A 126838-nucleotide genomic window follows, 5' to 3' on the forward strand; every position below is an offset into this window, starting at 1 on the left:
ATGGGTTATTTATGTTAATTTTCCTATATTTAGAGTTAATAAAATATGATTTATACATGCCATTTTATTGATCATCCTTCTACATAGATAAGTTCAATTTAATAGTTTTTTCTCTTTTTTTGAAATTTTCTTTTGGTTGTGCTCTGTACTTTTCCTCCCATTAGTGGTGGCCAATGTTTCGTCCTATTTCATGCCCGCCTCAATAGATTCAAAACATGATAATGGTTATACTTTGTGGCCTTCTATTAATGGGTGTGGTTTGCATAAGGTTAGAATTTAAACAATTAAATTAAGGTAAGATGTAATTTTGGTATTGAAAATTCTTACGATGGCGTGATAATATATTTCATCTCTAGTTATAAAATTTTAAGTTTCAAAAATAATTTAAATCAAGCAAATATTTGAACCTATGATGATCTTGAAAATGGATGGTCTAGATAATATCATCATAGCCTTTTTTCAGTTATTTGGTATCAGCTACATGAATCCCGATCTGTCGTTCTGCTCTATCCAGGGCTATACTTGTGTTGAAGCCATAAGTCCCCATATCTTTTCTAACTATTTCCAACTATGTTCTTTTTAGCCTACCCCTTGCCATGTTTTAGCCTTCTACTTGAAGCAACTCGCACCTTTTAACAAGTGTTGTACTAGGTCTGCACTGTACATGGTCAAATGGCCAATCCACGTAAGTCTATTTTCTCTCATCTAATTGCCTATTAAAGCTACACCTAAGTTATGACAAATATATTCATTTCAAATTCTATCCCTTTTGGTCTTACGACTCATCCATCTCAACATACTCATCTTAGCTACATTCATCCAATGGGTGTCTTGTTTTTTGGCTACCCAACATTCTATCTCATAAAGCAAAGTTGGTCTCATAATTGTTCATAGAATATCCCCTTCAGCTTCATTGGTATACGGTGATCACATAAAACTTTGGTTGCATATCTCCACTTCACTCACCAAGTCTATGTGTGACATCTTCCTCAATCTCTTTATTTTCCTAGATTATCTACCGAATATATCAAAAGTGTACTCTTTTCAGTATTTCTTGGATGTCAATATTAACTACTTCATCATCTCTGCTCTTATTATTACTAGACTTACATTCTATATATTTTATCTTAGTCCAACAAATTTTTAAGACCTTTAGAGTATCTCTTCAAAGTTTCAACTTTGTGTTGATGTCACTTTGGATCTCATCGATCAAAACTATACCATTCGAGAACAACATACACTATTCTCCAAATAATATGTTGTAAGCTATACACTTTTTTTAGGCTTGAAATTTTTTTTTTTCTCTATATCCATACACCTCAATGTCAAGATTATCAATTAGATATTTTTCCAATATCAACAACCTTTTTTTTCGAGAGAGAGACTTTTTAGGTGCACCTTAGTTCTACATTTTAAGGCATCAACCTTATATAAACCTTTTTGTCAATGTCGGTTGATTTTTCAAACCCCGAGGAGGGATTGCTCTTAAGTAAAGAGAAAGAGATGTGATTTTTGTTGTTTTTCGGTGAGTCAATGGGGAGAGGGCCCCTAACCTTGGTAGGAATTGAGCTTAGGATGTAGTGTTATAAGTCGTCAACCACTGACCAATTAAGCTTGGGCTCTTTTCCTAATTGCTGAGCACCAATAACAATACCAAGAAAGGATTCCATATATATTAAGTTAGAGATTATGTGTACTCTAGGGAATATTTCCTTTATACACTCCCTTGGCTAAAACCCAATTTAGAAGGATCGTTAGGACTCCGATTTTGAAGATGTAACTTCTTCAACCTTGTTACACCTCAAAAAGCAGAAAATTCCAGGGCACTCCTCCAATGTGCATTAAAAGGATACATCAAGATTCAGAAGCATTGTCCAATTTTTGATTGAGTAGCTTTTAAGTGTTTAAGAACTCAAAATCCATTCACTAAAAAAAAACTCAAAATCCAAATTCGCTTTTTTAACACCCAAAAACAAGAACTCAAAATCCAAATTTGCTTCTTAAATTTAGATAGAAAAAATGCTCCTTCGTAAATCTTTCTTATGAGTAAGCAAAGAACATGCTCTAGTAGTATAAACGCCCAATAATTTATAAAAACTCATTTACAAGAATCGATTTCTATTCCTTGAATTTCCATTTGTGTGCCTAAAAAACATAAGAGAGAGAGTAGGTGTGTCACAACATTTTTTGCACCACTCCATCATAAAATTTCACGAGATGTTGCAGAGATGTTGTAAAAGGTTCTGACCTCTTGAATGATATTTTCCATTCAAAAGGATTTTTGTTTTTTTTGGAACGATATTGTTTATTTTATAGATTTTTTTTGAAAAATAAGGCTTATGTAGTTGCAAAAAATTATAATTATCCCTTAATTAATTGAGTGATACAACAAGGATATATATAACATGATACAACAATAACTTGATAAGGATCCTTGACTGAGTAAATCAACGATACATGTAACAACTAATATTTACAACAAACAAAATAAGTCAAAGATATGTTAACCACTGAAGAATCTCTTTCAAATTCAAATACACTTTCTCTCAACACCCTCCTGCAAGATGAGCGTGCAACTGGGTGAACGGTCAGCTTGTCTCTTAGAACATGAAAGCGAGTAGGAGATAAGCCTTTGGTGAAGATATCAGCAATTAGTGTAAAGCTGGGAATATATCGAATACATAATGATCCCCAGGAAATATGTTCTCAAATGAAGTGATAATCAATATCAATATGCTTAGTATGGGTATGCAGTACTAGATTAGATGCTAAATATGTGGCACTAACGTTGTCACAATGAATCATAGGGGGGAAGGTAAAAAGATATGTAAGTCACAAAGAACAAAGATGATCCATTGAATATCAACAGTTGTAGTAGCAAGGGCGCGATACTCTATTTTAGCAGTAGATTGAGATACGGTAGGTTACTTCTTGGTGTGCCAAGTCAATAGATTCGATCCAAAGAAAACACACATGCCAAAAGTAGACCGACAACTATCTAGATAGCCAGCCCAATCTGCATCAGAGTAAGCCCGAAGTGTCTCATCAGAAGAACATTTTATAGTGATGCCAAAATGAGAAGTTCCTTTGATATAACGAAGAATATGTTTAACCGCAACAAGTTGTTTGGTGCAAAGTTGGTGCATGAATTGGCAGACCTGATTTACTATATAAGTGATATCAGGTCGAGTCATTGTGAGGTATTGTAATGCACCGACAATGTTGCGATAAGCTGAGACATCACTGAGAGGATCACCATCATAGAGAGAAATCTTAGAACCAGAAGTGACTGGAGAGGAGAAAGGGTTCGCACCAAGCATTGCTGGCCGTTTAAGGAGATCAATGGCATACTTGCTTTGGCTTAGCCGAATCCCAGACGAAGAACGATAAACGGCGATACCAAGAAAGAAATGTAGGTCACCCAAATTTTTAACCTCAAACCTATTGCGAAGCTCAACAATAATAGTACATAGAAAGCAAGAATCAGCCCCAGTGAGTATTATGCAATCAACATATAAGAGTAGTATAGTTAGTCCATGGGAGCCTTGCAGAATGAACATGGATGTGTCAGATGAACTCCACAAGAAACTGAGCTCTAAGAGATAAGAGCTAAAACCAGTGAACCAAGTGCGAGGGGCTTGTTTGAGACCATAAATAGCTTTATGCAGGTGACAAACATGGTTAGGATAGTTCTTGTCAACAAATCCCGGGGGTTGATGCATATCGACAACTTCATGAAATGTACCATGTAAAAACGCATTTTTAACATCAAGTTGTTTAATGGGCCACCCACGATTAACTGCAATGAATAAGATCAATCGTAATGTAGGAGGTTTAACAACAGGACTAAACGTTTCCTCATAATCCAATCTATATCGTTGATGAAACCCTTTAGCTACTAAGTGAGCTTTATATTATTCAAATGATCCATTAGCCCGTTCTTTTAGCTTATACACCCATTTACATCTAACTAATATTAGAGGCTGATGAGGCATGTAGTTCTTTAAAAGTGCATTAAACTCATCGACCATAGGGCCCTCCAATTAAGATCTTTAGCAGCAATGGAATAACAGGTAAGTTCAATAGGTTGGGATGAAGCAAGAGAGGTTTGAAGGAAAGTGGGAAGTGGATACCGTGAGGTAAGATAGTTAAAGTGAACATTTGGTCAGCGGGTCCCATCTCTAGTGCGAGTAATCATATGATGAATAGAAGTAGAATAAGGAGAAGGACTAGAGGAGGCTGATGGTAAGGAGGACTCAACTAATGAAGGCAAGACCGTGCTTGATTCAAGAGAGGGAGACATGGTTGATGAAGAGGGAATCTTAGGAACATTTTGTAATGGAGTGGGCACCGCAGAGAGAGATGCAACAGTGCTAAAGGGGGAACAATGAAGCATCATGTGGCAAGGAGATAGAAAAAGGTGGATTGAGCTAATAGTCGATAGAGTCGCTATTAGCGGACTGGTCTTCTAATGACAAGCCTACAAAAGGATAGAGAGATTCATTAAGGCGAACATGGCGAGAAAGATAAATGTGACCAGTGGCCAGATCAAGACACCTGTAACCTTTGTGTTGGGACCGTAGCCAAGAAACACACAAAGAATAGATCTAGGCTCTAATTTATCAAAGGGATAAGAGCCAAGAAATGGATAGTATTGACACTCAAAGCTGCGCAAAATATTGTAATTTGGTGGAGTACCAAATAGAACTTCATATTGAGACTTGTATCCTAAAGTCGAAGTTAGCAAACAATTTATGAGACTAACAGTTGTGGAGAAGGCCTCCATCCAAAAGCGGCGAGGCATGCTAACATGGTGGAGGAGAGTAAGACCAATCTCAAGAACATGGCGCTGCTTACGCTCTGCCACTCAATTTTGTTCGGGAGTATGAGGGCAAGACCAACGATGTTGAATACCATAGTTCGACAATAATTGCGAGAATAATTTATTAACATACCCACGACCACCATCAAACTGCACAAACTTGATTGTAGAGAAAAAAAATTTAACCACATTCTTAAATTTTTGTAGTCAACAATCTCAGATTTTTGCTTTAAAGGGAAAATCCAAATGTATTTTGAATAGTCATCCACAAATATCAGGTAATACATATAACCCCCACAAAAAATCTCCGGGGCTGGTCCCCACATATCTGTATGAATTAAGTGCAAAGCAGTAGGAGAGCAAGAGTTGGAAGGATAAAATTTCAATCGATAACTTTTATTAATACCACAATCCAAACAATCCATTAAAGTTCGTCTACCAATCACAGAGAAACATTTATTTTTCAAAAGAAAATATAGAATACGAGAGCTATGATGACCCAAATGCTTGTGCCAAATATCAATTGTAGAATTCCTTTGAACAAATCCAACATAAATGTGGTGTTTCACACTGGTTGCAGCTTTGATTGGGAAGACATCATTTTTTGTCAGTCCTTCGTGCAAATCCTCCCCGTTTGTCGATCCTTAATACAAAATCCAGAAGAATAAAAAATAACTATGTAGTCATTGTCTTTAGTAAACCATGAGAGATAAGATTTGTTTGAAGATATGGTACATGTAAAGTATCTCTTAAAAGAAAATTAGACAAAGGAGTATGAAGGTATGTAGTACCACTGCTATTAATAGGAAAAGCGTTACCATTTGCCACCACAATATGTTCTTGATCATTATAAAGAGATGAGTGCATGATGCTACTAGCATTTGTTGTCATGTGGTTGGTTGCACCTGTGCCAGGGTATCAAGTGGAATCATAAGGATCTGTGGAGAAGTTCATAGCAAAGAAAGCTGATGGAAAATCATCAGGTTGATAAGTGAAATTGTGGTGTTGTCGGCAATGCAAGGCATTATAACCAGCCTTGTTACAGATCTGACAAATAATAAATGAGCATTCTAGAGGGGCAGGTGTACCACGAGTATTGAAAGCAAATGTCCCACGGCCACGAGAGGCATGAGACGAACCACCTAGACGAGTTTGAGTAAAACCACCGAGACGAGTCTGAGTATCATGTTCTCTACCACCTCCTCGACCATGACCACAAGCTCGATTCCCACCGCGGCCACGGGCGGTAAAGAAAGCAAATCCAATATTTTCATTTGTTGAATAATGATATTGTTCTAACCTCTTCTCATGATTAAGAAGCATGTTGTAAAGAGCTTCAAAGGAGGGTAGCTCAGGGCTTGTGGTAACTGATGTAATCAACGAAGCATAATCAATACCAAGACCATCCAATGCATAGAAAATCAGGTTCTTTTATGAGACTGGTTGTCGTATGGCTGCCAATTCATCTACAAGAGCTTTAATTTTCTCCATATACTCGGAAATAGTGAGAGAACATTTGTGAATGTTAGAGAGTTTATATTTGACCTGATACAATCGAGCATTAGTTTGTGAAGTAAACACCCTTTCAAGGGCCTGCTATGTATCACATGCAATTGTGTACCCAACCACTTGAGCGAAGATCGCTGAAGTAATAGTTGCATGAAGCTAATTGAGAAGCAGTTGATCTCTTTTTTCCAAGCAATATACTCAGGATTTAGAGCAAGCATCTTTTCACCTGATTCGTTGACGCTCTCAATATGCTCCTTTGGAGGAACAAAAGTTCCATCTACAAAAGGAAGCATATCAGTGCTATAAAGTATTGGTAGCCACTGACTCTTCCATATCAAATAGTTGTTACGATCTAATTTGATCGTGAAATGAGAGAAATTAGGCAGTCTAGGCACAAATGGCGCAATATCCTCAGTCTTGGTACTAGAGACTGTGTTTGATGCCATTGTAAATGGTGCAAAAGAGAGAAATAACTTTGGTAGTCATAACCTAAAAATCAAGAGAATGATGAATAAGCATTGAATAAGATAAGAGAGAGAGGCGGTGGTTATAAGAGGAAGTCCAAGTACAAAGAGAGAGAGATGGTGTTTATAAGAAGAACTTCAAGTATAGAGAGAGAGACGGCGGTTAATGTTTTGGGTTGTTGGTGGTGGGACACGTAACTAAATGGCAATAAAAAAAATTATCGATAGAGAGAGAGAATGAAAAAAGAGAGAGATAAAGAGGCTACCACCAAAATAGGGAAGCTCTCAAGAGAAAGCAGTATCAATGTCGAAGGCCTAGGTCTATTGCTCTGATACCATGAAGAGAATTGTAATTATCCCTTAATTAATTGAGTGGTACAACAATGATATATATAACATGATACAACAACAACTTGATAAGGATCCTTGACTGAGTAAATAAAAGATATGTGTAACAATCAATATTTACAACAAACCAAGATAAGTCAAAGATATGTTAACCACTCAAAAATCTCTTTCAAATTCAAATACACTTTCTCTCAACACCAGTAATAAGACCATTAAGTCATAAATTTATGAAAATTATGAATTACAAAAAGTGAAAAAACATAGTCAGACACTTAAATGTACTATGTGTTAGTAAAAACTACCTATAGATTTTAATTTTTGATCCATCACTCTTTTAAATTCTTCATTTCTTGGAACTTTCCTAATGCTTTTGAAGAATCTTGCATATTTTCTATCAAGAAATAGAGTTTTGGAAACTGATACTAAACTTTGCTTAAAGATTTTGAAAAATGAAACCAAGACTTTGGTATGGGAGAACCCCACCAAGGATTGGGCCTCAACTGGCTCGCATACGCTTGGGCAAGATCCTCACAATAGACCAACCACGTTGCTAGGTCACTAGACCTTGAATTAGTGTTGTGGTCTTTCTCATGTACCGAATAGCAGGTAGTGCCTCTCACAAACAGAGGCTTATCTATTATAGAAATCGAGTTGTCCTTTTCTTTCTTTTTCTCTTTTTTTTTCTTTTTCTCCTTTTTTTTTTTTTTTAGGATGTTAACTTTGGATGAGTAGGACTGGAAGTTTATTTTTTCAAAATGTTGAGTTTGATTGGAACTCTCAACATCACGTTGTAGCTCCGCTTGCGTAACCACTCTTCAACCATTCTTCCAAGTGGAAGAATCGTGGTCCCTGTTTTAACCTGATCTTAACTCTATGGGGATCTTTGGAGAGAATGGAAATCTATAATCTTCAAAGTTCCAAGTTCCAACATTGTCAATTACTCACATGTAGATATTCGCAACATGGTTATCAAAGTTCTGAAATTGTCAATTTTGGAACTGAGTTCTTATTTTGGACCGTTTCTTTCAATTTCTTCAAAAATCACTAGATATATTGTATTTGGATATCTAAATTTATGGATCCATCCAGAAATTGTTTTGCAATGATCTAGAATGTGTTTTGGATCCTAAACCTCTTGGAAACCAATTTGGGGTATGGTTCAGTAAGCTGACTCACAAAAAGCTTTTCATTCAATAAAGAATCCACAATATATTTAGCAGTTTTTGAATCAAAAACACTGGTCAAGTACTCAGCCCATGCACTAGCCAAGTACTCAACCTGAGTTTGAGTAACTAACCCCGAGTTCGGCTGAGCATTGTAGTAGAAAAAAGGAGTTAAATTTTAAAAAAAAAATCAAAAACTAGGAATATGTTTAAAGTAAGATTAAACCAAACACATTTAAATGAGGTTAAAAAAGAACTAAAAAGTTAGATTTTGAAATATTAATTTGTATCCAGAGGTATTTTCAAAATATTTTAAAAAAGATAAAAAAATGTAAAAATAACTATTCATGGTAAAAAAATATTTTCAATCTTTACCAAAATGATACAACACATAAATAAACATATTACAATTTTTTTTAATTTTTCATAAACTTTTTTGAATTTTTTTAAGATCCCCTAGTTGGACATGCAACTCTTCCGCCTCCAAGACATCAGTCCAAGCTGACTCGCCACTTACATGTAGTCGTAATAGCCGGCAATTTGATCAATTGGATACCATGGGCCGGCAGAATTGTCCACCCCTCCAATCGTCTTGCAACGGTCTTGAATTGGTCATTGTCTCGCATTAGAAGGAATTAAATATTTGACTCGGCCCTATGTACCCACAAGGCCACAAGGGATTTCGGCACCATCGCACAGGCCAAGGTTTTCAAAGATGGACCATGACTCATCATCCATTCAGAAAATTGGTCCAGATTGACGATGGTCCAGATTGACGATGTGGCTAACTAGTCAAAAAAAATTTTAAAAAATAGATTATAAATTTTTAAAAAAAAATTTGAAAAAATAAAATGCGACTACTTCTCGATATTTTGCTAGAACAAGACCGGCCTTGACAATTTCTGACTTGAACTGGCTCATTCGTTGATTTTTAAAACTTAAAGCCAAATTGTAGAGTTAACTTCCCATATCAATATTTTGTAGGAAAATATTAATTAAATGGTCAAACTATCTTGCAAAATCAACGAGGCACCGTTCGATTATCTAGCTAAGATTGGGGACTACCCGCCACCACCATTGCCATTATTCCACCATCACTACCACTTCAGCACCACCCCACCACAACCACCACCACAATCGCATCATACCATAACTATTATCGTACTATAACCCTATTATCACACAATCACTACCATCACCACCATCACACCATGTAATAACAATTTATAACTCAATTTGTATCAATCAAACATTCATAGAAAATAAAGGACAATTGACCAAATTTCCATTTAATCAACCACAAATTTAAAAAACACCACAGAATTGTGCAATCACAAATTTAAAAAACACCCCAAAATTGTGCAATCTAATGGCCCATCAATAAGTTTTGAGATTATCTATAAAGAGACCATTTATCTTTTGTACAAGGAGGTCACAAATCCGAATTTAAAAAAAAAACTTTTTGTATATTCAATGACACTATAGCAATCACCCATTTTGAAATTTAAGAGACATGCGTAGAGGCTTAGTAGAAAAGTCACTATTGCAACCACCTTGATCATATACGCAATGAGAAATTTAATAGTCACTCTTCTATTTCTTCTTAGAAACTAACCATAGAGGTTAGTAGAAATGACTATGGTGACTGAGTGAAACAATTTCCTCTGCTCTCTTTTGCTTTTTTGTTTTTTCACTTTACTTTTCATACAGTCACTGAAAATATAGTTAACATTCAAAAAAAAAAAAAAAAGGTAAAACCACTGCTTTTGAAGCTCCAGTTTCATGGATTTGAGGCAGAAATGGATTGCAGTGATTGTGATGTGTTTTGTTCTAACGTCCTTAAAATTGGACATACATGTTGCTTGTTAATGTTAAAAGAAAATAAAAGATTTACCAGTCGCTGACTCACGAAATACTTTAATTTAATCTAATAATATATTCACATTATACGCTATCAATGCATATAGACAATAAATAGAGACAAATAAAACTACAAGAAAAAATGCAACATAAATTTTAGTTCAACATTGAAATGTATCCCACCACATTTGTACCCTTACTGAGTGTGACTCTTTTCTCAGGCCTAATTTTTCAAAGAGACTCTTTCCAATACTTTTGAGTCACCCCTTTATAATTCCTTCCGCACAAAACAAAGAATTTAATTTAAGAATATATAAGAGGAAACAAGTGCCTTATAAACATATTGAAATCAGCACTTACATTCAATATCTATCATACTCCAATGCAACCCTAAAACAAAATCCATAAGCTTTCCTCAAAAGCTAATATTTTCTCCATGCACTGAGTACAATTAATGGCACTTTGGGTCACTTTACACACCACTTCTTATTTAATCTCCCAATCAATCTCAAAAATCCCATTTCATATGTTACTTGCTATAGTAAATGGCATTTAGGGCCTCTTTACATACCATTTCTTATTTGATCTCAAAAAATCCCAATACAAATCAATCAATTAGTATATAATCCCAACTCAAATGAAACAATAATCAGTATTAATTCAATGAATAATAAAACTCCTTTGATTCCATCCACTACCATGCCAAGCCATAGAATTGGAAATCCCACCATTACTTGAATAAAGAGGAGGAGAAATGTTCAAAGAAGCAGCAAAAGGATCCCCTTTAATCCCCTTATTGCCTGCATTCAAAACATAATTACCATAAGTAACCCCATTTCCCAATTGAATCATTTCAGGAGCATGGGCAAATTCGTCATTGAAAACCACCCATTTCTGTGTAACAATTGTCTTGGACTGCTTCTCCTGTCTTTCTCTCTCTTGCCTTTCTCTCTCTTGCTTCCCATGTTCCAGATTTGGACCTGTGCTCAAACCCACATTGTGATTTTCATATCCATTATGAACCACCAGCTGCTTCTCATGTTCCAGATTTGGACCTGTGCTCAAACCCACATTGTGATTTTCATATCCATTATGAACCACCAGCTGCTTCTCCTTTTCTCTTTCTCCTCTTCCTCTTTCTCTCTCTACTCTCCCCTTCTCCACATTTGAATCTCTGAAACCCACATTGCTGTTTTCAATGGGGAAACCATACACAATTTGCTCGAGGTCACGAATGTCCTGTTCTGGTATTTTCTCAACACTTGGAAATTCGGTGGCATTCAGAACACCCATCTCTCTGGAAATATTGAAATATGAAGTGAGATGAGTGCTCTGATCAGAAGCTTTTTTAAGGATTTTCAGAGCAAAAATGGCTTCTCTTTTATTTGCCTCGAAAATCCCGATCAAAACCCTGGCTACCCCATTGCAGATATTGCTATAAACATCGAAGATCTCTATAACAACACAATCCATGGCTTCCAAAACCAGTTTCTGGTTCATTCCATTGCCATAAGGTCTAATTTGCAGGAGAAGGTCTAGTAATGCCTGGGATCGTTGTAATTTTGAAAGAACTGTCTCCATTTCTGTTTCTCCTTCTACCCCATTTTCTCTTTCACCACCAGAAATCCCCCTTTCTCTCTCTAAACCAGAGAACCCACTTTCTCTCTCTAAACCAGAGAACCCACTTTCTCCACCTAAACCAGAGAACCCACTTCCTCTCTCTAATGAAAACTCATTGAGGAAGCAGGATTTCTCATCGAGGAAAAAGAAATAGGCACGAACAAAAGCGCTGAGGCCCCATGAGAGAGAAGACTTGATGCATGTGTCATGGAAAGAGGAGAGATCAAATGGGAGCCGTCCGATCCTGCTGAGATAGGGAGATTTTGAGCAAAAGACGCCATGAATGAGCAATAAACCTTTGAGAGCCACAACCCAACTTCGAGTTTTTTGCAACCTTTTAGAGAGAGAGATGAGGAGAGGAGAGAGAAAGGAAGGGGAGGTTCGAGCCCATGCAAAAACTCTGTGTGAGTTTTTGTAATCGATACAGGAGGAGTCGTGGCTTGTGGCTTTGATAATGGCGGCCTCGAGGTCAGGGTGGGTGAGGCCTCGCCTTCTGATCACCCTTGCCATATAGATGCTTCGCTTGTCTTTCATGGCGTCAGCTGCTCTCTTGAGGATCTTCATCTCTCTCTAAACACACAGATATCTGCAAATGCCCAAGATGTTGGAGCTCCCTCTCTCTCTCTCTCTCTCTCTCTCTCTCTCTCTCTAAGAACTTGTAAATCAGATTTTTCTCTCACCTCAAATCCCCAATTACATAGGAATCTCAGTTTCTCTCTAAACGAGTATCTCTCTATACAAATGCCCGAGAGTACAGGGCTTTCTCTCTCTACAGAAACCAGAAATTTCTCAGAACTCACAAGAACCCAGGTGCAATGAACTCTCTATACGCCTCTATCTTTTCTTCTTGTTTTTCCTTGTTCAACGTCTCTCTCTCTCTAAGTGTCTCTCTCTCTATCTTTTCGTCTTTTTGACTTGTGGTTGAACGTTCAGGAATTGGAAGGCAAAGCGCGTTGTTTGCAAATTGCAATGCGTGGGTGGCGTTATTACGCGTCGCACACCAAACGCCTGCCTTTTTCTTTTGCCTTTTTCTCTCTCTGAATTTTAATTTCTTCATTTGAGAATGACTAAAATGCCCTTATATTTGTGTGTCCGGTTGAGATGGCCCCAATCATAATATTATGTTTAAATATTATTTTTTTAAATTTTTAAAAATTAATATTTACATTAAATTTAGAGCATCCAATCCTCACTTAAGCTTGAACTAAAAATATAAAAAGTATTATTGATATAATAAAACAACTAAAATATTTTAAAAATTTAGAGGTAATTTGTTCATTTTATTTTATCAAGAATACTTCTATATTTTTTGTAGATGGGTCTAGTTGAGATGATGACACACACTAAATTTTTTATCTATATAATTTGTTAAAAAATAGACATCATATCTAAATCAAACGATCAATAAAATTCGCCCCACCCATCCATTTAGATCGGACCACGAAAACAAGATGACATACACAAATTTCCAAGACCTAGTGATGTATAAAAAACCTTTCCCCAACCTAAATACCACTATCTTTTTTTGAGAAATTAGCCGTTAAATTTGTGTAACGTTCAAATTGTGCATATGACCTCTGTCCCCTTTAAATTTTTCAGAGGAAAATGACTAAAATGCCCCTTCACTTATTTCCAATGCCAAAATACTCTTTTATCTTTTTTGAGCAATTAGCCGTAAAAATTAAGTATATTGCCTTTCTACTCTTTGTATTCAACTTCTCTAGAAGTTGGATTTTAAGTGGAGATTCTAAAAGTTCTTCAATTCATCTGAATAAATTATTATCAACATGAGCTGGTTCAAATTATGTATTGATTTTTTCATAACTAGTAGATCCATTCAAGTACTAAAAATATCTTTTTTTTATTTTTCTATTAGCAAATATTAGAAACATGCTATCGTGGTGAAGATATTGCCTCTATCTGAGCTCATTTACATGCGGAAGCATCATTAAATTAAAAATAGAGGCACCAATTAATGTACATAAAATAGAAAAATATGCAATAAGATCGTTTATTAACCGTACTTAAAGACCATATTTTGTTTTTCTTTCAAATTTTGTGATACATCCCTAGCTCCTTAAATTCAATCCAACGGCTACGAGTGATTGTGACATCTATTTTTTAAAAGAAACAATAGTTTTACGCTATACAATCCCCCTTAAAATATACTATATGTACACTTAAAATTATGTATAAAGCTCAAAGTATAAATGTACAAAGTACTTGCATGGAATTGGGGATCTTTGTCGACTGAATTACAATTAGAATAAGAAAAATAACATAATGCTATTACTTAACATGTCTATTTACTCAACAGATTCAGATTTGGGCCTATGGTAGTATGGGTTTGTCCACAAACATGCCAAGAAGGACCTCAGACGTCATCTTAGTCTCCCAAACATACTGAAAATTGGTAAAATTATTTGGAAAATAGTTGGAGCTGCTACTCTTTGGGAAAATAGAAGGCTGTGTTTCGAAGTGCAGAGGATATAAAAAGCAGAATTTTGGATACTTCATTTATTGAAGTTCACTAAAGTAGGTGGCTTAATTAGGGATCATGATGGTAATGGCATAATAACTTACTAGGGGCCATGCGGACAAATATATTTAAATGAGGCTGAACTGTGTGTGTTGTTGCGATTATTGAAGTTAATCATTGGATTACATAGTGGTAATGCGATTATGGTGGTGGGAGACTTTTTGAATGTTATTCGATGGTGTCGTAAAGAACAAAAAAAATTCCTTCAAAGCTTATATCGATATGGATTCAGATTATGGATATCATGGTTTCTTCCGAGTTTTTTTCTTTTATGTCTATATGGGGGTGAAGCAGAAAGCATATTAGTTGCCGGGCATTACTCTCCTTGATCTCTTAGTTGTTTCTATGACTATGTGGTTCTTTCTTTCTTTCTTTCTTTTTTTTCTTTTTCGCACTCATCTGATGTATTCCACATTTATTAATAAATGAAATAAATTTTGTCAAAAAAAATAACGAAATGCTTGGACATGCTTCAATATTTGCCACTAGAGGTATTTAGGATTGTCTTGTCAATAAATACCGACATGTGGGGCAATTGTGAAATCAAATTGGAGGTTTTTTTTTTTTGTATTGGAAGTAAGTAAAAGTGGTAAAGTTGACGGGAATTTGGGTATCTATTCTTTGTGAGAATGAAGTCAAAAACCTCATCATAGGACTTAACAATACTTCAGGCCAATTGAAGCTCTTAAGTCATTATAATAAGAGTGTGGTTTGTATAGAGCCGAGGCTCAAAATAATCAAATTGGAGCCCACCTTCAAAAGGTGTTGAGAAATGCGGTTTCAATTCTAAAAATCTTTGTGATAGCCTTAAAATATATTTCCATCTTTAATTATAAAATCTAAAGCTTCAAACATAGTGTAGATCGAGCATATTTATGAAAACTTAAAAATCTTAAAAATTAACGGTCCAAAAATGTGTCATAAGATGCACTATTTTTAAAACTTGAAATCCATTTTTTTCTCATGTTTATGCATCTTGACATCGAGATGATCAATTTGACGATATTTGATCATCAAAACAACTTCATCTAGTGAAGTTTTTGAAGTAAGTCAAGCTTTAATTTTAATTTAACTGCTTAGAGCCTCGGCTCTATATAAACTCTGTCCTTACAATAAAGGTCGGGGCCTCTTTGTTAAGTTCTCCCTATTTGGCCTAACGAAAATTTAAAACGGATTACAGTAAACCTGAAGTTTCAGAAATAACTATAATGCCCTTTCCATTTAAGAACACCTTTAACGGTCTCATTTTCTTCCATTAGCCTCACACCACATGAAATAAGCATGGACCACGTATATTGTGTTTCTAGGGTGTACAGTTTATTTTTACTCCTTTGGTTAGAAGATTTATTTTGAAGATTTTTCAATCAGAAATTTTGGGAACTATCTATGAATCACTAGATGATCATTTTAAAAAGAAAAACTTGAAATTTGAGTATTCTAACACAAATCTCACCATTTAGAGATTGGATGGCCTCTATTCAATCTCTAGATATAGTTTTTTTAAGTTCATAGAGGGTGTAATTAGGAAATTTCTTGAGATTAATCTTACTGGTTAACATCCCTGAAATTTGATGTCCTAAAATTAATTTGGAGTGGGGTTTTATTCAAGAGTGTAAATAGACAATATACTCTCACGGGAGTACAATATCATTTACGAGGTCGAGTTTGAGGAACTTTATCCCATTTGTGCACTATGTGTATTGTTATCAAGACCTTACTAGGTTCATTTGTGTTGATGTCTTGACTGGTTTAGTCTGAGAAGAAAAAACATATATATATGAAATTTAGTCAAAATTATTGCTCAAAATTAATGTTTAACTGGTTAATTATTTTAACCGAGTTGGAAGGACTAAACTATGGCTAGATGATTTTTTTACTATATTTCATTTTTCTAGAACTAATTTCCCTTTTTTATTTGTTAATTCTAGTCCAATTGATTTGGATGAGAGTAGGACCGACTTGTTTGGATTAGACTTCTCAGTTTGGTGCCAATTCTGTTGCGAGAATATTGCTCTAAAGCAATATGAAGTTCAAGTGTCTTAACACACTTGTAGAGTGTGTGTGTGAAGAAATCCAACTATCGATTTAGATAAGATGGTGAGGAGTAAATCGATAATGGTGTTACACATTAATATAACCTGATAAGCTCAGCAAACACTACCTTGCCACACATCTATTGCCTCACTTTCAATCATTTAATAAAAATTTAATTGTTGTGGCTCTCTCGATACCTATCGAATTAGAAAAAGTATATAAGAAGATCATTTCTTTTTAGTACAAAGGGGTCACAGATACTCATGATACTCATGTCCATAAGATTTCAAATCGGATGGTTGTAAGAGTATCATTGACTAGACTAAAAATTCAAAAAAAAATATATATCTCGAACTTCATGACGTGTTCATACCATCTAATTTGACAGCTAATGAGTAGTACTTATGACCTCTTTGTAACATAAATAAATGACCTCATAATATATAATCCCGATTATAGGATATTTGTGGGTCAAGAAACATAAATGAATTTCTCAATTCAAAAAGTGAAAGTTTGTCAATTTGTCTATTGTATTTTTCAAGTAGTATTATTTTGGTTTGGAAGTAGCCGAGAGGAGGACTAAAAAGTAAAAATAAAGAAGGCAAATGCTATCTTAAGAGGACTAAGTCAGGATATGACAGCATATTGTAGTTACTAACGCTAGGCCTCCTATTGTTTGTAGTTTCACTTCACGTTTATTAAGTAATAATTAAAGGTAGGACGCGTCTTCGGAGAATAGTTCTTTATTGTAAATAGACCTACATAAAGGGAGATTTTAGGGTGAAGGACTTTAGGTTTAGAGAGAGCTTGGTGCATAAATTTTATTTTCCAAAATGAAGTTTAGAGAAAGATCCTAGAATAAAGACTTAAAAAAAAAAAAAAAAAATAATTAAGATTAGATAATGGTAATAGGGAGAGATTATGGGATATAATTTCTTGGAGAGATAGGAAGTTTACTTAAATCGAGGGTAACATCTCAAACCACATCCAAGAGGTTAACTATTAAATATTCAATTATTCCATTTGCCCACCTTTAAAAAGTCTATCATGGCACACATTATAAGATTCCAAGTATTGCATTTGCCAACCTTTACTAAAGGCACGTTTTGAAAAGTATCATGTAGTCAGTTGTAAGAATATTTTCATATAAAAAGATGTATTGGGACTAATTAATGTGAAAATATTCTTATATTTAATCATATGAAGGAATTCTTTCATTTAAAAATATTTCTCTGAAAAAACACATGCCTTAACTATTCCAAATAAAACTATGGGTATTTGGAAATTAGATCAAATCAAGATTTCATGCTCTTGAGGGGGCATGCTATGCATTTACTCCCTCGAGCAAAACCCAATCCATGAGTATTTCTAAGACCCCATATTTTAAGGTTGTAACCTCTTCAACCAATATATTATGTTTATTACAAAAAAAAATCACCATACATTCTCTTTGGATAGAAATCATCTAATTTTTTAAAAGTAAAATCTGGGTTTTAAAAAAAAAATTAAATTCAAAATTTTCTTTTGGATATATTCATATAGTGATTTTAGGTGGTTCCGAAATTTCAAATAAAAAAAATCTTTCAAAAGTAATCTTTTGCATGAGGGAGTAATACGCGCCCTTAAATCAAAATAGGGTAGGATGTTTGCATTGATCTATGGGTGTGGTTTCTACAAGGTTGCAATCTTAAACAATCCTATCATAATATGTAATTTTGATGTAAATTTTTTTTAGGAATATCTGAAAATCTATTTTTATATCTAGTTATAAATTTTTAAACTCTAAAAAGCGTAAAAATTAAGTAGATCTATAAACATTTGAAAATCTTAAAAACGGACGGTCTAGATAATGTGTTGCAAGATGAACTATTTTTTGTCTCAAAATATTTTATTTTATTTTATATTCATATATCTCGATGTTGAGATGATCAATTAAAGGTTTTTTCTAACATTAAAACAACTTTTTCTGATATATTTTTGATATGTATCTTAATTCTACATTTTAAGGTTGCAACCTTATACAAACTTTTTCCTTGATCTATTTCAAAGTTGTTAGTGAGTATGAAACCATAAAAAAATGTGAAATGATTTTATAGGATCCTTTCCCACCCATATATGCAGAACTCCAAAAGATAATATTAAATCTAGCACAGAACTCTAAAAAAATCAAGTTTGACATTCATATGATAACTTGTTTTGAGATCCATGCCAAATTTAATAAGGACCTTTTAAAATCCTACACATATGAGTGGTGGAGGGTCCTATTGGATCATTACTCTAAAAAAATATCATAAATAAAATCAAATAAAAAAAGTATTTAAACGACCGATGTGCATATGCGTGAGTGCGCATGGGAAACACATTGGGGAATAAGCATTGATGATGTGGCACTATATGTTGGCAACAAGGCCGAGAGAGAAGAGAGAAAGAGGAAGAGGGCTTGCACCTCTGATTTGAATAGGCAGCTCCGCTGATCCAAGTCGTTCGCATCGTTAATCTAGCAAATTTATTTCACAAAAAAAATCATGGGCAAAAGTTTATATAGAGACGAAGCTATAAACAATTAAATTAGAACCTATATAAAAAATTTCACTAGAAGATGTTGTTTTGATGCCGAAATATTTTTAAATTAATCATATCGACATCAAGATACACAGACATCAGAAAAAAATAGATTTCAAATTTTGGAAATGGTACATTTTATGATGCATTTTAAGACTGTCAATTGTAAATATTTTCAAGTTTTCATAGATCTGCTTGATCAATACTATTTTTTAAGCTTGACATTTTATAATTAGAGATGAAAACATATTTTAAGACTATCACAAAGATTTCCAGTATTGAAACCACATTACTCAATATTATTTGAATCTGTGCTTTACTTTGACTGGCTCTATACAAACCGCACCCAATATACGTATAGACACATTACAAACAATAGAATTCATGACTCACCATAGATTTTGAAATAAAAATCTAAAATAAATATAAAAAGGAAAAATAAAAGCTTGAGGAGCTGTCCGGTTTAACCGCGTGAGCCAATAAGATCAGTTAGAGAGCAAGCCAGAACTAGGCGGTTCGTAAAGATAACCGACCAGTTTTCAATAATGGGTTACAAATGAGCAAGTCCCACCTATTAACGATCCACATCAGGTGGTTATGATCTAAATTGTCATTTTTCAAAACCTTTATATATATATATATATATATATATATATATATAAAGAGAGAGAACAGGCCAGAACCAGGCGGTTCGTAAAGATAACCGACTAGTTTTCAATAATGGGTTAGAAATGGGCAAGTCCCACCTATTAACGATCCACTTCAGGTGCTTCCGATCTAAATCGTCATTTTTCATAACCTTGATATATATATATATATATATATATATAACCTTAAAATGTAGAACTACATATGCACCCAAAAATCCTTCAAAAAATGTTGTTTTAATGTTGAAAAATCCATTAATTGATCATCTCAACATCAAGATGTATGAATGTAAAAACTATATTGTTTTAGTCCTAGATATAGTGCATCTTGCAACACATTATCTAAACCGTCCATTTTCAAGATTTTCAAAAATTTATAGATCTACTTGATTTTAATCATTTTTAGAGCTTAAAATTTTATAATTAGATATAAAAATAAATTTTCAGATAATCCTAAGAATTTTGTACATCAAAATTACATGTCTAGGATAAAATTTTGAGGTGCGCCTTAATTGGATTGTTTAAGGTTGCAACCTAATAAAAACCACACCCATGTATGTATGTCTATGTGTGTGTATATATATAATGGGAGTGGATTCTGTCATCCCACGAGTTGACTGCTACAGTGTCGGCCAATGGCCTATTTTCAATCTGGGTTGATCTGATGGTTACAATCTCATTTCGTATTTGAATTTTCATTTTTTTTTCTACAAATCCAAATCACTTGAAATTTTAGGCACCCCAAATTTCAAGTAATTTGGATTAGTAAAAACAAAATGAAAATTCAAATACAAAATGAGGTCGTGATTGTCAATCGGCCCAGATTGAACCTAGGTCATTGGCAAACACTGTAGCTATCAGCCCATGGGCTGACAGGATCTTTTCCCATATATATATATGAAGATGCTAAGATGAGCCCACTAGCTTATAGAATAGTATAAGCCCAATGGCCCAGATTGAATCTGGGCCGATCTTACGGGTGAGAGTGTTTGAATTTTAATTCTCTTTTCACAAATTCAAATCATTTGAAATTTTAGATGAATGTTATTCTCATCAAGCCGCACCTAATAAAAATATAAAAATAATAATCGGAAAAATTAAAAATGACCAAAATACCTCCGAAAATTTATGGGGGTATTTTGGTCTTTTTTCATGTAAAATATTTTTAAAATTTTTTTAGAATATTCACCTATTTTTATCAACACACGTCTAAATTTTTAAGTGATTTAGATTTATAAAAAAATAAATAAAATTTAAACACTATCGGACATCCATGATCGTTATATCGGTCCAGATTCAATATGGGCCATTGGACTCATTTTTTATTGTGTGCCTATTGGGTCACAAAAGCCTTTTCCATATATATATATATATATATATATATATATATATATATATATATATATATATATATATATATGCGGTTTGTATAGAGCCGAGGCTCTAAACAATCAAAGTAAAGTGCATCTTCAAATGGTGTCAAGAAATATGGTTTCAATACTAAAAATCTTTGTGATAGCCTTAAAATATACTTTCATCTTTAATTGTAAAATTTAAACTTCAAAAATAGTGTATATCGAGCAAATCTATGAAAACTTGAAAATCTTGAAAATTCAAAGTCCAAAAATGAATTTCAAGATGCACTATTTCCAAAACTTGAAATCGATTTTTTTCTCATGTCCATGCATCTTGATGTCGAGATGATCAATTTGAAGATATTTGGATATCAAAACAACTCTTCAAGCGAAATTTTTGAGGTGGGCTCTAATTTGATTATTTAGAGCCTCGGCTCTATATTAAACTTTTTCCATGTATATATAGATGCATCGGAAGATTGAGTTGATAACTTTTTCCCATCATGAATTATGGGCTTGACCTTGTTTATTTAAATATGCTGCAGATCTCTTGCTTTTCTAGCATCTACAAGGCATCATAATTCCTTGTCTAGACGAGCTTATAACACTAGTAGTGTTATGGTGACTAATTTTTGGATCCCCAAGGCCATGGTGATTGATAGCTATTCACAACAGTATTTATTGGTTTGAAGATTTTAAGCGGTAAACAAATGATAGCCTACTTAATTTTAAGCATATGATCTATCAACAAATATGGATATCTTGTTCAACATTGTTTTCTTTTGTGATTAACTTAGTCTTTTGCTGAATGAATTATTACAAATAATAATGGGTTGTATTCTTGCTCTAATAAGGGTAGGGTGAAGATTTTAAATTTTCTCTTAACCTGTCCTAAACTCAAGTAAAGGAAGTAGGTTGTATTGAGTAGGAAGACAAGATAAAATTTTGCCACATTTTATCATGCATCATGAACCTATGGTATTACTGAGAGTACGGCCATTAATAGAAAAGAACAGAGGCAAAAATTTCTTATAGAAAAAGGTTCAGATGAGGATGATGACATTTTTATTTAAAAAAGAACTTTTTATATGAAGTGGAATGGCCCACCCCTGAATTTTAAGAGCCCTTTCTTTCTTGTAGCGGCACACCATACTCCATGGGCACACCATTCACCTTCTTATCCCATGACCTTTTTATATCTCCGCTACCCTCACTTTACACCCAAACACCAAGGCAATTAAAATAAGAGTAATGATACTGTGAGACCTCCCACACACATGTGAGTAGGACCCCAAAAGATCATCAGATCTCTATAAAAGTTATCAATAAACTCATTCATCCAAGTCCCACATTTATTTGATAACTTTTTTAAATATCTGTGTCAAAATTTAATGATTAGCCTTTGAAATCTTACTCAGATGAATGTGGGAGAGTATCATAGTATCATTACTCCTAAAATAAATTACCATATAAGATAAAAGTAAAAGCTATCAAGAAATAAAGATTAGTATTTAATATAAGGACTTCATACAACAAGAATTTATAGAGTGATCCACTGAAAACAGGCAAAGACAATGTCAAATTTTCTTTTTAAACAAGAAAAATGTTTTCATAGGGACGCAACCGTTCTAACCGTTCATTAGTTTGGATGGTGGGGATTTCTCCCAAAAATCGAAAGGGAAACTTGGCACCGATAGACCTCGTTATGCTTCCTCTTTTACCCTCTTAATCCTTCGTCAAACTCTTTTATCTCTTAACTAGTGTTCACAAACTCAGCCGGTCCAATTGGGAATCAGTTGGTCATATTGGAACCAAGCATGGACTGATCCGATTTTGGCCAATTTTGGTGGTCTGGCCGGTTACTTAAAAAAGAAGAAGTAAAATATCAAAAAACAAGGGATTTGTTTGTAATGTGTTTTTTGAATGTTTTTTTTATTATTTTGGTAAAGATTGAAAAGTGTTTTGGTGATGAATATTTATTTTTGAAAAAAGTTTATATAAGGTTGCAACCTTAAATGTAGAATTACAGAGACACATAAAAAATCCATCAAAAAATGTTGTTTTAATGTTGAAAAACCTTATAATTGATCATCTCGACATCAAGTTGTATGAATATGAAAAAATAAAAATTTTGAGTCTCAAAAATAGTGCACCTTGAAACACATTATCTAGACCGTTCATTTTCAAGATTTTCATATGTTATAGATCTACTTGATTTTAACCATTTTTGGAGTCTAAAATTTAATACTTAGACAGGAAAATAAATTTCAAGATAATCTTAAGGAATCTTTACACTAAAATTACATATTATGATAAAATTTGAAGGTGCATCTTAATTGGATTGTTTAAGGTTGCAACCTTAAAGAGACCACACCCTTTATTTTTATATTTTTAATCATCTTTTTTGGAAAATTTTGCAAATATCTTAGGACACAAATTGATTTTTTACAATCTATTTTCTTCACTACTTTTCAACTTTATTTGGATGTGTTGGGAAAGCATATAATGAGACTATTTAACTTTTGTACAATATGATAACAATTAACCTTGACTGTTGTTGGATGTGAAATTGTGTGGTTGCATTTATTTCATTGGTCAAGCTCAAAGTTCAAAAAAAAAAATTTCTAATTTTGTGGCATACCCAAACTATCAGATTTCACATTGAATGATCATAAATGGTCTCATTGTATACAATCTTGTTGTTTAATCATGCTTTAAATATATTTTTCATACTTTTTTGTATTTTTATTTTTAATATTTTTTGGACCGGCAAGTTTACCGGTTATTCGGACTCGGCCTTTGGCAGGTTTCCAAAGCTGATTCGATTTTCCAAACACTGCTTTGACCTCTCTCTCTCTCACTTTTCTCTGTCTCTCTCTCTAAGCTATATGTAGTAGATTTTTTGCTGAGGTTGAACTTTGTCGACAGAGATTTGTAGGGTTTGGACTTTGGAGTTTTTGGGGTGAGGACTGTTTAGTAGAGAGATCATGTAAGTATTGAATTTTTGGGGTTGTTCATTATTGGGTTGATCTTGTTTGGTAGAAAGAGAGTGAATGTCAAAGTTTTGGGATCGACAGGATGAGATTTGGGAGAGCATTGTAGGTGTTGGGTTTTTGGGGTTTGAGAAATGGAGTTTTGGAAGAGGGGATGGAGAGTTGGGTGATGATTGGTGAGGCAATTTGTAAAGAAAATCATGGCTGTTGGATTAAGAGGGAGAAAGCTCAGCCATGGCCATTCCAAGGAATGCACAAAAGAAGGAAAATACCAAGTTCTTGGATAATCGCCAAACCACAATGGGTACTGTAGTGAAGGAAATGGTGGCTATTATCACGCCTTAAGAAGGGAAAATGATAGGCTGAAAGAAGAATGGTTATGAGAATAAAACGATAGACTCACTTTGCTTAAAGATCACAATGGGGTTTCTATGACCTCTAAAGAACAAGTGAAAGATCGCATAATAGGGTTTTTTGAGGATTTGTTGGCACAAGAGTGTAACATTGATCTTAATTTGGTTGATCAATTTCTTCCATGTTCGAGGCTCAATGCAAATCAACAAAGGGAACTTGTATTGGAGATTTCTTTGGGAGAAGTCAAAGCTTGCATTTGGGGCATGAAGAGAGAGAGCACCTCAGGCTCAGATGCCTTCACAGTTGAATTTTATAAATTCAATTGGGGGTGATCAAGAAAGATCCTTTTTCAGCTCTTCACAAATTTTTCAAGAAAGATTAATTCCTAAAACAGATAAATTCCACTTTCATTTGTCTTATTCCTAAAGTCATTTCTCCAATTGTTATGGAAGAGTTTAGACCCATTGTCTTATGTAATGCCATCTATAAGCAAAATTATTTCAAATAGATTGAGGTAGGTGTTGCATATTTTTATGATTCTAGACAAGCAGCATTTCTTAATGGTAGACTTATCACAAATAATATATTGATGGCAAATGAACTTATTTCTTTATGTCATAAGAACTTGGCCAACCCTAAGATGTGTTTACAACTTGATCTAAGTAGTGCTTATGATCGGGTCTCTTAGAATTTTGTACTTGCTAGGCTGCAGGCATTGGGTTTCCTAGATCTTTTTGTCTTCTGAATTCGGCATTGTATTACCACTCCCTCTTTCTCAATGCTTCATAATGGCTCTCCAAATGGGTATTTTAGAGGCAAAAAGGGCTTATGACAGGGTGGTCCTTTATCTCCGTAGCTTTTCTTGTTGGTTATGGATTTTTTCAGCAAGCAATTAGATCACGCTGTGTCACAAGGTATGCTTCTTGTGGCTTTTCCCTCTCGTTGTGATTATGGATTATCACATCTCTTCTATGCCGATGATATGGTTATTTTTTGTGAGACCTCTAACACAACAGCTAGTCACATGAGATCTATTCTCTCCACCTTTGAAAAAACTACAGCGCAAAAATTCAATGTAACCAAAAGTAAGTTTTTTTTCTTTGGGGTATCTCAGACTTCTAAGCATTTGATCTTAAAGAAATTGGGTTTCGATGAAAGATCTCTTCCAGTAAGATATTTAGGGTTGCCTCTATTTCATGGTAATCTAAAGCATAACAATTGCCATAGCTTGGTGGGGAAATTCTTTGGTAAGATAGGGGCATGGCAAGCTTTATCCCTATTTTATGCAGGTCGGTTGTAACCATTGAGATCGGTCCGCAGTTCTTCAGCCACTTTTTGGGTGTTATCTTTCATCTTGCCCAAACGCACATAATATATAATAGAAAGATTACAACAAAATTTTCTAGGGCCAGACCCAACTCATAAAAAAGGGGTTCATCTAGTTAAATGAAAAATTGTATGTGTCACTCTAGAAAAGGGGGCCCTTGGGATTCGTGACATCTCTAGGTTCAATATTGTAGGCATGATGAATTGGCATGGAGGATCTTGGCTAATCTTTCATCTCTTAGAACTTGTGTCTTCAAGCATAGGTATTTTAGGAATTCTTTTATCTGGGAAACCTTTAAAAAGAATTGCTTCTATGCTTGGAAGGACATTAAAATGGGGTTGTCCTTCTTGCGCCACAATGTTAGATGGATTACTGAGGATAGCAGGTCAGTGGGCTTCTAGGCATATCCGTGGTTATCAGAAAAATCCATCATGGAATCTTATGGAACCCATATTTATAAGGACTTGGGGGTCCTAGCAAAACCTAGGATCGTAGATTATTTACTTGGCTCCCCATAGGCCTGGCATTTACCTTCTCCTACATTTGATCCCTTATTGAGAACTTGGAAGGAGGTGGAGGCTTTCACAATTCCTCTTAAACCACAAGATGGTTTTTTGGTATTGACTCCTTCTAATGAGATTTTCTCGATTAAAGAGGCATTGAATTTTATTTGTCAAAGGGGTTCTTCTCAACCAATTTTTAAAGCATTATGGTCTTCTAAGTGCCATCCTAGAGCGAAATGGTTTTCTCAGCTGAGTCTCCACCATCATCTTCCTACTTCCTCTTTCATGTTGCATAGAGGAATCACTTTAGCTCCTGTGTGCCCCTTTTGTCATACTAATGATGACAACATATGTCATCTACTGCTTGATTGTGTTTTTTTACTAGGGATATGGAGATCGATAGCATGGAGATGTGGCAAACGTTTCACCTTGGACTCATCCATGGCAGCCACATTGAGGTAATGGATAGCACTCAGATTCAAGTTTGATGTTATTGTTAATATTTGGTATTCATTTTTTTTACAACAGTTTGGATGCTTTGGGAGGAGCGGAATCTTCGCATGTTTCAAGGAAAGGTGTCCAAAAATGAACATTTGATTAAAAGTATCACTTGCCACGTTCGTGATTCAGTGGATGCTAAGGCTTGGTCGTATCATTTTTCAGAGAAGGCAATAACAGAAAATCTCAAAGTAACATGGCGGCAGCAGAGGATCTAGGTATCCATACCAATCACATGGTCATTCCCTTGCTCACAACGTTTTAAGCTAAATACTGATGGGTCTTTCTTTCAGAATCTAGGTAGAGCTGGATTTAGAGTCGTCATTAGAAAGGATGATGGTTCTTCCATTGCCTCATTTTCTATCCCACGTGGTATTGCTTTTAATAATTAGGCAGAATTCCATGGTCTAGAAGCGGGTGTTGATCTACCAAATTTGTTGGATGACTGAGGTAGGAGAGAGAAATGGATGATAAAGGGTTCAAATGAGGTTGGGGTGGTATCATTATCATCATCGGCTTTTTTTTCCAATTATTTAGGGTTGGCTATACAAATTTTGGTTGGCCGATCTGCTCTATCAAGGACAATTGTATTGCAGATTGGAGTAGAAAAGAGGAGAGCGAAAAGGATGGAAAAGGGATCCAAAAAAATTGATGAGTATGGCAAATTTGAGTCGTCTTGGACTGAAGGTGCATTCTCTTAGACAATTTAGGTCTTTGGGATGAAACATGGGTCTTATTTATAATTGGGCAAACTTTATATACTTCCCTTGATATAAAACTTATATACTTCACCCTATCGAACTGTTCATTCTGAATGAATGGCTGAGATGGCCCGAATCAAAATGTCACGTGTTTATATTATTTTATTTTCAATATTTATTTCTACAAAACATTTTCTCACTAAAATTCGAGCATCCACTCTTCTCTTAAACTCGCACCTATAAAAAATATTAAAATAATATTCTCAATAAAATAAAATGACCAAATGCACCTAAACGTTTCATGGGTATGATGGTCATTTTATTTTATTGAAAACATGTTTCGAATTTTTTTTGGTGCACCTCATGGAGATGATAGCACGTACCAAATTTTATATTCATATAATTTGTATAAAAAATAAAAAATTCTAAAGCGTCGGATTTAGATCCAATTGGTCAGTGGCTCACTGGATCAAAATTGGACAGCTAGATGGGGGGAGAAGTATATATCTTCCATACATTAGAAAAATAGAAACCTTTCCCTTTATAATATATTGCTCGTCATTTTATGATGGTTGTTTACATGAGATTAATATCAGTGTGGAATCTGTGGATGGATTCATGGGGTTTGTGTGTCTAGTTGTGGGTGTTAGTGTGGAAACTAGGTTTACCACCTATGTTTGTACTCATGTTTAGTCGTTTCTCCCTAGTGCATGAAGGTTGCAAATAAAAAATAGGTTGATTCTTGGAGAAAAAAGAAAAGAAAATTGTACTCATGTTTAATCGTTTCTCCCTAGTGCATGAAGGTTGCAAATAAAAAATATGACTCTTGGAGGAAAAAAAAAACAAAACAAACAAACAAAAAGGACAAGGTTTCTCTGTGTCGGCTAATTCAGCTATTTAAATGAGTCTTCTCTTCAAAATCTATTTAAATGAGTCTTCTCTTCAAAATCTATTTTAGAAGTGAAATTTTGGATTCAAAATTATAGGCAATGAAAATATCTACCATGTACAAATCTATAAAAAGCAAAATTAAAAAATAAAAAATGAACGGTTTTTTATATAAGTGGAACAACGTCAATTTAAAATTTGGTTTAAACAAGCACTTTTCAACATCTATCTACAGGATGGATGTATTTTTCAACATCTATCTATAGGATGGATGTATAATGCGCCAAGGAATGCTATTGTAGAAGTGCGTCCCTCTGACGCATGAATTACTTTCTCAAAAAATAAAAATAAAAAAATAAATCATATATATATATATATATATATATATATATATATATATATATATATATATATATATATATGTTGAGACTAGCCCACTAGTTCATATGAACATATGAGTCCAACGGCTCATATTGAATCTGAGCTGATCTAATGGTAACGACATCATTTCGTGTTTGAATTTTAATTTTTTTTTCTACAAATCAATATAATTTGAAATTTTTGGCATCCATTCTTCTCATCAAAGCTCACCTAATAAAAATATTTAAAAAGCAATTCATAAAAATTAAATTGATAAAAATAGCCTCAAAACTTTTCAAGGGTATTTTGATCAATTTATTTTTTACAAATTATTATTTTTTTATTTTCATTAGATTCTCCTGTTTTTGAAAAATGCAGCATCAAATTTCAAGTTATTTGGATTCGTAAAAAAATAAAAAATAAAATTCAAACACAAAATGAGGTTGTGACCGTCTAATCGGCCCAGATTCAATCTGGGCTGTTGAGCTCATATTTTCATATGAGCTAGTGGGTTAATGTAACTATGGAAACTTCATTCAAACAAAAAAAAACAATTGTCAAAATCCTTGTCAAAACCACAAACATAAAATTCCAGCAAGTAAAACAAAAACACTCCCCTCTCTCACAAAGCAATCTCAGGTATTGCTTTGTGTTAGGGATTTTTCCAAAAGTCCATAGATTCTAGCCCCATGAGGATAGGGGCCAATAGGTAAAAAAAATTTAAAGGGCAATGATTTCATACAATCGTTGTAGAGTAATATGTTGCAACAACTTTAAAAAACCATCTTATAGTCATTTGTTTAATCCAAATTTTGAAATATATGCTCTTTTCATTCTAATAAACAATCACAAAAAAAAAAAAAATTGACAACACAATCTAGAAAGTATTTTTTTAGCCCAATTAACATAGGCCATTCATTTTGGTGAGATACTTAGATCTACGTCTTAGAAAGATTTTTTCATTTCCAATTTTTCTGGATGGCTTTATTATCATTAGATGAACAATATTAAAAAAAAAAAAAAATTGATTTTTGAGTTTATAAATGCTAAGATCTTGAAAGTCACAAAATGATTGGTCTAGATTCATTTTTGGAGGGGACTCATGTTGACCATATCTAGGGGTCTAAATTGAACTTTTTTTTTTTTTGGAGATTGATTATTGAGATGAAGAGAGAGTGTGTGTAAAATTTGGGGTCATACAAATACAACAAATATGATTTTCTAGAAGTGTTGTTGCATTATACTATGATACAACCGTTATATTGGATCATTGCTCAAAATTAAAAAGGAAAATATGAATAGTTAGCTTTCTTATAAAAGAGAATATTTTCTTATTTTTTGTAGAGTGAGGTGAGCCAAAAAAATACATATAGAGGTTGAAGTCTTTTTATTAACTTTATAGGGTTACAAAGTTAAGGAAAATATTGTTTCTAAACATCAGTGCAAGTTTCTATATTTTCCACATCTAGGATTTTTTGATATATAGAAAAATTATATAGAGCTTTCCTTTCAAAAATCTCAAAAGATTTGGGGCTTTCTACATGATTGAAGCTAATGTTCTCCAATGAAGTTGGAAAGATGTTATTCTTATCAGAAATGAGAAATGATGGAAGATAAAATAGTTCCCACATACGTAACTGTGTTTTTTTTTCCTTGTTCCTAATCCACAAGTTAGTTAACTTGGAAAGAACTATTATCAAAAAAAAAATCTGCATAGTGGTTTCATATGATGTGCCACGTGGTTTTTTCCTTTTTTTTTAAGGGTTTCCTACAAAAATGTTGGTGTTGATTTATTTCTGATTTTTTGCAATGTTGCTTTTATTTTTTTGAAGTTTGGTATTTTTTTTTTATTCACACATAAACCGAAAGACTAGGCTTCCCAACACTTTGCAGTGCCGAGAAGCCACCAATCCTCACTGCCTGGGGCTTTGCTCATTGCTCTCTTCTTCAAAACCTCCTCCCTCTTGTTCTTGGAAGCACAATTTACTTCAATTGTTGCTTCGTGACCAACCATATTAATGCGCAATCCTGAAGTTAGTTGTTTTGCTCTTCAAAACCAAATCTTTCATCTCTATATATATATATATACCAAATCTTTCAACTCTATATATATATATATATATGTATTACAACACTAATCCAGGCGAAGAATTAGATTAGTCTTGGGAGATTTTCAATCCAGATCGACAAATTTTCACACTAGTAATATTTATAAATGGGGCATGGTAAATTATCTTCCATGAGAGAGAAACTGAGTAACTCATGCAGTAATTTAAAACTTTGGATCTGGTTCGCAAATGCATCTCTAGAGGCCGAATTATGGGCAATTTAGATCAGCCTAGAAGACAATAACATATAAACATAATAGAGCTTGCGGCAATTTTGAGGGCCACACGCTTAAATTGCTCACCTCTAAAACCCAAACCGACCAACAACTTTGATCCGGATTGGAGTTTTCTGATCGAGATCGAGAGTGAGGGCAATTGGGAGTGACGAGGGATTTGGATATGAAGAAAGGCAAATATGGGAGTGGGGATGTAGCCCTCTGCTGCAGCAGTTGACTGTGCTGACGTGGAAACATCGAATCTTCCCGTGTTTAGGAATAATAAAACCCTAACCACAATTTCTCCACCTTTTGCACCAATCCTTCCGTATGCGAAACACGATATGAAAGTACGGCTGGTTCGGCCCCCCTAAACCACCTTTCCTTCCCCGTAACGTCAAATCGAAAGATAAAAAAAGGCCAAAAGCTTTAAATAAGGCCAGGGCTTAATGAAAATTTTTTTAAAAATAGATTATATACAATGGGATTATTTATTTATGATATAGAGCAGTCCCAATCATTTAACTCTTTCATATGGATTTTGATAACAAGGATATGTCGTAAGGTTTGAAAAAAAAAAATTTGAACTTTGAACTTGGTTAATGTAATAAATATAGCTACCCAATTCAGATCTAATGGTCTAGATTAATTATGACCATTTTGTACCAAAGATAAATAATCTTATTGTATGCTTTCTTTATAAAAAATAAAGTTGTCTAAAATCTCATAGAAAAATGGCGGCTCTAGCAATCGAATTTTTTCAAAAACTTATCCTATTGATCTTGACTATTATGGATGAAAACAAAATTAGTAATTTCAAGTTTTAAAATAATGTATTTTGTAATATATTATCTAGTTGGTCGATTTGTTTATGGATCTGCAAGATCTTTACTACTTTTTTAGCTACAACTCACAATTAGTGGTAGAAATAAATGTAGTTCTCTCGTAAGAGTTTCAAAGCTGGAAGTGTGTTTCCAAAAGAGATTATAAGGTGAGGCTTTTACTTTTTTTCCATAAGGCCTAAGGCCTTATAGAAATTGCATCCAAACTAAAAAGCACCAATCAAAAGTCAAGTTGATCCTAGTCGGTAGTCACTTGACTATATGTGTGTTTTAACTTAGGATGTGGTTTGTATAGAGCCTACTTTCAAATAGTATTGAAAAATGTAGTTTCAATACTGAAAATCTTTGTGACAGCCTTAAAATATATTTGTATCTTTATTTATAAAGTTTAAAGTTTCAAAAATAGTGTAGATCGGCAGATCCATGAAAACTTGAAAATCTTGAAAATTGACGGTCCAAAAATACTTTACAAAATACACATTTTCAAAACTTGAAATCCATTTTTTTTCTCATGTCCATGCATCTTGGTGTTGAGATGATTAATTTGATGATATTTGAGTATCAAAACAACCACTTCTAATGAAATTTTTGAGGTAGACTCCAATTTGATTGTTTAAAGCCTCGGTTATATATAAATTTTTCCCTCAACTTATTTGGACTTTTTTGTGTTTTTCTTTTAGTTCGGTTTAGTTTTTCCATTTTGGTTTTAACCATTTTATTCAACTTTTTTTATGCTTTAGGGCTTTATTGGTACATTACTTGGGCAAGTCCACTAAAATTCGCCCAAAGTAACTCAACTCAAACCATGGCCGAGTTCTAGAACTTTGTAACAACGGCTCTCTCTATCTCTCTCGCTAAAAAAAATTTATTTCCACCTATTTCACCTTCAAATCACTTACCACTACATTTAAAATCAATCCCTCCTTTCATCACATGAATGGATGAATTTAAATTTTAAAAGAAGACCCCATAATATTGATAAGGAGGAAAGGACCACAATCGGCACCCTGGTTTTTGCGATGCCACGCAAGTATGGGTAGGACTAAAGAAAATGTAAAGCTAAAGTATATAAAGAGATTATTTATTTCGGGTATAAAGAGATGACAATTATTCTGCCTATCACATTTCAAACAGGTGAAATATTATTGATTAGACTCAAAGTTTACAAAATAATTGTCGACTTTCATAACACACCCAAATCTATCTAATTTAACATCCAATAGCCGGAAGTGTGGCTTTATTATAATAAAAATAAATTATCTTACAATATACAATCCTCAATAAAAGGGAGCTAAAATTTCAACCCATTCACAGGGCGCATATGGCAATCCTTAGTGATAAATATATTGATGTCTCAAGAGGAGGCAAAATGCCATATAACATGCTACATGGTGTATACTATTAAGGCACTGCATGCAATGTCTACCATCTCTATCGAACAAGGGGTGGTCGCGACGAGCCTTTTCTAAGCTTGAGTGGACAATGCGGACCACAATTCATCTGCACCTTCCGTATTGAGATTGTACAGTGGATAATGATTACATGCACTACATACGAAAAAACAACAATATATGCATTTTGGTACATTATCCCTTCCCTTCTCATAAGAATGAAACTTGAGATGCAATACTATTAAAATACTATTAAAACCCAGTTGCTACCGTCCGGACCCAAGCCCGATTCCTATTACACAACAAATATATACAAAGAATGTTTACCAGAACTTCCCTTTTAGATAAGTAAGAAAAAATGAGCTATTGGCAATAATGCACACCTCAGAAACTCATAGGAAAAGATATTGTTATTGTTAGGATTTAAGAACCTTCTTAAAAGTAGAAACAAGAATCCCAAAAGTTGGATCTCATTAGGAACATGTATTTATCCTGTTAGAAACAAAATAGGCGAGAGTACGAACCATAATACGAGAAATAAGGCATTAACACACACACCACAAGAGCACAAAGATTTACATGACCCACCATAATAATGCTTCTCTCGCTATGAAGCTCTTTCTCTCTAAGGGGAGGTCTTGCCTCTCATGCACATGAGGCCCTTGCCTCTCTCCTTCCAGAGAAAGCCAACTTTCCCATATGGTGACCCCAATAGGGCACATGTTTTCTTTCACCTTTCATCCCATATATAGAACGTTAGGAATCCAGACTAAATATGAAACTTCCTATAGATGTTATATATATCTCAAGAACCAAAAGATATACCCAAGATTCTTAATTTTTTTGGATTTCTATTTTCTTTAGGAAACTTATCAATATCAATCTCAATCCTACATAATATGAGATTTCTTTATGTGGGTGACTTTTGGATATCACCATATCTAACAACCTCCACCTGGATATCAAAATCACTTGTTCACTATACCAACATCCAATTGATAGCTTTTATGAAGTCATCATCTTTTGTCAAATAAATTTCTTATAATTATTGCATAAAGAATAGTGTTTGCCATCATATTTTCTCCACCTCAAACAAAACACCCGCGTATTTTGTCACGTGCTTTTCTTCAGCCGAATGCACAAATACTAGCTTTGTACTAAACTATGCACTTTGATACCACTTGTTAGAATTTAAGAACCCTATTAGATGCGGGAACAGAAATACTAAATTTAGATCCCACCAAGAACATGTATTTATCTAACTAGAAATAAAATATGCTAGAGTACGAGCCATAATACGAGAAATAAAGCATAAACACATACACCACAAGAGCACAAAGATTTACGCTGTTCTTCACAAAGGGGTACATCCACCGGCACTGCAAACTGAAATCCATTATACCAATGAATCCCAAAAGTTGGAAACGTGAATCCCAAAAGTTACATCAAAGATTTTGGAAACGTGAATCCCAAAAGTTGGATCCCATCAGGAACATGTATTTATCTAGCTAGAAACAAAATATGCGAGTGTATGAGCCATAATACTAGAAATAAAGCATAAGCACAAATACCATAATAGCACAAAGATTTACATGGTTCACCACAAAGGGTTATATCCACCGGCATGATAAACTGAAATCCATTATACCATTGAAAGTTACATCAAAGATTTTGGAACATAATTACCTCTTTAACTCTTGACAAAACCCAGTTGACCAAACCCCTTTTAGAACCACTCTCTCGATCGGCACCATCTACCATTCCTATTCCACAACTAAACCATTGTCTAGAAAAAGACCATATCTTTTCTCTAAGGGGAGGCTTTATCTCTTATGCACGGAAGGCCCATGGGTCTCTCTCTAGAGGAAGCCTCCTTTCCGAAATGGTGACCCAAATAGTTCACACATATTCTTTCATCTTTCATCCCATTTATATAAAGATAGGAATCCAAACTAAATAGGAAACTTCTTATAGATGGTACATATATCTCAAGAACTACGATATATACCCAAGAGTTCTAATCTTTTTGGATTTTTATTTTTTTTGGAAAACTTATCAATATCAATCTCAATCTCACATAATATGGGATTTCCTTATATGGGTGATTTTTTGATGCCACCATATCCAACAGTTATGATGATAAGCAATCCTTCAAATTGATCCTCTCAACATCGAGACATACATATGAAAAAGTAAAATTTTAAGTTATAAAGTTATTGTATCTTGTAAAGTATTATCTGGATTATCTATTTCCAAAAAATTTGATTGTTTATAGATATGTTGTTCAATCTACCTCATTTTAAAAGCTTTAAATTTCATAATATAAGGGCCAATGGTTTTTAATGGCATCCTAAATGCTTTTCAACCTAAAAGCTTCATCTTTCAGCATACTTGAGATACACCTTATTTCAATTGTTCAAAGTTGGCACTTTATCCAAAGAGATTGTATGTATTATGAAACTATTTATCATTGGTATAAATCACAATTACTACTCGTCATTAAATGTCAAAATAGATGGCTTAAAGCATATTATAAAGTTTGACCAATTTTCTTTTCAACTTTTTGAGTCTAGCCAATAACACTTTTATACCCACACGATTTGAAATTAGATAGAAAGCATGAATATAACCTCCTTGTATGATATGATCTCTTTGTATACTTATGCAAACCTCCGGATGAGTTAATGAATTTTCATAAAAATGGTTCTTCCAACCCCAACACTCCCACTTCCCAATGACTTTCCCCATTCCCAATACCAATTATTGACATTAGCCCCGCATTACAGCTCAATGGCTCCTACCCCTCTCTCTCTCTCTCTCTCTACACCATTCTTCCCCCCCCCCCTCTCTCTCTCTCTTTCTATCCCCGCACATCTCTCTCTTCTCTCTCCCCATGTTATTCTCGACCACCTTCTTTTAGAAAAGTCTTCCCCACATGCTAACAAAGAGAATGTTTTAAATTAAGACATGAAGAATCGCAACCACATACTGGTACAAAGAACCAAGACACCTCCAAACCTTGAATGTTAATTATATGATGAACCCTCACCCTCTCTGTCTCTCTCTCTCAACCTTGAATTTGAATTATATGCTGAATCCTATCTCTCTCTCTCTGTAGGGTAGTCTTGTGTTGTTCAGTCTAGGTCTTACACTCTCCAGTATGTCTCTCCCTCTAGGGTAAGCTTATGTTTGTCAATGACATGATTTCTCTCTATAGAGATAGATAGAGAGAGAGAGTGTAATAGTCAGGGACCTTTTGATCCCTTCAAAGACAAGAGAAGGACATTTTCACCCCTCTTTCTTTCTCACTCTAAAGGATAGCCTCACATTGAGCACAGGACATATTTTGATGCATCAAATAAAACAGAAGATGATGTTTCCACTCACTTTCAGCCCATGTTGTTAGTTTCTCTCTCATATATCAACCCACCTCCCCCATCTTCCTCTCTTTTTCTAAAGGAATGGAAGTTGCACTCACCCACAAGAGAGATGATCACCCCAACACAGCAATCCCATCTTCTTCTTCCACCCCCCATAATGAGCCCATGGTGCTCTACAAAGAGTGCCTCAAGAACCACGCCGCGAGCCTGGGCAGCTACGCGACAGATGGGTGCGGTGAGTTCATGGAAAGTCTCGAGCAATCGGACCGAGGTGGTCTCAAGTGCGCGGCCTGTGGGTGCCACAGAAACTTTCACAGGCGAGTCCCCGTGAGTCCCAAGTCGATTAAGAGAGAGGAGAGAGAAATTTGCTTCTATGTGGATGAAGGCAAGAGAGAGCAGAGAGAAAGAGGAGATGGGGTGATTAGAAAGAGGATTCGGACTCGGTTTTCGGTTGAGCAGAAGGAGAGAATGCTGTGGTTTGCTGAGAAGATGGGGTGGAGGATACAGAAGGATCAGGAGAAGGAGATCCAAGCGTTTTGTGAGGAGATTGGGGTGAGTAGGCAGGTGTTCAAGGTGTGGATGCACAATCACAAGGGGGCAGCTGGTAATAACAACAATGCATCAGATGTTACACAATAGATTTTCATTTTTGGTTTTTTTTTTTTTTGCCCATTTTACTTTCCTCCAGTACAGTGGAAGACTGGGTTTTAGATCTCTCTCTCTCTCTCTCTCATTTGGCCTTGCAAGGATGTTGAGGGAGTGGTATAATCATGATCTCTTTCCATCTCTCTCTCTCTCTGACCTTCAGGCTAATGCAATAGGTTTTGGAAGGAGTTAAAAGAAATCTCTCTCTCTCTCTCTCTCTCTCTCTCTCACACATTTGGCCTTGCAAGGATGTTGAGGGAGAAGTATGATCATGATCTCTTTCCATCTCTCTCTCTCTGACCTTCAGGCTAATGCAATTGGTTTTGGAAGGAATTAAAAGAAATCTCTCTCCCTCTCTCTCTCCCTCTCTCTCTCTCTGTTGAGGACCTTCAGGCTAATATAATTTGATGTTGGAAGGAATTACCTTCAGGCTAATATAATTTGGTTTTTGGAAGGAATTAAGTGAAATGTGTGATTCTCTCTCTCTCTAACCCTCTCTCTTGAGGGCCTCAAGGTTAATGCAATTTCTCTCTCCCTCTCTCTCTCTCTCTCTCTCTCTCTCTCTCGCTTTAGGCGGATAGATTGAGGAACTCCAGACCAGTGTAATTTGGTTTTGCAGAGAGTTTCAGGCAATGAGGTGTGTTAATTATATGCTCTCTCTCTCTATCTCTACACATGCATATTAAGGCTGACACAGATTTCCTCCAATTTTTCCTCTGGGAGTATATAATTATGCGTTAATAAAGCCTCTGCAGCATTTTTCTTTTAATAAGGGGGCAAATTAGGCCTATCTCTCTCGACTTTTATCTCAAAAGACAGATGTGATAAAGCGCTCTCTCTCGTCTTGCCCTTTAAATTTTTTTCCATAAGTTATTATGGCAACTGTGGGCCAACTCCCATCGGTAGTGTTCGTCTTTATCCGTTTCTAGGTAAAGGGCCAAAGGGTTGTCATCATAGTTTTGTTTTTGTGTCTAAAGAGAAAGATGGACGCTCTTATCATGAGGATCCATTGCATTGAGCTCAATCCATTATTTATTGTTTATGCATGGAATAAGAATCTCCCATTTTTGTTGGCTCTTTTTAATGCTCAGGATTAGAGTCTACTAACAATTGGACTTTTTTTTTGTTTTGGGGGGGGGGGGGGATTAGAGTTATGATCTTAACCTAAAAATTGTGCAGCATTTATTTTTTATTATTATTTACTATTAGTGAGATTGAAAGGCACAATGTGCAACAGAAGTATAAGGTGTAGATGACATGTTGTAAAATGCACTATTTTTTAGATTTAAAATCTTTTTATTTTTCATGATCATACAACTCGAAGTCGAAATGATCAATCAAAGGGTTTTTCAACATTAAAACTACCTTTTCTGATGAATTTTTGAGGTACATCCGTAGTTCTACATTATAAAAGGTTGCATCCTTATATAAACTTTTTCCATAATTAAGAATCCTATATTTCCTATTCTGTTTTTCTTTCTTTATATATGTTAACATTAGGAATGGAGGGTAGGAAATCATCTTGAGCTATATTTTCCGTTCTTTCAAACGTGTTGCGCACGAAATGCTAAAATTTTGATATCACGATCATGACTATATAAGAGGGCAACGTGCCCATAAAGAATAAGGAGAAACACTCCTGTACAAATATGAGAAAATCCAAATGATATGCTACTCCCAGGGGAGCATACTGTCCATTTGCTCCCTAGGCTAAGTCGCAAGTTAGGATTGTTTTTTGGGACCCCAAATATTAGGGACGCTACCTATTGAGCATAGCGATAAACCTCTAAAAAATAATTTTTTAGATTGCATATTCTTTGTGCTAAAAAATAATAATATTTCAAAATTGAACAAGGAACGTCCAATTTTCAAAGGGAAACATCTAAGCATTGAATAACTCAAATTCTATTTTTTCATTTGAAGATAATAATGTTATTGTTGGGATGTGAAGCTAAAATCACTCTTAAATGATATTTCCTCTTTATTGATGGGTAATTTCGTCTTGCGAAAAGAGATTTTTATGGAACCCCATAAAAGTGTATTTAAAAAAAAAAAAAAAAAAAAAACAAATGTGTAGAGAAGTTTTGTGAGGTAGAGATTGGGGATTTCTTGAACAAGCCCTAGCACCATAGTGCCCTTATATTAGACCATATTTTATTAGGATTTCCTTACAATGACGTTGTTAGTCTACAGACACAAAGCAGGGAGTCGATCGATGGTGTTATTGTAGTAGAAAATCAATTTGAATTTTATTTATCATTGTATGAGGTAATCTCTACAAAATCCACAAACTTGTAAATTTCTTTTATTAATAGTAAATCATTTTCTTGCTGGTTGCCCGTGGATGTAGCCCAATTTTGGGTGAACCATGTGTATTTTGTGTTTATGGTACTTTTATTATGGTTTGCAATGTGTAGTAGTGCCATTAGAGTTTCTATTTTACTTTCTCTTGATTTCATCATATTTTAAACAAATTTAGTATACCATATTTGGTTATTGGGTGTGTGGATTTCTTGGTATCAATTTGCTGGTTAAAGACGATTTGGTTCGAGGTGCTAGATTTGTTGTCGTGGGGGGTTCACCCTAACAAGGGATATAGTCGAACTAGCCTCGGTTCCCAACAAGTGGCATCAGAGCTTAAGGTAAGTGTGTAGTAATTTGGGAAAATGGCTATCTAAACATTGGAAGAGAAGTTTGATAGGAGGAATGATTTTGAATTTTGAAAAATAAAAATTCATGATATATGCCACAACAAGGACTTTATAAAGCACTACAAGGAATATCTAAGAAACCAGAAAATATGAAGAATGATGATTGGGAAGAATTGGATAGGAAAGCCCTCGCAACAATTCACTTGTGTTTAGCGAATGAAATATTATTTAATATAATAGGAGAAAAGACAGCGGTAGATTTAAGGGCAAAGTTAGAAAACTTATATTAAAAAAAGTCCCACAAATCGAATTTTCTTTAAAGAAGAATTGTATTATTTGAGGATGAGAGATTGTATGAAAGTATCAGAATACTTGAATGAATTTAACAATATTATATATCAACTCGAGAGCATTGGGGTAAAGATGGATGAGGAAGATAAGGCAGTAACATTGCGATGTTCGTAATCGACATTTATGATAATCTTGTCACTACCTTGAGTTGAAACAATGAAAAATCCCTCAAATTGGATTCAGTTTGTAGTGCTCTTCTTTCCAATGAACTTCGAAAGAAAGTATCGATGGATGATTCAATAGGCTCAAAAATGGATGTACTTGTAGCAAAAGGACAATTGGATGAACGATTGGCTCATCAAAATTCATTAAGTAGCCAATCAAAGTCGATGGGGTCTTATGACCAAAGTTATTGGCTTTATGGCAAGCCCGACCATATAAAGAAAAATTATTGGCAAAGAAAAATGCCAAAATCTTCAAAAAAAATTCTTACTGCCTCACAACGCACAAGGTAAAAGCCAAGTCGATTAAGAAATTTCTTAATCCATACAGCCTCCTCGATCACCAAACATCACGCCACGTATTTTGCCTTCATGGTGGACAATTTCGTCACATTCTGTTTCTTTGATTTTCAAGAAACTGCAACCCCTCCAAGCATAAACACATATCCAGATGTAGACTTCACATCATTTGGATCTGTGAGATAGCTTGCACCTGTATATCTTAATATCCAAACAGCTAAAAAAAAATATGGGACTGTAGCAGCTCCCACTCAATTATTGTACATACAACATATACATTCTCAACATTCTTATGCATATATCATGATGTAGCATATCAAGTCTCCTGCAATATGTAATTCAATACCCGTTAGTTTCACAATATGAAAAAACCTTCATGAATCACAAAGGTTCAACCACACTAGATATCTTGGTAGTAAATTCATACAAATCATGTTATCTAATCAACACAACATGTGCTAGAGAAGCCCGACATGATGGCATTCCTACAACATTTCCTATGGTTCAAAATCTTAGGTAATTGAGGATTCTAAATAACTAGAAACATGGGTCAAAGCATATAGGTATTTAAAAAAAAATACATGATAGTTTTTCTCCTACTTTTATAAATACTTTCAAGGCACAATGTTTTTATTTTTAATAAAAAAAAAAATTGACTTGGTATTTATATATATATATATATATATATATATATATATATATATATATATATATATATATATATATATATATATATATATATATATATATATATATATATATATATATATATATATATGCATCCACAAGCAATAGTTATATAATAGTATGACAGTTTCAAATGATTTTCATAAAGACTTAATGGACCTTGCAAGACTATGTGGTTTTCTCAAAGCTATATTTATAGACTTAGGCTTCTTTCAAATCATCCAATTAATTTTTAAATACATGCTTAGCCTTCATAAATCATTTTACCGCATTCACGTTTAATTTCCTACCAAGCCAAGTTCATTGCCACAAAAACAAATCATATATACCATCTTATAATTTTATCCAAAATAAAGCACGACTAAATAATGTTCATTAAAGCCTTGACAAAATACTTTTTTTTTGGCAATTATGAAGAATTTATCAAGAGATCATCATCACATGCAACACATGATATTATAGACATTATTGAGAGGATGGTCACCAAGACCAAGTTCCTTCAGAACACTCCCTTTGTGTTTACATATTTGAATGAGCCGCACCCATCTCTCATGTTTCATCTTTAGGGCTCAAAGCCCTTGATCAAATCACATCCTCATGTGTATCACTACCTTAAGTAGTTCATACTCAAGCACAAGGAGTTACAAAAACACAAGGTATTCAAAACCGGCACTTTCAAATTTGTTAACACTTATCACTTAATGTCCATACACTCCATACATATTCATAAATCAATTAGCCAAAATATAATCAAAGCACATTAAACAAAGTTATTGAATCATCTTTCCCTATATGGCCTTACCATATAATGTGGGATAGATTTCATACCTTAAAACCATGTAGTGTGGTGCCTGGGCTTTCTTGATTCGTCGTTTTTACTTGTTTAACAAGCTTTTGTAATCTTGGAAGTGCATGCAACTGTTGGTGAATATATTGGTAATTGGTTTCACATGTCATGAAGTGTCCATCTCTTTGGCACTTGGATTCTCCTGTCATACACCGTGAAGAAAATCTCTTCTTCATCCCATTATTTCAAATATCACAATTTCGATTTTTCCACTGATCTTAGCGTTTCTATGCTACCACCAAGTCTCTCTATATATCCATCCATTTCAAAGAAACCAAGATGCTTTTATAGGTATTGTATTTCTTCTTCTTTCTGCTATTTTCAAATCGAATACTCTTTACATAAAGTGTCTTATCTTGCCAACTCTGTATTACATCTCTCTGAAGTTGTACTATAATAAATCATACTCATGGCACACTATAAAACCTTTTAAAATGAGTATTAAAGGTCTCCATAATTGGGAATTCAAGGATGTGTCTTAACATGCCACATCTTTTAATTTACTACAACATAAAATATGAGCGTCTCGTGATAAAAATATGACATCTGTCAACTCATACAAAGTTTATCTTCGAATCCTTTTGAGTATTGAAATAGACTAAAAAATATAAAATAATGCTCAGTTTCATCCCTAAATCATACTATGTAGTGAGTCTTCGTTTCAGTGACATGTAGATCACAATGCAATTTTTCAGTTGAAAATCAGGTTGAGCTCCTCTTAATAAAAAATTTATTTCTCTCAATCCTCAAATAATTTCTACTTTAAATATTTTGTGTTGAAAACTAGACTCAAAACCAAATCATAACATCATAGTTTGAATTCCAAATAATATTTTTCTTTAAAGAAATAAATAAGTGACATTCACGTTACAAAATAAGTCATACTGTAGAATTCCAAGATAAACATTATCTAGTAATCTCTCTACCGTCATAGAGTTTCCCTTTCAAACCAATTTTGTTTGAAATTAGACACATAATGATCGCACATATATTTCCACAAGCCTCATATGACTTTATTAAGTAGGCTTGATAATAGTTATTCATGTCTCAATGAAGAACATACCAAATTACAAAAATTGAGGATGACCTCTCTTCAATTCAAAATTTTTATTCCTCTCTTCCCATAGATATTTCTCTCTCAAATAAATTTTATTACAATTAGACTCAGAGTGGAAGTCTAAACATTTAGTGTGGACCATAAAACATTCTGTTAAGTATAGAAATAAAATTATGACTTCTAAGTCATGGAAATAGTTTTTGTTGTAGAAAATAACACTTGCGCACCTTTCAATAAATTGATCATATCTTTCAAACCACAAAGAATTTCTTGATGAAACTTTTTTTGCTTGAAAGTAGACTCAATTTTGTGAGTTGTAGTAAAATTTTAGTAAGAAACAAAATCATATAATTGGTGGAAAAAATCACGGAACTCAATAGATAGTTCCAGAATTTTGCATGGTCAAAACTGACACCCTTCATTGTTGAGTCCATAACTCTCAATTCCTATAGGATCTCCCACTAAAATTTTGCAGGTAAATCCTACGTTTAAATATACAAAATATCATTGAGTATGTAATAGAAAAATACCTCATTGTATTCTTCATATCTCTACTCCAAAATAGCCCAGAATAATCATTATGCAGAGTGCCTTTTCGGTGTTTAAATATTTCAATAATTCTTAACCGTGGGTGTATTTCTTGGCCACAAAGGTTATTAACTTTCTTATATCTCATCCCCAAAATTCATCTAAATTCAATAAAGAGAAAAGACAACTAAAGACATCAAGTATCAATAGCTCTGATACTAATGAAAGAAAGACCTATGTGATCTTTTACCAGGGAATACATTTTTTTTTTTTTTTTTCACCCCTTTCTTTTGACAAAAGATCACTTACAGGTAGTCTTTATTATAATAAGATAAATTTCAAAATAAAATCAACATAACAATAAAACCAAGATCTTAACAACTTGATGCCATTGAAATAACTATGCAGTATGCTTGAGAATAAAAGATAAAATTGCCAGAAACAAAAAGAAGAGTGTCGGAGATTACCTCAACCTGGCTTGTTACATCACACACTGAGTTACCACCATCCGATGGCGCGGGATCAATGGTATAGCTTCAATCTTGAACTGGGAAAGCAAATTTTGGCCAAGCCACACCAATGGAACATGAACCCTTTTGATCACAAACTCAAACTCTATGTGAATTCTCTTAGCAGCCTAGTTTGAGAGAAATGAATTCTCTTTTTGTTAAATCCTAAAACCGTTAGTCGTAATCCATATTTGAGAGATATGAGAGAATAACTCCATAACCTAAACCCTTAGGTTCTTTAACAATGTGAGAAAGAGAGAGATCAAACATGAGAGAGTGATGTGTGCCCCCTTTTTGAGATATGAGAGAAAAAGATGGGAATTAGGTACAAGAGAAAGGTGTAGAGATTTTTTGGTAGAGACAATCCCTTTTTATAGGCTTTGAATAATATTAGGGTTTTTTTTCGGCTTGCCTCTTCTTGTGAGATTGAACATAGACCGTTAATCAAGGGTGACTTGTGGGGTGAGAGATCGGAGTCATCCATTCCATAGATGAGCCATCAACATTATGGAAAGTGCTTTGACCATTATCCCCCTTTCTTTAAACTATTTTCCAATCAATATATTTAAATAAAATAAATATCATGCATTCTATAAAATTGCACAATCCATGTCACATATTTCATAAGGATATGTCAAATAATATCAAGTAGATAACTACTACCAAATATAAATAAGATAAGATCCATATCAATTCAAATGCCATAAAATAGATAAAGTCATGGTCAATATATCCTTTCCAAGATTTGACCACATGCCACAAATCAAACTAACATTATCTTAAAGCAAACAAGAGAATCCAAAGAGGGTGGGGCGTGCCACCCTTTTGCGGCACATGTGGGATCCCACCCACATGCCACATGGTGGGCCCATGTACACTATGGGCTCCCATGGAATTTTATAAAAAAAAATATTATTTTTAAAATTGAATAAAATAATTTAAAATATATATTTGAATTTTTATAACTTTGTAGTAACAATAACTGTATTTTTTATAAGTCTAAAAATCACAAATAAAATATTGAGAGATTCATAAAAATTCAAATAATAAAACTAAAATCATTTCAATAATAAAATGAACACAATTAAATTAATATGATGGAAAAATGATCCATATGGTTTTAGGAATCCAATATGTAATAACGGGGTACTCTACCTTCAATTATGGACTACATACCACACTAGCTTTATCGAACCGACCCAGTGTTTCCCATGACCCACAGTTCAAGCAGGGGCTCATTAGCGGGTCACCAAAGTCAGGTCGATGAATCAAGGGATCGTAATCCCAGTCTGTGGATTACCGGTCCTTCCCTAGAAACGAGTCAATGTCACCTAGACCTAATACGACCATAGCTCATATGGTGCATAGGGGTATCTCTCGCACATGCATACGCTTCACCCAAAGGTGGATATCTGGCTTTTTCGAACGATCTATCAATATGCATGCCGTGTGATGAAACATGGATGAGGTTTTGGCCCTCGTCTCAGTAAGCCATCATCACACATAAGAGTCACACAATCCCTCAGCTTACTCATCCAAGCATGTTCTCCGACCTCATCAAGGGCTAACCCATAAATCCTAATCGGTTTGTTCTTCATGCCCATGTAACATAGGTTTTTTTCAACCAATTGGCCTAGATCGTTAAGCACAGATCAGTATCAGAAAATCATCGTTTGCTTAGTATGGTCCACAAGGGACCACACTCCCACTGAGTTCATGTTCTACTATATCATTTCATCTTACAAGCACTCATAAGGCCTTTAAAGGCCACATAAATCCAATAGTTTTTACTTTGGAAAAGAGAGTGGGTAGAGAGAGTGAGAGTCACATGATCCCAAAAGGGGGAGAAGAGAAAAAGTAATAGCATTTTTGTCCTAAATTATTAACTTTTTATTTGGAGGGTAAATATAATAAAAATTAATATTGGGGTTTAGGGTGGGATACAAAATGTTTTTGGGGATAGGATGGCTAGAAAGTTGAATTTAGGGGGTATTTATATTTTCCTTTCTTTTATTGATAGTAAATCATTTTCTTGTCTGTTGTCCATAGATGAAGCTTGATTTTGGGTGAACTACATGTATTCATAGTGCTTTGATTTATGGTTGGTAGTGTGTGGTTGTACCATTAGAGTTTATATTTTACTTTCTCTTGATTTTCGGTGAAAGATGAGTTGATTTCAAAGTATTAGATTTGTTGTAGTAGGGGGTTCACCGCAACAAAAGATAATCGAGTTAGCCTGGGGTCCCAACAAGTAGTACCATAGCTCAAGAGAATTGGTTTGGTTAGAGCAACCTAGTGTTGTTGATTTGATCAAATCCACTTGGGCTAATTAATTTTCTTTGGACTTTCGTATTCATAAAAAATTACTCAATGTTAAGCATAATTTGTTAACATGGAAAGCTGAGAATTGGTAGTCCTTGAAAATCAAAATTGATCAGACTCTTACTGCTATTCAGAGATGGGAACATGATGTTCAATAGATAGGCCTCATTTTTTAGGGTGACCTGGTTCATAAGAATCGACTGCTGTCATCCTTGGATGATTATTATCGTTTGGAAGACTTTTTTTGAAAGCAAACGTCAAGAGTAAAATGGCTAAAAGAACGAGACCGTAATAATATATTTTTTCATGTAATTGCTAGTGCTCAAAAAAGACATAACGATTTATTAGGCTTAGCCTGGTGTTGATGTGAAGGATATTACTGCATGGGAATCTAGTATTATTTTTCATTTTCAAGAGGCTTTCTCTTCTGAAATTCCCTTTACGCCTAGAACAGAGGGTCCTGATTTTTCTAGAAATCCTGTTGGGTTAGCTGAAATCCTTGAGATTGAGGTTTCAATAGAAGAATTACAATGAGCTATTTTTAAACTTCTAGCGGATAAATCCCCTGGACCAGATGTCTTTCCCTTATATTTCTTTCAGAGATTTTAGTCAGTGGTGACAGTGGACTTGCTGGATATGGTTAGGGAATTTATGGAGACTGGGGAACTCTTTAAAGATACCAATGCTACTTTTATAGCTTTAATCCTAAAGAGATATGTTATTTCTTCCCTTTCTGATATCAAGCACATTAGTCTCCTTACTAGTCTATATAAAATCATTGCCAAAATATTAGCTGATTGTTTGAAGACAGTTCTCCCGTTATTGGTCGTTGAAACCCAGTCGGCTTTTATCCAAAATAGAATGATTTCGGATTGTGTGCTCACCGCATAAGAGAGCATTCATTCTCGTTGTTTAAGTAGGGAGCCATGTGTAGTGATAAAATTGGATATGGAGAAAGCTTATGATATGGTAGCATGGTGTATTTTGATGGAGGTTCTTAAAAATATGGGTTTGGGCTCTAAATGGAGAAGCTGGATTTTTTGGTGCCTCTCGACAGCTCACTTTTATTTCCTTATTAATGGTAGCCCAAAAGGTTTTTTTTGGCCTTCCAGGAGCGCCTTAGACAGGGCGGGCCCCTATCACCCTTTTTTTTTACTCTATATGTGGAGTGCTTTAGTAAGATGATCTGTAATATTGTGGATAAGGGTTACTTCAATGGCTTTAAGGTTGCCCATAATGGTTTGCGAATCTCCCATCTACAGTATGCTGATGACACACTGCTCTTTTGTGATGCGAATGTTGCTCAAGTTGACACTATTAAGTTTTTTCTTACTTGTTTGTGAGGTTCTTAGCGGATTGAAGGTGAATTTTGGTAAAACAACATTGATTGGGGTGAATTGTGATGAGCAAGTGGTTCAAAGCTTAGCAGTTTGGTTTGGGTGTAGGGTGGACATTTTTCCATTCAAATATTTGGGCCTACCTATTTCGATAGGGAATGTGCCTGTTGCTATCTGGGATACTATTATTCAACGAGTTCGATTTAAGCTCGATCTATAGAAACCTAAGTATCTCTCTTTGGGTGGACGTGTTACTTTGCTGCTTTTTTGTTTAGCAAATCTACCAATTTATCAAATGTTTTTTATGCTCATGCCAAGGGTAGTGGCAATGCGTATTGAATTTATGATGCGAAATTTTTTATGGGGTTCTTTTGGAGAAGAGAGGAAATAACCTCTCATTCAATGGGATAGGGTTTGTACCACAAAGGGTGAGAGGGGTTTAGGTTTGAGACGATTGTCACTTATGAATGCAGCATTGTTATGCAAATGGTGGTGGCGAAGCATTCACTCTAACGATCAGTTGTGGTATAAAGTGCTTGCCTCTAAATATGGTGTGGATCGGTTTGGTATGTGAATCAATAAGGGAGTTGGTAAGATGATGTGGAGAAATATTTATGTTTTTAAGCAAGTAGTTGATCGCAATGTTAGGTGGTTGCCTGAATAGGGTTCATCAATAACTTTTTGGTACCATAAGTGGTTGGGTGATATGCCCCAAAATATAGCTATCATCTTTTATATGAAAAAACAAGTGCGCCCCATGTTGTGGTTGATGATGTAGTAGAAGTGATAGATGATAAGGTTAGTTGAAATATCACCTTCCCTTATGATAGAATACATAGCTATATTTATCAGGCGTTTATAAATTTGTTATAGGATCTTTATCACGTGGGTATTAAGCAACATCAAGAGGATGAGTTGGTGTGCGAAATAGATAATGATGGACAGTTCTCAGTAACATATGTCTACAAACTTATTTTCTTTGATAGAATGCGAATAAGTCTTCCTAAGATTTCGTGGATTTGGAGATGATCTATCCCTCTTAAAGTGCAAGTTTTATTTGGTTGGCAACTCAAGATAAAGTCTTCACTGTAGATAATCTCATTAAGAGAGGAAAGATAACTACGAATATGTGCTTAACGTGTAAGGATGATGCAGAGATGGGGGCACATTTATTTATTCACTGCTCGTTTGTGTTCAAAATTTGGCGGTGGTATTTTCAATTGATGGGGATAAAGTTGTTACTACCACAAAATGTTTTGGATTTGATTGTTTAAATGGATGTGCCTCTACCAAAAGTTAGAGGACAAATTTGGAAAGTTTTACGGGGACCTATTCTGTAGGAAGTGTGGTTGGAAAGGAACAAGAGAACTTTTGAAGGGGTGGTTTCTAGCTTTGAAAGTGTGATCAATAACATCAAATTAAGTCTCTGGTCATGGTTATCAGTTACTAAATAGGGTATTTCCAAAACTGATGTTATGATTAATCTTTCGAATCTTTTTCAATTGGATGTGCCTAGAAATAGACCCTGTGTTAAATGGAAGCCACGAAATCGATGAGTCCTAAAGTTGAATTTTGATGATAGCTCTTTAGGGAATCCAGGTCTAACTAGTTTTGGTGGAGTAATACGAGATTGCCAAGGGAATGTTTTACTTGCATATGCTGGACCTTGCAGTATTACAACTGCTAACCATGTTGAATTACTTGGAGTTTTGAATGGTTTGAAAACTTATCGTGGACAGGAATTTTGGAGGTGATTTTATTATTGAAGGGGAATGGCTTAATGTTATTAGATGGTGCAAGAAAGAACAACGGCTTCCTTGGCAACTTAAACTAATCGGGCTGCAGATTTTCGATTTTTTGTCTTTATTGTCTTTATCTCTAGAACATGTGTATAGGGAGGCTAACAGTGTGGCTGATTCTTTGGCTAAGAGATGAGTTCTTTTGGATTTGCTGGCGATCGCTGATAATGTGGATCCGTTGATAATGTGGATTCGCTGATGTAATCTGTACCTTTTTATGAATAAATTTTGAATTCTATCAAAAACAAAAAAATTATTCAAATTAGAAAAAAATCTCCCAAGGCATTTCTTTTGCCGAAAGAGTTGATGTACAATATGCTTATACATGGGTGTGTCGTACATACTCATGAGAATAATATATGATTTATGAAAGAGCCATAAGTAGAGGGCGAGATTCATTTCATTTGGTCTTGATCTTCAAAAAAGATTTTTGGTAAGGTCCAAAGCACTTGTACTCTCTGATCATGAATTCCAAATTTAATTTAGGGGTTTTAATTCGAGGTTTGAGGATCCTTTGTCAAATATCAGAGCAACGGTTACAATATTTAGACAATCAGCTTAATTTAAAAACAATTGTTTCATGCGGGTTGGACTGCATTTCTACAATATGCGGTACAGAGGTATAATGCATCCATCTTAAAGATGGATGCAAAAAGGTGGTTCTTCTAAAAATAATTGGGATTAACGATCCCAATGTTTTTTAATATAATTATTATTTAAGTTTTCAATTTTTTTATTTTAATATTCATGGCATCCATGTTAAAGATTATATATTCTCTAAGAATTAGGATCAAATTATATTTAAAAACTATATTTATTGTCAAGCCCGCATTTCTACATGTGCAGGCTTGGCCGCATGCTAACTGTGCTTCATAGAATTATTTTTATATTTGATTGATATCACTGTCGTATTTTTATTTATTATTGTATTTTTGTTGCACTCTATTGAAAAATGAGTAAGTTTCCATTTTTAAAAAATATTTTTCAGGTATATAAATAGACTTGTTTCATATATACAAACATAAATTTTTTACGTACTTACAATGTTGGGTGTTCTTTTAAATTTGATGATGCAAAATAGATTTTTTTTTATGGATTTTTGTGCATCTAGCATGCCTTAAATGTCTCAAAAGTAGCTTTTCTCACACAAAAAATTAATAAATCAATCTTTCTGTATTTTGATGCATAAAAAGATGTTTTTAGCAACATTTAAAAAAAAAGGGTGACTTACATGTGGACCCTATTTTTTTTTTCTAAAATACAAAATGCTCCATTTATAGGTGAAAATTGCAAAAAAGATCGGTCAACCTTGATTTTTTTATTTTTACAAAATTGCACCTTGGTCTTATAATAGAATCCTCAGTCCAAATTTTAATTATTATTTTTTCGTTAGTGGGACAGTGCACCAAGCTTTAGGGCAGTGCCCCAAACTTTAGGAGGCCTTCACATATAGTCCATCGGGACATGAAACTCGAGAATTGCCTTTTCTTAAACAAAAGTGAGGATTCAAGATTATGGACTTTGGGCTTAGTTCAATGGAGGATTTCACTGACGCAATTGATTGTGGTAGAGAGAGAGGTAGAGAGAATGCACAGAGAACCACAAGAGAGATTAATTTCAGTTTTTGAAAAACCAAAAATAGGTCCTAAATAAAAAACTTTGATATTTTGATAATAACGAAAACTAAAACGGATATTTACGTATTTTCCCCTAAATAAAAAGCTTTTCACACAAGATCCAAGTAAAATTTGTAAAAATGTATTGGAAGGAAAATAAAAAGCTTTTCACACAAGATCCAAGTAAAATATGTAAAAATGTATTGGAAGGAAAATAGTAAAAGCTTTTCACACAAGATCCAAGTAAAATTTGTAAAAATGTATTGGAAGGAAAATAAAAAGCTTTTCACACAAGAACCAAGTAAAATCTGTAAAAATCTATTGGAAGGAAAAAGGTCAAAAATGTATTGGGAGGAAAAAAGTAATTGGTATTGAACCCGACGTGAATCGAACACGCAACCTTCTGATCTGGAGTCAGACGCGCTACCATTGCGCCACGGATCCTCTTGTACTAAGATACCCTCTTGTATTTTAGTAATAACTCAATAGTCATGTGTGAATAACACCCTCCGTTATGGGCCTTTTTGTGACATCAAAAACATATTTGATGCAGCGTAAATAAATGGAAAGAGAAAAAAACATATTTTGGGCCTAAGGTTCTGTTAGCCGTCCACCAAATTGGACGATATAGATTCAATTTGCGAGCTGATTCAGATTTGGGCTAGTATTGTTTAGCAGAGTAGGGAAGCACCACACGGCCCTCGGCCCGGCCATGTAACTCGGCAAGTTGGGGCGGGTCTTCCCAGGTAAAAATGTGTTACAAAAATGAAAAATAAAAAATAAACCCTAAAAAAATGCATTTAAGTTAAAATTAAATAAAACACATCGAGGTAAAAAAAGTAATAAAAATTACTTTTAAAAAAACAATTTGTGATGGGAGGTATTTTAGAAATAATCCAAAAAAAATGGAAAATGTAAAAATAAGTATCGATGGCCAAACACTTACTAATATTTAACAAAATGATTGAAAACATAAAAAATATATTACAAATTAATTTCTCATTTTTTATAATTTTTATAATTTTTTTTAAGATCCCAAGCTTGACCACCAAACTCAGGAATACTCGAGCTCACCAGGATAGCGAGCCCGAGTTGGCTTGCCCAAGTAGTCTAACACTGTTTTTTAGAGACTGTATACTATAAGACCATTTATCTTCGTTACAAGGAAGTCACAATTGCTCCTGGTCATTAGATGTCAAATTGGATGGCTAGGGAAGTGTCACAGAGTTCAAGAAACAAATTTGAACTTTGAGTCTAGTCAATAACATGCTCATAACTATTCGATTTGAAATTTGATGGACAAGAGTGATTGTGATCACCTTGTATTAAAAGCAAATAGTCTCTTTGTATACACTTCCTATATTTTAAGCTCCAAATCTTTAGGATCATTTGCACCCCTAAGATATGCAAATCCAGGTTTTGATGCTCTAAAGTCATTTAGGTGTATTTTTTTTTAATATCATATACAATATATCCATATCTTCAAAATCTCTTATATCCAGCATTTGCTCATTTTTGTTTTTTTTTTTAAAAAAAAAATTGCAATGCGCAAATGCAAGGTTTGAGAAAATTAGTTTATGCATTACGAGCGTGTGCCTCATCCCCTTTTTCTTTCTTACTCCTCATAATAATGATATTATTCTATGGTTATAATATTTAATATTTTATTACAACTATTATTACTATTATTATTGTTATTATCTATTATTGTTATTTCCAAATAGTTACCATAAAATATCTCAACACTATTAATATTTGTATTTTATATATGTATTATTATTTGTAATATCTATTATGAAATATCATCAACATTTAATATTTTATTACAATTATTATTGTTATTTCCAAATAGTTATCATAAAATATCTCAACACTATTAATATTTGTATTTTATATATGTATTATTATTTATAATATCTATTATGAAATATAATCAACATTATTAATATTATTACTATTATATTATAATAATACTATTATAATATAATAATATAATAATATTTCATTAATATTGATTCAATGATATTGTATTATTATATAATAATTATCATTATGATATTAATATATAATTATATTATTTTTGTATACTGTTGTTGTTGTTGTCGTCTAAGAAATATCATCAACAACATTAATATTAATATTATTATATTTTAATATAATAATATTGTGAGAAAGTATATAATGAGATTATTTACCTGTCGTACAAGGTGGTCACAATTAATCATGACTATTGGATGTGAAATTGGGTGGCAACATTTATTTCATTGACCAAGCTCAAAGTTCAAAAGAAAAATTATTGAATTTTGTGACATGCCCAAGCTATCAGATTTCACATCGGATGGTTGTAAATGATTGTGACCTCCCTATACTAAAGGTAAATGTCTTATTGTATACAATCCCTAATATTATATCGTCAAAACCTAGTTTTACATTTAGATAAGTCAAACAAGGGATTTACTATATGGAAAAGGTTTCTATGCTTCCCCTACAGCATAGAAGTTCTATCCTCCCCCTTATCCAACCGTCCATTCTGATTGGATCGCTAAGATTGCCTCAATCACAATGTCACGTCTCTACACTATTTTTTTTTTAATGTTTTTTCTATAAACTGTTTTGACACCAAATTTTGGACGTCCATTCCTCTATTAAACTCACACTAGCGAAAAATATATATAAAAAAATATTTTTAATAAAATAAAATAACCAAAATACCCCTAAAAGTTTTAAGGGGTATTTTGGTCATTATATTTTATCGAACAATTATTTTTTATATTTTTTATAGGTGTGCCCCAATGAGAAAATGACACGTACCAAATTTCATATTCATACAATTTGTATAAAAAAACTAAAAATAAAATACTTTGAGACGTCGGATCTAAGATCAAACGGTGAGTAGCTCTCTTGATCAAAATTGGACGGCTAGATGGTAAGGGTAGGACAGAACTTCTATGTTATAGGAGAAGCATAGAAAGCTTGCTCTTTACTATATAATAGGTTAATTCATAAGCTACCCAAGCAACATTATTCCAAAAACTATATTTTATAAATACTATAATTTGTATACTCAAAATTTAATACATAACCAAGTCTTGCAAATACCTGGACCCAAACGACCCATAAGAGAAAAAGAAAAATATTGAAGAGTTGGATCCCAATTTAATTTGAGGGTTTTAGGGTCCATTAGATCTACATAAGGTTCGGCAAGTGGACCAAATTCAATGAGGGCTATTTATGGGGTTAACTAATTTTTCAAGGAGATTGGAACTATAGATTAGGAATCGGGTATAGGCCTAATTGAGATTAGAAACAGAGAGTTGCTACTCTTGACCAAATGCAAATTCTAGTTTAGGTAAAATGTTGTTTGGAAGGTTTGCAAATCCGTTGTGTATACACCTCTTTGTCAAACTTGGATACGATTACCTTCATTATACTTTCATTTTACCAAAGGAAATTAGTGCGCATGGAATGCTCGTGTGGGAGTATATTGTACATTTACTCTCTTGAGCAAAAGAGCCACCTCGGAAAAATTCTTTGACCTGAGATTTTTCAAATCCACCTAAAATATAATAAAAGTAACATTTTCTCTTTTATAAAAAATGCTCTTTAAATCTTTAACACTTAAAGCTTAAAAGTTTGATATCCTTGTTGAATCATGGGGTCATTTTTTTTTTTTTAAAGCATATGAGAATGCAATTTCTTTATTTTATTTTTTTTGGTTTGGAGGTGGGTCACTAGGTCCAATATGTTACGTCGCCAAAATATTGGGGTCCTAAAAATACCCCTTCAAATTTGATTTTACTAGGTGGTGTCAAATATATTGGGCTTTGTTTTTGTCAAGATTCAAAATATAGTCAAGCCCACTCAGAATTGCTCCAGTTGGCTTGAGGGAGTGTGGTATCATGCTAGTAGTTGCCTAGACTTGGACGAGTTGCCCATACCCTCCTTTCATGTAAAAACCAAGTTACAAAAAGGGTTTTTTTTTAGCTTCTTTTATTTTTGACAAATAATCCATCTCAATTATTCAAACCACACTTTGGTCAATCTGTACACAAATTGATCATTCTTACCCTCCAATACCATTATTTTCATCAAAAAATGCATTTGGGAGAGATGTTTTTAATCAAAACCTCACCATTTCTTAAGTCACAGTAACCCAATCCGACTTTATTGTAATCTCCCTGTCATTTTTTTTACCAAATCATCTGCAGTTTGTTTCAAAATTGGTAATAAAGCCCTCTAATATACCTTACAATAATTTGTTGGATTAAAATGCAAAACAAAAAAATGGAAGTCCAAATTTTGAGATTCTTTTAAGCTGAAATCAAACATTTTTTATGCCTCTCTCATTGTTTCACAAAATTCAATCAAATTTGCCCTAAAATGTTCCTATTCCATTAATCTACAAAAGCCACAATGATTTCTTTGAATCAATACCTAAAATCCGATATATATATATATATATATATATATATATATATATATATATATATATATATATATATATATATATATATATTTGTTTTTTTTTTTTTTTTTTTTTTTTTCTATCATTTTTTCTTCCTAAAGTTTTTTTTTTTTTTTACTTTAGCATTGGCCCAATCAAATTGAGCCCACAATTCACATCATGATCGGTGGATGACCAGTTTGACTGCCTATTTGAGTTTTTAAGCACTAGGGCATTGATATAAATTTCCCTCCATCGACATGGAAGTTTGGAATTTCTTTACCATCGTGGTCGAAATAGGACTATGAGGTACTTTCACACTGTTTGATTGAAATCGGATTATGGGTGCTAGCATTGTGTTTTGAATCCAAATGCCAGCATGATATTATTGCATTTCAACAAAGTATATTTTGTCATTGTTATGCCAAAAGATAAAGTTTTCATGCTCTCGTGGGAGTATTAACATCTATCTACTCTCCTTGGCAAAATATTTTCGATGTACATTTTAGATTTCAAAATCTAGACATTCATGAACTCAAAATATTATCATCATCATCATCATAGTTTTTTCCCAATTAATTGGGATAGTCTAAGACAAATCTTATTATCTTGGATTAGCTTCTTTATACACGTTCGTCCAAAATGTCCTTGCTTATTTTTCATCATAACCTAGCGGAGCTGCGGCGCAGCACTTCTGGGGAACACCCTAGCTAACCCTTGCTCGTTTTAGTACATCATATCGATTCTAAGGAATGTGTCAACATACACAAATAATGTAGGTTTAGGATTCATGATAAGTTTTAACAAAATTTTAAATTGGTTGCCTTCCGCATGATACATATGCGGTCCAAAAAGTGTAAAGCATCCATCTTACAGATGGATGCAAGTAGGTATTTAATCCAAAAATAATGGAAACTAATGGTCCAAATATTTTCTTACAAGATGTATTATTTATAATTTCTAAAATTTACGTATTTTTTCATATTCATGATCTCCATGTTAGAGATTACATGTCCTTAAAAATTAAGTACATAAATCCATCTCAAAAATGAATTTATTAATAAGCCCGCATTTTTACATATACGGGCTTAGCCGCATAGAAACCGGGTCCATATATACATATGAGCAATGATTTCATGCAACCGTTGTATAGTAATATGATGCAACAACCTTAAACAACCATCTTATGGCCATTTATTTGATCCAAAGTTTGAAATATACACTATTTTTATTCTAATGAACAATTAGAAAAAGGAAAAAAATTGAAAACACAACCTAAAAAGTATTTTTTTAGCCCAATTAACATAGGCCGTTCATTTTGGTGAGATGTTTATATCTAGGCCCTAGAAGGAATTTTTCATTTCCAATTTTTTTTGTATGACTTTATTATCATTAGATGAACAATGTTAAAAAAGAAAAAAATGATTTTGAGTTTATAAAGACTAAGATCTTGAAATTCACAAAATGAATGGTCTAGATTCGTTTTTGGAGGGGACCCATTTTGACCATATCTAGGGTTCAAATTGAATTTTTTTTTTAGGGAATTGATTATCGAGATAAGGAGAGTGTGTACAAAATTTGAAGTCATACAAATACCACAAACATGGTTTTCTAGAAGTGTCGTTGCGTTATACTATGATACAAACCGTTGCATTATAATATATATATATATATATATATATATATATATGGTAAACCTTACAACAGCTGGCCAGCTATAATGAATAGTGTATAAGTGGAATGGGAGCCGTCAGATCTTCATCATGCGGTTCAGAATGTACATCACTATTTTAATTTTAAGTTTTTTTTATATAAATCTGATGAATATGAAATTTTGGGTGTATATATCTAACACTATTGTGCACCATATAAAAAAATTATTTTTAATAATTTAAAATTATCAAAATACCCCCATCATTTTTCACAGGTATTTCGATCATTTTATATTATTAGAAATATTATATATATTTTTTTTTATTTGTGCACCTTATTGTTTAGTACTTATGTCCAAAATTTCATTATGAATCGATTTATAGAAAAATAATTAAAATTAAAACAGTGATATACATTATGCACCGCATGATGAAGATTTGACGACTCCCATTTAACCTATAGTACTATTCATTATAGTTGGTCAGCTATTGTTAGCTTTTTCCATATGTATATATAACAAGGGAAATGACCTTATGAGACCCTCCCACACCTATGTGTGTAGGACCCAAAAGGTTCATGATTAAATTTGGTACAAATCTCTAGAAAAGTCAAGTCCCACACCTATGTGATCACTTTTCTATAGATCTGTGCTAAATTTAATGGCGATCCTTTAGGGTCCTATACACATGGGTGTGAGAGGGTCTCATAGGATCATTACTCATATAACAATAGCTAACCAGCTATAATGAATAGTAATCTGGGTGGAATGGGAGCAGTCAGATCTTCATCATGCGGTTCATAATGTATATCATTGTTTTAATTTTAATTATTTTTTTATAAATTGGATCAAAATGAAATTTTTGACATATGTACTAAAAAATAGGGCACACAAATAAAAAATATATAAAAATAGTTCTCAAAATAAAAAATGATTGAAATGCCCCTGAAAAATATCGGGGGTATTTTGGTCCTTTTAAATTATCGAAATAATTTTTTTATGTGGTGCGCAATAGTATTAGGTATATACATCCAAAATTTCATATTAATCTGAATTTATATAAAAAAACTTAAAATTAAAATAGTGATGTGTAATGAAGTTCTGACAGCTTACATTCCACCTATAAATTATTCATTATAGCTGGCCAACTGTTGTAAAGTTTACCCCCTATATATATATATAGCAGAGCTCAGGAAAAAATTACTCTTTGCCCTTAAAGAAGAAGTAGAAGTTAAAAAACCAACTTCCTCAAATGATACAGAAACAGAAGATCTAGCCCCTCCAAATGAATATGATTGTTGGAGATATTTTTCCAACTAAATTAAATGAAATATCAAGGACGGTACGACTCCATCACTATTTAGGACATGTGACCCCAAAAATGATGGTAAAAGAAGACTAACAACACATCAATCACTATTGCTACAATAAAAGAAGCATTATTGACGACACTGTTGCTACAGCAAAAGAAGCATTATTGTCGACACTATTGCTACAGTAAAAACAACAAGAATGATTGCTTTTACCCTACCTTTTGCTTTGACGTGAACGAAAGTGCATCTTACCTTGTCGGTACGGACTTAAGAGTGTTTGGAATCCGCCCTCCCCTTTTCTATAAAACGAGGACTAGGCCTCAGAAGTAAGACACTTTGGGAATATATATATATATATATATATGGGATTGTACACAATGAGACCATTTACCTTTGATAGAAGGTGGTTACAATGCCTTATAACTATTTGATGTGAAACTTGATAGCTTGGATGCGTCAAAAAGTTCGATAAAATTTCATTTCAAGTTTGAGTTTGGTCAATGGAATAATTACATCCACCCAATTTCACATCTAATGGTCAAGATTAATGTGATCATCTTGTATAAAAAATAAATAGTCTCATTCTATACCTTTCTTTTATATATATATATATATATATATATATATATATATATATATATATATATATATAAGGTGTGGTTTCTATAAAGTTGTAACCTTAAACAATCCAATTAAGGTGCACCTTAAAAATTTATCATAATATGCAATTTTGTTGTAAAAAATCTTTAGTATTATTTTAAAATCTATTTTCATAACTAATTAAAAAATTTTAAATTCCAAAAATGGTTAAAATCAAGTAAATCTATAAATATATGAAAATCTTGAAAATGGACAGCCTAGATAATGTGTTGCAAGATGCACTATTTCTGGGACTCAAAAACTTTTTTTTTTTATATTCATCAATCTCGATGTCGAGACATCGAGATGATTGATTAGAGAGTTTTTTCAACATTAAAACAACATTTCCAATAGACTTTTGAGGTGCATCTTTGATTTTACATTTTAAGATTGCAACCTTATATAAACTTTTCCCATATATATATATGAGAAATAATACTATGGGGCCTTCCCACACCCATGTGAATAGGATCCAAAAGATCATCATTAAATTTTGACACAGATTTCTAGAAAACCTATGACATGCGTGTGGGATATGAGTGAATGGGTTTTTTAGAGATTTGTATCAAAATTTAATGGTGATTCTTTGAGGTATTACTCGCATAAACATGGAAAGGTCTCATGGTATCATCATTTTATATATACATATAAACTATGAGTAAGCCTCGATCGCCCAAGAGAGTTGTTGTACATTATGACCATGCTATATGCGCTCGTTCGTCATTATCTATGGACGGGCGCGTTTGGTTGAACTTTTCTTTCCTCGTTAAAGCGAAAGCTGTCTGAAAGACATCATTATACACATCTTGTGCATGTAGTTTTAGGATAGACAAGACCTGCATTAGCCGTCCGTCCAATCAACCAATGGTAAAGATGAGCCTACATTCGCTCTCAGCTCTTTCGGCAGGCAAGTGGCTAATCTGATCCGTTCGTCGATAAGTGTAGCGGTTGATAGAAAGTACATGGCCGTAGATTATCGTACACGTACGTGTATAGAATATTTCCCGTTTCCTATATAAAACCCCGTGACACAGAGTCGAGTCTCACCGTAATCGTGAAGATTGAGTGACTGTCTCTCTCTCTCTCTTCCTCGTCCCCTTCTCTCTCCTCTCTCATGGCTGCCTAGGGTGTATTTTCCCTAGGTTTACATTCTGTATCGTTTTTCTCAGTGATATTCTCATCAGTTTGAGTGCGCATTCAACTATGTCTCCTCATGGGAAGAAGCTAATTAACAATCCAAATGGTCAGCGCCTCTCTTATTTCTTTCTTCTCTGTAATTTCTCTTCAAATTCATGCTTATACAGGAGTTTTTCTCTGATTTTATCTCTCGTCCTGGGAATTTGTTTTGATCATCATGCTGAGGCAGATTTCATTGCTTTTGACTCTCTATGAATTTTAGTTTTCTTGCTTCTCTTTTGTTAGAATTTGTGGCTTGACATTATGAAATTCCGCATTTTACTGGATTTTGATTTCGGTTATTTATAACCTGCATTCTGTACTTTACTTCTGTTATTTGATTTCTTCTGGAGTAGTAATGGATGAAAATCTGCAACGTCTAACTGGATCTTAGACCTCGTAGTCTCTGAACTATTTGACTTACATAAATTTTATTTTTCATATTAGTTTTCAGGTACTTATTGTGTATGTGAACTTTAATTTTTAAGTCATGATCTCTTCCCTTCAGCTAAATTTGTGTTAGCTTTCTCATTATTTTTTTATTTTATATATTTTCTTAGCTGGAATTATGAAATTCTGCCATTGAGACCGAACAAGAGCCAATTGTATTTATAATATTTCATGCATGTAATATGATCGTAAAGCTTAATCCAGATGTTTTTCTTTGGATTATTTTGTGACAAGGATATGGGATGTTTAAGTGTAATGACATCCTTGTTTTTTGTTATAGAGTTTCATTGAGTTATTGCTTATGATAAATATATGTTTTATTTCAGGCTTCTTAGTTCATTTTTCAATTGAACATTTACAAGTGTGCTTAGATTATGCAGCATTTGGCCTTGACCCAATAGGTTTAAATGGTTGTAGTTGAAACATTTGCCTGAGAGAGTTTTCAGACTTTTCTTCTTCTCTTTCTGTTCCCTCCTGAAAAGCTTTTTTCATGTCATTTCGTTTTATCTTTTGTGATTCTTATGGTTTGTGATCTGCTCTAGTAAGGATGGTTTGATCTTGATGACTTCTAAAAACAATACTAGTTGTTTTTCTTGAGGAGGAGAAACATGCCTCTTGATGGTCTGCATTTAGTGACTCATGGTTCGTGAATGATATTTTTATGCCGAACAATAACTAAGGATATGAATTCTGATGTTTTTTCTTTCTGTTTTGTGGGATTACAATATTGTGGCTGTTTCTAACTATGGGATGAATGTTTAAATGGGAACATCTTTATCAGTTCAGTTTCTGAAATCATGCTATGAGTATTTCTACTCTTTAGCAGTCAATGACTAGAAGTGAAAACTAAGTTACTACAAGTATCTATTTTCTAATTTAATTTTTTCCTTTTCTCCAGTGGTTAGAAGGTCGCTGCCATAAAGAGACAAATTTTGGATTAACAGATTTCTTATTTTTTGTTGCAGATGTGGTAACTGAGTTCATTGAGGGCTTAGTGGAAACTTGTCCTGGTTTGCAATACCTAGATGGCTTTCCTGAGGTGAGAAGCTTACGAACGAAAGATTCCAACCAGAAATTTTTATATTGCTTGTCTTTTAATCATGTCAATCAAATACGGCATCCTTATCTGCTCTTCCATAAAAATCTCCTCTATTTCTCTCTCTCTCTCTCTCTCTCTCTCTCTCTCTCTCTCTCTCTCTCTCTCTCTTTCTCTCTCTCACAACATACACGTACACACACACACACAATGTGATAACTTGCATTTGACATAGTTTATAATGTTGTTCATATGTTACTTGCATTTGGCAGCACAGGTCAAGGTTGTGTTACGTGCTGATGTTTCAAGTGGGTCATATGAGAAGGTTGCTGTGATTTCAGGTACCGAAATTGATGCCACACTAAAATGTGATAAAATTTTTTATTGTTAATATGTATTTTATCCGTAGAATTTTCATGGTACTGCATTGTACAATGCCATTTCTCTTAATTATTATTTTTCGGGAAATATACAAATTACTTATCTTGGCATTGAAATATATTTAGTTTGACATAGAAATGCAGGCCCCTGCAATATTTTTTTTTGCCAAACAAACTTTGATAAAAAAATTAGAAAACATAATGATTTTGGGAGAAATGAACAATGGTCTGAATCATGATTCCTCCTCAGAATACTAATGCAAGTCAATGACTTGTCTTCTTCACCAGCATTAGCAATTGTATCAGCTATCCAGCTTGCCTACGTGTACCTGTAGCACTTTATATTGTGATGTGTCTCCTCATAATTCAGAATATGACAAACAAGGTCAGCTAATCTCAAGGGCTAACTTTTTCTAATGAAAAAAAAAAAATGTCTAGAATGCTAGCTCGAGTAATTATGAGGCAAAGGAAATGTTTCATATGACCAACATCTTGCTCTTCAAAGTCATCTTGTCTGTCTTACTTCGCACTTGCAGCCACAACACCAGTCTGTCTTGCATTTTTAAAGAAACTATTTCATTTATTACCACTCCTTTAATGCTGGATGACCCATGCTCACCCTTTCTTTGAACATCAAGTTTAAGCTACATGCATCCAGTGTAATGGAGAGCGGCAATCAGGCCCTCACAGAGGAATGGACCACTCCCAAAATTCCTCTTTATCCAAACTCGATCGCTACCTTATTTGCCCTTCTTGGGATGTCACTTTCCCTAGAACCCATTCGGTTGCTCTCCCCAAACCTACTTCGGATCACATGCCCATTCTGTTAGACACCAACCCTATCTAGAGGGGCCCCAAGCCCTTCTGTTTCGAGCTCATCTGGTTGGAGGAACCAGAACTCCAATCTCTTCTCCCCACTTGGTGGAATTCCTTCGCCCCTAGAGCCCATGGTTGGGTGGGTTTCCACCTCCAGAGGAAGCTATAGCTCCTCAGACCCTCCGTTAAAGCTTGGAGCTGCAATATTCCTGGCAACTTTTGAGCCCAATAATCTGCAGTCCTTCAATCCATCCAGAACCTTGAACTTATCGAGGAAAATAGAAACCTAACACCCAATGAGCTCAGGGAGTCTAAACTCAAGCTTGTACTTTAATCTATTCTCCGTGAAGAAGAAATTTATTGGTTCCAGCGTTCCAGGATCAAATGGCTGAAGCTTGGGGACCACGACACGGCATTTTTTCATATAACTGCGAACTGCCGCAGAAGAGATAACATCATATCCCAAATTAGATATGGTAACTCTACTCTTGAAGAACCTCACATAGTGGAGGTTGCAATCTTGGATTTTCTCCAGAGGCTTTTTAAAACCCCAGATGGTCCCGAACCTAGGATGATGGACCTCTCATTCTTATCCTTGCCACCTGGTAAAGCAGAGTGGCTAGAACGTCCCTTTTCTGAACCTTTTGCCAAGGCCCTTTCAAACTTGGTCCAAGACTGTGCGCCCAAGCTCCGATAGCTTCCCTGTGGTGCTCTTCAAACAGTTCTGGGACACTCTATGCCCTGACCTCACCTCTTTCTTTCAAGAGTTTCATGAGAGAGGAATTATCAATAAGGCCGTTGATGCCTCCTTTATTGTTCTAATCCCAAAAATAGAGGGCGCCGATGAACACAAGAACTTTAGGCCCATCGGCCTCATCAACAGTTTGTATGATATCCTTTCAAAGGTGTTGGCGACCAGAATAAGGGACGTTCTGAATTTTGTCATATCCAAAATCCAAGAGACCTTTGTCAAAGACATGCAAATCTTGGATGGGGCCTTGGTTGCCCATGAGTGCATTAACTCATGCCACATACCCAAACTACCAGGCTTAGCTATCACACTAGATTGGGAAAAGGCCTACGATCACGTGGATTGGACCTTGTTCGATGATACTCTAAGAAGGATGGGGTTCGGGTCTAGGTGGAGGCTGTGGATGAGGGGGTGCATTTCCATAGGACTCGGTCCGTATTAACGGTTCTCCGAAATGTTTCTTCCTTGCTTCCATAGGACTCAGGAAAGGGGATCCCCTCACGCCTTTTCTTTTTGCCATAGTTTCTGAGGTCTTTAGCATATCTTTGTCCAGAATGTATAGCCACAGTCTCATGATCGGTTTCACTGCAGGGAGGAGGAGGGGGGGTTGGGGTGGGGGGTGTCTGAGGTCTCCCATCTCCAATATGCCAATGATACCTTGGTGTTTTGCGATGCCACCGATTGGCAGGTAAACACTCTTCTTCTCTTCCTAAAGGGTTCCAACTTGCCATGGGGTTCAAGGTACATGGACAAAACCAAGATGATAGGTATATCCATTGACTGCTCTTCCATAACCTCCTTTGGCGATACGTAGGGTTGCAAGATTGAGCCCCTGCCTTCTTACATGGGCCTTCCCCTTTGTTTAGGCAAACCTAAAAAGTGCCTTTGGAGCCATCTCATCGATAAGTTTGACCACAAATTCGTAGGCTGGAAAGGTTGTTTCCTTTCTTCAGCAGGGCGACACTGATCAAGGCCACCTTGTCCAATGTACCCATCTGCCAAATGTCCCTCTTTCAAATACCAACCTCCATGGCAGCCTGCATAGAACAACTGATGTGAAATTTCATATAGTCAGGTGAAGAAAACTCCAAAAAAGTCCATTTGGTGGCATGGGACAAAGTGTGTAGGCCCAAACCCTTGGGGGTCTGGGCATCCTTAGACTTAGATGGTGCAATCTCGTTCTCCTAGGGAAATGGTGGTGGCGCCTATTCACCCTGGAAGGCCACTTGTGGCAGGAGGTTCTGCGCAACAAATACTCCATCGACCCTTGGCTCCCCCAGCGCCAGGCCAATATCCAATCCTTGGGTTTTTGGTGAACCCTGGTCCACTGCTACAACATCTTCAAGTCCCACTTAAGGTCTCAGCCTAGAAGTGGTAATCATACGTTGTTCTGGTCCTTTTGGATGGACCTTTGGTATGGTCACATCCACCCAGAGACAGATTCCCTACTCTCTATCGGGTGGCTAGCAATCAGTTGGCCTCGATCCTCGACCACTTCCCCATTTCGTCCCACCACAGAATCTGGCCTTTATCTTTCTGAAGACCGTTGCAAGACCGCGAGATGGATACTTTCCTCCTTCTGGAGGGCCTCATGCACTCGGTGTTCCTGCCTTGCTCAAGGGAAGATAGGCTTATTTGGACATAGTGTGCCTTTGGCAAATTCTCAGTATCTACCTTCTATCTCTCCCCCCTTTACCCTCCCCCCTATTCCCCTGCCACTCCCCCCTTATATCAGCCAAGGTGTGGTACCCCTTCGCTCCTCCTAAGCTACAAATCTTCAACTGGCTGGCCTCACTTGTAAAGGTGTTGACAGTGGATCACCTGTCAGGGAAGAGGTATGTCTCGCCCCAATCGATGCATCATGTGCCTTAGCGAAGAGGAAACAAGCGCCCACCTTTTTCTCCACTGCAAACGGGCTACTGCGTTTTGGGGAGCCACTTTACAGCTTTTTGGGCTACCCCATCCTCCCTCCCTTGCCTCTTCAACATGCTTTAGTTTCTGCCGTGACCTAAGGCAGGCATCTTGCTATGGAAGGCCACCATATCTGCTACCCTTTGGGTAATATGGACCGAGCGTAATTGTGGCACTTTCAGAGGAACTAGAGCCACCTCGGGAGCGCTAAGGAGCGCATTAGATCCTTAGTGACCTTCTGGGCAAGAAACCACAAACGGTTCAAGTACTTTTCATCGGTGGATTTTTAGCTAAATTGGCAGATGCTGTGCCATCTTACCACACCCAGGGTGAGTCGTGCTGTTAGATGGCAGGCACCTGAACCAGGCCCACTTAAGCTTAATTTCGATGGTTCCTCCCTTGGCAACCCTGGGCCAGCTGGAATAGGGGCATATTCAGAGAGTTGTGCTGTTAGATGGCAGGCACACCCAGGGTGAGTCATGCTGTTACATGGCAGGCACCTGAACCAGGCCAACTTAAGCTTAATTTCGATGGTTCCTCCCTTGGCAACCCTAGACCAGCTGGAATAGGGAGCATATTCAGAGACCATGCGGGCAATTCTTTCCTTTCCTTCTCTAAATGGATTGGCGTTTCTGATAGCACCACTGCAGAAGCTTTGGCTTTGCTCGAGGGATTAAGGGCATTCAATCCCAGCTGGTGCAATGCCCTCTTAGTCGAGGGGGATTCTAAAAGTGTCATCTCTTGGGCCTTGGGAAAGGGCAGCCCACCCATGGAGACTAGCCCATATCTTCGATGAGATTTTTGAGATTAGCAGGTCAATCACAACTTCGTGGGCCCTTGTCTGGCATGAGGCCAATTCCCTAGCTGATGGCCTGGCTAAGGAAGGTGCATCCAGTCCTAATGTAGTGGACCCACCTGATTTAGGGTCTCACTCGGTTTCCACCTTCATTCTTTTGGGAGCCATGGATGTACGAAATTTTCGCGTATCCCTCAATCTTGGGGAGAATTTTTGTATAGGGCTCCCCTGTGTTGGAGAACATTTTTGTACTTGTACATTTTTATTTTATTAAAGTTAACCTTCTCTCAAAAAACTACAAACATAAGTGCTACAGAAGGTCCTTAGACCAATTCACCATGATGGACTTCTTGCTCACCACAGTATATATATAAAAAAAGACTTCCTAGAGAACTTACCTCTATCAGCCTACTCTCAAGACTATGCAGTGAATCTAATATATCTAAGTAGCTACAGTGGAAATGCCTGTGTAGATTACCTTGTTATATTGACTTTGGGAGTGCCTTGAAGTTGTGGCATTACATTATTTGATATATTTGAGCTGTTTCACGTTATATGAGTTACATTTGGTGATCCAAAATTAGTTCTTACTGAACATTTCTCTGAACTGATTGGTTATGGATATCCACTTACTGTATGCGATCAATATGATTTGGTGAATAATTATTGTTCAAAAAATTGGTACATATTTACTTTCATATTCATGTGCAAAGTTTTTTCTAGCTCTCTTTGTTGATTTGGAGGCTTCCACAATGTTTATTTTTACGTGAACATTTGATGATTTCGTGATGATTGTGTCTTTATCTGCTTCTCATGCAGGGGGTGGAAGTGGCCATGAGCCAGCTCATGCTGGGTTTGTGGGGCCAGGAATGCTGACAGCAGCTATTTGTGGCAACGTTTTCACCTCTCCTACGGTCAATTCTATATTAGCTGTATGGGATTTGGATATTTGATGCATGAATTAATGAAGCTGAAACACTAGCACCTCATAAAAAAGGAAAACAGGACTTCAATATTTGGGATTGATAAACTAATGTCATGTTTACTGGTTCAGGGGATTCGAGCTGTGACTGGTCCCAAGGGATGTCTTCTGATAGTAAAGGTATGCTTGAGTACTCGGTGGTGTGATAACCCAGAAGGACATTTTCTAAATCTAGTGTCATAGAGACTGACAGAAAGGGCTTTTTTTCAATCTAGTGTCATAGAGGCTGGCAGTAAAAACTTGTGGATTTTACTTGAGGGGAAGTTTGTCCTATTTTCCCTGGAAAACCTTTTCTCTATGTTGATACCTGAGGCATAGAACAAGCATGCATTAGTGTACATGGTACCGAGGGAACTTGTTTGTAGGTGTGAAACATGTATCCCCAAAGGCACACATTGGAACAATTATTATCCCTGTTCCATAAGTTTGTCATCTGTGGTATTCATAGCCTTTGTGTAGGTCCTTTGATCTCTGTCCTTTCTTTTTTTTTTGTGTTTTGTGCTCCACTGACTTCTCCAGATTTCCAAGCCATCCATTCATTATTGTTGTTCTTTAGTTTCTTTTTATTATTCTTATAGTCTGTTCCATGAATAATTTTCTTTTCGTAACTTGTTTCCTATATCCACACCCCAAATTGTTGTCCAAAAAGGTTCTTCTTCTGGAAACTATGGTACATCCCCACCAAGGTCACCATTCTGACTTCTCATTGCTCTTGATGTGATGACCATATCAATGTTGGATGTATAGTAATTTGACTTCTCGGCGAAGTAAAAGTTACGAAACTTGGCATTCTTCACTTGGAATGCCTTCTTTGCCGAAATGAATAGATGAATCATTATTGTTGTATATTGGCCATAATTTTTTAATTTGCGTTTTGGCAGAATTATACAGGGGATCGATTAAACTTCGGTTTGGCAGCAGAGCAGGCAAAAGCAGAAGGATACAAAGTTGAGGTATATCCCGGGCGATGGCCTTTCGTTAATGCTATTAATATATAAAAGACCTATTAATGATGTTATCATTCTCAGTGAATCATAAATTTGATATTTGCAGACTGTTATTGTTGGGGATGATTGTGCTCTTCCACCTCCTCGTGGGGTGGCTGGACGCCGAGGTTTAGCAGGGACTATATTTGTCCACAAGGTGTGTTGGATTGCGCTCTTCCTTTATCTGGAGAAATAGTGTGATCTGATTACTGTAATGTGACATCCTTTCTAGGATATGAAGTATTAATGCATCTCTAGGTATTTGTGACTGACTGTGTTTGTAATCATTATTAATGTTTTTGGCCTTCATGATTCTTGAGTATCCAGGACTAGCTCTTTTTGAAAATATTACTACTTTTTTGGTTAGTTTATTATGCATTGTGCATGAGTCCTCTTTATCATTAATTTAAATGACTCTGGCCCAATTTCATGGAAGATTCTCTTGTCATATGTAAATGTTACCTGCTACGAAGAATATCTTTGCATGTATTGAAGGTTTGAAATATTGCATTTTAGCAGCCCACTTTAGAGGTGCTGCCAAATGTGTGGAACAGTTTGGTTTGATTATTGAACATCTCTGTGAGATATTTGGAATTCTACAGATAGATTAGTCCAAGAAATCACATAACTGTTATTGAACATGAATTAGCATTACATTTCAGCTGAAAATACATTACTGAGATGTATCTAATGTGTTAGAATTTTACCAGTAAATGAGCACATATGGATGGCCTTGGGGATATGGTTTATAAAACACATTTCTTTCTTTGTAGAGACCATTGTAGTGTGTTCTTTTTTTTTTTATAGCAATTGATCGAATTGCTGGTTGATGTAAAATTATAGTACCTTTATGTGCAATGTTCATGAGTGCTTCATAAATACTCATGCTTGAAAAATAGATGTTAAGAATGATGTGTAGGAGGGCAAATCCTACTGAGTGCATGATAGTTACAGGGTAGAAATTCTGGGTATTTAATGAAGAATCTTGATATATTGATTAGTTTTTTTGCCATTTTCTATTGTTGGTTGGTTGGGTTCAAACCCGCGATTGCAAGCTTGTGATAAGAAGCTCCTTCCTGTTTGGCCATGTATTAGGATGCCTTTGTCTAATTTTTTAGCATAGATATTTTAGCTTCTAATAAAGTGAGGTTCCTAAGTAAGAATATGTATCGAGTGTTTATGATGCTATCCGTAGTGTTTTTTTTTTTTCAAATTACAGCAGACACCTTGTTAGAGCGCACTTTATTCTCATAAACATTTTCAATTTTTGATTGTGACCTTGCAATTCTTTAGGAAAGCCTGATATGAAATGCATCATTACCTTAATACGTTCTTTGTTAAGAGGTATTTTGGTCAGTTTTCGTACCCATGCGCACACACATAAGGGATGAATTTCAAATTTCATATTCTTACACTACAAGGATGGATTTTACTCATTTTGCTAAAGGTAATAATATATATATTGTATTAACACTAGAATGAGAAGGTATGCCAATCCATACCCTTGGGGCTTGAAATAATAAGTTAATGAGACAGAAGAGAAACAAATAGCACACAATTCCCATGTCACTAGATATCCACATTATATCTCTATGGAAGAAGTTGCCTTCTGGTGGGTATTGTGCAGTGTCCTCAAATTTTTTAAACTTTCTTGCCTGAGTGCATGAGTTATTAGCTGCATATGTTTTTTTTTACTGTAATGGCAAGTTGTCCTATAATGCACATAGATAAGAGTGCCTGTGTTTTGTAGATCTGTTTCATTAGTCATGATGTACTATTCTTGCATTTCTATTAGTTGATCTTGTTGTATTATTTGTCTTGATGTATTATACTTGCTTTTTGCAATTGACAGATTGCTGGAGCTGCTGCTGATGCTGGGCTTTCCCTTGTTGAAGTTGCGGCAGAAGCCAAGCGTGCATCTGAAATGGTGGGAACAGTGGGAGTAGCTCTCTCTCTTTGTACTTTGCCAGGTCAGGTCACATCTGATCGTTTGGGTCCAGGAAAGATGGAGCTTGGTCTTGGAATTGTAAGTCAATAGTTGTAGCTCATAATATATTTAGATTCATTAGCAATGCTAATAGAGAATGTCGATCTATTAGAGTTCCTCGATTCAGCTAAGGTAATTTCTTTGAGTAAACAGAAGAGGGTGAAGGTACATCTGTTGTTATAGTATACTCTTTGCATGTACATTCATGTTAGTTGCTTCCTTTGGTCGTAGTTATGCATGTTGTTGTCATGGCTTTCAATTCATTTATCCATGTTTTACCTGCTATTATCCCTTGCCTCTATCTAATGTGCGGGCGGCATAGATGACATTATTTTTTTTTTTTTACCACTACTAACTCTTGATTCCTTCTTTTGCAAATCATTGGATAATTGTCATTCACAATTTCAGCATGGAGAGCCTGGAGCAGCTGTTATTGATCTTCAACCAGTGGATGTGGTCGTATCACTTGTTCTCAAGCAGATATTGTCAACGGTCTGTTCTTCCACGTTCACTTGTGATGTATTCTTTTTTTATTCAAATAGTAACTTATTTTACTTCATTGCATGAATTGTATCAAAACAGAGACAGACCATACCAAAATTAATTATGATCAATCAAACTTCATCTAGAGATGTGGGGTTTTTGATGATTATGAAATATCATTGCATGCATTTTCTATGCTTAGTATGCTGATGCATAAGTACAGACTCCAAAAGAAAAAAAGAAAAAGAAAAGAAGAAAGTATTATCTGTCGTTGTCCTCTTCCCCATTACGACAGTCCAGTGAGTGTATGTTCTCAATTTCATTACTTAAGATTTGCCTATTCCTTTTTATTGAAAAAATAATAATAGAAAATGATGAAAATAGTTCAATAACAATTTGCATTCCTTTATAATAGGAAAATGCTAGATGCATGCTTTGAGGCTAGATGAGATTGGTCTCTCTGCCAAAAAAAAAAAATTGATAGAAATGCAGCTAAAGAGTATGTTTCTCATTGTTTATGTATAAAACTAGGAACTTGGCATGAGTAACTGGACATGTGGTTAGTTCGGTTATTTGTGAAATTTGGTCTTTTGCACACCTGGTTAAAGGCATACCCAGATGGATACTGAATAGATTTTGAGTGCTCTGCGATTAGTTTTGTGAATTGTAAATCGAAATTAATTAAGTAATTAGTGCAACAGAGTTACTTAACCTATAAATTAAATCATTATAATGATTGGTAATCAGTAAGCCACTCATATTAAGTTGATTTCCCGAATCAGCTAAAGTAAATGATATGAATATGGTTGAGTCTGTCTCTCATTGTTTATTTATAATACTAAGAGCTTAGCACGAGTAACAAGGCATATGGTGAGTTCAGTTGTTTGTGCAAATTGAACTCTTGCATATGATGGAAAACACCTGGTTAGAGACATACCCAGATGGATACTAAATAGATTCTGAGTGCTCTAATATTGGTTTTATGAATTGTAAAAACGAAATTAAATAACTGGCTAGTGCAGCAGAGTTACTTAATCTATAGATTAAATCATTATGATGATTTGTAAATAGCTGCGATGAGGCTCTTGAAATGGATGAGTGGCAAGACAAAAAGGGATAGAATTTGAAATGAATACATCCAAGAGAACTTAAGTGTGGCTCTAATAGGCGACAAAATGAGAGAAAGTAGATTTAGGGGGATTAGGCATGTGCAGTGCGGGCCCAGTACAACACTTGTTTGTGGGTGCGAGTTGGTTCAAGTAGAAGGCTCAGAAAGGCTAAGGGGTTAGCCCAAAAGGATATGATTGGAAGTAGCGAGAAAAGATATGGGGACTTATGGCCTCACCGAGGATATGTCCCTTAATAGAGCAGAATGGCGGGCAAGATTCTTGTAGCCGACCCCAAATAGTTGGGAAAAGGCCCTGATGACGATGATGATGATGATAATCAAGAAGCCACTCATATTAAGTTGATTTTCCGAATCAGCTAAAGGAAATGATATAAATATGGTTGACTCTGTCTCTCATTGTTTATTTGTAAAACTAAGAACTTAGCACGAGTAACTAGACATAGGGTGAGTTCAATTGTTTGTGCAAATTGAACTCTTGCCTGTGATAGAAAACACCTGGTTAGAGGCATACCTAGATGGAGTGCTCTGCGATTAGTTTCATGAATTGTAAAATTGAAATTAAATAACTGGTTATTGCAAACAATTTTTCTTGACTTATATATTAAATCATTATAATGATTTGTTATTAATAAGCCATTAATATCAAGTTGACTTCCCAAAACAGCTAAAGTAAATGGATGCAATAAAACCAAAAGCCATAACTCTAAGAAATAAATTGATCTGAAACGTACATTGTTAAAGGTAGCGCATGTAGCATGTATTCAGAATTCCATGTAAAATTAGACAGCGGTGCTGAATTGGTACGAGGGAAATAGTAAAGAATGAACTATACTAAGCAGAGAATATGCATGAATAGAGAAACAAAAGCATAAAAGAAACAAGAAATAAACAGAGAAAAAAAAATTAAATAAACAATGAAAACCGTCCTATTGATATTATATATATATTGTATTTAAACCCTTCTTAGGTTCCCCCCAAGCCTCTTTTCTCACATTGTAACTGTATATCATCCTTTCAAGACATTTGACTTGGTCCGGAGGTTTTTTATTTGAGAAAGTAGCTTGGTCCAGAGGTTTAAGCCAGTTTTTGGATATTTTTTTGTTATGTTCACCTCTAATGAAACGCTCCAGTTTGTAATACTTTTCATTAACCTAAAGTCATTTTCTCTCTCCCATTGAACACTTTTCAGATTGAATGAATTTCTCAATGAGTTTATTTTCATGTCATGCAAACAAATGAGTCGTAATACTATTCTTTGGACGTGTGGAGTTTATGAAGTGTTCTCACTTTATCAGGAGTATCACATTTAATTGGCCAACCTACTTTTAGTTTCCTATGTTTTTCATTTCGATCCATAAAATTCCCATATAGCTTAGGCATACAATTTTCAGCTTGCCTCTGTTTAGGCATATCTTTTTCTCAAGACTTTGTTGCATTGATTTGCAGGTCCTGCCCTGCCCAACAAGTTTGATTAAACTTGAGTTAAAATTTTGATTGAAGTTATAGAAGACTAAAACTTTTTCTGGTCTTGTATTCCTGTTAAGTTGTTATGACAATATTAAATGGGACCCACATGTTTTGTGGCTGGTATTTTAGATATCATTAACATATCAGATATAAAATTATGCACAAGATCCTTTTGTCCAAACGGCCAAACTGCCAATATGAAAAAGCTTTATGCTCATATACATTTGTTGAGGAAGATGTATTTGCTGAATGCTGTCTTTTGCTTTTAACATAAATGAAGATCAAATGATTTATTGATTTGAAGTACTCAAAATGGAATGTAGTCTGATAGGTATAATTTGTATCACACAATCTCAATGGCATCCTTATTCCATTACTTTCCCTTTTTTCATTTTCTTCTGCTTTGTATTTTGCAGGAAGCACACTATGTACCTATCACTCGTGGGAGTCGAGTTGTACTCATGATTAATGGGTTAGTCCTAACATTTTGAAGGCTTCTCCAGTGAATATTTGTTTAGATTTTCATTCAAGAGGATTACATGGACTGGTGAGAAGTGTTTTGTGTGCTTTGTTTCTTCACATGCATAACTAATGAGTGAATTTCTAATGAAATATCTGAATATGTTGCTCCCTTACAATGAGTTTTATGTATTCTATATTATTATGCAAGATATTACTAAAAGAAAATCTTATTTAATATTGTTTCACTAATATCCAAACAGGACAATGCCTCATCTTCTGCTTCAAACACATCCGGGTGTCTCTTTCTTGCTCCATTCATATATATGTCTGTCTGTCTTTAGTCTTTGTAGAACTTCGCATCCACATTTTCACAGCAATGGATGTTGGTTAATTATCAAGATATATAGAATACCATTTGGTTATACAATTGTGAAATTTTCTTGGAACAATCTCATTTATCCACTCAGTATTGAATTTTCCTTAAAAAATAGAGGATAGTATCTCAAGTGTGACAATTGTTTTAGAGAAATGTCACAATTGTATTGCAATTTGTTGGGTTGAAGACGGATGTCGTTATTAAATACCCCTCAAATCAATAAAGATTGAATGACTTGCAAGGTTTGATATGATTCTAATATATGCCCATGTTATCTATGTAAGTTTGGTGCTTGTTCACGGAGATTATAGAATTCTAAAAATAATTAATCACCATATCTCCTTCCCATGCATGACATTTTGATTTTACTTAAATGCTGATACTATGCCTGGGCTACTTGGTTTTTTATTTATGTAAAAACGGTATATTTGGTACTCGTTTCTAATTGTGTACAAACACAATCCAAATTTCAGGTTTTGTTTTTGAGCAATAACTCCTTGTGCTTTGGTGATAATATCTTTATTGCAGATTAGGTGCCACACCATTAATGGAGCTAATGATTGCATCTGGGAAGGCTATTCCACAATTACAGCTCGAACATGGACTTGCTGTGGATAGAGTGTACACGGGATCCTTCATGACCTCTCTCGATATGGCAGGTTAGTTTTTGGAAGAAAATTTGTTTCTTTTTCATATGAATCAAATAGATATAATGTTAGCAATATTCACAGTTTGCTTACATATGCTCAACAGGGTTCTCAATTTCTGTTATGAAGGCAGATTACTCCATTTTGCAGCGTCTGGATGCCCCAACTAAGGCTCCATGCTGGCCTGTTGGTGCTGATGGTAAGATGTTGTGATATTCTATAGTGTGTTTTTTTTTCAATATACTCATTGGCAAATTGATAGGCTTTCTTTTATTGTGGAGTAGGATGAACACATTTTTTTTGGCTGCACTATAGATATACAACATTCACTCTTAATATTGAACTTCTATTCAAGATCTACTCTCAATTTTTACAACTGGGCCTATTAATTTGAATGATTATTGGGTTGGTTTTGGTTGCAGGAAATCATCCACCTACAAAAATTCCTGTTCCAGTACCTCCATCTCGATTGCACCACGATGAGGTATGGCTTGATTAACGTCCTTAAATATATGGGATCTATGTTTCGCATCATTTTTTTTGTAATATAAATTTGTTGGGAGGTGTATCCGCTTGCCCAAGTGAGTTTATATTCTGCCTACATACTCAATCACTTGACCCCATATTTGCATACTGTTTGTGATACAATTAGGCTCTTAAATATTGTACTTTTGGTTTATGTAAATCATATCTTGCCAGTAATGATGTCTATTCCTATTTCCCCTGGATGGTTTTTTATTTTAGACAAATCCAGAATCAAACCAGAAAATACATGATATGTGTTTGGGAATCTCTCTCCCACTAGATGTAAAAAATATTGTAGACTTTCGAGGCAGATTGGTTTCTCTGTATGCCTTAAATAGAAAAATCACCCAATAAGACCACCCCCCCCCCTCCAAAAAAAAAAAACGCAGAAGTTTTATATTTTGGATAGCCCGTTGGTGGATTGAAACTTTGGATGTTGTATTGTGACCCCTAAACAATCTGAAAGTGGCTTTGCATTTCAAATAAAATGCTTTCTATGAGTTTTCTTAATGGAAACTATGCAGCCACATAGCAAAACAATAGAAGCTCTACATGATTTCTTTTTTATCAACCCAAATCCCAAGGCTTTCTCTAGGAGTCCTCTTAGTTTTATTTTATCAGCCATGAGCCTTTCCATATTAGAGCTCCTCCTTTTGGAACCTTAACATCAATTGGGCTTTGGTCCAATGGTAAGGCACCTATTTTGTATGACTATGATCAGGGGTGTGAAATGTGAATACTTGAAATTTGTTCCAGAAAACCAAACCTTATCATCATCATCATCAGAAGAAGAACCGTATCCCAACTATTTGGGGTCCACTACACAAATCTCGTTCCGCCATTCTGCTCTACTAAGGGCCATACCCTCAATAAGACCATGAGGCCCCATACCTTTTATCGCTACTTTCATCTATGTCCTTTTAGAGCCTTTTACTTGAACTAAATCGTACCTCTTAACTGGTGTTGTATTGGGTCTGCGCTATTCATAACCAACCGACTTAAGTTTACTTTCCCTCATCTTTTCGCCTATTGGAGCCACCCCTAAGTTCCCTCGAATATATTCATTTCGAATTCTATCCTTTCTTGTTTTGCCACTCAATCATCTCAACATTCTCATCTCTGCTACTCTCATCCTGTGGGTATATTATTTCTTCACTGTCCAACATTCTGTCAACTGTCTTGTAGAACTTCCCTTTTAGCTTCTTTGGCATGTGGCGATCACATAAACTTCAGTTGCACATTTCCACCTCTCCCACCCAACTCTAATTCTATGTGCCATCAATCTTAATTATTAGATTATTGACCCAAGACATTGAAAATACTCTTTTTTAGGTATTTCTTGGCCATCAATCTTAATTACTTTCTCATTTCTACTCCTGTTATTATTAAACTTGACATATATCCTGTTTTAATCCAGTTAATTTTAAAACCTCTAAAACCTAGAGCCTCCAAAGTTCTAACTTTGCATTGGTGCCACTTCTAGTCTCATCGATCAAAACTATGTCATCCGCAAACAACATACACAATGGTATCTCATCTTGTAGATGCCTAGTTAACTCCTCCATAACTAAAACAAAGCGATATAGGCTCAGTGACTCCTGATGCATGCCTATTGTCATTGAAAACTCACTTGTATCTACACTAGTTGTCTGCACACTAGTTGGCACTCTCTTGTACATATCTCTCACCATATCAATGTAGAGTCTGGAGACTCTTTTATTTTTCAACCCTTACCCCCCCCCCCCCCCCCCCCCCCCCACAATTAAATCCCTAGATACCTTATGGTAAGCTTTCCTTAAATCAATAAAGGCCACGTGGAGTTCTCCCTTCTCTCTGAACTTCTCAACCAATTGCTAAATAGGAAAATGGCCTCAATTATTGACAGAAAATCAAACCATGTCAGTGTAGTCACCCCTCCTAGAAATTCTGGCTGATAGAATTCGCAGAAGCCTTAGTTCTGAGTCCTAAGAACCACAGTAAGTCTAGTGAACCATAGTGGACCTAGACCCCTTAGAATTGTCCCAAAGTCATCCAAAACTTAACCCAAGTGATGGTAGACTCCAATAGCTATCCAATGGTCGAAGAATTACTGAAAATTGACTTGCCATTCAAAAGTTATGGCTTGGGGAAAAATTGTTCAGAGAAATGCCAACGGGGACCCCTTTGTGCGACATGTGGCCACTCGCGCAGCCCGTGGGCTTGCATGAGCCGCTGTGTGTCACGCAGGCCCATTGGGCCTAGAGGAGGTTATAGAAGCTTCCAGAAGCCTTGGATGGTTCTGGTGACAAATTTTTGGATTAGATAAGGTTGATTTTTGACGATTTTACTCTTATACCAGTTACATTAGGACTCTTAAGATTTATCCTAGAAACTTCAATCTTGTCGCTATCCTAGCCTATATAAAACCCCCTCAAAATTACCAGAATAAATCCCATAAAATCTTAGAAATTCGTCCAAAAATCCCCTAAAAATATAGAAAATCCTAGAGTTTCCCAAAAATCTTAGGAAAACTTTCAGAAATCCCCAAAAATCTAGAAAAATAGTTGAAATTCATAGAAAATGCTAGGTGTCCTAGAAACCCTAGAAACACCTACAAAACTAGAAACCTTTAGGTAAACCCTAGATCTAGGAACCCTAGAAATTTTAGAAACCCTAGAACTTAGGCTGGCTTTGACCACTAGTCTTAACTACCTCATTTCTAATCCTTTTGTTACTAAACTTGCATTTTATATATTCTTTCTTAGTCTAACTAATTTTAAAATCTTTATATTCTTGAGCATCCCTCCAACATTCCAATTTTTGTTGTGCCACCTCTTTTCTCATCGATCAAATGATAGTCCTGAAAATTATATTGCCTTATTTGTGCTTCAAATCATCATTATCATCATCAACAACAACAAAGCATTTTCCCAACTAATTAGGTCGGCTACATGAATCTTGGTCCGTCATTCTGCTGTATTAAGGGTGTGTTTGATTGAATTAAAGTTCTTCTCCCGAAGAAGTACCTTTCCAATACTGTAGCACTTATGTGTCTGATGTGTGTGGAATGCTGTAGTAGAAGGGACACGAACATTCCTCAAATGTTCCTATTATTTGTTGAAAGAGGGAAGGTTCATTTCCATGGAAAACCACAAAAGATAAACTTTCTGAAGGTTTTTCCGATAGAATACCCCGGATGAAACGCTGCCTCTTTTCTCTCCGGCGTTGAAGCCCCAGCCGCCCGAGCTTCCCTTCCTGGTCCTCCCAGCTCATGCAGACCCTAGCCACCCCAGCTTCTCCGTGCTCATGCCAAACCGTAACGGGGCATGTCTCTCTCTCATCTAGTCTCTTGTTCGCTTTCTCCCTCTACTCTCTCTATCCATCTCTCCTCTATAGAAAAGCAGGAGGAGCGGGCATTAGGGTTTCATTTTACTTTTCTGGTTCTCTAGGGTTTGGATTCCTTTTTGCCTGATTTTGGGGGCGTTTGAAAGGCTTCTCTCCACTGCCCTGTGAGTTTTTGTGCTGAGAAATTATGGGCTTTCTTTGATTTTTGATTGTTTTCTGGTTTTCCCGAGGTGGGTTTCCTCTTGGTGTTGATTTCTCTCTCAAGGTTTATCTTATGCTTGTTCTTGGTGGTTGAAAATTGGAATTTTTGGGGTGTTTTTATTCTCACAGTTCATGTTCTTTGGTTGGATTTTTCTCCTATGTTTTTTGTTCTATTGGGTTTCTTTTTGGTTCTTGTTTTGGAAATAGGTCATGCGTTTGGAGGTGGTTCATGCCTCGTTCTTGTTGGTCTTCAGGGTTTGATTCGGCTTTTTGCATTAAGGCTTTTCACAATTTTTTATTTTTCATTGAGTTTTCAATTTGGTTTTTTTTGGTTTGTATCGTCAGAGTTGATCTCCCTCTTTCTCTCTTCTTCAATTTTGAGGTCTGTAGAAAGCTCCATTGATTAGGGTTCCTTTCATGGCAATTGGTTGTTTCTTGGTAAAAATCAAGAAAGTGTTTAGCAAAATAGTTTCTTTGAGATTTGGGGGAAGGAAGGCTGAGTGTTTTGTTTCATAAGGTGCCATTTAAAATCAACAGGAAATCCTGTGTTTTTTCCCCTCTTTTTACAGAGGAAGCCATGTATAAAAAATGTTACAAGGCCTAGGTACTTACAGTGTGCCAAAGCAATCTTCTTGGTGTCCTTTGTGGTAAAGGCTCTGATAAGGAGAACCAAGAGAATGCAGAATATCACCTTGTCTATCCATTCCTAGGACTTGTTTCTTCAGGCTGTTCAGAGGTCAGTTGCTCTCTCTGTCTCTAGTAATGTTATCTTAGCCTCAATTGAATTCTTGTTAGTGTCTCATGTAGCTAGCAAATTTTGATTGAATTTGTATAAGCTTCTTATACCTATTTCTGCGAGCATTTGGGACCTCTCTCTCTTTCTCTGACTCACTCTCTCTCTGCCAACTTCTTTCAAGGATTCTGATTTCAATTTGCTAGCATCATTGTCTATATCTACATTGTTGTTTGATAGTAATGCATGCTTATGTTTTGAATTTTGATTTGTACCTTTCCTAGTTTCCTTTTAAGTGAGTTCTTCGCTGTTGAGTAAATTTTTCTTCGTTTTCTGTGGATCAAATTGAATGCAGGTTCAGATAATTACTAATCCCTCGACCAAAAATATTTTCGGATTTTAATTTTGTTTACTTGCAAAGGGAGCAGTCTTTCCATAAAGATGCAGTTGGGCCTCTGGTTTTGGAGGACGTCAATATATCCCCAGCTGATGCCATAAGAAATCACTTAGCTCAATTTCAATAATTTCGGTTTCTCCTTAAAAATTGCTCCATTACATTTGATTTATGATGGATGTACTAGTTGATTTGGCGATTCATTTCATTAGGACCTCTTCAAATTGCTATCCTACAACTCCTTTTGGAGCATAGTCGAATTTTTTTAATGGTTCATGACAATTTTTGAGAAAGAACCCAAAACTTCCTTAACATTACAGTAGGTAATCAAACATATGTACCTAGAATTTCCGTAACATTCCAACAAGTTATTAAACACAGGTACCCAAAACTTAACTTCTGGAAAGATAGCATTCCACTTCCCAGCAAAGAACTTCTCGTTTCCAAGGAACATTTATCTTTTAACAAACAAACACGCCGTAAAGGTCAGTACTCTCATTGGGGCTATAAATCCCCATATCGTTTTTCACTACTTCCAACCATGTCCTTTTAGGCCTACCCCTTGCCATTTTTTAGCCTTCCACTTGAACTAACTTGCACCTCCTAACAAGTGTTTTATTGGATTTGCGCCACACATGACCAGCCCACTGAAGTCTACTTTCTCTCATCTTATCGTGTATTGGTGCCACACTTAAATTTTCCCGTATGTATTCATTTCGAATTCTATCCTTTTTTATCTTGCTACTCAACCATCTTAAAATCCTCATCTCAACTACATTCATTCTATCGTTATGTTGTTTTTGACCACCCAACATTTTGCCCCATAAAGTAAAGTCACAATTGTCTTATAGAACTTTCCTTTAGCTTTCATTGGTATGCAACGATCCAATAAAACTCCAATTGTACATCTTTGCTTCGCCTACCCATTTCCAATTCTATGCGTGACATCTTCCTCAATCTCTCCAATTTCTTGGATTATTGGCCCAAGATATCGAAAGTACACTCTTTTTAGTATTTCTTTGATGTCAATCTTAACTACTTCCTCGTCTTTACTCCTTGCATTCCATGTGGTCTATGTTTGTATTGGCTAATTTTAAAACCTTAGATTCTAGAGCATCTCTTCAAAGTTCTAACTTCGTGTTGATCCAGTTTCGGGTTTCATCAATCAAAATTATGTCATTCGTTAACAACATGCACTATGGCACCTCATCTTGTAGGTACCTATTTAAGTTGTCCATGACTAAGACAAAGCGTTATTGGCTCAATATTGACCCCTGATGTAGACCTATTGTTACGGAAACCCACCCGGCTCTCCACTGTAAACTGGTTAGCGCATTCTCATACATATATCTCACCAAGTCGATGTAGTGTCTAAAGACTCATTTTTTTTCCAACATCCACCAAATCAAATATCTAGGTACTCTATCATAAGCTTTCTCTAGATCAATAAAAGCCATGTAGAAGTCTTTTTCCTTCGCCCTCAACTTCTCAATCAGTTGCCTTTGTAGGAAAATACCCTTGGTTGTTGACCTTCTCTAGCATAAAACTGAATTGGTTTTTTGATATACTCGTTTCATGCATTAGTCGTTGCGCAATCATTCTCTCCCACAGCTTCATAGTGTGGTTCATAAGTTTGATCCCTCGAGAGTTCACACAATTATTTATCTCCTTTGTTCTTGTAAATAGGTACCACAATATTTTTCCTCCATTCGTCTGGCATGTTATTTGTTCTCAACACGTTGTTGAACAACTTGGTCAGCTGGTCAATGCTAATCTCTCCCATGCATTTCCAAACCCCTATCGGAATACCATAAAGCCTTTCCTATCTTCATCCTCTTCAAAGCTTCTTTCACTTTCGATATCTTAATCCTACGAATGTATCTATGACTTCCGCCCTCATTTATACCAATAGTTCTGTCTACCAATATGTTCCCATTGTGTTTGTTATTTCATAATTTTTTAAAATAAACTCTCCACCTTTTGTTGATCTCTTCATCCTTCACCTTTTGTTTAAAAATAAACTCGTCTGAATGCATTTAATATGGCTTAAATCGCTACACTTTTTATGCCTCATATTTTTTAAGTTAAAAACTTCTTTTTCACATTTTCTTGTTACCATTTTATTGTATAGATTATCATATGCCGTAAGTTTAACCTTACTTACTTTTTGTTTAGCAAGTAAGGCTAAACTTGAAGCATATAATAATCTGTATAGTGAATTGGGAACAAGAAAAAGGTGAAAAAGATGTTTTCATATTAGCAAAAATGATAATTACTTATTTATGCTTCAAATAGTAGTCCTAAGAAAATATTAGTTACTTGTTCATCTACAGGCATGACTTTGTAATTCCTATTATATGCATAAGGTTGTTTCAAGGGTGCAACTTATAGTTGACTAGACATTTGAATGCCTATTGGAGATTGAATTTATATTTTTGACACGTGGTTGATTGTACTCTGCTAGTTGGCTCCTATTTGTTTGTCTAAATGCGCTTGGTTAGTTCCCTTCTATATCTGGCCTTCACTAGTTTATGAACTTCTTCCATCTTCATGTAATCTTGCATCTAATGACATATACAGGTTCATTCTGGGGTGGTTGCTATGCTATGCAATTCAATAATATTTTTTGTGCATCTAATAGTCTCTTCTATCTCTCTCTTTGTTTGTTTTTTTTTTTTTTTTGAGTTTTTGATGTTCTCTTCTTTTTGGCGTGGCCAAAAATGTTATTGCTGGTATAGGCTATATTTAATTCAGTCAACGGGATACTGTAACTTTAGACACCATTGGCTAATCTTATCCAACAATTTTAGTCCCTACCCCTCCCGGAGAATAACATTTGTACTATTGGTTTTTCTATCATATTTTTTATGATAGGACGAAGCATGATGAGGTGAACTTTTTGTCGTGCTGTTTGGCATCATTAGTCTTCATCATATCACTTCTTCAGTGACATTGTTTGTCCTCCTTTTGTTTTGTTTTATTGCCAAGGCATTGTTTGTCCTCCTTGTCAATTCTTCAGAGGTAATGAGCTAATTGCAATTTTGTTTATTTAGTTACTAACAAACTTCTACTCATCTCTACCAAAATGCTAATTTGAGAGAGGTGTGGTGTTAAGAGCTGTATAACCTTTGGTAAGCATGTTATTATTGGGAGATGCAAATAATTGGTGTATATTATATTTAGGATGATTTTCATTTGTAATAAATAATTTTCTAAAGTTTTTTCTGAATTTACAAATCTATGGCATTTTTACTGTTGATTTTAGGTGCTTGTATGTACTACCCCCATAACCTTGCTCCTCTTTCTTCCTGTTAATTTTTTTGTGATTTGAACTTTTGGGTGTATCTTGTACTCTCTCTCCTTCCTTCCCATCCTCCTTCCCTCCCTCTCAAATATTCTACACATATGTACTGGCCTAACTTACATGTCTTGCCCCCTTGGCCCGCCTTTCCTCCTCTCTCTCGTGGCCCAACTTATAATATTTTCTTCTTCAATTGTTTCTCTGATTGGGTCCTGAGCTAGTTCTAAAGTTTGAACTCTTGATTTTAAGGCTATCAGTTCATTTCTGATTTCATTAATTTCAGATCTTAACTCAGATATTGAAGGTTCCTTTTCTTTATGGGTTTTATTTTGTACTCTTTTTAGAATATCTTGAAAACTATAGTCTTCTTTTGTAGGGACAAGAGAAGAGTTGGGTTTCTTTGATGGAGTGTTTGACATATTGATATAGTTTACTAAGGCTTCTTTCTTAGCCCCAGGGTCTATTATTTTGTCACTTAGATCTATAATTTAATCTTCTTCTTTTGTAAGGGTATTGATATTTAAACCATTCATATCTATTATCGATTTATAATAATTGGATTGGCAATTTTCTTTTTCTTTTTCTAAGTCCTTTTCATAGTCAGAGTCTGAATCAGAGCTACTGAAAATGATATCTTCATCATTGATTTATCTAATTAGCATTTCTTCTTCTGATACAGAAGTGTTTGAAGTTTCAGATAAAGTATAAAAATATAGAAGAGAAACTGTCTCTTCCAGAAATACAAAGCAAAATCAAATCTTTAATAATAAATATGGAAAAAGATAATTGTGCAGATATCCCCAATGCATTTTGGGATAGGAAGCAACATATAGTAAATTGCCATATGAACCAGATTTTAGAGAAAGTAAAATTCCTACTAAAGTTAGACCTATTCAAATGAATAATAGGTTGCTTGAAATTTGCAAAAAAGAGATACAAGAATTATTAGAAAATAAGCTTATCAGAAAAAGTTCATCACCTTGGAGCTGTTCGGCCTTTTATGTAGAAAAGGCCTCTGAGATAGAAGGAGGAACTCCAATATTGGTAATAAACTACAATCCACTCAACAAAGTCTTGAGATGGATTAGATATCCAATCCCAAATAAAAGGGATCTCTTGGATAGACTAGTCAATGCATGTATATTTTCAAAATTTGATCTCAGTCAGGTTACTGGCAGATTCAAATTTCCGAAGAAGATAAATACAAAACTGCTTTTAATGTCCCATTTGGACAATTTGAATGGAATGTTATGCCATTTGGATTACAAAATGCACCCTCTGAATTTCAAAACATTATGAATGAAATTTTTAATCCTTACACAAAATTTATGATTGTCTATATTGATGATGTACTTGTTTTCTCAGAATCTCTTGAGCAGCACTGGAAACATCTAAGTGCATTTATCAAAGCAATAAAAAATGCTGGCTTAGTAATCTCCGCAAGAAAAATAAACCTTTGCCAGTCAAAAATTAGATTTCTAGGGCATAATATTTTCCAAGGACGCATTATCCCTATTGATAGGGCAATAGAATTTGCATCTAAATTTCCAGAAATAATTCTTGACAAAACCGAATTACAAAGATTTCTTGGTTGTCAAAATTATATTTCCGATTTTTACAAAGACTTAGCAATTGACGCAAAACCTCTATTCCAAAGACTAAAAAAGAAATCCCCCAATTTGGACGGATGAACATACTAAAGCTGTAAAAAAGATCAAAATAAAAGCCAAAGAATTACCATGTCTGGCACTATCCAGTCCTTCAGCATTTAAAATAGTTGAAACAGATGCCTCAGAACAAGGATTTGGTGCCATATTAAAACAAAAGGTAAATAATCAAGAACACTTGGTTCGTTTTACGTCTAAGATCTGGAACCCCGCTCAACAAAATTACTCAACAGTCAAAAAAGAGATACTCGCTATAATCCATGCTGTTACTAAATTCCAAAGTGATTCATTTAACCAATCATTTCTTTTAAGGAAGGCAGCTAAAGACATCCTCCAGAAAGACGTAAAAAATCTTGTGTCCAAACAAATTTTTGCACGATGGCAAGGTATTCTTCTGCTTTCAAATTTACTATCAAGCATATTAATGCTCAAAACAATTATTTGCCTGACTTCTTGACTCGAGAATTTCTGCAAGGAGGACAAACGAAGCCAAAGACAGACGATGGACATAGTTCCTAGTTCGGGTTCAGCCCTAGCCTCCCCCATCAACACCAAAATCTTTAATAAGAAAGCAAATACAGGATATTGATATCTCTTTCTCACAATCCAATATGCACTCAAACTCCTAGTGCAAAATCAATATACTTAGAGACAACATATATTCCACTGCTGATAATTGAAAACGAATATCAGTCCAAACATCCGACTGAAATAGCTGCCTTATATCTCAGGCAGCATATGCATCTAAATAATGGGGATAGATGCCGAGAATCGTATGAATGTATCTTAATAGAAACAGAATCAGTTCTCATAGTCCATCATTCCCGAAACAATGATAGTGAAATAGCATATTCCAAATTTCAAATAAAAAAGGTTATCACTTATAAAGAGTGGGGACTGGGCCCCTTGAAACCCAGGATCATCAAAACAAAAGGATTTAAAATCAAATCCTACCATTATTATGAATATATGAAGGTTTGGGATGAAGTCTTCGCGTACCAAAATATGAAAAATTCTCACAGTTGGTGCATACAGTTTAAAATAAATGACCCAAATGCATTCCCAAACTGGTTTAAAAATTGGTTCTCCATATGGGGATCCACAAACCAGATACTTCCAACAGAACTCCAAATTTCTCAGAGAAAATTCTCTGATTTCAATAAGAAAAGTTTAAAACGAAACTTTCACTTATATTTTATGGCCTGATATCAGGTCCCATGGATTTTAAAGTGGGAATATCAGATCTCCTCAGATGACATGGACAGATATGATTATGTCCCTGAATTACACAGACACATTCCATTAAATGGCGGGATAGTTTCAAAAACGACTCCCTAATTCCCAATAAAATCAAAATGAAATTTATATCCTCTTCTCCACCTCCTAAGATGGACATTTTCGAATACGTGGTCCTTCTTCAACAACAAAATCCATCCATGATAAAAGACGAGCTTAAACTCAAGATCTGGGAAGCTCTCGAGGTTACTGATGAAACCTTGTCTACTCAAAGCGATGAACCTGAAGATTACACTCCCCTTAATGAAGATGATTGTTACGACATCAAATTTCCTTCAAACTAAAGCAAATTTCGCGGGGGCAGGACGACTCCAAACTATCTAGGACACGGACACGAACCCCTAAAAAAGTCACCTTCATCACCAACAAAAGCATCACCGACAAAAGTATCACATCACTGACAAAAGCATCACCGACAAAAGTATCACATCACTGACAAAAGCATCACCGACAAAGTCACTTTCATCACCAACAAAAACATCATCTTCCTGTAGCAGTTGTGTGGTTACTATAGCAAAAAAGCAATCCACCGACAACATCTTACTGTAGTACGGTTACTGTAGCAAAGTACGGTCCATCGACAGCATCTTACTGTAGCAGTAGTGCGGTTACTGCAGTGCCGGTGGGATTCCAAATATTTGAAATCCGCCGAACCTAAGGTCTATAAGAGGGAGAGACCTAAGATCACTCGGACATCCTGGAGTTTCCAAGTGCTTTTAGCCTTTCTGCTTAGCCTCTATGTTTAGTCCCTCAGCCTCTCTGCTTAGCCTCTCTGCTCAGCCTCTCTGCTTAGCCTCGCAGCCTCTCTGCTTAGCCTCTCTGCTTAGCCTCGCAGCCTCTTTGCTTAGCCTCTCTGCTCAGCCTTTTTGTTCTCAATCTCTCTGTTCTCTGTTACTTCTTTGCAACTTCTTTGCAATTTCTCTGTTACTTCACTTCTCTGTTCTCTGTTTATTATAAGTTCTCTATTTCTCTGTATATCTGGTAGTGTATCAAACCATTCAGTTTAGTGAGTGTAAAAGTATTATGTGTGATTGTTTTTGGGATGAGGTTCTTGCGTACATCCCGGAACAATTAAGGCTTTTCACCAGCTTCTGTATTTGTCAGATGTAAGTATGTTTTATTATTAAAGTCTTTATTGTGATTAGACATTGTTCTTCTATTATAAGATTGCTGTATTACCTGGCTTTGTTTATTGTTTAGTTGTTATTGTCTGTCTGTTTTAGTTGTTATTGTCTATATGTTTATTTTCCCCTGTGTGTGCGCTGTGCTCATTCTAGTTAGTTTCTTGTTTTCCATTTCATTAGTTGTAAGTTGCTTTCATTTGTATAAACCCGACAACTTTCTCTCTCTCTCTCTCTCTCTCTCTCTCTCTCTCTCTCCGTATCTCTTGAACAGTCTACGAGTAACTGCTGGCCGAAGTTACATATCTTGCACTCGTTCTTTGTAGTTAGTTGCTTGTTTCCCATTTCAGCACGTGTAATTTTATTTTATTTGTACAAACCCTTACAATCTTTTTCATTTTATTTTATGATAGTGAAGTCGAGTTTTTTCTTTACAGGCAATGACCTCTTTAGGGTTTTTGTGATTCACACACGCACACACAGAATATGGCATATGGTATCACAGTTTAACATTGTGATTCAAGTTCTGTGAGTCCTGAGTTGACTTTTCTTTGTATGGGACTGAATCAACTGAATTTGGGGAATCTATCAAGTCTCATAGACTAAGCTAAAGTTTAACAAGTCAACTTGGATCAGGATTATAGTTAGCCCCAATCTTAGTCTCTCTATTTAAACTTTGAAATATAGAATGAATATCTATTGTATTAACAATATATTCACATTGTTTTTTTTAATTTTTTATTGTTGAAATACCTTATTGTATTTTAGATAAATCATGTTTATATATTCTTTGCAGATTTATCATAATTCCATAAGTATCCTATTTTTTTTGCCCGATTCTAATGCATTATTTTCGATCCATATTATATTTTATATTTATTAGTGTTTTAAAAATCGCCTATCTAGATCGGAATAGCTCGATTCGGATCGAAAATCATTGTAGACGTTCCAGTTCGCATAATATATCGAGAACCGGGCGTGTACCCTTTAGAACCGGGCTGTTCGAACCGATCTATATCGGTTCTCTGGTAGAACCGACTAGTTTTGTCAAAGAATCAGTATGGACCGAATACGCTTTTTTATTTTTTATATTTTCTGGTTCATATTTTTTTAATGTTACTTTTGGTTTAACAACGGGCAGCCGTGTGGCCCCACTTTTTCCTGGCAGGAGGCTTACGCGCTCTGCTTACTTTAGCACCTAACACCTTGACATTAGTTATACGCATTCAACCCCCCTTGCCTTTCATGTATTAGCGGTATGGGACTAAACGTCTCCTTGTTTTGTAATAACCTCTCATGATAAAGTTTTAATTACTGTTTTATCATATGCTTGGCCTCATTCTTCAAGCGTTTTTTTTTTTTAACGTCGCATTCTTCAAGCTTCTGCAAGCCACGAAAGCCAATTCAAATTAGCATTTTAGTAGCTTAATAGGAAGATATAAAACACGAAGTAAATGGTCTCTTTACCATGTATGAGATGTAAAAAATAGCAAAACAATGTAAGTTAACACATTCTTTCAAAACGTTTGAAAAGCCCAAAAATATAATTAAAGAGATTAATTATTTCCAAAAATCCCAAAAAATAATTGATTTTTTCCTAAAAAGCTAAAAAATTAATTGTTCAACGAATGCTTGGAAAAGGTAGTAGATAATTATGAAAGTTAAAAAGAAATATCATTAATGAAATGGAAAAAACAAACCAATGTATGTTTAAAACTGTAAAACATAAACCAATGGGCATGGCTCATCATTGTTCAACCCATAAAACAGGAGAAAGCAGTAAAAAGGAAAAATAACAAAAGAAAAATTAGTAGAACAAGGGGATTCACTAGGAATTATTTATACACAGCATTGTTTTGTTTTTATTAAATAAGGTATTTCTTCCATAAAAAGGCCAACAATTGTTGCCTGTGAAATGAATGTAATGGACAACAAATACTCAGACGTTAGACAGGTTTTAAGTATTTACATATTTTTGTTAAAGTAATGAAAAACCATAATGCAACACCACTTTTTTTTTGGAAATATAAAAAAATAGAACTTTTATGAAATTTTGATGATTTTTTGAAATTTTTTTAAGACTGAAACCAGCCGATTCGGCTGATTCTCTGATCCGGATCACCGATCTGACCCAGTTTTTGGGATGGCTGATCAGGGTAACCAATCTGTTTTTTATTGCCTCAACATTTATACTTCCAGAGTTACTTCCATCCGAAGCATATCCTATGCCATTATGAACATTCTCTTCATCAATAGTGGACCATGCATGTACATGTATCAGGAGATCTCTGCACTTGAGATCTGTTGATGTTTTGAGGAGCCTTTTTTTTTTTTTTTTCATTGGTAGCAGTTGTGAATCCAGTGAATGGTAAGTATCTCCAGGAATCATTTGAATTCTGGCACTGCTAGAATATAATCATTTTTTTTGGGGGTCCATAAGGGGTCTCTATCCTTTGTGATTATTATTTCTGGAAAGCATCCTTGGTAGTTAGTTGCGAAACTAGATGGAACTGGTCAATAAATTTTGATCCAACACATTGTGTAGTCCATTCTTTGTCACCATAGAGGGTTGCAGATGTACTTTGGTGACAGTTTATACCATACTTTCTGGCAGTTGGTGGCCTATCCATTTCAAAGCTTTTGCAAACGGTTCATACCTAATATTTAGACAGTTGGGGGGCACATGGCAATGGAATCACTTAGATGGTAACAAATACCTGAGAATATCCTTAATGGGTGGCATAACTCATATTGCTAAAACATCTCAGAACATGCTTAGCTTCACTCATTCATTATGTTCAAATTAGTGTTACTGACTTTTGTTGTTTGTTACTGACTTATGAATTAGTTTTGTTGTTTTGGATAATCGGATCAGTGCTCATGTGCAGTTTTATTTGACCTGAGAATAGGTTTTCCTGATAATTTCCTTTTTCTTTTAATCTGCGGTTTTCCCGATAATTTTCATACATCCAATTCCTATGATTGTACTTAAGAATGCTTGGTATTGTAAAGAAGTGCTCACTTTCAGTAGACATTGGCTTTTGTGATGAATAGTTCTTTTTTCTTGTTTATTGTTATATTAAACTCAAAATTTATATCTAATCTTTAATAGCCTTCAAGTCGTCCTCAAGAGTTAAATGAGCAAGCTCATATTCTTGAAGCTGCTATTGAGGCATCAGCGAATGCAGTCATCAATCTTCGGGATGTTTTAAATGAATGGGATAGCAAAGTAGGAGATGGCGATTGTGGAACAACAGTAAGTTCCCTTTCTAAAGATGAGTCGACATCAAAATTCAATATTAGTAAAGTTTTTATGTAACATGATATGGGAAACTCCTCTATTCTACAGATGTTCAGAGGTGCAACAACCATACTTGAGGACATGAAGAAGCAGTGAGTCTGTTTATATATTTATTTCTTTTTAAAATCCTTTCCTTATTGGTATCATCTATTTCAATAAATGCTTACCAGTTGTTTTGAGGATATCAAGGATGCTTTGCCCTTCCAAGCCACAACTATTTATATATGCTTGGTGCAATAGCATCTCTTTTCTTCTTGCTTCTTTGGGTATTATTTACTAATTATTACAAAGAACCATTTGCCCAAGAGAAAATAAATCTTATGGTTCACCCGACTAAGTGCAGCAAATTCTTGTCAACAAGTTTTTGTCACTAGTTGTGTGATGGATTTTGGTTTCTTATTAGGAATTCTATGTCCTTAGGTCTTTATTGGATAATGAACTTCTGGAATTTATTTGAAATGTTCAATGTCAATTCATGTTTCCTTTCAAAATCTAATGTATATCTCGAATTCCATTTCCTACAGGGGTTCTTATGATATCTAATTCTGAAGAATGTTCATATAGGAGTTTGAAATGTTATGTAAATCAGAGGGATACATGCTTTGTTGCCTAACTCATATAGCTATTGCTTACTGTTGATGGGGCCTCTACTGTGTAAATCTGATACAGCTTACTCTTTGAATGTTAGGTTATGGTTGACAGAGTTAGTATAGATTTTATCATACTTGTTTCCCTCTCTTCAATCTCTGCAGTTCCTTTGTTTCATTTTTCTAGTGTATGTGCTGGATTCCTTTATAGTCTCTAGATTTTCAAAAACATTTTCCATGTCAATCATCTTCCTTGGTCACTTGAACCAAGAGTTCCATTTATCTTGTCTCACTTTGGAGGCACAAACTCCATCCTTTCCGGGAAATGAGCAAATCTTTGTTTTATTGGAATTCATTCATGGACTTTTTGGCACCCAAAAATATGTTTCATGCATGCTTATTGTTCTTTTCTGTTAAGAACGAAATCCTGGATTTTATTTGGTGAATTTCATGAAGTTTCTTTGATTGCTTTGAGGCAATTTTGCTATTAATTTTTTTCAGAATTTGTTTTTCGATAATATATTGAAAGCATAGATATATCCTTTCTTAGACGACTTCTCCTTTTAAGTTTCATTTATGAAGTCAGCAATTAAAACAAAACCTCTTTGGGTAAATTTTAGGAGCATATAAAATAGAGTAGAATGGTGGACCATCGTGTAGCTGATCCTAATTAATTGGGAAAAAACTATGACAATGATGATGAAGAAGTATGGCGCAGACCTAGTACAGCACCGGTTAGGAGGTGTGAGTTAATTCAAGTGGAAGGCTAAAAAATGGCAAGAGGTACACCCAAAAGGACATGGTTTGAAGTAGTGATAAAAGATATGGGGACTTGTCCCCTCACTGAGGGTATGGAACTTAATAGAGCTGAATGGCTAACCCCAATTAGTTGGGAAGACACTCTGATGATGATGATGATGATAAATACATATCTTATTCTAGTATATGTAAATATAATACTTTGGCCATACCTTTATTGATGCACTATAGTTAAATAAGTTAATATTTAACTCAATAATCTCATCCAAAATGGTTAATCCCCATTTCTAATTAAAATCTTTTTGCTTGATAGCTATCCCTTAAATGATGCTGCTGCAACCGTTAATGAGATAGGATGTTCTATTGGAAGGGTGATGGGAGGAACCAGTGGAGTCCTGTATGTAATCTTCCTTTTTTCTTGTCCAGTTCTTTTTTTGAGCACTATTACTTGTTGGATCGTGATGTTTACATGGCAACTTATGGGTTGTAACTTTCGAAGTATGAGAGATGCATGGAGTTTAGCCCAAGTATTGCCTACATCTGTAAATCCTTATTTTCTCTTTGTTTAAAATATTTTCATACACCTATATTCTGTTCTGCAGATATTTTCTGGGAGTTTCTTTTTTTTTAATTATTAATATTATTTCATTTTCGTGTTCTTTCCTAGTGAATTATTTGGTTAGTAGTCAAATGTAGGGATCTTTGATAGGAGTTTCTAGGGATATAGTTAAATTATTCTTGTTGCATCAAACAGATATGATATATTCTGCAAGGCAGCATATGCAAAGTTGAAAGAGAAACAATCCTCTACCGTTACACCCAAAGGATGTAAGACGAGATTATGATCCATTATACATATCACTTTCTTCCTCTTCTTAAACCTTACTTCTTTTTTTTTTTTTTGGGAATAATCTGCTTGCAGTTTTCTATATCAAGTGAATGAATATTTTAGGATTTCCAGTGCTTTTACCGAACTGACTGGAGGCTCAATGCAGGGGTGGATGCATTGGAAGCTGCAATTGGTGCTGTTAGCAAGTATGGTGGTGCTTCAGCAGGTTATAGAACATTACTGGATGCTCTTATTCCAGCATGTGGAGCTCTCCAAGAGGTTAACCCCCCTTCCCTTCTCTCTCTCTCTCACACACACACATACATATGCACCCCCGCCCCTCCCCACCCACCCCACCCCCAGTAGTCACGTGCTTTTTTCTTTTCCCTTATTTTTGCTAGTATCACCAGACCCTTCCCCCCTGCTGCCCTCTCTCTCTCCACAGACACCAGCACCTACTACATACAATTACATGTTTTTCACTTCACCCTTTTACTAGTTTTGCCTCTCTCACACACACATCAGAAATTATGTTCTTATTGTTTTGCCTTTATGTTTGCTAGTTTCACCCTTCTCACGATCCTCTCTCACACAGTAGTCATCGATGTGCGTTCTGCCTTGTTTGCTAATTCGGCACCCCATCTCTCTCTCTCTCCCTCTCTCTCTCTCTCTCTCTCTCTCTCTCTCTCTCATATACACGCACACACACACAAAAGGAAAAAAAAAAAGGAAAAGATCATGACATGAGTAGTTAATCTGCTTGTTGCTTCCCTGAACTATTCCTGATTTCACCCCTAGTTGATAGGATTTTCTGTGTAACAATAATGTCTTGTTTCTACAGAGGCTTGCCGCAGGGGATGATCCTTTGACTGCATTTGTCCTTTCTTCTGAAGCAGCAATAACTGGTGCAGAATCTACCAAAAATATGCAGGCTCAGGTACCAACTTCCTTTTCCAAAACTGTAGGGGGGGGGGACGAGATAAGAGGGGTTTCCCTTCAACTTCTTCAGTATTACCATTTTGCTTTCAAGCTTCTCCAATCCCTGAACAGCACCAACAAATACACCTGCCCATCTTTCTTTCGATCGACCAATTTTTTGGAAGTTCAAAATTTAGGCAGGCATAGAAACCAGCTTTTGGTATTCAAATTACATAAAATTTTGGGTTATTTCATATTCCTTGTACAAATTCATTGAAAACAGAGATTATTTTCCTGTCGAAGTTGAGGCAATTCTTTGGCCTCAGGGGGAGAGAGGTTACTTTCCGTATGAAATTGATACAAATAATTCCAATTTATTTACTGGCTTAACAATATATGCAAGTGTCTTTCAAAAACTACGCCACATCAGTATCTTATTTACCTGTTTGGTTGATCACTTATGTATGTTATTACATTTAGCCAATATCCTCGATCGCCAACATTCTTATCAATGTTGTTCGTGCTAGGCCGGACGCTCAACCTACATCACTGGCGATGTACTATCTACTGTGCCAGACCCTGGAGCCATGGCTGCCGCAGCATGGTACAGAGCAGCTGCACTCGCCTTGCAGAACTGCCTCCAAAAGCCATGAGAGAGAGAGAGAGAGAGAGAGAGAGAGAGAATACGGACATGAGGTAGAGAGATTTAATTTCTGAGTTCTCCGTTTTTGTTTACAATATGGCAAAATTTTGATGAAACGTGAACACGCATTGGTTTTCCGCTTCTGCTATGTGAATGCATGAGCTTAGAAAGCGAGTTTCTGCGGGTTCATTCATCTGTGTTAGTGGACTGTGATACATATTTTGTAGAGAGACTGAGAAAGGGTTGAAATTTCATCTTGAAAATGGAATATAGTGAACGCCAAACACTTCTTTTCGTGTGCTACAGTTTGGCCATGAAAAAAGTTTCTTACATATTATATGATGTACTTAGTGCTATCTAGGTTATTTTTGTGGGAAAAGGATTGTATACAATGAAACTGTGTACTTTCGATACAAGGTCACAATTACTTATAATCATTTAATGTGAAATCTGATAGTTTGGATGTGTTACAAAGTTCGAAATTTTGTTTTTTGAAGTTTGACTTTAGTCAATGGAATAAATGCAACCAATCCAATTTCACATCTAATGGTCAAGATTAATTGTGATCACTTTGTAACAATTTGGTTGATCACTTACTTGTTTAGTTTTATACTTTCAATATGGGACCACAAGTTTCTTACCTCCTTTTCAAATAATTCTACATATTGAGAGGTCTTTGGCATCTTAAAGTCATTCTTATTTTCTTGGGTGTATCTCTTCCATGCACGTTTTAACATATATTGCTCGTATTAGAGCTCTTAGTGAGTACAAAATGGAGCAAGAGCCTAAAGCTTTCAAGATATTGTGGTGGTGACTGTTGCGAATAGATTATACGCTTCCGCCAGAGAATATTGTCTGTTCACTCGCCGTAATTTTTCAAGGGGTCAAGGATTTGGAAATTCAAAATCTAAGTTTCTTGAAAATACTTTTCATTCTGAAATAGAGACCAAATTTCGAGATGAGAAAATAAATAGGGATTGTCTACACGTGGACTATTTATCTTTATTACAAGGTCAACTATTCCTAAATTGGATGCTACAGCCTCACTTCAAATACTTCTCCAAAAAGCACTTTTGGCAATAGAAATTTCCATGATGGATTTAAACTCAATTTCCAGCACTGACAATAAGATTTGAAACTTAAAAAGCACAAGAGATTTTTGAACACTTATGTTTGAGGTGAAATGGGCGGTCTAGATAATTTGTTATAATATACATCATTTTCAGAGCTTAACATCCTATATTTTTTCACAACTATAATGTTCACGCCGAGATGATCGATGTAAAGGCTTTGCAATGCTTGAACTGTAATTTTTGACAAGTTATAAGGTGAGACTTTATTTATTTTGATAGGGCTGCAACCCTATCAAGCCATTTTCCTTTTAGAAATGGACACTAAAATGCTACGATATGTGGTGGTTTTCTTGGTTGTTAATTTGTAGAAGGGGAAGTGAGCCAACTATTTCAAATAAAGAGTTCGAGAGTAACTTTAAATTTAAATCGGTTGAAGAACGAAGTAAAGAACTGTAACCTTGTCAAAAAAAGCAAATAAAAATGTTCTCAACCTTTCGATTTAGAATATCGATTACATTCTCACCCCTCTCAACCTTTCGATTTAGAATATCAATTACATTCTCACCCCTCTTCATTAGGCCAAAAAGATATTCTGCACGTATGGGAGTGGAATGTCCATTTGCTCCTTTGCTAGAATTAATTTTAGGATGTCAAATTTTGTAGATGTAACCCCTTCAGCCCACAAATTAATCTCAATAAATTTTTTTTTTAATATTTGTACCGTAAGGACTCCAATTTTTTGGATTTAGATACTCACTGCAATAGAGACTAGGACACTCACGGTAGTAGAGAGAAGGAAGCACACACCCGGTGCTAAGGGATAAGGCTAACGCCACGTGCGTAAGGATATCACCGCGAATGAAAAAGAGGTAGCACCATGCGTGAATGGAGGCATCACCATGAGCGTGAGGGGAGCATCGCCGTGCGCGTGAATAGGAAGAAGCATCGTGCGTGAACGAGAGGGAATTGCCGTGCGCATAAGAGTATCGCCACGTGTGGACATGAGTAGCGCCATTTGCGCATCACCGCGCGTGCAAGACGCAACGTTGCATGCGAACTGGACGCCACGCGTGAATTTAAGGGCTATCGCTACGAGAGTAAGAAGAAAGGATGCGCGCAAAAGAGGAGTCACGCCGTGCGCAAAGAGTGGCCAGCACCGTGCATGTACCACCATGAGTGTTGTGAATGGACCACCGGGACTGTTGGAGTAGGGTAGTCCATGAGGGACTACCTCTTTTTCTTTCCCCACTCCAAATGTCACTCTTTTGCTTACCACTTGAAGGTGGATTGTTGCCACCTCACCCCTTTTGCTTGCCACTTGGAGGTGGCTTATTGCCACCTCATTTCCCCTTCTCTCACTACCCATTCAACTGCCCCATCTCTTATCCTCCAGCTCTCTCTTTATCCCCCACGTTTACCCCCTTTGAACGCTTAGAGATTCCAGCCCTTTGTGCCGATTGTTGAGAGACTTGAAGAGTGAGCTGTACGAATGACTTGGGACCACCATTGAAGCATTAGGTAAGTAGACTATTATGTGTTCATAGTATGAAGTATGATTCTTATGTATGAAAGTATGAGATTTAAGTATGTATTTCTATGAATTTAACATGAATAAAGTGTAATTTAAGCATGGATTAGGCTTGAAGTTAAGCATGTATGTTGTATTCTATTTTTCTAGAAATTAGGTTTTCTTTGTATGATAAGTTGGGCACTGTTATCACTATTGTGGATCCTAAAATTCTTTGAAAAGATGTTTGTGTGAGTCTAGTTTAAGATAGAAAAAGTTTCATATTGTTATCTTGTATGGATTTGGAGTTGCGGGATAATCTTTGGAATGTGTCATGTTTGTACTGTGATTTTCCTGCAAATTTACATGCTTTTGTGATGAGATTTTGACTAAGCAAATGATGTTCAATTGGCCTCAAATCACCACCATTTGAAAATTCTATGATTCTACTTTGAGGGTGTTTATGACTAGCTGAAATCGTTGATAGTTTAGAAGATATGGCTCGTTTTATGCATGTATGTCATTGTTAGCAGATTGTAATAATTTTCAAGAATGTTATTTCTATTATACTAGGAGTTTGACTAAACTATTGAAGTCCAAATGATACAAAGCCACCACTATTGGAAAGATTTCTGAGTCTATTTTAATAGTCATGTTCACATCTTGCTCTGATTCTTTATTTATATAAATTTATACTTCGAAACATGCCAGTAGATCACTGTGGACAGTTTTGGTAAAAACATAGTACCGATGTCTTTGATGTCAAGGGTTTTGACCAATCAAATGAGGTCTGTTTTCTTCCAAACCACTGCCGTTTAAAATATTTTTGAGTAAGATTGAGATCACATGTTTAGCACTTTTCGAAATTCTCCCTAATTTGAGAGTTATATGATTAATTGTAACAATATGTCACTGTGGACAGCTTTTATAAAACTCAAAATTTATGCCTCTGTCGCCATAGATTTTGACTAACCAAAATTGATCCATTTTCTTCCAAACTACTGTCATTTGAACGGTTCATGAGTAAACTTAAATTCACATGTTGAGCATTTTTTGGAATTTCTTCTTGATTCTAAGTTATGGAGTAAATTTTAAAGACGTGCCATTTCCTTCACTGCACAGTAGATTTCAGATGAAATATCTCCATTCTTTTGAACTTTTGAGGGGCCAAGCAAGGTCGAATTGTTTTCAAACCTCCCCATTTGAATGATAAGTGTGTCTAGTATAAAATTGGTTTCAAATTCCAAACGAATCAAAAGTTATGACCCTATTTACGACTAGATATCACGGCTTGAAATTGCAGCTGTAATACTCATTATGTGATATTGACACCGTTATTCTGTGAATCTAATACTGTTATTCTGTGATATGGACACTGTTATTCTGTGATTCTGATTTTGTCAAAATGTGATACTGATACAGGCATTCTATGAGACTGATACTGTCATTCCGTGATATTGACATTATCATTCTGTAATACTGATACTGTTTTTATGTGATATTAACACGGCCATTATGTGACACTGATACTGTCTGATTCTATTTTATGAATACTGTGATATGTGCCATGAACGCTATGTAATGGGTCTTCCATTGGTAGTGGACAATGTGATTATGTTATTTTTGGCATTGATCGCTACGCAATGGGTCTTCTATTGATAGTGAGTATTCTGACTCTGTTATTTGAAAAAAATTGATATCTGTAATATGACCACCGTGTAATAGGTCTTCCATTGGTAGTGGGGTATACTGTACCAAAATATGTGACTTCTGAGTGCGCATGAGGTGATATGTAACTGTTGGTATACTGTGATTGTGTGAGCATATGTGATATTGACAACTACGCAATGAGTCACCCATTGTTAGTTGGATACTATTATATTGTGACTGTTATGTGATTACTTGACATGCTTTGAGCGTATCGCATGGCCATGACTGACACCAATGAGGTTCGCACGAGGTGCTATGTGACGTCCCAGCAATGCCTTATGCAAATCGCATCGCCCGATATGGGTAGTCGCCTGAGTTATGTAATTGACTTGAGATGTATGATTGACCTGAGTAATCAAATTGACTTGAGATATACGATTTTCGACTTGCGAGATATGGGAGTGGCATGCTGCATAGGGCTAGAGAGTGTGTTGTGTCTGTTGATTTTGTTGTGCTCTCTTGTTTGTATGAATCTGTTGAAATCTGATAGATTGCTAGTGTATATGATATCTGACATCTTACGTTGTGCCTGCTCAACCATGAAAAGCACCATCCTATAATTGTGATATAATTGTGATGCATGACTCCTGTTTTATGAGCATGACTTATAACCTTGATCTGTGTTGTGGGATAATATTCATAGGCAGGGAAGCATGATACTGTGATACACTTACTGTGCTTTTTAGCTCATTCATTTGCTTCCACCCTTGTAGATCGACGGATGTAGGTCGAAGACAGGTGGGTGGTGATCATGTTTGGTGGACTGAAGACCCGCGCTAGACTAGAAGATCTCCTTGTTTTTGTGGGTGTCAGCTGGCCATCAGCCGTACTGTGTTGTTTGTGAAGCTTTGTAGTTTTGTTAATAGGCTTTGGTGCCTTGGACGCATTGTAATATTCTGGATATTGTTTATGGCCTTGGAGACTGTATATGGATAGAAATGGTTTTAATTTATCCAGCTTTTATATTGTCTCTGGTGGGTGTTTTGCTTTATTTCTCATGGTTTGCTTTGATTCCGCATTTATAACACGTGTTGATGTCACTCCCACCTCAGTGACGTACGTGTCCTCCGGTCGCGATCCCGCACTTTGTCGCCCTCCAATTTGGGACGGCAAGGGTCAGGGAGCGGGTCGTGACATGTACCATTTATTCACTTGAAAAAAAAATGTTTTGAGATTGAATAGAGAATATCCAATTTTTAGATGGTGAGATCCAAGTGTTCGAAAGCTCAAATTTCAAAATTTCCTTCTTTCCTTCTTTCATTTTTTGTATTTTGTATTTTTTATTTTAGAATAGTCATCTGGTAATTCTTAAGTAGTCCCAAAATTTAATTTTTTTTAAAAAAAATCTCTGAATTAGCGCTTCGGACTGAGGGATTAGATGTAACCTATGCCCTAATAGAATTTGCTATGATATGACTACTAAAATTGTTGTCAATTTCAAGTTGCATAATCTACTATGTTCTATTAACATCAGCCAAGGCTATGTGAGAGAGAGAGAGAGAGGGAAAGAGGGGAGGGTGGAGGAGAGAGAAGGTAGGTGTGCAACTTTCAGTTCAATTTGAGAAAGATTGTGGGTCTGCAAACTTCTAGTTCACGGACATTTTATGGCTATAAAAAACTACTAACTTTCTAGTTAAGTAGCTAACCAAGGGACCCGCCAATCATAGGATATGCAATACTCGATGATGCAGGGTGACACACAAAAACTGGTTTTGGCTCTAGAATATGCACCGTTAATATAATTATGAGATACAAATTGCATTGAGACATGAGATTTTTTAGCGCGATCTATACTGTCAAATTCAGATGTCAAGACACACACAATAACATTGTACCACCTTTTAACTCATTAAACGTTTTTTTCATAAAATAGTGGGTGTGCATTGTATTCCGTTTGACAACTTGGAGATATGTGATCATGGGAGCCATAACCATCCATCAGTTTGTTGGAGGGTGATGGGTACAACGCAGACTCGCCTATGCACGAGATGATTTTGATGATAGGTCTGCTATCTTGCTCCATTGCCTTTCAACCATTTAATATATGGTGATGATCCTTGTGACCATTTACTCCATGTGATCATGAGGGTTACAATATGGTGATGATCCTTGTGACCATTTACTCCATGTTATAATGAGGATTACGATATATTTTGCTAAGGAGTCTAGTCCATGTTTTGGTATATTATGCTCTTACAAGAGCATAGAGTACATCTACTCCCTTGGTTAGAAAACCCACTTGGGAGAAATTTTTTAATATGAAATTTTAGGAACCACTTAAGAATTAGTAAACAATTATTTTCAAAAGAAAAATTGAATTTTTAGTTTTTCAATACTTAATCTAACCCTCCAAAAATTGGAGGGCCCTTGTTCAATATTGATACATTAGTTTTAGGAGAAAATTACAATGAAAACCATTTATAATTGTACATGGACGTCACAATCAATCTTGACCATTAGGTGCGATGTTGGGTGACTATATTTATTCTATTGACTAAGATCAAATTTCAAAAGAACTTTTTTTTAACTTTATGATACTCAAGCTTTCGGATTTCATATCGGATAGTTATACAGTCAGTTGTAACCTCCTACACCAAAGGAAAATGATCTCATAGTATATAATCCTTCTTTTTTTTTTAAGTATGTAGAAAGTATAATTTGGAAAACAAAATTGAATTGAGATTAGTCCATAGGTTGAGGAGATTACATCTCCAAAATCTTAGATCCTAGAGTTAATACCGGATTTACACGAGGGAGTAATGTACAGTATACTCCCACAGAAGTACCAGATCGTTTGTTTGGCTTCAGTTTCTCCGAGAGGCCGTAACTGACTGACAGGAATATTTTAGATATTCAAACAAATAGAAAAGGGTATGCACGTCATTCTCCAGCTATAAATACCTGGTTCTTCGAAATAGAATCAATCTTCATTTTTCCCTCCATTTTTTATCTTTTCTCGCTTTCTTCGTCTTCTAAATTTAGCGGAAGAGTTGCAGAATTAGGGTTAGGGCATTCAAATTGCAACAATCTCCATCAATTTACCTGATCATTTAGGATTCCTCTAAATTTAGAGGAAGAATTCCAGAGACGGTTTCATAATTAAAGAATCTTCCTCCATTTCTCCAATGCGCCTCATCATAAAAAATTAGCGATGAATTGACGGATCATAGATTTCAAAATAGAAGAACCATCATCGAAAATTAGCAATGAATTGATGGATCATAGATTTCCAAATATTAGAACGTTGATTCAAATTAGCAATGAATTGATGGATCATAGGTTTCCAAATATTAGAAGGTTGATTCACTTTTCCAATCTATGATATATTTAGTGGTGAATTGATGAATTACAGCTTTCAAAATGGATAACACTTCCTCCATTTATGCAATCTCAACATCAACAAAGATTAACGTGTAGTTGATAGATTCAGGCTTTCAAAATAGAAGATTCTTCCTTTACTTTTCAATCTGACCGATCGGGTAAATTTAACGGAGAAATTGATGGATCTGGGCTTTCAGAATGTGAGATGCTTCCTCCATTTATCCGCTTCATCGAAATTTAGAGATGAAGTTGAAGATTAGGGCTTTCAAAATGGGAGAGTCGCTTTCTGTTTGTCCGATTGGCTTTATTTCTTCTCAGCTTCGAAATCAGACTGTGGAGTTCCTCTTACACTCTGCAATGGTGAGTTTGTCTCAATTTTCTTTTCATCTTTCGTCCATGGTGAGTGATAAATAAACTGATGTTTACTCTATATTTTGTTTTGTCAAGCAACTCAAAAGGTGCCCACTCGTTAAATACACTGCATTATCCTTTCTGGTTGACCGTTTTCTGCTATCCTTTCAACTGTATGTAAACCCTAAACTTCTCTTGAATTTAGTCTGTTGAATGCTGGTTCAGAGACTTATCCATGCATTTTGTCTCATCTCCGCTCGCTGCACGGAGATCCTATTTCTCGATAGACCTTATTGACATGATTATTTTGAGCCTTTGTTGTTCATTCTGGCTGAATGGCTTAGGTATTTTATTGTCTGAGAAATTACTATTTGCAGAAGTATTTTTCTCATAATTAATTAAAAATTCCATTGATAAAGCAACAGGTAAAACAATGAACAGTGACGATAACCAAGGAGAATTCTGAAGGGTTTTTAGTGTTTGTATGTAGCTTGGAATTGCTGTTTACATTTTGCATGAATTCATTATAATTCAGTATTGCCAGGAATTTTGGCCAAACAGGGATCGAATGGTTCTTGTATTTATGGCATCACGGTCAGGTTCCGCCAAATTCAATGGCACTTTGGCTTCTAGTATGAGTGGCCCCATATTGGACAGGCCATTTAAAACAGACTAGGGGCTGTGTTTTTTCCTCTCCCCATCTAGGAGGAAAAAAGTAGCTCAGCTTGGTCCACTAAACCATTCACGGGTGGACCCGTTTTGCTCCCCTACAAAACACTTACAAAATGCCCCATCTATGCAAAAATGGGTAACAAACTTGTTTTAATAAATTTCTAGATAACTCCCTTGCGTAGTGGAGTTTTTGGGCCATCCAAATGGGGCTTTAGCTTCTATCACACCACACTTGTGTGGCTAGTGGCTAAAGGCTAATGACTGTGTCAATCTCATGCCAAATGAATTACAACACCCACTTCTGTTGTGGCTCCTGAAGGACTTGCTATTAAATTGATAGCTAATCGACCACTAGGAAGACTTCTTCACACTTCTGTGACTCTTAACTGGGGAACGACATTGATTACAATGGACTGCCATTCTCTCACCAAATACTCCGATTGGAATCTTTTGTACTCTCCAGTCTTCTTTTTTATTTATGACATACATTCAATAAAGGGAAAAGCTACGAAACTGCATGACAGAAAATTATGGTGTCTTGCAATCGCAGAACTCAACTTCAATAATGGGAACCCCTAACTTTGGTGAATATCTGCCAAGATTACTTCGACTTTTACACATGATACATCTGTTGAGAACAAGCTAAGTTCTCAAAAGATCAGAGAAAAAATGCCCTTCAGCTTCAAGGAGCATGCTGGCTTTTTGGAACCTTTTTATTCGTCCAAATAATTTCCTTTAACTCTCAGGGGAAACAAGTGGAAGTCCATAGTGCTTCTAAACCTATGTAGTCAATACTCAATAATGATTGAGCTTTGAACCATGCTGACTTTGTGAAGCCTATGGGGGAATAGAAGTGCAGGACAATGTACCCATCAGAATCTGGAAATAGAATTGAAGGTACTTTGGTGTATAACTGTTTCTTGCTTAAATTTCTAAAGTAACATCAGAACAACCATCAGGAAAGTATTCTATCATTTTCCTTTATAGTTGTTTTCTTGGTTAAATTTGTAGTGGCCTTTGTCCACAGTCATCCAATTTTTTAAAAGTATCTCACTTTGATGCATCCATGAGGAGTAGTATGATGACCTAACCAATGACCAGCCCTTTGATCTGCTCCAGAAGCCCTTAGTTGTTGCGTTTTTTTTAGTTATAAAATTCACGTTGATCTTTTGCTTCTATGTTTCCCAGAGCACTGTTAGAGGGTAGCCATCCATGGTAGCAAACCTCTAGTATTCCCTCATGCCACCTTCCACTGTGTAATAGGCTTGGGTAACGAGTCAACTAGAGCCCATGAGATCCCAAATAGGACTGCTATCTCCTCCCATATGTTTCTTGAATTCGTGTAAATGCATTGTAGAAGAAGATAAAACAATGTGATAGCAAAAAAGCAATAAGATTCATCTCAATACTCTCATCCTCCTCTTGGTACTGCTTTAGAACTATTTAAGATACAGAATCTGTTGTGGCATTTTTTCTTTCTAGATTTGGTAAATGATATAGAACGGCATTTTTGGGGAGCCACATGTGCTGGATTTTGTTTGGGAGAGGCTTCTTGTCTTCATTGCGATAAATGATCAACAAATTCAAAGGAGCAAGTGTTATATTTTTCCCACCATATTGCAGTTGTCAGGGATTTACAAATACCTTCTTAACTCCTGACAATTCACAGAATCTTTTTGCAAATGACTGAAATATCGCAGTTTCTCATGACCAAATATTAAATCATCAACGACTGATTTAATATTTGGTTAGAGCACCTATATTTTGATCATTTGCAACCATACACCTACTGATAAGTGGGGGTTGTATTGTGTTTATTGGGCCAACATGAAGACCTCCTCTCCAATCCTCAAATAGACTCCCAAATGTCACCCTCTAACCAATCAAAAAAATCACACACCTGCTGATAAGAAGGATAAAAAATCACACACCTACTGATAAGAAGGATATTTTGGTCCTTCATAAGGAGGTTTCCAGAAAACTTTAAAATTCAGATAAACCACTGCAAAGGAATACTCTGAACACTTCAAAGAGAAACAGCTAGAACACCCGAAAATTTTCTGTATACTGCATACCTCCTGATCTTCAGATGGTGACTGTTGTGTTCTCTGTTCAAAATGCATCTAGAAGTGACTTTGTTTATTTTCTTTTGAACCTCGCATGCAAAGCAACAGTTTCGCAAGTTTGCTTTTCCATAATTTCTTCAAAACTGTACATTGATATAAACATGTTGTGTAACCTTCCTTGTTCCATTGGTTGACCAGAAACTCTCATTTTTTCCTTGCAGAGGAAAGATCAGGTTTCCATGTGAAACTACTGTCGGACATTGGCTTTTGCGCCCCTTGAATGAGAGCAATTTACAGCTTTTCGCACTTATTTCACTATGGATATCAAGCAAGGTATGATAGCTATTATTTTTTAACAATTTGGTAGTCTCCTAGGTACTGCTACTCACACCACATGACTTGCAACCGTGAACTACGAATAGCATGCATTATGGGCACTGGACACGGTTCTATTTTGGGTTTATGCGTCTAGATGGTTTTCTCTTCATTAGACCAGAGAGTTCTGGATATCATGATTGATTTTATGGAAATTTTAATATTCCACATTGAAAATTAAATCCGTTTGACCCTACAGTTTAGATGGTAATGGTCTGAATCATCTGATGGTATCCTTGTAAACCCTAACAAAGTCTTAAATACCCCAACAGTCCTTGACAGGCTCTATCCCGTCCAGAATGGTTTTACTGAAATTTCCCATTATTTAGAAACAGAACACGGTTTTGCATATTAAAACTGTAGTAGGATGTTATGCACCCATTGATGTCAGAATATTTGAAAAAGGCAATAATGTTCTCCGTGACAACTGTTGAATAGCATGAAATACTCGACATTGAAAAAGAAGAAATAGAATGCATCATTATGGTGTAGATGAGGGAATGTAGCCCCTTGCAAAAATATTTCACTTTAGCTATATAAAAACGTGTTTCCCAGTTTGCCTTGGTAGTGAAGGAGACTGTCAGGACGTGCTCTTTATGTATTTGAATACGATGACTTCTAGAATATTCTACTTTATGAACTATTAGGAGAAAAACAAAGTCGATTTTCTGATCATTTGTCTTTCTTGCAGGGTCATGGTGTTGAATTGGAGCATTGACCAGAAACACCTAGATTAGCATCATTTTCTGTTAGAAAATTTATAGCAATATCAAAATGGTTTGTCGATACATGGAAATGATTTACAGCTTATGGAATCACTACTTTTACACAAAAATCCATTAATGTTTTAGGCAAGTTCTTCTTTTAAATGTAAAAAATACTCGAAATTTTTGGAACTCTTCAACATTCAGAGGATTTAATTGATGTTGATTAGAAATGGATATGCATTCATAGTACATTCAGTGATTGATAGTACTTTTTCAATGTGGATGGACCACCTATATCAACACATTGTACAGTTTCCTTTCTAGAACATCTGAACTGTAGGTCCATCTGCAATGAATACTGCATCCATGATGGAAAACAATATTCATCTAGAACATCTGGACTCTCCAAGTTGGCTATCTGCTTTGAAATTTGTAGTTGTCAGCACTGGTATTGAACAGAATATGAAAATTAGGAAAAATTACAGAGAAACTATTCAAGACCTGTGTGTTGAAAACAAGAGGGCAGGTGATCACCAAAATCTGGAGGTTTAAAGCTCTTTGTTGCAATAATAGGCACCGTATAATGCCTGTCATATTGTAACAAATATGCATGCACAACATGTGAACTATTGCCAGAAATGCCAAACAAAGGAGTGGGAGCAAGTATTATACAATTTTACATTAGGGAAACAGGTAGGAATTGCCATGGAAACACTAGTTTAGGGAGTCAAGAGTAAAACTTGGGGGCAGGGAGTGGTAGGCATGTTCATGAGACCTTTGTTCCTAAACATTAATTACTTAATTCGTGCCCACAAAATTGAGCAATTTTTTGTAATTCTTAATCATGGACAATCGCATGTTGTTTTAAGTATTGTCAATCAGTTTATGATCATTTGGTATGTTTATGCAGATGCATGACATATGTTCTTTATCGGTGAAGAGTCTGAAGTCATTGGCTGATGAGATCATTAAAGATCAGCATTATACTGTACGGGATTTCATTGAAGCTGTAAATTGCCATCCTGCTTCCTATCTAATGGGATTTATTGTCTGTTTAACAAGTGGTGTATCACTGAGTTTGTTTCCTGAGTGTAATGTGAAATATGAAGTGTCCTTGAAATGTTTAAATATGAATGTGTCCCTGACCATCTCTTTCTGATAATCCAAAAATTACTTATGAAAAGGACAAACTTGTTCCCCACCTGACAACTACAAGAAAAAAGGCAAACTTCCTTCCCACCTCTACATGGAAGGGTGGTGGCAAGTTTTTTTGTCTTCCCAGGTAGAAGCAGGATGTTGCCCTTTTCTATAACATGAACACACATGCTGCATATGTGCATGCACACACATAAACAAAACCTGGGGATTGGGTCTGGGAGAGGAAGGTGTGAAGAGGAAGACCTGGGTGGGAAGCAGCGACTTTGCTGCCACCCTACAAATTTTCGTCATCACCTTTCATGATCTAACATTATTCCCACTTCTTCTTTTTTTTGACAATTAGGCTTTGTTATATACAAGATATATCTTCCTAAATTGGACCTCACATGTGTGAAATATTGTCTGACTAAAGTTATATTTAGTCTCGGATTCTTCTTTAGTAATTATTCTTTTTATTATTTTGACAGGAGTTGGTCTTCTTGAAGGTAAATCCTGAGAAACTCTGGAGAATGTGAGAGGGTTATAACCAAACTTCAAATTAAGCAAAAGATCTGCACCATTTTCTGAAATGCCTACAGCACTTGTAATTTCTATCAGTGTTACTATTCCTTCAAGTGGTAATAGAGAACTATCTCTTTCCATAAAGGAGTTAGAGTTTGTACGAGCCTCCAAAATTATTCAGTCATATCAACATTTCTCTTTTCAATTTCATGATGTCCTGGACACTCATACATCATGAGGGTCATCTAGAGTGGTTCATGAGTCTTGAAACATGGCCCACTTAGGGACATACTTGGAAAATTCTGCTGTTTTTTGGAATTTTGGAAAAGTTGGCTGTCCCGGGCATTTGCTGTAGAAAGACCAAAAAAAATATGCATTTTCTTTTACAAAAATAAATACACGTAGCTGACTGATATTGTTCCTAAACCCATTAGAGCCAGAATGGATGCTGAAACTGGAAGGTGCTGGATCATCTTGTTGGTTTTGTACAGTTCCATACATTGATGGGTCAGCAGAATTGGTTCCCTCAACTTCAACTGAGGGAATCAATTGGTTAACTCTTAAGTGGTAAAGCTTATGGTTTCAGTCTAGATTCTGGAATTATTCTTTAAAAGATAAATAATGTGCTAGACCTGCCTGCTTGCTGCTTTAGGTTATACCAAAACCTGCTGGTTGAGTTCAGTCCACATTTGTTTTTTATCTTATTTTCCTTCTATGAAGCAATAAATTAGGGCTGCTCATCTTATTAAGAACTAGAAAGGACCTTCCAATTCAATCTAGTTTGTATGCTTTATCATTGTCATCCAAGATTCTGGGCCATCGAGCTCTAATCAAGAGGTTTTTCAAATTTGGTTCAATTGACTTGCTTAGTTCAGGAGTTTCGTCTCGTTTATGCTCCTTTTGGGGAAACTGGGGCAATTGATTAGTTGGGTTCCATTATTGTTGCATTGGTTTTACAGATGCGTAAATGCACACTTTCCCTACTCATCTGGTTCTTCTGTTAGTGTTTTGCAGGTGTTAAGATTTGAGATTGGAGCAATGAATGTTACCTCTGTTTACATGGAAGAGTTTCTAAATGAATTCAGGTTACATCCCTTTTTTGGTCCAAGATGAGAGTTGCATCTGCATTGCAAATCATCACTTGTGTTTCTTTTGTTCTTTTTGGTAATGAACTATTTTCTAGTTTCATGGATTGTATAACATATATTAATATGTATATATTAAAGAATGTCATGTAAGAATCTCCTTTCGGTTTATATAGAATTTACACCAAGGTTTTCAAAATCGGTTGGCCTCTTCACTCAACAAATTTAGGCAAGTTACTGAATGCTTGATGTCTCGGCCCCTGTTTGAGGTATTTCTGCAAACAGTTTGCCTCTGGTTTGTGTATACTGAACACTATCTCTCTTCCACCTTTTGCTTCAATTTCACAAACATTTGTACCCTCATTTCTGGTTCATCAGCACCTGCTTTCACCTGATTTTGTGCTACTCCATTTGTTTTTCTCCATACATGGTTATACTCAGTGTTTCAAAAAATGTTGGCTAATGGATTTTAGGTTTCAAATGAACTTACAACCCACAATTTTGCCCCTTTAGTATTAAAAAAATGACCCAAAAATATCCTCAAGGAGCTGCATTTCCGCCCATGGGCAGCCGCCAAGGCGGGCGCCAAGGCGCATCGGGCACCCAAGGATATCCACCTAGTTTGGCCGACTAGGCCTGGGCGATGCACCCAGGCCTTCTGGACCGCCTAGGCGCTGGGCAGTCTGCTTTTAAAACTATGGTTATACTTAAGCTAAGATTGCAGCTCAGCTCTGCTATTTCAGCTAATATGTCTGGCAATATCTACGGTCCTCCATTACCTTTTTTGGCCCACTTAATAGTTTCACACTTTTAGTAGAGTCTCCTTCACCTATCAAGGCCTCCCAATCTCCCTGAAATAGTTTGGGACCAGTTAGTGTGAAGCGTACCTCAGCCTCAGAATTCCAGCTAGTGCAGAGTATGAAAAATATGGTACCCTGGCTATCATGGTGAACACCAATTCCAACCAAATTGTCAACTGCTGAGGATGCTATTTGGATGTTAATTATTGTATTCAATTTAGATTATTCTATGGTGGGTCTGTGGTTTAGATTACGGGAATAATGTTTTGAACTTATTTGTTGAAAATAAAGGAAGGAAGAAAAACATATTAAATGCAGATATAGGGCCATGCCATAATTCAGGATTGTTAGGGATGTCAGATGTACATGGTTTCATAATATTTCAATTATTGTGTTCTAACAACTCTTTGGAGGATAACAACAATAAAAACATTAAACAGTAGCAGGAGCAGTAGTAGTGGTAGCGGTTGTAATAATAGTAGTAATTATGATAATAATGATAAGAAAAGAAGAAGAAACTCTGTACTTCTTTGAGTCTTGATCTTGAAAGATTAAAATCTCATGAAAAACAAACTGAATTTTCCTGCATCTGGACACCAGGCAGGTTTATGTAATTTGTGAGGATATTTTGGCCATCTTAACCCAAAATGTGTTTTCTTGTTTCTCTACACTGACTTCTTATATATTTGCCTATTTTTCATTTTTATCTTTTCTTATTTCATAGAGAGGTAGCTAAAAAGGGGGAAGCTGTGAAATTTGATGTCTGCATGGATATATTGGATCTCCTTTATGAAACTGCGGATACATCTGTGCTCTATCACTCTCCATGCTTCCTAGCTGCTGCCACTCTGGTATGTTAATTCAAATTTTAAGAAGGTTTATTTGCTGCAAGAATATATGGGAACATATTTGAAAATCTCTATACATACACTAATTTTAGGTGTCTAGTTTATCAACATAGCAAATTGCTCTTTTGGAAATCACTTTACTAATAGCATATTAGAGAAGCTTTTGGAAAATTTCCTTAGAAGGTAACCTGCTTCAGATTTAAGTGTCAAGTTGTGTACTTTCCACCTTTCTTTGCTTCATAATTTTGTCTATGATTTGCTATGGAAAGTTGTGATAGGAATGTATATGACCGTTAGGAGTTTATGGAAATAAGTGATAAGGCTTTGTTGATATGGGTTTTTCATTAAGCCCTATGGTCTGCTACATGTGATACTGGATACTTGCTGGAGGAACCTACCTAGGTGAAATACACTACATTCTTATTTCTGAACTTTTGATATTAGATGGCTGTTTGTCTCATTTTTTACCTTATTTTGATAGCATCACACTATAACCCTTCAAGTTTACCTTATTGCCTCAGCTTGGTCCTTATTTTGAAGGGGAGCTGACTTTGCTGGACTTTTTACCTCATTACAATCCTATTGCAGTATTTGTAGGACAAACATAATAATCAATTTTTTTAGAAAGAGCAGTACTGAGATTGTGAATTTAGTGGAAACTTTAAGGTGGTCATATTTGGAACTAATAGATGGGTCTAGAGTATTAGAACATTTTCTTGGAATTGAGGCTCCTCAGCCTTGCGGTTGCGAATTTTGGAGGAGCTGCATTATGGAGTTTTTAAAGCTTAAATCTGATATAAGCTCCGGGTTTGGGGTCTCATGTGGCCTCTATAGGAGTTGAAATTAGAGCAAAAGTTATTTATTAGATCAAGTGGAACACTGGGTTCCGTGGAGATACATGCCAAGACCCTCCTTATTGGGTGAGAAGCTTCCTTACTTCATTTCCCCCCTTTTATGATGGAAGTGGACCTATGTGTACGTGATTTATTGTCTGAGTAGTGTAGCTCCTGGCCTGTGGAATTAGCAGGCATATTTTTTGAGGGGTTGTAGAGTTCTTCAATCTCGTGAGTTCTTTGACATTTTACATGGAGAAGCAAATTTGATTCTGATGTCTTCTGCCTGTTCTAAGGCTTTCCATGTTGGATTTAGGTGTTTGGGACTCTTTTCTAATATGGTCATCAGCTTTGATGATTTATTTTATCTTTTTGTAATGTACCCCTTGTATTCTGTTTGAAACCATAAAAATAAAGCACTTCACTTACTGAATCAATTGGGTGGAGGCATATCAGTGAAGTTCTTTAAGTGCATGAAACCCTTTAATGTATATGCAAATAAAAGTTGCCTATTATGCTTGACAGTTATGCCCATGTTTTTCCAAAACTGCTCTTTTTTTCTGCAGATTCGTATGCCTTAATTCATTGCAAAAATATTGTTTCCCAAGCCACTTCATGTCACTTATGACCAAGAGCTAGCTGCCACTGTGGGTTGCATTTATTATTTCTATCATTTGTCTTAGGCAAGATTTATTTGCCGCAGGTAGTTGCTTATGTTCTCAGTGTCCCGAATCAGAAGTCAGAATTTCCTATGCTATCTTGGGGTTAGATCTTAAGCCATCAATCTTTTCCATTCCTTTCTTGGTATATCCTTGCGAATTTTGTTTACTAATCTTTTGGTCCTCAATACTTAAGAGAAGAAAACTGAAATTAGAAATATCATGGATCATGCCTCCCATATCTTCCTAAATTGAAGCATCCGCATATGGGCAACTTGTTTCAGTAACTAAACAACCTTTATTTAATAAAACAAAAAAAGAAAGAAAAAGAAAAAGACAGAATTAATAAACCATTGTTACCATGAGAGTTCCATTCTTTCTCGAAATTCAAGAGGTTTAAGATATACTTGGATAGGTTTAGTCTATTACAAAACCTAATAATTACATCTTACATGCATTTTGTCATATGATTCATTCACATTTAGGACTTGACAGCATGGAAAAAAGTATTTTAATTGAAAGAGCAAGATTTGCTTAGAGCAAAGCTTTCACTCTCAGACGAATACTTCTATTGAAGTGTCTCAAAGCTCCAGTCATAAGTTGCATTATATAGTTTTGTGAAATTTATCCAAATATCCATGGGAGATGAACCATTCAACAGTTTACTGATATCTTTTGATTTGTTTTCAAAATACCCATCAAATACACATGATCATGACTTGGAATGTTTGCATTTGGGTAAAATGTTAAATAATTGATCTCTCATGGGTACTTTGGTAAATTTCCCTATGATGTGCTTTAATAAAGGGTCGGGCGTTTGGTGAATCATCTGTCACGTCTATTCCACTATGTTCGCCTTCAAAAATTTCACAGGCCTATAACCTCAACAACCACAAACATTTATTTGAAAGTTAATGAATTTTGTTACCTCATCTATTTGGATTTTTTTAGACTGTTTATTTAATTCTTCACAGATCATCTCAGCACAATTTGTTGAGCATCAAATTCATAAATATGTCAGGGTGGAAAATTCTCGAATCTATGGGGGAAATGCATTCCCATTGATCTAGGATGTGATTTAAATCCTAAATTGGTTGAAAACCTGGGTGGGCTCATGCATATGCCGATTCCCGAAACGTCTTTTCCTTTAACAAATGGGATTCGTATAGGATGAGATTGTCACTTTCAATACACATAGGTCACAAACACCCAAAGCCTGAGATTCAAAATCCGCTAGCTGGTTTGTGTGGATTTCTACACAAAGTATGAGAAACGTTTTCTCGGATTTCAAGCGTGATCAATGATGGTGCGACTTGGCCGCACCGCCCAGACCTGCGCAAACCAACTAGACAGGTTGCTCCTAGGTGCATGCCTAGGACCTCACGTAGGTCGGCACTAGGGCCGCCTAGGACCTTGCTAGGTGGGCACCGTGGGGACTATGCTCACCTAGGTTAAAAAATACCCATTGGATGGGGTTTCTTTTGTTTAGGTTATAAAAGTACATGAATATTTGGAACACTCTGTATGTTAATTCTAATATTTCTATACCTTAAGTATCCAAATGAATGTGTGGACTAAGTCTTAGGAACTTGTCAAACATTCAAAGGTGCCTTTGTGGTCTTTTCCCGATTGACCCATGCATTTATGGTTGAGGACTCCAAATGTACTGCTTATTGAGTCTTGTTCAGGGCATCCAAAGTCCAAAAAAGGAAAGGGTCTGGTGTGTTTCCTACTGGCCCTTTCACACAGCACAATGAGTGCTGAGTATTATCTTTGGTGGTGAATAAAGGGGGGCCCACAGTGGTATGACACCGAAATGGTTCACAGACGACAGATGAATGATTTGAAAGGATTAGAGAGACGATTCTCTCTCAAAACAAATGAATAATAATAAATTCTAACTAAATTTGAACTTGCTAGTTTTTGTAGGAGAAATAATTGACAAAAGGAAGATGTATTATGGTGACTTTTAAGGAATTGTTTGGGCCATATGGTTATTTAGAGTGAGATTTTGGTAGGGAACTTAGGCCTTGACTGATTGTTTATTTCTAAATTTGGCCTCCTTTCCATGCATTTGCCCCCCTTTTTTTGCCATTATTGACAATTTTGTGAAATTGGATTCCAAAATTGATAAATAGCAATCTCCCCATTAATAAACGTATAGGTTTTAAATATTGCCTAGGGAATCATTAATTTGAACCTGATTCAATAACTCATTAGGCTGATTCAGGTAGAAATCACGAATGAACTCTATCCTCTCCAGTACAATTGTTGCATTAGATCATTTCTTATATATATATATATATCATTTCAATAGTAGTTGAACAAACAAGCCCACTAATAGCTTAGATAGTGGCCGTGTAGTTGACCCTACCTATTGATTGACTCAAGGTTAAACCTTCAACCTCAAAATTCATACGGAGAACCTAGGATGTAAGCCTCACTTTGGTACTTTTTCATCATTAGTTCTGTAGCTTGAGTTTAGTAACTGGCTGTTCATCGGCAGGCAGTAGGCCTTGACGAAGGCGAACACTAAAAGTTAAATGGTCATGTTATTACAATTTAGGAACACAATTTATTGACAAAAACCTATATATATATGGCTTTGGGATAATGATTAAATGTTAAATGGTCACGTTATTACAATTCAGGAACACAATGAGCTTCGGCGCAAGCATTCTTAAGAATAAGCATGTTCATTCAAAGTGGATTGAAATTATTGAGTAGTTATATATGGTTTTTTTTGGGAAGACATCGCCTTCTCTCCCTTTTGTCCTTTGGTCATTCTTCACTTTATTTTAGCTCATATACTTGATTGTCTCACACTTTTCTCTCTCTTTCTCTCCCGTTTCTCCTTTGACCTTTTTTGTTTCTTAATTCTGGTCGTTGATTGTGTGGGACTACCTATTAGTATGCCACCACCCTCCTCTTGTTATGCTCTTCGGCATTATTTCTGTGTAGGTTGTTTTATGTTTCATGCTTATTTTCTTGTGCACCGACCGAACCTCGGCATATAGGGTCATGATTGAAGGGAATATGGTTGTGAAAAATTTTGGATTGGGGAACTAAAGTTTTGTGTGGGGTGTTTTGAAAGTGCTTTGTATAGTTTTGTAGGGACTTAGGTGGTAAGTGATGTAAGAACCTTCAACGTGAGGGTACACATTATATATATATATATATATATATATATGTTAAAAAAAGAGAGAAAAAGAAAAAAGAATAAAAAAAGTAAACCTTATTCATTCAAAGAATGTATCATGTAGGAAGGGGCAAACGAGATAACTCCCTTCCGTTCGAAGCCCTCTCTCTAAGTTTTAGTTCAAGATATGAGTACAAATTGGTTGGTACAATGACGGCAAATTGTGTTCTCATGCGGAAAAAATTGTTCTTTACCCATCCAATACGATGGGGTCCATTGGTCGGTGGGAGATTATATGAATGCGTTTTGGAGGTCCACGTCACCATGTGCTCCTGAGTGTCACTAGAGTAGAATAAGTGCAATTATGTTCTACAAGGTTTAAAATCTGGGATTTCAGTCAAAATTTTCGGATCATGCATTTCTATTAATTTAGGATTGTCTATGAAAAAAATTATTTATTTTTTTTATAAGGTCTTAATTATTTTCACTCATTAGGTATCAAATTGGATGGCTTGAAGTGAGTCATGAAACTCGAAAATATTTTTTTGGAACTTTGTGTCTAATCAATGACACTTGTACAAACCACCTATTTTGAAATTTAAAAAATAAAAATGATTGTTACCTCCTTGTACAAAAGGTAAATAATTTGTTTGTAGACAATTCCTTCTAATATTTGTAGATTTAAACGATAAAGGAACAAAAATGTGTTCCACAAGGTCCAAACAGTAGGATGTGTTTTCCCATGGGAATGCCTATCTACATATTAGTTGGGCTTATCAAATGGGTATAATTGCAAAACAATATTTATTTGTGAATCCACGTTAAAATACCCAAGAACAATCTCCTTTGATTGCAAAAATCCAACAATATTTAATAGGAAATATATATAGAGAGACTATCTTTTTTTTTTTATAGAAGGAGGTCACAATCATCGTTGATCGGTAGATTTGAGATTGGGTGATTGACAATGTGTTATTGTTTGGGCGCAAATTTAAAAATAAAATTTTTCGAATGTTGTGATCCAGTTTCATTTATTAAATTTCACATCTAATCGTTAAAAATAATTGTGAGCTCGCTGTTCCAAAAATAAATAGTGATCATATTATACAATCCCTATTTAAGAAGTTGTTTTGCCTCGTGATATTAAACCACAAAGATAGTCACGGTTGATAGAAATCAAACCCCCTCTTAGGTCTTATTTTATTGAAGAGAGTTCGTGTGTTGGCTCCTTGCCTCTTGTTTGTTGGGGCATGTGAGGGATAGAGAGAGAGAGAGAGAGGAATAACTTTTTGGGATTTTGCTTCTTGTCTTGTTTGTTTGTTGGGGCATGAGCGTTGGAGCACTCTAGTCTAGAGAGAGAGAGATGCACAAGAGCACTCTAGTCTAGAGAGAGAGGGGGAGAGATGCACAATACTAGCATTATTAGTGCAAAAGTTGGGGGAAGATCTGTCCCCTTCGGTAATGATTTGAGAACCGTTCAAAATCTAGGTACCACACCATGCTTCTAAAGCCAAGGCCTTGACTTTGGTGCTTCCTATTGAGACATTTTTTCCCTTTTTGGGTTCATTGATTCTCTCTCTTTTGCGTGTCTTTTGCATGGGATTTAAGTATGAAATTTGTAGCCTGTGTTTTGAAGTACTTGTGGCTTTTGTAGTGAGGTCCCTAACCGGATGCAAAGAAGAGGACTTGGGGATCTTGGTGAAGGACATATTGCAGCATATCTTCAAACCAAAACCCTAGACATTCCTGATGATAATGTGACCTTTCAATCATGAACTTTCAAACAGCTTTTAAACGTGCCAGTCTTCTTTTTGGAAGATTTCAAACGTCCATAGAGGAATAATGTGCTTTACATGGTTATGCAAGTGGGTATTTGCTTCTCAATATTGACACCACTAGCTTTAATGCATTATGAATAGGGGTATTTGGCAAAATATCATTCGAGGTACGAAAACACCTTATACCATTGAGGGGTTCAAAGACTTTTAATTAACATTTTTTTAAAAAAAAAAAAAATTATTTTACTTGAGTACATCTTCAAATTTTATTTTCAGGAATGCTCAAATTGTACTTGTTCAAGGTTGGAGACCAGTAACTTGACCCAACATAAACAAGCAAAGTACTCCAGATAGAGCCATGCTCCATATTGAAAATGGGTGAAGAACAGGTTTGGAGCCCAAATAGTGTTGGGAACAGGCGTAATGCCCCACCATCCATTCGTCTAAAAATAAATAAATAAAAATAGCCTGAAAATGAAATAGGTGAAGAATAAAAATGAGTGACGCTATTGACGAAAGCCTACATAAAGTGGGTCCCTCTTCTCATATGTGATCCCATGTGTGGTGAAGCACTTGAAAATGGCTTCTATCAAATTCACCATTCTTTATTCTCAACTACTCTAGGGACTAGAGTGGTCCTTTGCTCAAGGTCACATCTTGATACTCATCTCTCTCTCTCTATCTTTATCTCTCTATTTTAAACTGTCTTCCTGCACTCTTAGCCCTTTTTATTTTTTATGGATCACTTTTCAAAATTATCCGTAGGCTTTCTTTGGTAGTGACTATAGTTTACTCCAGGGAACAGCTTCCCATTACCTATTAGGAAACTTAAGAAGCCAAATTTAATGGAAAATACTATATAAGCAAGGTGTACCTGCTAAGTCTGTCTTGCTATCCAGAATTCGGTCATAGGCACAGGTATCGCCTAATTTCAGGTCCCCCCCGGGGAAAACATATTTACTCATTTACGGGAAATCCTATTCTTTAAAAAGAACAGAGCGGAAGGTTCCATGGATTGGCAGCCTCGGGATCGTTGGTTTAAGCTGAATTTTGATGGGAGTGGAGGAGCAAATTTTAGGATATGGTGGTCTTTTGTGAGACTCTAATGGAGTCGTTCTTTGGTCTTATCAAGGACAGTTGCATTAATGTGGCGTAAATGAGGTTGAATTATGGGCCTTAAACTTAGATGTCTCTAAGTTGAGCCTAGCCAGTCCATGAAGTTGAATTATGGGCTGTAAACTTTGATGTCTTTAAGTTGGCGCATAGCCACCGTCACCTCATTGTTGAAGGTGATTCAATTAATGTCATTATATGATGCAAGAATCCCAACCACGTCCATGGACAAGATCTTTTATAGACTACAAGGGAGGGAGGTGATTTTCTTTCGTACTTACCAGGGGCGCAATGAAGATGCTGATACATTAGCCAAAAAGGCCATTGTGCCTTAACTCTATTTCTACACCAACCCTAACATTCATACTTGGGGCTGCTGTTTTTTCCTTTTTTTTTTTTTTTTCTTTACGTGTTTGATTTTGCTATTGATGTTGAGGAATGATGTCTTGTATTCTGAGGAAATAGATCTACCAAGGTGGAGTCCAAAGGACGACTTCGGATGGCCGTTAAAAGCGTGAAGGGCCGGAGGAGTGTTTGGCCAGGTAGACTCGGTTGACTCAACCCCTGCGGGGGTTCAGGAGGCGGTAGCCCTCGAGGAAAATTTCGGATATCCATACATAGGATTCGATATATCTGGGATTCGATATATGTACATGGGGTATTTCGATAATTTGTACCATTTATTTGGGGCTCGATATATATTGTTGCGATGGGTTTTTTTAGGGTTAAGGGAAAAACACAAATCTCTTTGTAATATGAGAGAACAGAGAGGTGTGAGGAAGAGAATAAAAATGAGTGACGCTATTGACGAAAGCCTACATAAAGTGGGTCCCTCTTCTCATATGTGATCCCATGTGTGGTGAAGCACTTGAAAATGGCTTCTATCAAATTCACCATTCTTTATTCTCAACTACTCTAGGGACTAGAGTGGTCCTTTGCTCAAGGTCACATCTTGATACTCATCTCTCTCTCTCTATCTTTATCTCTCTATTTTAAACTGTCTTCCTGCACTCTTAGCCCTTTTTATTTTTTATGGATCACTTTTCAAAATTATCCGTAGGCTTTCTTTGGTAGTGACTATAGTTTACTCCAGGGAACAGCTTCCCATTACCTATTAGGAAACTTAAGAAGGCAAATTTAATGGAAAATACTATATAAGCAAGGTGTACCTGCTAAGTCTGTCTTGCTATCCAGAATTCGGTCATAGGCACAGGTATCGCCTAATTTCAGGTCCCCCCCGGGGAAAACATATTTACTCATTTACGGGAAATCCTATTCTTTAAAAAGAACAGAGCGGAAGGTTCCATGGATTGGCAGCCTCGGGATCGTTGGTTTAAGCTGAATTTTGATGGGAGTGGAGGAGCAAATTTTAGGATATGGTGGTCTTTTGTGAGACTCTAATGGAGTCGTTCTTTGGTCTTATCAAGGACAGTTGCATTAATGTGGCGTAAATGAGGTTGAATTATGGGCCTTAAACTTAGATGTCTCTAAGTTGAGCCTAGCCAGTCCATGAAGTTGAATTATGGGCCGTAAACTTTGATGTCTTTAAGTTGGCGCATAGCCACCGTCACCTCATTGTTGAAGGTGATTCAATTAATGTCATTATATGATGCAAGAATCCCAACCACGTCCATGGACAAGATCTTTTATAGACTACAAGGGAGGGAGGTGATTTTCTTTCGTACTTACCAAGGGCGCAATGAAGATGCTGATACATTAGCCAAAAAGGCCATTGTGCCTTAACTCTATTTCTACACCAACCCTAAGATTCATACTTGGGGCTGCTGTTTTTTCCTTCTTTTTTTTTTTTTTCTTTACGTGTTTGATTTTGCTATTGATGTTGAGGAATGATGTCTTGTATTCTGAGGAAATAGATCTACCAAGGTGGAGTCCAAAGGACGACTTCGGATGGCCGTTAAAAGCGTGAAGGGCCGGAGGAGTGTTTGGCCAGGTAGACTCGGTTGACTCAACCCCTGCGGGGGTTCAGGAGGCGGTAGCCCTCGAGGAAAATTTCGGATATCCATACATAGGATTCGATATATCTTGGATTCGATATATGTACATGGGGTATTTCGGTAATTTGTACCATTTATTTGGGGCTCGATATATATTGTTGCGATGGGTTTTTTTAGGGTTAAGGGAAAAACTCAAATCTCTTTGTAATATGAGAGAACATAGAGGTGTGAGGAAGAGAGTTATTGTAACCATATTCTCCATTGTCAGTAAAGAAGCTTTCATCTCCCATTGACATCAGCACGTTGCCGAACTACGTATATCTTTGCGTTGTGGTTGGTTGGCTCTTTCTTTTGTGTTTGTTTCTTCTTTCTTGTTTTTGTAGATTGCTTTTTTTCGTTTTTACAATTGATGTACTTTTTCATTATCTCAATTAATCTTGCCTAATGTTCCAAAAAAAAAAAAAAAAGGTGTGCCTTCAAAATACACATAAAAGGGTTTTATTGTTACAAGAAAACTATGCAATTAATCATCTAGAGATGTATGAATATGAAAAGAAAGCAATATATTATTTGGATCGTCAATTTCTGAGATTTTTAAGTGTTGATGGATATGCATAATGATCTGCAATATTTTCCAAACTTCAAATTTCATAATTGAGGGTAAAAATAGATTTGGGCCATCATAGGGATTTTTGGCACTGCATCTTTCAGCTTGATTTGGACGAACACCTTACTTATGATTGTTTAAGGTGGGTGCCTTATACAATTGTAACCTTTATGAAATATACCTAACTGTAACAGTTTAACCATTTATTCTTTTTTCAACTATTCCAACTCATGGCCATGTGCATTTTCATGGATTTTCTAAATTAAATACAAAGATATAGGTAAAATGTTAAATACTTGATCTCTTATGAGTTCAAATGAAGTCATATTCAAATGCACTCTCCTTCTCAAAATTCATATTAAACATGGGTTTAGGATATGAAATATATATAACCACTTTAGATGCAATTATTCTTTAGATTCTCAATTTGTAGCTTCCAAAGGAGCATATATTGTCTATCTACTCCATCTGCAGGAAAACTTACTTCGAAGAATTTTTAATCTGAAATACCTAAAAATTGCTAGATGATTAGTTTAAAAAGAGAGAAATGTTGAATTTGAAGTTTTCTATCACTTAGATCTCACCATAAAAAAATTAGACCGTCCCTATTCAATTTTAAGACATTATCTTTTTTAAGTGCATTGAGAGTTAGATGTGGAATTTTCTTTTTTGAAGATAGTCTATTGGTTGAAGAGGTTACATCTCAAAATTTTAGAATCCTGAAATTATACCTAGATTACATTTTATCTAAAGGAGTAAATGTATAGCATGCTCATGTGAAAAAAATTAAACAATCCAAACATAAACTTTAAAATACTCTAATTTTAAATTTAAGAAAAAAATTCATATTCATGATTGTGGTGGTCAAGATTATTAATGTTTTAGATTTAGAGAAGATGCAGAGCTCAAGAACAGTCTAGACAGAGAAACTATCTTGATCGACTCTCATTGACAAGGAATGAACTAAAAGGGTTTATATACAAATACAAAGTTAGTGTAGACCACATTATCCTTACACAAATATACAATGACTTTAAAGAACAATTGAAAATTATGAAAATTATACATTTTATTTTTGTATACATATTATTATCCCTTTCAAGCTAATGTGGACATGAGTAAAGCATTAGCTTGTCCACTAGAAAATTATGGCGGCTTCGAGTAACAAATTTGGTGAAAATATCAGTCGTTTGAGCAGTAGAAGAAACATAAAGGAGAGATAATGTATCATCAAGATAGCGATCACAAATATAATGACAATCTATGTTAATATGCTTGGTCCGCTCATGAAAAACTGGATTAGATACAATCTTAATCACACTTTGGTTATCTGCATATAAAGGTGTGGGATTTGAAATAGAGATACCAAACTCATTGAGAAGGGCACGAACCCAAACAATCTCATTAGCAACAGAGGACATGGCACGATACTCAACTTCAATGCTTAACTTTGAAATAGTATCATGTTTTTTGCTCTTCCATGATATTAATGATGACCCAAGAAATACACAATATCCTGTAGTAGAACGGCAAGTGTCAAGATCACCTGCCCAATCTGCATCTGCATATGCACTGAGATCTAAAGATGATGTGGAGTCAAAGAATAATCCACGAATGGAAGTACCTCGAACATAGTATAAAATTGGATGAAGTGTTGATAGATGTAGTCGTCGAGGATCTGAAATAAATTGGTTCACAACATGGACAACATATGCAATATCTGGGCGAGTCATAGTGAGATAGATGAGGGAGCTGACGAGTTTGCGATACATCGTAGGCTCAAGAAGAGGATCTCCAACATGTGTAAAAAGTTTAACATTGAGTTCCATGGGTATATCAACAACCTTCGCATCATTCAATCGGGCACTGGAAACAAGGTCAAGTGCATACTTCTGTTGATGGATGTAAATACCACGTTTAGAGAGAGAGATCTCAAGGCCAAGAAAATAAGATACTTCCCCAAGATCCTTCATTTGAAATTCTCACATTCTTGATGGAACTGAAATCATTACCAGAGATAAGAATATCATCAACGTATAATAAAATAATGTAAATTTCATGCTTTGTGGTACGAATAAACATAGAGTGATTATGTTTACTTTGAGTGAAGCCAGTTGCAAGAATGACATCCCGAAAATGCTTAAACCATGTACGAGGAGCTTGTTTGAGACCGTAAATTTCTTTACGGAGTCGACAAACCAATGACTTATCTTGAGAAACAAACCTAGATGGATGATGCATGTAAACTTCCTCTTGAAGATTGCCATTAAGGAATGCATTTTTGACATCCATCTGTCATATGGGCCCCTTACGAATAGATGCGAGTGCAATAAAAGTACGAATAGTTGTCATCTTAGCAACTTAAGCAAAAGTTTCATCATAATTGATGTCATACTCTTGGACATAACCCTGAGCAACTAATCGGGCATTATGCCGATCAAGAGTGCCATCAGCTAGTAACTTGACTTTATAAACCCATTTATTACCAATGAATAATGTTTTCCTCAAATTGATTTTTTATCATATTATGGAAGTCTTTAAACACACTAAATACACTTGACTTGTGTTTGAGAAAATAAATCCAAGTATACTTAGAAAATCATCTATAAATATCACATAATAAGAAAATCCATTAATTTAAGGAATCGGAGCAGGGCCCCAAACATAAGAGTGCACTAACGAGAAATGATTGGTACTTTTATTATTGCTATGAGGCAAAGGTTGAACCAAGTGTTTTACCAACTTGTAACTCTCACAAACAATATTCTTATCAAATTTTCTATGAGAGAAGACAGCAGGTAAAAGCCCAGAGTTTAAAAGAGAATGTGCATTTATTGAGAATGTGGGTGTCCTAACCTACAATGTCAAACATACCAAAGAGAATTTCATTGACTTATTTCATGAGGAGAACAGAAAATATGACAAACTGGCAGAGCTTGTGAACGATGGGAAGGAGCTTCGTTGAAACTAACTGTGAAAAGTCGACCCTGCTTAGTGCCTCTCCTAATCACTTTGCCGGTTGCTCGATCATGCACCACACAACTTTTATTAGAAAAAGAAACAAGGCACTTGTTATCAACTACCTGGCCAACAGATATTAAATTCAAATGAAGGTTGGGAATATGTTGAACATCTTTCAATGCCAAAAAGTTAACAGATGGACCAGAGACACTAATATTACCAAAGTGGGTAACATGAAGTGGAACCCCATTAGCAGTAAAATAAGTTATATTTTCAGAATGGGGTTTTACCGAGGATAAAGATGAAAGTTGTTATGTCAAATGATTTGATGCTCCTGAATCTATAATCCAAGTATTTAATAAAGGATTTGAGTTACCTGAAAAACCCATGGCAGCTAAAACCTAAGCAAGTTGTTTCAGTGTAGTTGAGTTAATAGAGTGAAGATTTGGCATGGATACAGGGGCAACAGATGTGGAGGCAGAATAAGAGTTACTGGAAGTGGCATCCTCCATGCTGGTGGGACGAGGAATGGAGGCGATTGCAACCCATTGAGTCTGACTGGTGACAAGAGGCTTCCCACGTGCTTGAGGGTATTTTCGACAATCATTTATTACATGCCTGAGCTTCTTACAATAATTGCAAAAAATGCACTTTTTACACCGATCGCCCATGTGGCCTCTTTGTTTGCATATGTAACATTGCACTTGGATAGAATTGGTATCTTAGTTAGGGAAATTGGATGTGGCGAAGGCCACATCAGTGACATCTTGTGATGTGGATTTGCAAACCCCCAAGAGAGCTTAACTTGTGATGTGGATTTGCAAGCCCCCAAGAGAGCTTAAGCGAGTTTCTTTAGCAAGGAGATCTGAGAGGCCGTTATCTAATCGTAGAGTAGGAGTACGATGAAGGATTGATGCTCTCATGCTTTCAAACTTCGATCGCAACCCGATATTTTGTACTTTAGTAGTAATTTTAGTAGGTGGCTCTATCTCCTTCGAGTCCATCTCATTCCATATACTTGAAATAATATTAAAATAATCTTGAATTGATATGTCCCATTGTTGTGTCTTCATGCTTTCATGTTCAAAGGTATACATATGAGCAGTGTTTGCTTGAGAATAAATCTTCTATAAATAATCCCACATTACTTTGGCATTAGGTTGATACGTGAGATTGTGCCCAATTTTGGACTCAACTGACTTCATAATCTATGTCACAATAGAGGTATCTGTGGCAAGCCAATCACTAAGCACATTCTCTTCTTTAGGAAGGGGAACATAACTATCAATATAGCCCTATAATTTCCTTACCATAAGAAAACATCTCATTTGGAAAGAACACAAGCAGCATTTCTTCACATCAAGACGTACATAAATAGTAGCACTCTCTGTATTATTTTTGCACTCCATAGATGGGTAAATTTTTTTTTTTTTTTTTTTTGGGAGAAAGAAAGTTTGCTAATAGGATGGAAGATAACCGCAAATTACTAGGTTCAACGAAAGACTGTTGTTGTGGGAGAGCACAACAGCTTGCAAAGCATTACAAAGAAACGTCAAATAAAAACTTACAAGCACAAAGTGATCAATTGTGTAGAATTGCAAAGAGAGTTTACAAGGCAAATTGTATGAGACAGATAAATTTTGCAGCGGAAAATTTTTGATGGAGAGGAGCCAAACTTGGCGTCGTAAATTTCGACAGACAAATTTTGCTGGAAAAAAGTAAAGGCCGTGGATGATATCAATACGAATTAATATGGTGCAAAGGAAGTGAATGATATCAATACGAATTAAACAGTACTCAGATGGCTGAGCGTGGATATAAACGAAGTGAACAACAAATACTCGAGGAAGAGAGGGAACGCACAAATAAAATGGATGTGAAATAGATAAATACCAGGACAAGGGGTTAATAGCTTTGGTTTCCTAATACTCCCTACAATGACAGTAAGAAAAGAGTTCACAGGTAAAAGATGGATGAAGACAAAAAAAAAAAGGAGGGTTTCAAAGGAGAGAGAGAATAGCACAATGAAAATTTTGGAAGGTTTCAAATTTGCCATGAAAGTTTAGATAGAGAGAATAAGAGAGGATCGATATATGATCAGGTAAAGTAAACGGAAGATGGAGATTAAGGTATCCACATAGAAGAGATGATCGGATCTTTGTTGCTCTGATACCGTGTTAGATTTAGAGAAGAAGCAGAGCTCAAGAACAACCTAGAGAGAGAAACCATCTTGATCAATTCTCATTGACAATGAATGAAACCCTAAAAGGGTTTATATACAAATACAAATTTAGTGTAAACCACATTTTCTTTACAAATATACAATGACAATAAAAGACAATTGAAAATTACGAAAATTATACATTTTATTTTTGTATACGAAATTTTAAATCTGAATCCTTTCTCTAATATGGATTATTGAAGGAGATGATTATCGAACTATACAAATTGATGCTCAAAATATGTCCCTAATATTGGATTTGCAGTTTAAATATGTGCAATTGCTGGGAAGTGGCTAGGAAAATGATGAGAATGAACAAAAGTTTAAGGACCTTGGCCAATTGAAGCACCCATCCTCATCCATTATTGATTACGATGGCCTACATGTCCCATCATTGCCTCCATTTATATGCCATCCACAAGCACAAGCCCCTTTTCTCTTCCGTCTAAGTTGTGATGTAATTTAGGTGAATTTCCTTTGCTCCTACATATTTACACATGAAAATTGATTTTTTTTGTTTTTATTTTTATTTTTTGTCCAAAGCATAGCTATAAAAATCCAGATTGAATTGGTGGTCAAACAAACTGGTGACCAATGCCTTGGCCAATCTAGTCTAGAGTAAAA

At 35.5% G+C, this 126838-nt stretch overlaps 4 protein-coding genes, 1 long non-coding RNA gene and 1 other non-coding gene across 31 annotated transcripts; 4 read left to right on the forward strand and 2 right to left on the reverse strand.

The window, feature by feature from the left end:
• Positions 1-10480: 10480 nt before the first annotated feature.
• On the reverse strand, positions 10481-12735 carry LOC18439227 (putative clathrin assembly protein At1g25240). The gene is made up of 2 exons (XM_088864520.1): positions 11222-12735; positions 10481-11146 (listed from the first exon to the last, which is right to left on the reverse strand). The coding sequence occupies exons 1-2, from the start codon at positions 12348-12350 to the stop codon at positions 10827-10829; spliced, it is 1449 nt and encodes a 482-aa protein (XP_088720646.1). The 5' UTR covers positions 12351-12735; the 3' UTR covers positions 10481-10826.
• Positions 12736-36564: 23829 nt separating this feature from the next.
• Positions 36565-37122, forward strand: LOC18439226 (zinc-finger homeodomain protein 2). The gene has a single exon (XM_006849397.3). The coding sequence runs from the start codon at positions 36565-36567 to the stop codon at positions 37120-37122; it is 558 nt and encodes a 185-aa protein (XP_006849460.1).
• A 14543-nt stretch (positions 37123-51665) lies between these two features.
• TRNAW-CCA (transfer RNA tryptophan (anticodon CCA)) lies at positions 51666-51737 on the reverse strand. The gene has a single exon. It is a non-coding gene; the product is annotated as a tRNA-Trp (tRNA).
• Positions 51738-60385: 8648 nt separating this feature from the next.
• Positions 60386-95248, forward strand: LOC18439224 (putative 3,4-dihydroxy-2-butanone kinase). Of its 11 annotated transcripts, none has more exons than XR_016053910.1 (20): positions 60386-60583; positions 61932-62005; positions 62280-62343; positions 67476-67588; positions 67711-67758; positions 68520-68591; positions 68692-68781; positions 70477-70650; positions 71020-71103; positions 74107-74237; positions 75057-75187; positions 75282-75374; positions 75598-75659; positions 90850-90993; positions 91087-91130; positions 92698-92781; positions 93139-93212; positions 93380-93492; positions 94055-94150; positions 94659-95248. XR_016053910.1 is itself a non-coding variant. In XM_088864522.1 (20 exons), the coding sequence occupies exons 11-20, from the start codon at positions 75076-75078 to the stop codon at positions 94782-94784; spliced, it is 948 nt and encodes a 315-aa protein (XP_088720648.1). In that variant the 5' UTR covers positions 60386-60583; positions 61932-62005; positions 62275-62343; positions 67476-67588; positions 67711-67758; positions 68520-68591; positions 68692-68781; positions 70477-70650; positions 71020-71103; positions 74107-74237; positions 75057-75075; the 3' UTR covers positions 94785-95248. The 11 variants fall into 11 exon arrangements, 4 of the variants coding, with proteins under 4 accessions (XP_088720648.1, XP_020526038.1, XP_011625252.1 ...); XM_088864522.1 differs by having other exon boundaries at positions 62275-62343; XM_020670379.2 differs by having other exon boundaries at positions 62275-62343; positions 74107-74162.
• A 1317-nt stretch (positions 95249-96565) lies between these two features.
• LOC148782221 (uncharacterized) lies at positions 96566-100036 on the forward strand. Its single transcript, XR_016053913.1, has 2 exons — positions 96566-97365; positions 99778-100036. It is a non-coding gene; the product is annotated as an uncharacterized LOC148782221 (long non-coding RNA).
• Positions 100037-101981: 1945 nt separating this feature from the next.
• On the forward strand, positions 101982-120723 carry CYCJ18 (cyclin J18). 16 transcript variants are annotated; one of them, XR_016053915.1, is made up of 9 exons: positions 101982-102745; positions 102833-102909; positions 105696-105807; positions 107467-107565; positions 108182-108199; positions 109220-109300; positions 110825-110951; positions 112485-112545; positions 117234-117409. XR_016053915.1 is itself a non-coding variant. In XM_088864525.1 (9 exons), the coding sequence occupies exons 1-9, from the start codon at positions 102629-102631 to the stop codon at positions 118986-118988; spliced, it is 735 nt and encodes a 244-aa protein (XP_088720651.1). In that variant the 5' UTR covers positions 101982-102628; the 3' UTR covers positions 118989-120723. The 16 variants fall into 16 exon arrangements, 13 of the variants coding, with proteins under 13 accessions (XP_088720651.1, XP_011625343.1, XP_088720652.1 ...); XM_088864525.1 differs by lacking the exon at positions 117234-117409 and adding an exon at positions 118936-120723 and having other exon boundaries at positions 109230-109300; XM_011627041.3 differs by having other exon boundaries at positions 109230-109300.
• The last annotated feature ends 6115 nt before the right edge of the window (positions 120724-126838 follow it).

Source organism: Amborella trichopoda, chromosome 4 (genome assembly GCF_054954075.1).
Source record: "Amborella trichopoda isolate Santa Cruz 75 chromosome 4, AtrichopodaSantaCruz75HAP2 v2.0, whole genome shotgun sequence".
Taxonomy (NCBI): Eukaryota; Viridiplantae; Streptophyta; class Magnoliopsida; order Amborellales; family Amborellaceae; genus Amborella; species Amborella trichopoda.

Coding starts and splice junctions, on each gene's coding strand:
- LOC18439227 (XM_088864520.1), bottom strand. CDS start 12,350: ATGAAGATCCTCAAGAGAGCAGCTGACGCCATGAAAGACAAGCGAAGC. Junction 11,147..11,221: donor CAATGTGGGTTTGAGCACAG/GTCCAAATCTGG, acceptor GTTTGAGCACAG/GTCCAAATCTGGAACATGGG.
- LOC18439224 (XM_011626950.3), top strand. CDS start 60,544: ATGTCTCCTCATGGGAAGAAGCTAATTAACAATCCAAATG. Junction 60,584..61,931: donor GCTAATTAACAATCCAAATG/GTCAGCGCCTCT, acceptor TTTTTGTTGCAG/ATGTGGTAACTGAGTTCATT. Junction 75,375..75,597: donor CTGGCCTGTTGGTGCTGATG/GTAAGATGTTGT, acceptor TTTTGGTTGCAG/GAAATCATCCACCTACAAAA.
- LOC18439226 (XM_006849397.3), top strand. CDS start 36,565: ATGGAAGTTGCACTCACCCACAAGAGAGATGATCACCCCAACACAGCA.
- CYCJ18 (XM_011627041.3), top strand. CDS start 102,629: ATGAAGTTGAAGATTAGGGCTTTCAAAATGGGAGAGTCGCTTTCTGTT. Junction 102,910..105,695: donor TTTCTGCTATCCTTTCAACT/GTATGTAAACCC, acceptor TTTTCCTTGCAG/AGGAAAGATCAGGTTTCCAT. Junction 112,546..117,233: donor ATTTCCTATGCTATCTTGGG/GTTAGATCTTAA, acceptor TGGCTTTTGTAG/TGAGGTCCCTAACCGGATGC.